This window comes from Phragmites australis, chromosome 6 (genome assembly GCF_958298935.1).
Source record: "Phragmites australis chromosome 6, lpPhrAust1.1, whole genome shotgun sequence".
In the NCBI taxonomy this organism is placed as follows: Eukaryota; Viridiplantae; Streptophyta; class Magnoliopsida; order Poales; family Poaceae; genus Phragmites; species Phragmites australis.
In genome coordinates this window covers 41,497,874-41,642,052 of record NC_084926.1, presented here as the reverse complement: position 1 = coordinate 41,642,052, position 144,179 = coordinate 41,497,874, and the positions used below count along the sequence as shown (strand labels likewise).

The 144,179-nt window shown below is 43.7% G+C and overlaps 4 protein-coding genes and 2 long non-coding RNA genes across 12 annotated transcripts; 3 read left to right on the top strand and 3 right to left on the bottom strand.

Moving 5' to 3' along the window:
• The first annotated feature begins 34,336 nt into the window (after positions 1-34,336).
• LOC133920685 (acetyl transferase GW6a-like) lies at positions 34,337-36,296 on the top strand. The gene is made up of 3 exons (XM_062365282.1): positions 34,337-34,715; positions 34,824-34,981; positions 35,108-36,296. Exons 1-3 carry the CDS (start codon positions 34,446-34,448, stop codon positions 35,964-35,966), a joined length of 1,287 nt encoding a protein of 428 aa, XP_062221266.1. The 5' UTR covers positions 34,337-34,445; the 3' UTR covers positions 35,967-36,296.
• A 26,578-nt stretch (positions 36,297-62,874) lies between these two features.
• Positions 62,875-65,529, bottom strand: LOC133922542 (chorismate mutase 2, cytosolic-like). Its single transcript, XM_062367911.1, has 5 exons — positions 65,226-65,529; positions 64,114-64,200; positions 63,885-64,028; positions 63,683-63,775; positions 62,875-63,295 (listed from the first exon to the last, which is right to left on the bottom strand). Exons 1-5 carry the CDS (start codon positions 65,430-65,432, stop codon positions 63,044-63,046), a joined length of 783 nt encoding a protein of 260 aa, XP_062223895.1. The 5' UTR covers positions 65,433-65,529; the 3' UTR covers positions 62,875-63,043.
• Positions 65,530-67,523: 1,994 nt separating this feature from the next.
• LOC133922541 (cinnamoyl-CoA reductase 1-like) lies at positions 67,524-70,808 on the top strand. The gene is made up of 6 exons (XM_062367910.1): positions 67,524-68,358; positions 68,471-68,625; positions 68,722-68,907; positions 68,989-69,344; positions 70,224-70,383; positions 70,670-70,808. The coding sequence occupies exons 1-6, from the start codon at positions 68,250-68,252 to the stop codon at positions 70,736-70,738; spliced, it is 1,035 nt and encodes a 344-aa protein (XP_062223894.1). The 5' UTR covers positions 67,524-68,249; the 3' UTR covers positions 70,739-70,808.
• LOC133922543 (uncharacterized) lies at positions 69,872-102,700 on the bottom strand. Of its 5 annotated transcripts, none has more exons than XR_009910500.1 (4): positions 101,751-102,700; positions 101,342-101,651; positions 100,957-101,011; positions 69,872-71,076 (listed from the first exon to the last, which is right to left on the bottom strand). It is a non-coding gene; the product is annotated as an uncharacterized LOC133922543 (long non-coding RNA). The 5 variants fall into 5 exon arrangements; XR_009910498.1 differs by lacking the exon at positions 69,872-71,076 and adding an exon at positions 95,675-96,056 and having other exon boundaries at positions 96,130-101,011; XR_009910499.1 differs by lacking the exon at positions 69,872-71,076 and having other exon boundaries at positions 95,675-101,011; positions 101,751-101,807; positions 102,413-102,700.
• Positions 102,701-108,620: 5,920 nt separating this feature from the next.
• Positions 108,621-117,813, bottom strand: LOC133922540 (uncharacterized). 3 transcript variants are annotated; one of them, XR_009910495.1, is made up of 6 exons: positions 117,531-117,813; positions 116,931-117,011; positions 116,665-116,790; positions 113,357-113,591; positions 110,844-111,116; positions 108,621-110,739 (listed from the first exon to the last, which is right to left on the bottom strand). It is a non-coding gene; the product is annotated as an uncharacterized LOC133922540 (long non-coding RNA). The 3 variants fall into 3 exon arrangements; XR_009910496.1 differs by having other exon boundaries at positions 108,621-111,129; XR_009910494.1 differs by having other exon boundaries at positions 108,621-111,116.
• A 22,473-nt stretch (positions 117,814-140,286) lies between these two features.
• Positions 140,287-142,325, top strand: LOC133922539 (WRKY transcription factor WRKY71-like). Its single transcript, XM_062367909.1, has 3 exons — positions 140,287-140,713; positions 140,827-141,207; positions 141,313-142,325. The coding sequence occupies exons 1-3, from the start codon at positions 140,558-140,560 to the stop codon at positions 141,799-141,801; spliced, it is 1,026 nt and encodes a 341-aa protein (XP_062223893.1). The 5' UTR covers positions 140,287-140,557; the 3' UTR covers positions 141,802-142,325.
• The last annotated feature ends 1,854 nt before the right edge of the window (positions 142,326-144,179 follow it).

The window sequence follows — 144,179 nt, the reverse complement described above, 5'->3', positions numbered from 1 at the left end:
TGCATGTTAATCTTATCCTTGGTTCAGTGCTGCAGTGAGTTCTAAGTGTACTTTACATATTTGATTCTAAATAAATTGCTAGTCCAAGTTGCAGTTATTGTCTTTTGCAATTTGTTGTTCAATTTCATCTGTCTCGGAAATGACCTGCTTCACTGTTCTGGTTTTGGGCACTTTGAAATTGCATTACAACACTGTCCATGATGCGTCTTTAAAACTCGAGAATTCGGTTCATGTTATATTTGCTAGTTAAAATTTTAAGAATATTGCTCAATCGATGATATATTTGCTAGGATAATTAGGTAGCAGGACCTTGACAATCTTGTGATCAATTATTATACTTTTACTGATATCACTTTTATATAAGAAATGTACCTGCTGTTCAATTCATATTTTGCACACGTTATCTGGTATTGTTGTTTCAGAACTGCTGTCATTCTGTTTTATGTTCATGTGTAATGAATTTTTATTGCTGTGCCCTTATATTTTTATTTGTAAAATGATATCTATGCTCACTTTGTCGCATTATATACCACACTTATTTCTTTTATTGTTAACGTCGGCGTGCTACCGCACACAGTCAACGTCCAAAAATTGGCAGGGCCAAGCGGGGCGTCTATCCAAACAGGCCCTAAATAAACGAGATCGTTCTCAACAGCCCGTAGATATCGTGTGATGATAGTAGGGCCGAGTTATGTTGAGCCAGGTACTTTTGCGCTTGAGCCCAACATTTTTCTGGGCTGGACACCATAATTGGGTGCAGCCAACGAAGTTCAGACGATGTGCCCTTCACATTTAGTTACTGAACATGAAGGATAAATCACGGCCATGTTTGCCTAGAATCTCAGAGAGAAGAGAAGAGAACTTGTACATGTTCTTTTTCTATTTTTGCGAAAATTCTGACTCATGTCTTTGTACAAGCGTCCGAAATTCTCTGTGCAATTAGCACCCTGAATGTTCCAATTTATGAAATCTTTGGAACAAAAACAAAATGGAGGAATTTCGAAGAAATTAATTTGAATAGGAAAAGCTTTCTATAAAGCTCATTAGAACAAAAGAATGGGCCTCTAAAATTCTTACGGATTGACTTGTTCACAGGAATTTTGGGGGAAATTTAACAAGGAGGCTAACCTTGTGGGAGAACGTTTGTGTCGTCCTCTATTCAAATTACGTGTCAATGTGTTCGAAACAGACTCTTAAGTATACTGGGGCAAAGCAAAGGTACATTGAACCTTTTTAGCTCAGCCGGTTCATGCATCATCGGGGTTTCAATTTCAATGGAAATCATGGCACATGTGAATCTTTAAAATTCTTAATTATTCAAGCCCACAAGATTCTTCTCTGTGTCTTGGGAATTAAAAAAAAATTGAATAAAAAAACGACTCTGATTAACAATGAGTCTTTCCATTGTCCACTTCCCTCTACACATGCGCAAGTCCATTTTTTAGATGAAAATGCAGGTCTTGATCTATTCTTGAACAGTATGTAAGCACACTTCAGCCTATTTTGATTTCTTTTACAAATGAATCTCCATATTTTAAAATTAGAGCCACCATGTGTACATCTCTTCTACCAGAATTTTGCAGCAATTGAATGAGTCTGAGCCTCTGTTATAGTGGCCATTACTCAATCACAGAGGAAAAAATCCATTATTTCGTAACAATTCTCTCACAAGTAACTATTAGTCGACGCGAAATGTAGTAGAAAAACAAAGATTGAGCATCCACCTTTTCATCAAATCTACTTTCTTAAAACCACATCGTTTGCCACCTCCTAGAAGATTTTGTAGCAATCATATGCATCTGAACCTCAGTGTTGGTGGCTACTAATAAGTGGAAATAAATATCTACTCTTATGTAGCAATCCTCTCATATCACTAGTAATGTCACTAGTAAGCCGTTGCCAAATACTAACAGAAAAGCGACGGAAATCTGGCATACGCCTTTTCATCAAATCTACTTTGTTAAAATAAAATTCTTTTCCACCTACATCTCATTTGCTAAACCCCTTTTACTCCGAGCTAAGGACCCAAATTATTCCAAATCTAAGCTCCCTTTCATAGCCTTTTAAACCCTCAAGATACCCAAGTAGAGAGATACCCCTGTCACCCAATAGAATGGATTATTCCCTTTTGGCCTCTTTTGAGATAACTGTACGTTTGTGGAGTATTCTTGTATGGTTATTTAGGGTTTATGCTATTGATGTGAAAGGAGAATGTTGGGGCATTCACAAAGTCGTATGTCTTGAACTGGACACGTTTCAAGCATTAAGAGGACCAGGACAAATCAATGACATAAACAAGGATGGACACACGGCACAGCTTTAGGCACCTTTTGTTTTTTCTTTGTTTTTTGAAGGGCAAATTTGTGAACCTTTACTTGGGAGTTAAATCTAACAAATATGTACGTATCAAAATAAATGTTAGCAATGTTAAAGCTAGACCGATTGAGACTTGATGAATCTAGAAATCTTGGCAGATCACATGCTTTCTCAAATAATTCCATTTTATTAACGAGCTATGATTTGCTTTATGCAAGCCTATGAGCTATGATAGGCATAGATAAATTTGAAAGATTTTGCAATTTTGTTAAAGCTATATATTCTCATATTTATGCGAAATATTTTCTTCGTGTAATACAAACTTGATTATTCTTTTTTGTCAATGAAGTTAGCATCTAACCCGATCCCTAGAAGCGTAGTCAAACACACGCACGATGAGGTTAAACAACCACTCCACTATCCCACCAAATAGCCAAGTGTTATATATATATTTGACAGAGCTCTCAGCTCAACATCAGATCTTATGTTTATAAGTTAAGATAAAATAATTTAATTTTTCTATTTTTAAAATAAAATAATTTATTTAAACACCATCGGTGTACCCACGGTAAGAATTTTTAGACCTATAGTTTTGCCAAACATACCCTTAATAGGATATTTTCACCCTCTATGGCTTGCAGGTGGGGAACTAAGGATGTAATCCTGGGTCTCAAGCTCGATCACTCTGACACTCCACCAAAAACTCATCTAAGCCCCAATATCTTTTAGTATGTAAAGAAAAACTACACATAACTTCCATGTAAGAACAGCATTATTGCTTTCATTTACAGATAGTGAGTGTGAGCCGATGACAATAGAGCTAGCTGCTTTCAAGTAGCATTCTGAAGGCAAATGGTGTATTTATCCTTCACATTATATAGCCTCCCTGACAATGACAAGATGACATGGCTATAACCAGCACTACTACTCAAGTATGCTTATTGCGGGATTTGGTGCCGAAATTTCGTGCCTTGTTCAGATCGACAGTGCCATCTGAAGCTGACGTGCCTCAATCTCTTATCCTGATTGGCTCCTAGCTTTCCCTGAGCAGCTAGCATTGTGAAGTGTGAACTACTATTTATATATATACATATATGCATCTTTAATTTATAAGGAGTTTGTTAAGCTTCGATTGTTTAAGCTAACGCTTGAAGTAGATTCCAGGAGTGTTCGTCTGCTCCATTGATTAATGGCCATGATTTGGACCCGATGAGCCAGCTAATTCAACACTAGTAGTGCTGCATATAATAAGCATTCCTGTAACATAACCATGTCACTTCAGGTGTTTGTGTGTGTACTTTAATTAACAATAAGGAGAGGGCTAGATGTAGCTTGATGCATGCATGACCTAAGGGATATTTTGATGACTTGTGTAGTTGACAATAGATTATGATAAATCACAAGGACACTGATCCATCCCCTAACACATTCACAAAAGTATTTAGTAGATTGACATCGACCCGAAAATGTGTCGGAGAATAATTTGGAGATCGAACACAAATGATAGATATTATGTTCGACTAGTTGTTGTTCAGACAAAACCAGCTGTCTTGCAGTTGGTTTAGTTCGGGTAGGACACTATTAGCGGAATAGTGGACCGTGAATAGCTATTAGCTAGCTAATGCATGGATTCTCCTATATCCAATTGGAATTCTGATGCACGCATTCCGACGACTTTTGTTTCTAGTTGTTAAGTGATCTGTGATTTTTGCTCCTCCGGGAAGCAGGTTTAAAATTACTTGTTGGAGCGGCGGAGAGCCGATGAAGGTGGGAAATCAAGTTTAAATATGTCTTAATATTGAGTGATTGATATTGATATTATTTTATTTAATGATTTTCATTTTTATTTAAGTTTTGATGTGCTGATTCTGATGTACTGAAACTTTCAGCATGAATCCGGAATTTTCAGTGAATATCTGGTGTTTAGAGTTTTTTTTATCGTCAGAGCTTTCAGTATTTATTTTCGGTTGTCGGAACTCATAACTTCTAGCTTTGGACCTGGAACTTCCACTACGTAAAAAAATACTATAAGTGATAGATGATAATTGTCATAGATAATGAGTCCCGCACGTGTCACCTTAAACACATCAATAATAATTAGTTATCAATGATGGGTAAGGATCCGTTATTAATGACGTTCATAAGTGACATGTCGTAACTCTAACATGTCACTTATTACAAGTTATAAGTGATAGTTGTGACTCGTCACTCATGACTTGATGAATTTTTTTCATGTTTTTTTTTAAAATCTAATTTTTTTTACCCGACTCGAGCCAGCCCGAGCACATCGTATATGCCCCACAAGCCATACACTTTTTCAAAGTATTTTCAACACTCACGTTCCGTTGGAATCGAACTTACCACCTCTCTCGCTCGAACCCCCTCACCAACTCAGCTATCACGTTGTTGTGATATGGAATGGATATTTTATCCTTTTAAGCTTCATTGCCAAAGGTTATATATAACGGGTCATAACTATAACCCGTCACCTAATAAATCATAGGTGACGAGTCACATTTATGACCCATCACATATGTCTATGTTACCAATTCGAATTATAGGTTGTTCCAGAGCTTAACTGTAAAGGGAATAATATTTTTAATGATTTGATTTAAAGTTTTGGAATTAAAGTTCAATTGAGCTGTTCACTTCGACCCAAAGCAGCTATAGAATTGAAATATCAATATAACGAATGTTTCAAATAAGTGACCCGGAGCGCCCTTGGTAAAACGGGCATAACTTTTACATATAGACTTCGATTTCGATATTTTTTGACTCTATGAATATGTACAGAAAAAGTTACATCCGGTTTCCCTCCACTTTGTTGAGTATGGTGAATTTTTTGAGACCAAAAATAGCTTAGAATATTGAGTTCTCGTCTCTAGAAATTTCTGCATCGTTTTTAGAACACGTGTTTGTGTCCATACCGCCACCTATTACATCAAATTTGAGCAGATATGTACAATAATTTCTATTCTAGTGCTACTAAGATGAGAAAAAAATAAGAGAAAAAATAAAAAAATTATAGCCTCATGCTATAGTTGTTGAATGTATATATTTACTATATAAGCAAATTGTTGAATGTGCATTATTTTCTTTACTGCATATTTTATGGTGTGCAAATAAATACAACTAGTTTATTATTTTTAAGTAATAACTAGTTATTATTTTTAATTAATAGTAGCTAGATTTATAATTGATAAATTATTTTTCTCATAACTACATAAAAAATTAATGAGTTGATGGGCTAATACATCTAATGTTTCATAAAACAGATTGACTAATACATCTAATGATTGGGTAAGTAAAATTTCTTACTCTGTTCTGTTGCATCAAACTGGTCATTAATGACAGGTCTAAATTTGATCCGTCACTAATGACTCTCTAGGGTGACTCGTCACTGACGAGTTAGTCATTAGTGACAGGTCACAACTTGACCCGTCACTTTCGACTAGCCTAGGATGACCCGTCACTTATGTCTAGCCTAGGATGACCCGTCACTGATGGCGAATCATCAGTGGTGGGTCACAATTACGACCCATCAATTTTAACATAAGTGACAGGTCATATTACAACCCGTCACTAATTTCGTATCTCCTTTGTCTGTTTTTCACGTAGTTTTTCGGGTTCCTGGAAAAACCAAAATCGAGAGCCCATGTCCGGATTGAACCCAGAACTTCCGAGTACCCTGGATGAAGTCCGTTTGTCCCGTGTTCACGATTTTTCTTGGGAATGTGATTTCAACTAAGAATTTTGATTTTGGATTAACAAGAGTTAGAGTTGGAAAAATATGTTTGCATATCTCATGACGTGTAGGCAATGGATGCAACTTGGCGGCCAACGGCGGGATGATCGGGGCCAAGCGGGTTGGTTGGTGCCGAACGATCGAGGAGATCGGGTGGAGTCAAGGGTGATCCTAGCTATACACGTGGAGGTCAAACAAAGCATGGAAGATAGATAGATACGACGTGCTGATAAAGCCAAGCGAAAGGGATACCAGTGCAAGTGACAAGACGGCCTGAGGGATCAGAAGCGTGAAAGACTTGCAGACGGTCAAGATCACAAGACATAATACACGTGTTGATATCGAGATGCTTGCTTGAGGTCAAGCAAGTGGCAGTGAGTCATGTTTTGAGACGTATGCAAGGTGTTTTGCTGTCTGGCCTCAAAACTGTGGGAAGGGTGGAAGTGCACGTAGAATCATCGTGAAGCTTGCGTCGAGGTGAAGCTAAGTCATGAAGACGCCACGTTCGTTCGATGGATGGAGGAGAAAATTGACCAAAATATCCTTGATGGTAGGTAGGAGTATACTACAAGAGATGACTATTTTAGGAACAAGCTAGAAAACTTAGGGGTCAAGAAATCTAGACTATAAATAGAGGGGTAAGGCTACGTGAGAGAGGTGAACTAGCCACTTGAGACTCTTGAGCCATTCATATGAGAGCCTTGTGCTAGGGTTTAGAAGAGAGAAAGATGAGTGCTTAGCCTATGTATTAGGTTAGAGTTTTGTAAGAGAAAATCTTTGTAATCCGTCTAAAATAGGACTAGCCTCTGCATGTAATCAAATTTATATTTACTCTTGTGCTTGAATTTCCTACTTCTAGTTTCCTTCTATTTGTTTCTTTGCGAGTTTGCAAGTTTTTCATCCTTCGGTTGCGATTTTTGTTTTCGTGCTTAAGCTAAAATATCTCACCTTGTTGGAGTGGTTCTTCTCGTTGCTAGAGACATAAATTCATATACAAACGTACACAATTGGATATTCAATTCTCTTGAATCTATTAACTTGGAGACTATCTTTACCCGGTGTTCATCCTTTTGATATTTGGGTGTTTCTTCTCAAGATTCAAGCCTTATGTGGGAAGAAGTCATGGATTGCTAGCTGTGGAACCTAGTGTTCGATTTCAATCATGAGACCCATCATTGATTGGATTTTCATGTTTGGATTTTCGAAACATAGTTCTGTTCAACTCGAAACTTCCGGTTCAACCCAGAATTTTTGATAGGTCGGAACTTCCAGATTCAACTTAGAACTTCCAGATTCTTCTGTTTTCATTGTTGTTTTTTTGTGTCTTATGTTACATTTTATTGTGATCTATTTTTGAGGTGCGCTGGGTGACAAAATAAGAGAAGAGCATTATCAGTGTATTGGGTAAAGGAGTACCCTAACTAAACTGACTCCCAGGGGACCTAACAACTAGAGCCGCGTACTCCCTAAAATCTGATCGATCGTGCGACCACAGTGACCAGTCTAAGCGCCCACCCGACCAGTCTCCCTATACCCGCTTACACCCACGACCAGCCCCACTGATCGTAAGGCCAGATTTGACGCAACTTGTCCAGAGTGTAGTCGCTAATATCCACTCAAGTGTTTTTCTTTCCTTAGGCACCAACACCAGAGGATGAAGTCATGGACGACGCAGTTGGGCATTGTCCCATCTCGTAGCATTAAATGTGGCAGCACACGGCGGATGGGATGTTGTCAGCAGCCCAATCATTCAAGTGGATAGGGTCGGCGCCGAAGGGACCTGTCCCGTCCTATAGCATTAAATGCTGCGGGATAGAACTTTGCAGGCTGGCATGAAAGCACACGACGGATGGGACATTGTCAGCAGCCCGATCAGGCAAGTGGACGTGTTCAGCACCAAAGGGCACTCTTCCGTCCCGTAACATTAAATGTTGCGGGATAGAACTTTGTAGGACCGGCACGGCGATGCACGGTGGATGAGACATCATCGGTAGCCAGACTAGGCAAGTGGATGGAGTCGGCACATGTCGGAGGGTTAACTCCTGTCGCAGGGATCCTGAGGGACCCCTTTTTAGAGATTCGGCCGGGGGATGATTCTGAATATGTTTGCTGGAGAAATAAATGGATATGAATGCGATGGCTGGCGGGGTGGAACGATCTAGTGCGAAACGAAGTAAATGCACTGGGGGTTTAGACAGGTTCGAGCCGCACGGAGGTGTAACACCCTACTCCTGTGTGGATGCTATAAATGTCCTGAGAATGTCTCTCAAGAATGTGCTAGTTACAAGAATGTTTGTCTATCCTAGAGCATGGAGCTCCTAGTTCTTCGATCTTTGTGTATCCATTGGCTTTGGGTGCTCTTGGACTTCTCGATCTTCTCTACTTCCTTAACTTCTTCAACCGTGCAGAGCTTGCCGGGCTTTTTCAGCTTGAGCGCTTCAACTTTTTTTTGTCCATGCTGCTAGCTGCTTTAAATACTCGCCGGCAGTAGCGTGCCCCGAATGGGAGGGCACGAGTTCCAAGGCACCATAAATAGAAAAGGAGTCATCATAGCCTCTGTGCGAAGTGACGGGGTTGAAAACGCGCCCCGCACCCGGTCTTCAGTCGTCATGATGGCATTAGCAACGAGCACCGTGGAGAGGGCCCACTGGGCAGCCGCAGAGCGGCCCGCGCGTGCCTGCCCTGTCTTGTTCTCCTGCCACAGCAGCGCAGCAGACGGAACGCCTCGACCCTTGCGACGTTATCTCGAGGAGCGCCGGATGGCACGGGATGGGACCAGTGCATTTAATGTCCCCACGCCCTTCTGCCAGAATATGGCAGGAACTGACACCGAGCGTGGCGGGAGCAGTTGGAGGTGACAGGCCATGCACGCTCTTAAATGCGGCCTTGGGCCTTTCACCTGCTGACACCTCATTACTGGACCCCTGTGGGGGCCACTGACGGAGGGGCTTCCTGGGTCGTCAGGGGACCGAGTGCTCGGGGGTCACTATTCACCTCCCCGAGCACTCTCTCCCGAGAACGCCCTTCCTTGGTCCTCGGGGAACCGAGTGCTCGGGGGCCACTGTTCACCTCTCCGAGCACTTTCTCCCGAGCATGTTTGTACGGATCCCCAGGGAACCGAGTGCTCGGGGGCCGCGGCTCGCAGCCCCGAGCACTCTCTCCTGAAACTTCCTTCAGTGGGCCCTAGGGGTACTCGATTGCCCGGGGGGCTACTGCTTGCAGCCCTGGGCACACCCCTCCCGGTACTTGGTTCTTCTGGTCGTCGGGGGACTTGGGTGCTCGGGGGTCACCGTTTACCACCCCGAGCACTTTCTTCCCGTCACTTAGTCTTCGCAGATCATCGGGGAATCCGGGTACTCGGGGACCACTGACTGTGGCTCCGAGCGCCCTCTCCCGGGACTTAGTCTTTTTTACCTTGCGGAGGTGACCCCGCGGGATGGCGCCACGTGGCGGATTGCTGGCCTGGCCTCGGGATTCGGGGACCCTTGGTTCCTGATTCACCGACAGCACAGAAGGATATTATCCTGTCCCGTGGCATTAGACGCATGGCAACTAGAGCATGGTGCCCTTAGAGCAAGTGGGCGCGTCTGGTCCTCCGTAATGATGGTCTAGATTAGTTATTAGAATGAGTAGAGGTTTTTCTGTTCGGACTCACATGTAAATACTCTTCCTTCCTACTATATAAAGGGGCGAGGGCCTCGTTCCAAAGGGGAGGCAGAAAACTAGGGAAAAAAATCATCTATAATCCACTGAGATCCATCATAGCATGCACATAATGTAGAGCTATTATTCTCCGAAAGACCTGAACCTGTATAACTCTTTGCGTTCCTTAGTCTACCGAACACACACCCATTTGCTGAAACACTGTCCACCGTCCAGCATACCTCGAAATCACTATCAGAGATTTACCTAAGCATTTATTTCGAAAGAAATTGTTAAAACGTGTTTTCACATCTCTCTAATCGCTGTTCTCAGTCCTACAGAAGCCTAGTTAGCTGTAGTGGAAACGTGGGAGTTCAATACTACAATTTCATCCATCACAATTTAAATCCGGATGCCTATAATTTGCACATTCGTAAATACTTGCATTAAGGTTTAAATCCAATTGAAATTATATGCATGTATGTTGGTGTAGGCCTGCGTGTCACCTTATAATTAAATTTTGTATCAAATAGTATCCTGAACTGTTGATGCAATGCCTGCTCTTTTCTCTGCACATTGGGCCCCGCCATCCATCTGGCAGTACCACACTAGTCAAACTTGGGAATATTCACTTGACAATGTCTTGTACTCTTGTAGATATCAAGTCTACAGAAGGCTTAAACTCAAACAATGTTCAATTATTAAGATAGACCTTTTTGATTCACGCACGAAACAGTGTTTGTACGAAAACGCCATGTTGTTGTTAGTATAAGGCAAGCGATAGGTCTTCAATGATATTAATCCCAAAAAAGTGCTTAAATGATACTATTATGATGCGATAGGGCACTGACGCCTCGCCATTCTCACTTGGGTTCAAGTTCCAAAGCTGGCTTGAGTGTCCATCCCTTTCCTCGGCGAACATCAGAGCTCCTGGTCAAATTTGAAGAGAAAAGGAAATTATTGTAGTGTGGGTGATTGTTTTGTGCTGTTGTCGTACAGTAATCTCCAGTTAGCACGGCAAAAAAACGGCAAGAGCACGTGAACATGAGACCTGTCAGTCCCCTGCACTTGCAATGCATGCCAGTGGAGGAAAACTTGCCACCATGATCAGAGGACAACCAAGCAGACAAGTGACCAAAACCTGCCACCAATCACAACTGATGAACTGATGCAATTGCTGGCATTGTGCAGCTTGTGAATGGTACAATCACAGTGACAATGCATCCTTAATTTTTCAGGGAAAATAATGCACCCATAATCATACCTGATATTTAAAAATCTCTGTATCAGTTGCATTAGGAAGGTTTTAATTGGGTCATTTTCGCAAGGCTTAATTACAAGGGGTGTGACATTGACATTGCATTGCCTTAATTATCCCATGCATTGGTACCATTGTTTGTGATAGCCTTGCCTTAGGGTAGGATGGTGCATGTCAGCATCACTAGCTGCCCTGCCTGCCCATTGGAGTTCCACAGTTCATTTTGTTTTGTGTTTTTCCATATGTACCTGATGACTGATGAATTCATCCTCCAACTTCCAAACTTGTTGCTCTATGTTGACAACAAAGCTAGCATCTAAAAGAAAGAACAAGCTTGGGTAGAAAGTGAGTGCAAGGGAACATAAATTACAGAACTAAATGTGGGAGTTTTAGCATGAGCTAACTACTACTCATTATAATATTTTCAGTACGAGTCACTAATTTTGATATTTTGAACAACTGCATAAAAAACTATCCATTTTCCATCATTTGTACTCGTTGGATAATCACTAAAAATTATATAAAAATATTTCCTTCCACTACTTATAGTAGTGGATCCAGAGCTATAAAGGGAAGCTATCTATTTCTTCATCTTCTATGCTAAAAATTGAAGGAGGGCTGGGAAGTGCTCCCAAGGGGTAGGGCCTTGAGCCCCCCTTGCCCCTGGATGGATCTGTCGCTGGCTACCTACCAAACAGAAAAAGCATATTAGTAAATAGAAAATACAAAACACTAAAAAGAAAAAAAAAGCACTGCATTTGCCATCAGCAGTCTTTTTTTTGAAAGGAAGGCAGAGCTGTACCGGTCAATACATATGAGAGCGAGCTAAGAATGACAATTGAGTGTTTACAAGTGTTATCATGCTACTGACACTAAAATAAAACATTTCATCACGTTATAAGAAGGCTAAGACACTTTAATTTTTAGTAGTAGAGAGCAACCCATAATTTCAAAGGATCATCTCCCAATTGAGAGCTATCTAATTAAATGCCTAAGGCTACTACTAAGCTCGTAGTAGAAGACTTGCTAGAAGATTTTTAAGGACTTCGTCTGTCACCTACAGAATGTAGAACACTTAGTGTGCTGTGTAAAATACCATATCCAAAACGATCCCTTTGCAACCTCTTTCTGAAGGCTATCAGTGCAAACTTAGTTCTGATCGATCTTCTTCCACGTATAGGAGTTTGGCAGAAAGACGCTGGCAACGTGAGGCCATCCTTGAAAGCTCACATCCTTTCTTACATATAAACATAAGAATTAAAGAGACCTAACCGAAGTATACTACCAATGCAACTAGGAGGAATCCAGACGAGGTACAGATAGCTATCTAGAGGAGTTCAATATGCATGTAATCAAACTTAAAAACAATATGCATGTAAACTATAGGCTGTATCTGCACAACAGCAAAGTGCTGGAATCCATAAAAAAGTAAACTGAAGAGATTAGATCAGGATGTGCATGGCTGGACATCACATTACACAGGAGTCACAGGCTACAACTAGCTAAGATAGTACTACAATATATATGCATATATACACTAGCAATATGCATTGTGCAGGATTCTCAAGATCATATGCTCATTTAAGCTATATATATTATACAGTTCTGTTCTCCTATCAGCTTCTAATTGCTATACTTAATCTAACTAACTTCTGCCACACTTGATCTTTTTTTAGCAAAGACAACCAACTATAGCCAGTAGCCTAATTACTAGATAGCTAGTAGATCATTTTTGTTTGGACCTTTGCACGAGGCAGGTACAGTGCTGATGAGTTGCTTTTAGGTCAAAGTGCTAGGTGAAGAAAAGAGGCACTTATCAGCGAGATGTGAGATCAACTCGATTAGCTGTATAATCTTGAGATAAATTCAGCTCCTTTTACGACTACATATCTTGAGGAAGCTATGCCTTATGAGCCTACGTGGCCTTCACTGAACCAAGCTTGTTGATTTCTGTTTTTGATTATTTTTAGTGCAAGCACTGGTACAAAAGCACAGCTAATTCTACAGTTCATCGTACTTGCTACCTAAGCACAGATATTGAAAAATGCAACGAGAAGGACGTGGGGAATCCAATGGCAATCTAGAGATCTAACGAAATATTTGGTTGTTTCTTTTCCTATTCTCTTCTTTGTTCCTATTCTTTTTATTACCTCTTATCTTTAATAGTTTTTTTTTTCAACGGAATCGCGAAAGGAATAGAGAGAGAATCTTGTTCTGAAGGGAATGACCTGAGAATCCTGTCGTGAAGAGAACCGTGAAGGGAAACCGTTAGAGCGCTGAAGGGAACGGGAATCCCTTCACGATGGAAATCTCCCCCGCGAAGGAAATCCGTTGGGTTCGGTCTTAGGACTCGTCCTTCGGCAGATATATTGTTACTCGCATATCCTTGCATCCAAATCGAATATATACAGTGGCAAATCAAGTAGCAGGATATTGGTAGACATCCGATTAGTTTTTGTTGGTTTTTTGATAAATTGTTAGCTATATCACATATTGAATTAAACTTTTGCTAGATCTCAGAGTATTATCGGGGCTACTAGCTATCCCTAAATACACCACTAAATATATATACACACATAAATGGAATATATATACACATATGTATGTGAGCTATTCTACATCTCGAACAAACAACCCCCGCTGGCCAATGCCCCCATGTTGCCACGTGTCCCCCCGCATCCCTATGCTTACCCGTTCAGCACAGTAGTTGTTCAGTAGTTATCATTCAATAATTCTTCAATAATTATTCAGTAGTTGTTTTAGTAATTTTTTATGATTCAAATGCTTCAATAGTTGTTAGTAGTTTTATTCAGTAGTCATGTCAGTAGCTGTTAAGTAGTTTCAATAGTATTAGTAGTTATCAGTAGTTACCAATAGTATCAGTAGTTTATTTAATAGTATCAATAGTTTTTGTTCAGTAGTGTCAATAGTTGTTCAATAGTTCTAAGTAATAGTAAAATTATTCAGTAGTTGTCAGTAGTATAAGTAGTTTATTTAGTAGTGTCAGGTAGTTTTTGTTCAGTAATGTCAGTAATTTTGTTTAGTAGTTCTTTAGTAATTTTATTCATAGTTTTAATCTATAGCACTACTGCAGAAATCCTTAACACTACCGGCTCTAAAACCCACTTCACTGTCGATTTTAGAGCCGATAGTGGATAATGGGCATTAATAGTCCCCCGACTATCACTGTCGGCCTGGAGACTAGCAGTGAAGGGTTATCACTGCCGGCTGACGGCTTTAGCTGGCAGTATAGTCGGTTACCACTGCCGGCTAAAGGCTTCAGCTGACTATTTGCCGGTTTCCAATTCAACATGTTTGTAGTCGAAAAAAGCAAACAAAAAAAATTCAACGAGAGACACCGATCGCTATTGCTCACCTGCCCTCAACTAGAAGCTCAAGTACCGATCACTGCTCACTCGCTATTTTTTTCATGTGAGTTTCAGGACTTGAACTCACAGTCTTGATCAGAAGCTCTGCGCATGTGACCTCTCTAACCATCTCACCTTTCATTCGTTCTTGAATATAATAGCAAAATCAATTCTTTTGACATCTTCTCATCAAACGTTTGAATGGCTATTTGCACATCTAAATGATCCTAAATGAAAAGATTATCAACTATAATGTTATATATCTCATCGAGTTCTACAATATTAATACAAAGTTTGTCTCCATCCGACTCCGTATGAAAAAGTTTATGTCCAATTCGTGCAGTATTCAGTAAAACAGCCATAACTTCTGCATACAGAGTCCGATTTCGATGTTCGACCTCTACTTTCGAAGCTAATGATGATGCGCATCCGAAAAAAATACAGTCTTTAGACTTGTACTTACCTTGACCCTAAAAAAGGCTCGAAAGATTCTCGATAGGACCTCAAAAGTTTTTAGGTGAAAACTGACCTTCTCCAATTTGCCTGATAGTTTTTAGAGATATAGTGCTACATCTGAAAGTTAGTGCTGTGTAGATGTTTCATCAATCCGTGTTATCAAACTCGCGATAAAAATATTTGAATTTGCAGTTTTTAACTTCGTGACATTGTGTGTGGCTTTTTCAATGATTCATACTAATTTTACACTAGATTTAAACCAAAAGTTTATGGTCAAGTATGTAGCTCCCTCTGTATCAGTTTTAGATATTTATTTATGTATCTATATATGAAAGGATCGAATGGCCTAATAGGGGGAGGGGTGAATTGGGGTATTAAAAATTTACTCCTACCAAATTTCTAGAATAAGTAACAACCTTAGTCTAAATGAATTAAAATATGACTACACGATCAAACTAGATGGAAGCAAAAAAACAAGCAAGCTAGAACACAAAGAAAATGCGGAAAGAAAAGCTTGCAAGAAGTAAAATGCTCAAATGTAAATGCGGGAAAGTAAGGAGATAGACAAGAGAACATCGATTTTTTTTCCGAGGTATCGAGGAGTTAGCACTCCTCCCTTGTCCTAGTTGGAGCATCCACAAAGGATATTGCCCCCTTAAGTCACGAAGTCTCAAGTTCTCACTCATAATTGCTACTTCTCCATCTCCAGATTAGTGGGCATCAAACCAAGCACATAGCTATTTTCGGGGCTCCTATAAGAACTCCAAGAGCTCACTGAGACACATCAAATTACCAAAGATCTGTTAGATGTTGCCAACCATCAAGAGTAACAAACTTATAGCTTCACTTGACTAAGATCAAGCATAGACTATAGCTAGATGCACACTCGCTACTCTTGAAGCACTAATGAAGTCCTTAACCTTCAATTAGTGACTTGGAAATCAACTCAAGTGCTCTCCTTTGCTTCTTGATGACACATACAGTGTATGAACTCCTCTGGGTTGCAAGAGAGACATGTGAAACTAAGTGGGGGAGTATTTATAGCCTAGAGATCTAAATTTAGTTGTTGCCTAACCACCCATATTTTCTGTTAGCACCAGATGATCCGGTAAGTACCATCTCACACACACCAAACAATCCGGTGATTAGAAACTCCAGAGATAACTGTACCAATTGTCATTAGCTTTTGATCCTTCGGTATACTCATCCGGTGACCACTAAAGTAACACCAGTCAATCTGATCAGAAGAACCAGGCCAAAACACTCATTGTAAACCCCTCTGCAAGAATTAGTCCAGTGATGTCATCTTTGCATACACCGGACCATCCGGTGAGTGAAACCTCTTCTGAATCTCTCTACAACATTGCTCCAGTGCATTTGTCCGGTGAGTAGAGTTTTATTTTTCTGCACTTGGAATTCGTGTCTGCAATAAATAGTCCGGTGATCCCCTCTTTCTATCACCGGATAATCTAGTGAGCTCAAATTCATTTTCCCTTTGAAAATTTCCTCCTGCTGAAAATAGTCTGGTTCACTCACCACTCTAACACCGGGCCATCCGGTGGAACACTTCGAAAACTTTTGAACACGTGTCACTGAAAAAAGCTTCTGGTGATTTCACTAGTTAAACACTGGATCATCATGTGCACTAAGTTCTCTTCTGATCTGAACCAAAAGAAAAACTATGGTGAGAATTCTTTTGAAGTCACCGAACTATCTGGTGAGGTATATTTGTTGCCGAGCTTGTCAAATTCAACCCTCTTTGAGCTCTAACTTCTTGACGACTCAACCAAGGACTTCTATGAGCTATCTAGTGCTAGAAATTCATAAGTGTGCATCAAACCAAGTCTAGACTCACTAAATCAAGCTACTACTCTTAGCCCATCTTTATAGTATGATAAAAAAGACTAAGAAAGAAGACCTATACTACTTTAAGTGTCATTCATCTTCTTTATGACACTTAGAACTAGAATATCCTTAATCTTGATGTACATGTCATTTGATCTTCCATATAACCAAATTAGGAACTGAGATAACCAATCATCATTGTAAACTAAAATTTTTGATACCCTTCAAAACACACTTGTTAGTCACAATGATACGATTGTCATTAATCACCGAAACACTTACCATTTACCTAGGGGCCTAGATGCTACAATCTCCCCCTTTTTGGTGATTGATGACAAAACAAAAGAGAATAAAGAGATATGAATTGAAGTACACCCTATCATACTAGGAAATTGACAACATATATCAATTAAATTAGAGAAAGCCTAGCACTATGACAACCTGTCATACTAGAAGAATAAGGATTAAACAAGCATGAAATTAAACACAATGTGATGACAAGCAAAACACATCAAGAGAGAGAACCAAATAGCCTGTCATTCTATCAAAAACCATAAGATCCAACAAGTCAAACTCAACTACCTGAACTCCTAAACTCCCCCCGAAACAAAAGCTCTCTAGACACTCATGCTAAGACTCTCTCTCCCAACTCCCCTTATCACTAGACTCTCTCCCCCTTTGGCATCTAAAGTACCAAAAAGAGATCCCTACTAAGTATCCGGCATCGGAGGAGACGGAGGAGTCAACGCTATTAAAGAAGGTCACAGAATTGAGAAGCATCAGACTCGGAGATGGAAGAGTTATGCTCGGCTGCAACAACGTCAGTAACAGGTGAGATGGATCCTGCTGAAGGATGAATAGATGCAGAAGGAGCAGGAACCTCTGTCAACACTGCGTCGGTATGAGGGTCGGAGTAGGAAATATTGACACCCTGAGCTGTTATCTGCTGAAGAGTAGCCTCAAGCTCGTCAAAAGCTGACTGAACAACTGAAGATGACTCGACTGAGTGGTGCTAATCAGGGACGATCAGCTGCGGAGAGTCCTCAAGCCGAGAGGTCCAATAGTCAGAGATGACGTCAATAAAGGAAGCACTAGCCTCTGAGAAGTCCCAACAGGTAGAGAGAAGACTCCGGTGGTGAGAAGTGTTGAAAGAGGAAAGCCTGATGTCGGAGTACTCAAGAGACCACCAACACTGCCTGGGAGAGGACTCAGGGCTGGAGTTGGTGCTGGAGGTGCAGCTGGCAACTGAAGACCTATATGCTAGAGCAGGAATGAGAACATCCGAGCGTTGTTCTCCCTGTCTGTCTGAAGCACTACAAACATGACCTGCTACTGCTGCTGGAGTGACTGCATGAGCACCGTCTACTACTCTTGTTAGCAAAGCATACCAGCCTAAAGCTTCGCCTGCATCTTTGTCTAAGCTGCCATCTGCTGCTGCATCATCATCTGTTGTTACTGCATCTGCTGAAAAAAGGAGTGTCATCTCTGATGGTAGTGCAGTAGGAGTCATTGAAAGAGTCATCTTAGGTGTTGAAGAGAGTGGAACTGTAGTTTGCGGGATAGCCTGAGAAGAATCTTCTGCCTCGGTATCGTGAGACCTAGCGACTAGAGAGAATTACTTGACATCCTCTGAGTCACCATCGTTGTCGCTGTCCACATCAAAGATGTATTGTGGTAACTTTGCCTCGGCCTCTGCAGAAGCCTGGTCCTCAGCTCCTGCTCTCTCTCTCTCTTCCCAACTAGGATCTACTCCTGAGCGTGAACCATGGCACGCTGACCATGACGTCTGTCTATAGGAGCACTAGGGATATACTCCTAGAACTGAGTAAGGGAGTCCTCATAGCTCTTAAGAAACTCGGGATACCTGATCGCGTGAGCAAGCAAATGTGAAATAAAGTGAGAATATGCCTGTTGTCTGGCCAGAGACGTCCCCTGTGCTATGACATCCTCAATCTCATAAAGAATAAGGTCCACGATGTCAAATTGCTGGTGAGTGAGGATAGGCTCAACCACTGCTGCAAGCTGGTGATAGCCTCTCCATAGCCGATTCTCGGCAGCAAACTGCGTCTCAGGGCCAAGTGGATGGCCTTCGCCTCAGGTGTCAACATGTCTGGCAATTTTTAGCAATCCTGGAGCGAATGACTGCCTAAACAGTGGTCTGATCTCCTCATTAGTGGGAAAGACACCACCAGCTAAAGGACGACAAGGGGGCTCGACGTTCAGATGAATGACCTCGTGAAGAAACTTAGAACTCGCTTGAACCCTCCGAGCCTCAAGTATCCTGTTCCTGTATAATCTGATATGCTCTCCCTAGAACATGAACTCGATGAAGTTCCTCTCTGGTGCAATCCACACTATGGTGTAGAAGACTCTGACCTACTCCACAACATATCTGTCCACACCTATGAACAGAGCTATAAGACCCAAGATGGTATCAAAGTGCTGCCTCATGTCCACTCCCCCTGCAGCCAACTGCATGTATTGCCAGTTGAGCATCCTGTCCTGGCTCAACTTGACTTTCTTCCCGAGATAAGAGTGAAAGAAGCTCTCCTACAGAATGGTGTAGAACCTGTGATCTACCCCCTCATCTCTGACTGGGGGAAACCACTCATCGATCATCACAAACCTTAGTTTCTTGATCTTTAGTGACTTGTAAGAGGTCAAGTCACGTAATTGAATCTCTCCCTGAGGCTGAGGCTGAGACTGCACTGTCTGCTTTGGCTCAAACTGCTCCTGCTCCTTCTCCTCTACCACTGGCTCCTGATGAACCCTCTTCCGGCTGCCTGACTAGCTAGAAGGCATTGAGCCCAACCCCGCGGCAGAGCGAGTGCAGGTGGACCAACGTAGAGGAGAAGCGATGTCTCTGATCTAAAAATCTTGCTGAGCGTCTGCTGCATCTGCCACTACAATGGCATGATCAATCTCTTTCTAAGCCTTTGACTTCATCTTCTTTTGCTACTCAACAGCCTTGTCCTTACGCTTGTTACTGCGACCCATCTGATAGAAGAAATATGGCATATGGATGAGCTAGAGCTTAGAGTTTAAGAAATTAATAAGAAAAAGACCCAAATTGAACCCTAAGAATGAATTGATATGAAAAAGGATGAACATTATACAGATTTAAGTTTGTGACAGAAGGCATTGATCAATTTCAGATTATTTCACTTGAATTTGAATGAATTGATCAAATTGGACCTAAATTTAAAATTTGAGCAAAACTGAACGAAATTAGCAATTGAAGCACAAAATTGATGATCATGATCTCAATTCATGACAATAGGAAGACATTGCAATATATTGTAGCAGATTTGCACTCAATTGATAGAAATTTGGATGAATTTGAGCAAATTTGCATGAAATTGATTTAGGGTTTGCAAAATAAAATAAAATAAAGAATCGGTCGAATTGAAGTGCTCACCGCGAAGAATAGAAGAGAGGAGGACCGAGGGTGACGGAGGAGCATGTTGGCCAGCGACTTGGGCGGCGGCGGCGCTATGGCACGAGGCAATAACGGCTTTGGTGCGCGTGAGCATCATGGCGGAGCGGCAGCACTGCTAAGGTAGAGCAGGGGCAGCGGCAGCGCAGCTACAACGGTAGTGGTGCGGCGGCATGCTGACGAGATGGAGACGGGGGGCAGCAAGTCTACGAGATGGGCGGGCTTACGGGTGGTGCAGCAAGATCGAAAAACAAAGAGAGAGACCAGCCGGGACGCCCTTACATGATAGGTGGGACCCGTGGAAAAATTCAAACACCGGAAAGTCCGGTAACGCCAACAGAGAACACCGGACGGAACACCAGACGAAATTTTGCAGAGAGCATTTTCAACCTCAGCCGAAACCACCTTCATTCACCGGATACTCCGATGATAGAGCACTGAGCACCGGATAACATCACTGGACAAACTCTCAGGGAATTTTCAGAAACTGCACACCGAATTGTTCGCTGCTTCTGATCTGTTCATCGGACAAAAGCATCTGACCTTTTCCAGGGATGAAATAAGCTGAGTGGCAAGATAACTGAACACCGAATGATCCAGTGGGAACAAAGAAAGGAGCACTGAACAATTCGATGAGAAGAGAAAGATTCTGCAAAAGTAAAAATCTCTCACTAAGTCCAAACTTCGAACGAACAAACAACATAAACACATGTTTGGACTAGTTTGAGTGAAGACCTTGTGCTCTCAAACACTTATTTGCAAATATGTGCCAAAGCGGCTATAGCATACATAATTTTTCAATAGGCAATAAGAACTAAATAAAATGGAGGGGAAAAACTCCAAAAGAATGTATGAGCTATATTGCCTATGAACTTAAAGATTGAAACTTTAAATTTGCTAGGATATGACTCAATAGGCATTAAGCACTTACGTCTATTTAATCACACTTTTAGAGGTGTATGTTCACATCAAGAGCAAATAATAATCTCAAAGAGTGATATTCTCCTTTGTAATCTCTCTACCTCCAATGCACATGCAATACATAATAAGTGCATGAAAGTTAACATAAGTGCAAGCTATATGACATGTGAATGCATAGCATAAAATAAATATATCTTGTCATATTACATCCCTCCTCAAGCTTCTTCATGGAGAACCCAACAACATGCCTTGAGAGAAACTAGGGAACCACCAACTAAAATAAAATCCATATTCACCACTATCTTAAGAAGGTTGGACAAGCACCTATCATAAAATGCATCTATATGACAAGGCATCACATGACGTTTGAAGCATCTATCATGTTCAACTCACTTTGCAACCTACAAAAAGTGGTTTCATCTAGAGGTTTTGTGAAGATATCTGCCAATTAATTTTCCGATCTTACACTACCAAGAGAAATATCATTTTTAGCCACATGATTTCTAAGGAAGTGATGATGGATATCAATATGCTTTGTACTAGAGTGTTGAATATGATCGTTTGCAATTTTTATGGCACTCTCGTTATCACAAAGGAATGGAATCTTCTCTAGATGAACACCAAAGTCTAACAAGGTTTACTTCATATAAAAGATTTGAGCGCAACATGCTCCAGTGGCTAAGTATTTGGCTTCCTCGGTGGACAAGGCTACAAAGTTTTGCTTTTTAGAAGACCATGAGACTAGGGATCACCCTAGCAAGTAGCATCCATCCAAAGTACTCTTACAATCCACACGGCATCCAACAAAGTCCGAATCCGACTAACCCAAGAGTAGAAACTAGCACATTTGAGATACCATAAGCCTATGCTAGGTGAATACTTTAGGTATCTAAAAATCCTCTTAATCGTGCTAAGATATGATTCCTGAGGATTATCTTGAAAGAAAGCGCACATGCATACACTAAACATAATATTGAGCCTAGATGCGGTAAGATAAAGAAGCGACCCAATCATAGAACGATAAAGCTTTTGGTTAACCAGTTTACCCATTTTATCCAAGTTGAGATGTCCATTAGTATACATGAGGGTCTTTATTGGCTTGCAATCATCCATCTTGAACTTCTTTAGGATGTCTCTCGTGTACATCTCTTGATGGACGAATGTCCCTTCCTTCAATTGCTTAATTTGAAAACCAAGGAAGTAGTTGAGTTTGCCAATCATTAACATCTCGAACTCTCTATAAATCATGTCACTAAATTCCTTGCAAAACTCTTTGTTAGTTGAACCAAATATTATATCATCAACATACATTTGACATAGGAAGAGTCCATTATCGATGATTTTTATGAACAATGTAGTGTCCACTCTTCCGATCTTGAATCCTTGGTTGATGAGGAAGTCACGTAGGTGTTTATACCAAGCTCTTGGGGCTTGCTTGAGTCCATAAAACGTCTTATCAACCTCTAAATATGATTAGGATATCTAAGCTCTTTGAAACCGGGGGTTGTTCAACATAGACAAGTTTATTAATGAAGCTATTTAAGAATGCACTCTTCACATCTATTTGATAAAGCTTAATGTTATGATGTGAAGCAAATGCAAGAAGGATATAGATGGCTTCAAGCCTTACCACGGGAGCGAATGTTTCGCCAAAATTCAAACCTTCAACTTGTGCGAAACCTTACGCGACTAGTCTTGCCTTGTTAAGTACTGTCACACCATGTTCATCTTGCTTGTTGCGGAAGACACACTTAGTTTCAATCACATTCTTGTCCTGAGGCCTTTCTTCAAGTATCCATACTTTATTGCGTGTGAAGTTGTTGAGTTCTTCTTGCATAGATATTACCCAATTCAGATCTTTAGGAGCCTCATTTACATGTGTGGGTTCTAAATAAGAGACAAATGAGTAGTGTTTACAAAATAAAGCGTATTAATGAGAGTCAGTTCTTACCCCCTAGATGGACTCCCAATGATCAAGTCAATTGGGTGATCATTAGAAATGTGTGTTTGTTTCACTTGTGGTTCTTGAGGTGTGTTTTGTGGTGGTCTAACATCTTGAGCTTGAGATTTCTCTTGAGAGATATGGACATCTTGTGATGGAAGTGGTTGATCATCCTTTTCATCATCTTGATCAACTTGGAGCGTCATGGAGGTGTGTGGAGTGGAAGTAGAAGGTACATCTTCATCATCCTTCGTAGGCTTGATATCCCCAATCGCTATATTCTTCATCACATCTCTCAAGGGTTCATCGTCTACTTCATCATAAGAAATATCTCTTCTTTAGGAGCTATTAGATTCATCAAACTCCACATCACAAGTTTCTTCAATAAAGCCGGTGGCATTGTTGAATACTCGATATGCTTTGGAGTTTAATGCATAACCAACAAGAAAACTAATATCACAACATTTTACAAACTTGCCTAGGCGTTCTCTTTTCTTATAGATAAAGCACTTACACCCGAACACCCAAAAGTAGGAGATATTGTGTTTTCTCCCAATGAGAAGCTCGTATGATGCCTTCTTTAAAAGTCAATGGAGATACACTCGGTTGGATGCATGACATACCGCATTGATTGCTTTCGCCCAAAACTTCTCTGGTGTGCCATACTCATCCAATATTGCTCTTACAAGAGTGATCACGGTCTTGTTCTTCCTCTCCACCATGCTATTTTGTTGAGAGGTGTAGGTTGAAGAAAGCTCATGCTTGATGCCTCTCTCATCACAATAATCTTCAATTTGAGTGTTCTTGAAATATTTTCTCATGCTTCAAACTCATGTTGATCCCTTTTTGCAAACTTCTTGAAGATCCCAACGGTCTTGCTCTTGTCATCTAAAAACAACGTCAAAGTGTATTTCGAATAATTATCAATAATGACAAGGCAATAGAGATTACCACCAAGACTTTTATAGGTAGTTGGTATAAAGAGGGCTATGTGTAGAAGCTCCAAAGTTCTTAATATAGACATCGTTGACTTTTATGGATGAGAACTTGCAACTTGCTTTCCTACTTGGCAAGCACTACACAACTTGTTCTTCTCGAATACTACACCCCTCAAACCAACTACCATTTCATTCTTGAACGTCTTCTTGAGTTAGCTCATTCCAATGTGTGCAAGTCGACGATGCCAAAGCCTACCCATGGATGTCTTAGTGAAGAGGCATGTTGTGAAGCTAGCTTCATTAGAGAAAAAATTCACAAGATAGATATGTTCATGTCTAAAACCTTTAAAGATTAGATCATTATGCTTCTTGCTAGTTATGACAATATCAACATCACTAAATAAACATGTGAAGCCTAAATCACATAATTGAGCTATGAAAAGCAAATCAAAACTAAGAGACTCTACTAAAAGCACATTAGAAATAGAGATATAATTAGAGATTGCTACCTTACCCAAACCTACCACATTTGCCTTAGAATTATCATCAAAAGTGACTTTGTCATGATCGTCCACTTCATCTTCTAGTGTGGTGAACATCTTTATATTGCCGGTCATATATTGTGTATATCCACTATTAAGCACCAATGCTTTTCACTAGCTTTGTAGTTCACCTACACACATGGGATTAATCTTTTTGTTTAGATACCCAACCTAGTTTGGTACCTTTCATGTGAGACACAAGAGCTTTAGACACCCAAAGTTGCCTAGGAAGCTTGCCCTTAGCTTGAGTTCCAATGAATTTAGCCATGACTTTTTCACTTTTAAGATAATGCAATAGGAAATGATGATCATTGAAAGTAGACTTGTATTTAGGAGGCAAAGTAGGAAGAGGTTTAGTAGGAAGTAGACACTCCCTTGTGTGCTGACCGATGACCTCGTAATGTTGGTAATATGAACCAACTTCCTTGATGAAGCATTTTTTTGATCTCTAATGACTTGGTGATTTTCTCCACCGGGTTTGGGAAGCATTCAAGGCCTCTCTTATTGTAGTATATGAAATTCTTCATAAGGATTTTCTTGTGTTTGTACTCCCCCTTAGTCAACCAGGCCACACATAAATTGAGATTTGCAATCTCATTCATGAGCTCTTGCTCCCTTGCATGGTTAGTCTTAGAAGATGATATAGTATCATATGAAGCAAAGCATGTGATATCAAGAAGATCATCATAAGAAGTAAATACATTGACCTTAACAACATCAATAGTAGGCCATTCATTCATGTTAGGATCAATAGCATCATAAGCTAACTCAAGTTCTTGATATTTGTGTTTCAAGTCAACATGCTCAAGTTTTAGCTTCTTATTGCTCTTTTCAAGAGACTTGCTAGATACAACTACTTCATCATATTTTTTTAAGCACACCATTATATTTAGCAATTAACTCATAATGACTAGAGTTAAGCTTAGTATTATCATTTTTGAGAGACTTGATTTTAGCTTTTTGCTTCTTGATGATGGTAGCATAGTCATTCATGAGCTTAGATAGATTATTAGGAGAAAGATCATCATCCTCACTATTCATCTTGTTATTACCTTTTGCCATAAGGCACATAGGTGGTGGAGGTAGCGATAGATCATCATTGGTGATGGCGAGGCTCGCAAAATCCTTGTCTTCGTCATCACTTGAATCTTCACTTGAACTTTCGCCGGAGACCCATTCATCAACAATATAAGCCCGGCTTCTACCCTTCTTGTTGAAGTTATTCTCTTGCTCTTGTTTTTGTTTCTCTTGTCGAGATGAGGGCAATCATATGACATATGGCCACATTCATCATAATTGTAGCACTTCTTCTTGTCTCCGCCATCGAACTTGTCAAATTTTTTATAGCGAAATTTGTTCTTCTTGGGATCATAGTTATAGCCCTTCTTGCCCAACTTGGATATCATATTTGTGGTTCTTCTCATAAGGAGGGCAAGCTCAGTGTTGGATTCATCATCATCATCTTTATCGTCATCTTCATCGCTTTCACTTGTTGATGGAATCTTCACTTTCTTCTTTTTCTTATCAATCATTTTGGTCTTGAGAGCAAGATTCTTCTTGGAGGAGGATTCTTTTGATCTCCAAATAAGAACATCTCATGAGCACGAATCTTTCCCACTACATCAGTGATGGTCATGTCATTGATGTCTTTCTCATGAAGAAGAGAGATGACAATGTTGTATTACGGCTTAAGAAGCACCATCAAGATTCTACGAACAATGTCTCCTTGAGACAATTGAGTAAGTTTAAGGGAATTGATTTCTTCAACAAAAATTTTCATACGAGAATACATATCATTGTATAGCTCATTGGGAAGCATCTTATATTGATTAAGGCTGTTCATTAGCACATGATATTTTTCCCTCTGGATTTTTATAGAACCCTCATAAATTTCACAAAGACCGGTCCAAATATCATGAGCTAATTCCTTGCTCCTTACTTAGAAAACACTTCTTCACTAATTTCATCAAAAATAACATTTTTAGGCTTAGCATTCCATCTAATTTGTTGTTCAGTAAATGGTTGATCAAACTCAATGGAAGTGGCTAGCCAAACTTTGGGAGAAATAACCCCAAGATAGCTCACCATGTGAACTTTTCAATATGAGAAATTCTTTCCCTCAAACCTTAGCACGCTACTTCCATTCCTGGGGGCTATTGCTCTAAGATTTTAAGCCTATAAAGAGCATAAGACTTTGATACCAATTAATAGGATCGAATGACACAAGAGGGGGAGGGTGAATTGGGCTATTAAAACTTTACTCCTACTAAATTTTAGAACAAGTAGCAACCTTAGCTTAGATAAATTGAAATATGACTACACGATCAAACTAGACGGAAGCATGAAAAATAAGCAAGCTAGAATACAAAGTAAATACGAAAATAAAAGCTTGCAAGAAGTAAAATGCTCAAATGTAAATACAGGAAAGTAAGGAGATGAACAAGAGAACACCATTTTTTTCTTGAGGTATCGAGGAGTTGACACCCCCTAGTCCACGTTGGAGCATCCATAAAAGATATCGCTCCTCCTTGAGTCACGAAGTCTCAAGTTATCACTCATGATTGCCACTTCTCTATCTCCGAATTAGTGGGCATCAAACCAAGCATATAGCTCTTTTCGGGGCTCCCACAAAAACTCCAAGAGCTCACTGAGATACCTCAAATCACCAAATATCGGCTAGGTATTATCAACACCCAAAGAGTAACAAGTTAATAGCTTCACTTGACCAAGATCAAATCTAGACTACAGGTAGATGCACATTCGCTACTCTTGAAGCACTAATGAAGTCCTTAACCTTCAATTAGGGACTTAGAAATCAACTCAAGTGCTCTTCCTTGCTTCTTGATGACATACATAGTGTATGAACTCCTCTAGGTTGCAAGAGAGACATGTGAAATCAAGTGAGGGGGTATTTATAGGCTAGAGATCCAAATTTAGTTGTTGCCTAACCATCTATTTTTTCTGTTAGCACCGGATGATCCGGTAAGTAACATCTCATACACACCGAATAATTCAGTGAGTAGAAACTCTAGAGATAAATGTGCCAACTGTCATTAGCCGTTTATCCTCCGGTGTACTCATCTGGTGACCACTGAAGTAACACTAGACAATTCGGTCAGAAGAACCAGGCCAAAACACTCGTTTCAAACCTCTTTGCAAGAATTAGTCCGGTGATATCATCTTTGCCACCACCGGACCATCCGATGAGTGAAGCCCCTTCTAAACCTCTCTATACCATTGCTCCGGTGCATTTGTCCGGTGAGCACAACGTAAACACCGGACTATCCAATGAGTAGAGTTTCATTTTTCCGCACTTGGAATTTGCGTCTGCAAGAAATAGTCTTGTGATCCCCTCTTTCCATCACCAGATAATCCGGTGAGCTCAAATTCATTTTCCCTTGGAAATTTTGCTTCTGCTGAAAATAGTCCGGTTCACTCACCACTATAACATCGGACCATCCAGTGAAACGCTTCAAAAACTTTTGAACACGTGTCACCGAAAAAAGCTTCCGATGATTTTACTAGTTAGACACTGGATCATCCTGTGCACAAAGTTCTCTTTGATATGAATCAAAAGAAAAACCTTGGTGAGAATTCTTTTCAAGTCACCAGACTATCCGGTGAGGTATATTTGTTGCTGAGCTCATCCAATTCAATCCTCTTTGAGCTCTAACTTCTTGACGACTTAACTAAAGGCTTCTATGAACCACATAGTGCTAGAAATTTAAAAGTGTGCATCAAACCAAGTCTAGACTCACTAGATTAAGCTACTACTCTTGGCCCCTTTTTATAGTACGGTCAAAAAGATTAGACCTATACTACTTTAAGTGTTATTCATCTCCTTTGTGACACTTACAACTAGAAGATCTTTAATTTTAATGCACAAGTCCTTTGATCGTCCATATAATTGACTTAGAAACCAAGAATACTCAATCATCATTGTGAACTAAAATTTTTGATACCCTTCAAAACACATTTGTTAGTCACAATGATACGGTTATTATTAATTACAAAAATACTGACCACTTAACTAGAGGCCTATATGCTACATATGATGTAAAATAAAAAATGATCAACTACAAAGTTGTAAATCTCGTCGAGAGCTATAATTTTCATATAAAGTTTGTCTTCATCTGACTTCGTATGAAAAAGTTATGATTTTTTTAAGATTAGCTGCTATCGACCACAACTGAAACTTTGTTAGGATTATTTGGGCATTTAAATGACTTCAAATTAAAAAAAAAAATTCAACTACAAAGTTGTAGATCTCGCGGATGACTACAATTTTTATGTAAAGTTTTTTCCCATCCAACTTCATATGAAAAGGTTATGAATTTTTTAAAGAATGCTATCATCCATTATCACTGTCAGCTCGTCACACGAGCCGGTAGTGATACCCATTATCACTGCCTGTTAATAACATGAACCGGTAATGATAGTTCATCAAGTATCACTACCGATTCGTGGCTAGAACCGGTAGTGATAGTTCAGGTATCACTGTCGAACGGCACTGACCGGCAATGAAGCATCACTTTCACTACCGGCTTAAGCCTTCAGCCGGCAGTGATACCCTTCATCACTACCGGTTTATAAGTCATATTAGCCGATTCTTTCCACATGATTTTTGAACCGGTAGTGATACCCATCACTGTCATCCCATTATGTACTGATAGTGATGGGCTGTCATATGTGGCCGATTCTATAGTAGTAGACAATTACTCATTGTTCGATGTGTGCATGCATCCAAACATGTAGCACAAGGAATGAACTATACGTTCGTGAAGGACATAACAAACATGTCGTACTATGACTATATCATTGTGAGCGGCGGCATGGCCGGGTGCTCGCTCGCTGCCATGTTGTCGGAGTGCTTCCATATGCTCCTGCTGGAGCGCGGGAGGCTCGTCGTATTATGATGAGCGTATCGGGAACATGACCCAATTCACGGACACGTTATCGGACACCTTTGTAGGCTCGCCCACGCAGCTGTTCGTGTCCGAGGATGGCGTGATCAACTCGTGCTTGCGGGTGCTGGGCAGCAGCAGCTGTTATAGAGGGGAGCCGGGTGGAGAATAGCGTCCCCGTATGTGTATATATATTATGTATGGATGGTAATAACTAGACAATATTATGCATGTAATTTTACGTCACTAATTCCTGCATTTGTGTTCCTCTTGCGTTTAACTTAGAAAGGCGCATATAAAACAACTACAATGGGACCATTCACCAGCAGTGATCTGATCAATGTGATCTGATTGTTGCCCACAATTACAAGAAGGATCCTGATAGGACAGCACTACAACAATCGCTACCAGAAACCAGATCTTTAAAAACGGTTAAGAATTTGTTTGATTGGAAGCAGCCAACCTTCAACAATGGAATTATATCGCCACTGAAAAATTATTCCTGCTGTTTTCTGCCACTGCCCTCACGGTTTCTAGCCTCAAGAAAGATTGGAGACTTACTAGTGAATCGCATGTATATCTCAGGTGCTTGATTTTTTTTCCCCTAAAATCATAGGCAGAAATTTTTTGTTAAATTTCTCGCTCCCTCAGTCTCTCTGATCCATCGTAATTTCCCTTTGTATCGATCGAATATACATAATATATTGTGCATATATATGTTCAGGAGATGACACACCTAACCAAACCTTACGTACTAATAATTTTCTTAATAACTTCGGTGTGCTTAGCTAACATGACTATGTGGAGAAGCTTAATTGCAATATGATGGAAGCCTCACCAGCTTTCAATTTCCACCTCAACAAACCGATTTGTTTAAGATCATGACAAAAGACAACAAGCTAGATCGAACTGCGAACGAAACAATTTTGCGATTTGATCGAAAATTTGAATTTTTAGACAACAAAAAAGTTCTAGCCTTTTGCTCGAAAATTTGGTAGCGACGCACGATTGAGAATCTCAATCCATCACGCATGCATACCGGATCAGTCCCAAAACTAATGTGAATATATTTCATGATTGACGAACAAAATTATAAGCATGCATGCATGGTCCCTACAAGGGCATTGTTTATTGGATTTCTTGGATCATCGAGAACACTATTGTTAATTTTATGGAGATGGAGATGCACAGACCCACACACGGATGAACGTACCTTCCAGGAGAGCATCACATGCAACCAAGATAATGGTCCAGGCTTAATTCTAGAAAAAAAATATTTAATCAATTTGCTTAGCTAGATACGCATCTCGGCAATTGCTCAATCTATATATGTACCAAATGTATATTTCCTCATGATGCTGTGTCGAACTGTGCGCTACTTTTTGGTGACAGATCTTTAGTAGGTACATGGTTTTGTTGATTCTTGTACTCTAACATGAGAAACAGAATCAACATTAGTTGTTACAAATCGTACCAAAGGAAAGTTGTGAAAAACGTCCGGTCGGGTCTGTTCGAAACGCTTGAATTTCTCAGGACTTCTGCAAGAATTTCAGAGTAAACAGTTTGATTCCTGTCTGAAAGCAAGAAAATTCCCATGTTCCAAATAGGGCCCGGCCTCAATAAGAATGAATTCATTTTTAATTAAGTAAGTAAGTAATTTAATTAATACATGTTCACTTTAAGGTTCAAGCACGAAATGACCAACAACTTCTCTTTGCATTGCAACGTCTTCTGATTTACACCAAGCCTTTGCCATAGACTTGATTATAGTGAAGGCAATAGAGATCTCACCTTAGATGGTAGAGACGTAAGCATTATTTTTAGCACATATACTTATGTAATAGCCAATGCAAGTTCTGATTTACACCAAGCCTTTGCTTGAGAAAAATACTATCTGATAGCATTTGATGAATGTTCTCTTGAATTGCATCTGAGAGGAATATTCTCTCTCGTCTCGATCACTATGACAAATTTATGATACAAAAATGAAACTAGAACTATGTGTACCAAGTTAGGCCACTCACATGATGCTAGTTAAGCACAAGTTGGACCCAGCAGTGTGTGCGCGCGCGTGTGGATGCCTGCTCTCCCTAAACTTAGTTTGGAAAGTTTGCTCTAGTTTTTTTTTGAAAGAAATTATGCTATAACACACACAACAAACAATGAGCCAAATAAAATAAAGTATGCAAGATGCATGGGCCAACTCATGTATGGATTCACTAATTAATCTACGTAAATATATAGCTACTTTCGACCTACTCTTATGATCTACATACTACATGAAGAACCATTCTATTTTCAAGGTAAGATTAGATGTGTATCTATCATTGATGAAACGTATAATTAACTAACATTATTTTTCATGACTAGCTAGCTTGTACCTCTAGTTGGAACGATCTAGGAAAGCTCGTATGGTCAAAGTGATGTTGAACACAGTTTACATACCAATTAATCAGTCAAAGTGGTTTAGGGTATATAGTTAGCATTACACTAGTACTACAATACTAGACAAACTTGGTCCACCACACTCTTAAATATTCTCATAACGACAAGGCCAAGCTAATACTGATGTTGAGTACTAAAATTTGAGCCTAAATAATGCTTATGACCTCGGTATTTTAATGCAAATTGATGTCTACATGTGCATACAAATCGATTATCCATCACAACCCAATAAATCTCATACATCTAGGCCTCATGCATCAACCACTTTCACAGAACAGATCACTCCTGATGGCCAAGACCCGTCGGGAAAAATGCAAAGAGGTGTCTAAAAATGAGACTGAAAAACCGTCAGTACGTAATTGCTAGATCTTCAACTCTTATATATGTATATTAGTCTGCATGATCACACCACTTTTAGATAATGAAATACAAAAATATCCCGGCCTTTGCATCCTAAGTTGCACACGGCGGCTGCATGATTACACCTAGGCATGAGTACTTGCAAACTTAAGATACATACACACGTCCCTGAATTTAATTCAGATCTCTTGACCATCAAAAAGCTTAATTTCATCATTTTCCTTAAAAAAGAATCTTTCATCATCAATGAAATCACCATCACGTACATAATTAACTATGGAGGCAAGAAAACACTTGGCAAGTTGTGAGTAAGTTCTTGGCAATTAAGTATTAATCATAAAGAGTACAATTGCTCAAGGGTGTGGACTATAACCCTGTTTGGCATAACTTATCAGCAGGCTATACCAAATAGGTTGAGCTTATATTGTCTTTTGAAAAACTGATAACCTGGTTTATGATTAAACGAACTAAAAACTAATAAAGTAGCTGAGAGTGATTTTTTAAAAAAGCTATATGCTAAGAGCCTAAAAATTAAGGTCATAAGTAACTTTTCTCAGAAGCAATAAACAACTTTTCAGAAAAATAATTTTTTATAAAAATTTATAAGTTTCAACTGTGCTAAACAAGATTTATATCTAAACATGACCTATGCAATTTATTAGAGGATCACGGCAGCATCAAGCAATCTGCTAAACACACGCACAACGGCAGCAAAGTTCAAGCCAGTTTGATCGTGACCAAGGCTCATACAATTCAAAAACCCGAGTTGTCAATGAGATCGAAACCAGTAAGTAACAGCCAAACATTCCCACCAGCATATATTTCTGAAACAAAGGAACTACTTAAGCCTAGCATGTATTAGGTTCGAATCTGTGTGCCTCTTTTTTTGTGTAATGCAAATAGATTTAATTTTTCCTAGGTATTCTTGTCAGCATACAGAACGAAGCCTGCAAACTCCTCTGCTCATACTACTTTGTTCATTCTACAGATTGCACACAAATTAGTAACTCGGATTCCAACATATGTGCAGTTTTGCTCCTTTAGATCTATTTTTGCGTGCTTTCACGCATTAATAAAAGTGACGACACTACTAAAAAGTAACTGAGTAAATTTACATTAAGAAAATGACACTTTATTAAGATTTTGTTTGGCAGAGCTCTAGCTTCGAGATCTATGTAGTATTTAGAGTTTATAGGATAAAATAAAGTGACTTAAATATATACTTTTTGTTCAAAATAAGAATAAAATTTATTAACCAAAGATCTCAATCTGCTAATAACTCTAGCTCCAAAAAAAATTAAAACTAGATATAACCACTTAAAAAAAAATTAAAGTTAGAGCTCTCCTAAATAAATCCTAAATTTGAGCCAAAGATAGTTTAAATCCAAGTAATGAGAATACACTCACGCCTTCAATCAAGTGACTTAGACTCAGTTCCTTATACGTCACTCATCTATGACGGACATATATGATTCCCTACGATTATATCCTGATCAGGTACAAATGCACACAAATGCTTTGCTGAGAATATATAGGGTGCCCTAGCTGGAATTTAGAGGTTTTAGCCTACATATCCCAGCTATCTTAATTATTTTGTGCCACTTCAATATGCATGAAGCTAAGTGAGCATAGCTAGTAAGCATAGATAGAAAACAGATGGCACACATCGAGTAGAATCTCATTTGTTTAAAGAGTAGTGTGGTATTGTAGCTTAGCTTTTAACTGTGCAGCTAGGCAGCATGATCCATAGCTATGCCTATGCATGCATGCCTTTGGTAATAATTAATATTGCATCTAGGTAGTTAATTGCTCACTAATATCTTGATTAGGCCCCACTGTATTGCTTAACACTTGTATTTAAGGAGTAATTAAGGAGATCATGCAGGAGAGGAGAGAGAGAGGTGGGACATGATGGAACTGCAGAGAGATGTGAGAGATGACATGCATTAGGTCCTACATTATGAGACACATATTCTATGCCATGTTTATATTGGGCTTGCCATCATACTCAACAGCACTAATTATTAATCCCTCCTAATGATCAAATCAAGCTCACAATCTATTATACAAAGGCACCATTGTTTGCTTGTATCCCCTTGCATATCATCCATTGATTATTGTGTTCTCCCTGGCCCCACAAACCCCTCCTACTCTCTCTCATCTCTCTCTTCTCTCTGTATAAATGCCCAGTGCCTTCCCTCCCAAGTGAGAAGAAGAAGAAGCGTTCAACAACAGCTTTCAAGAAGCTTGTAGCTGTATTTGCTTGCTTATAGAGAATCAGAGAGAGATCATCGACAGCTACCTTAGCAAGAAAAAGGTAGAAAGATATGGGAGTGTTAGACGAAGGAGAGGGGAACAAGACGATGATAAGAGTGAGGGAGTTTGACATGGAGAGGGACCTCCGGGCCGTGGAGGAGCTCGAGCGCCGGTGCCAGGTCGGTCTGTCTGGCGACCAAGGCGGCCCTGGTGCTGCCGACGCCGATGGCGCAGAGAAGAAGAGCAGCAAGAAGAAGAAGAAGAGAGGCATGTCGCTCCACGTCGAGCAGATCGGCGACCCGTTTGCCAGGGTGCGCCATGCGCCGGACTACGTCATGCTGGTAATTTCATTATACTAAGCCACAGCATGCACCCAGCAGCCGCCATTGATGCTTCAATTTTGACCTTGTGCATGCATGATAGTGATGCTCAAGTGTATGTGTGTGTAGGTTGCTGAGTATGGGGAGGAGGAAGAGGTTGTAGGAGTGATCAAGGCATGCATCAGGATGGTGAGCAGAGGGAAGAAGAAGAAGCAAAGCTTCAGCAGCACAACGCAGTATGTGAAGGTGGCATGCCTTCTTGGCCTCAGGGTGTCCCCTTCTCACAGGTAATTAAACTACTAATCAATCCGAGTAGATTACTACTCGAAATCATTAGGTGTTGACACATTGCATGAGTAATGCGACCAAACGCCATGTGGGAAAGTACACTGACAGATTATGTGTCCGTGCAGGCGTCTCGGGATCGCGACGGAGTTGGTCCGCCGCGCCGAGTCGTGGTGCGCGGCGCGGGGCGCGACGTACGCCACCATGGCGACCACCAAGTCGAACGCGGCCTCGCTCGCGCTCTTCGCCGGCCGCTTCGCCTACGCGCCGTTCCGGCGGCCGGTGTTCCTCGGCCACCCGGTGCACCGGCACCGGGCGCGCGTCCCGCGCGCGCACCGCGTTCTGCGACTGCCCCCACCGCTCGCCGCGGCCGCCTACGCCGCGCTGCTCCCGCCCGCCGCAGCCGAGTTCCTGCCCGCCGACCTCCCCGCGCTCCTCGCCCACAAGCTCACGCTCGGCACGTACGTCGCCATCGAGCGCGGCGGCCCCGATGACCCGGCGCTCCCGCCGTCGTTCGCCCTGCTTAGCGTCTGGGACGCCACGCGCTCCCTCCGCCTCCGCGTCGGCGGCGCGCCCACGCTCCTCCGCGCGTCCCTGGCTGCGGTGCGGGCGCTCGACCGGCACGCGCCGTGGCTGCAAGTGCCCTCCGTTCCGGACATCTTCCGGCCGTTTGGCACCTACCTCCTCTACGGCCTCGGCATGTCTGGGCGCGAGGGCTCATCGCTCCTGCGCTCGCTCTGCCGGCACGCGCACAACGTCGCGCGCAAGAACCCGGCATGCGCCGTCCTGGCGGCTGACCTCGGGCCCGACGATCCGGCCGCGGCCGCCGTGCCGCACTGGCCCCGGTTCTCCTGCGACGAGGACGTCTGGTGCATCAAGAAGCTCGGCTCCGCCGATCACAGTGTCAATGCCAGCGATGATAATGAGGATGACTGGACGACATCGCCGCCTGCCGGAGTCCTGTTCGTGGATCCCCGGGAATTCTGACGCTGGCCCAATGCAAACAAGAATCCGGAAAGTTTTGATTTTCGACGACCGTGTTTATACATCATCATACATCCATGACGTGTGTATGCTGAAGATCAGTGCATAAGTTGCATTGCATTTTGCAGCCTGCAACCCTAGTAGTGCAGCAAGTAGCAACCTTAATGAGCTTTTGGTTCTGAACTCTGAAGAGCAATGGGTGGTCAGTTTCTGCAGATGTGCAGCATTAAGCAGGGGATTGGTCATCTATTTCTCAAGGATTCAGATGTCAGTAGGATATGTTGCATTAGGGGTATCTTGTATAGTCATGAACCATAGGTGATCCTAGCTCAGTTATCCAATGGAAATTCACATGTTCTTTTTTTCTGTTTAAGACTTACATGAACTAAAAATCAAGAAAAAAAAATTCACATGAAACTAAGTAACAGCGGCAGAGACCAGAGGCAACTGCAACCTGCCTGAATTCGAGTGATAAGGATAACAGAAGTAGATCAGCAGCAACCTACTGTAACCACTCTGGGTCCTTGATCTAAATAATACAATCAGTAGTTATCATGTAGAATTTATACAGTCCATATCATTGACTGAATAAATAAAGTTTAACCAAGGTAGTGAATAATGGTTCGGTCAGTTGTATATTCCAGTAAATCTTCTGTTTGCACAAAATCATATCTGCCACTTATCCCAGATAAGATCTCTGAACCTTGAAAACAAAAGGCTTCCGTGCATCAACTTGATGGGTCCAGTTCATTGCAGCTCACAAAAGAAAGTGCCATTTCGAGATCATGTCGTGACCAACCCCAGATAGCATATAAGGGTGCGTTTGGTTGGAAGACGATGTTGGATGGGATAGAGTCATCCATGTTTTTCTGATATGATGATCTAATTTTTTGTTTGGTTGGGATGAATGAGATGAGATAATTTTCTGTTTGGTTGGTGGGATGAGAGTGGATAGGATGAGCTGATTTTTTGTTTGATTGGTGAGATTATAGTGGATAGGATGATTCATCACATGAGAAGAATATTAGTGAATTTTTTCTGATTTTTGAGAATTTATTTGAGGCATTAAAAATTGATAGGAGTTATAAAAGTAGGTTTTTTTTTGGAGAATTTAATTAAATATTAGCTCAAGTTTTTTTGGATTAAACCAATTAAAATGGGTTGCTAGTGAGCTCTAGTTTACTCATAAAAATAGTTAGAGTTTTAGGACCACTTTTATACTCCAAATAAAATTGTGAGTAAATAAAAAACGTGAAGCGCGTACATAGCAACGAGCGAGCAGAAGTTGGATCGCTCCGTCCAGCCGATTTTCCCGAATGACCCCGTCCGGCATCCCGAGGGAATATTCCCTTTCCCTGGCCGCCCTATCCCATTGATCCAGCAAACCAAACGTTGAAAAAACTGGACGGTCCTCTCCCGGATCGCTCGGTCCATCGAACCAAACGGACCCTAAAGGGACTCGAATAACCAATTCGTTTATACTCAATAGCAGGCAAAAATATTTCTTCCTCAAGGCACTGACCAGGGCCTACATAAAATTAACAGTAAGGTTTAAATGAGATGTTTTCAAACCATCACAGCAGAAATAACTAAATCCAAACAAAAGAACTAAGTAATGCTACATTATGTGGCTCAGTGTGCTTTGGTTCTCCTGAGAAATCAATTGAAAAAGTGTCTTAGTTTGTATGTGATGAGACATTGATAACAGTTGATGTGTCTTGAACCTGGTTAGCATGTATTTGTAGATGATTGTTCTTGTTCATGTTTAACTTGAGTTGGTAGTGTTTAAAATTAATGAATTCTTCTTTATACACAGAAAAATTACACACACCGAAAGTTTCGGTGTGGACAGTGTATACTCACTGGACTATTTCTTACAGAGAGCAACTTTCGAGTGAAATTGAAGATCAATGCAACAGAAGGTCCGATGAATATGATGGCTACACCAGAGGGTATTACCGGAGCATTTTCCGTGCTGAAGCATAAATGGAAGCAAACACCAGATGGTCTGGTGATAGACTTTAAAAGCATCGGAGTATTTCCTGCTGAGAAGAGATTTATAGCGTCAAGTTTGATTATGTACGTCGGATAGTCCGAAGAGCTGCAAGACAAGACAGATGCCAGTTACACCTGACAACAATATGACAGTTTGTAATGCAATCCATTGAAAATGACAAGGAAGGTAAAGGTCTGGTGATATTGAAATGAAATGAGGCATTTTAGCAAGGTTTCTGAAATGCAACGATCCTAGGATAAAATGCAACTACATGTCAATGCCTACCGAAACAATTAGTATTGATATAAAGCATATCCATACTCACATAGAGGTATAGACAATTCATTTAGCACAATCCGAACAAAATAGAAAATATTCCATATGGACCAAAAAAAAAAGTGCTATTGTTAATGTCATATCTTCAGTAAAAAGATTGAGACTATATATAGAACATTCCTTGCATTTTTCTTGGCCTAAAGAACTTCTGCACATAGAACGCCAATGTGAGTGCAGAGTGGCAACGGAAGCGCGTGTGGTCGCAAGTTAATATGTCACAAGCATTTCACCAAAAACCTTATGGGTGCAACCATGAACCATAACATATGCTTCAACAGAATTGATCACAAGATGTCCAATGACTTAATAATCATATCATACACTTGTAGTAACTAACTCACTACATCATCAATCCCCTTGATCTCAACATCAACATATCAAAGAACACATCATGCCTCATATGTCAACCATCCATACACCATGAACTTGATCAAATGACACCAATAGCAAACAAGATGATGAGCAATCAAGACATATGACAAAGATAATACCAAAGCAAGAGTAGATACCAAGATTTATGTGGAAACCCCTTTGTGGGGAAAAACCACAGGCGGCGACGAGCAAGCAAACCACTATAAAGATGAAGTACAAGAGATGAGAGCCAACAAAAGAGGATCCAAATCCCCCACAAATATCACTTTTGAATGGATGGATTTAGTGGATCTAACCCTCACATCTCTTCTCCTAACCCTAGCTCTCTCTTCTCCAAGACACTCTCTTTTCGAATGAGCACCTTTTTCTCAAAGAGATACCCCTTCGGGGTAAGTTCTGGACTTCGCAGGCTCCAGCGGTCTGATCGCCACATATCCCGGTCAGACCACTGGACAAATATCACAATTCTCTACCTTAGCGACAATTGAATCATAGAACCAACACATCAAGCTTCTTGATGCCAAATGTTTAATCTTCAAATGCTTCATCTTCCAGTGACCCAATTAACATAAAATAGACTCACCGCCTCCAATTCTCCACATGGAGCTAACTTATGCAAGCATGAATACCAACCAAGTTCAAGCAATGCTCAAACTTGGTCTTCGAGATCACCTTGGTTAACATATCAGTCGGGTTGTCTTTTGTGCCAATTTTTTCAACATACAAATCTTTGTTTTTCACATGAAGACGAATAAATATATTGCGCACATCAATATGCTTGATTCTCTCATGAAACTTTTCATCTTTTGCAAGGTGAATAGCACTTTGATTATCACAAAAGATAACACGATCAACTTGCGCAATGCCCAAATAACCAAGAAAACCATGCAACCAAATAGCCTCCTTAACCGCCTCAGATAAAGACATAAAATGTTTTGTGGTGGATAATGCAACCGTATGGTGCAAGGTTGCCCTCCAGCTAACACATGGCCCACAAAGCTGAAATATGTAGCCTCTGAGGGAGGGTCTCTCATCCAGATCCCCAATAAAGTCAGAATCAGAATAACCAACAACCTATCCCGAATTTGCTATAATTTGATCAAACACCAAACCATATTTTCTTTTGCCTCTAAGATATCGAATGATCCACTGAACCGCCTCCCAATGTTCTTTGCCTGTCTTTGACATAAAGCAACTCACAACACTAACTGCATGTGCAATATCAGGATATGTGCAAACCATAGCACACATCAAACTGCCAACTGCACAGGCATAAGGAACTTTAGACATCTAACTTTCCTCCTCTGCATCCAAAGGCCCAGATGAAGTAGACAACCTGAAATGAGCAGCCAATGGAGTAGAAACGAGCTTCGCCTGTGACTTGTGAAAGCGATGCAGAACCTTCTCAATATATTGAGTCTGTGAAAGCCAAAGTCTGCCCTGAGACCTGTTACGACGAATATCCATACCCAACAACCTCCTAGTTGCTCCCATATCCTTCATCTCAAACTCACTCTTGAGCATGAACTTTGTTTTATCAATAGCAGAACGACTCTTTCCTGCAATAAAGATGTCATCAACATAAAGTAACATATACATCCTTGAGCCTCCTTCCTGTAAAGTGGATATGCCTTCTCCCGCTCAATAACACTGCTAAAACACTCAAGCATCATATGAACTTCTTTCAAATCCATGGCTACTAACATAATAATCGAAATGATGATACCATTGCTTTGGAGACTATTTCAAGCTATACAATGACTTCTTTAGCAAACAAACGTGATTTTCTTTGCCTTCAACCACAAAACCTTCTGGTTGTTCCATAAAGATATCCTCCTTAAGCTCATCATGAAGAAATGTTGTCTTCACATCCATTTGCTCTAATTCCAAATCAAATAGAGCAACCAAAGCTAACAAAGCCTGAATCGAAGTATGCTTCACAACCAGAGAGAATACCTCATGATAATCAATTCCTTCCTTTTGATTAAAGCCCTTTGGCATCAATCTTGCCTTGTACATTGGAACATCAACTTTCGGAGAAGCATCTTTAAGTTTAAATACCCATTTACAACCAACAATCTTATGCCCTCTGGACAGCAACACTATGTCTCAAGTGCAATTCTTATGTAATAATTCCATCTTCTCAGTCATAGCATAGATCCAACTAGCTGCTTGAGGACTACGAACTGCCTCTTTATATGTGCTAGGACCATCATGCTCAATACCCTCAGGAACTGCTAAAGCGAAAGCAGCTGAACCTCAACCTCTCACAACTGGTGTGACCCACTCATCATAGTACGGTGGTGGTCTTCTTGGTTGCTGAATGTGATGTGCAATAGGAGAGTCTGGAGCCTTTGAATCTCTACTTGAAACTGTATTCTCTGACTAACTATCAGCTGCATCTGACTCATGATCTGCCTCATCAGTGTAATCCTAAACACCATCTACAGACTCTAACAATAATAGTTGCTCCTGCTACTGACTGTCAACTATAGTAGACTCAGTTACTGGAGTCTCCACCTAAAATGTTACCCTCTGTGCTATTTGCTCTGCCTATGAACCACCACCTGTAGAAGCTCCACCTGAAGTGGAAACCTCTCCCAACTGTCGACAAACTGGAGTAACAATTGTTATCTCATCAAAGGTCACATCTTCACTAACGATCACCTTAGGGGGGTCTTGAATCTTTACACCCAAACGATACCCCTTAACCCCATCACCATAACCAAGGAAGACACACTTCAATGCTCGAGGTTCCAACTTGTTCTAGTGAATGTGAGGATACGTCGGATAACCAAATACCCTCAAGTGATCATATTGAGGTGGCTTGCCAGACCACACCTCCTCTGGTGTCTTACACTCAATAGTTGTCGAAGGCGAGCGGTTTACTAAATAACATGTTGTAGTAACTGCCTCTGTCCAAAGACTCTGTGGAAGACCGGCATGAGAGAGCATGCAACGGGTCCTCTCCAACATTGTCTTATTCATACGTTCCACAACTCCATTCTGTTGCAGAGTTCCAACTGTAGTGTAGTGTTGAATAATGCCGGTGTCTCGACAATACTTCTCAAACTCTCTCGAGCGGAACTCAGTGCCATTGTCTAATCTCAAATATTTGATCTTCCTTTCTGTCTGTGTTTCCACCATAGCCTTCCACTGACGGAAAAGAACAAATGTATGGGGGAATTCGTGCCTACTCAGCATTTCACGAGTTATGAAAGTGCTCATCCTTGAACTTCAGGATGTAGACCCAAACCTTCCTACTGAAATCATCAACGAAGGTTAGCAAACATTTTCCACCTCCAATAGAAGTAACCGGTGCCTCACCCCACAAATTGGTATGCACATAGTGAAGAATGACCCTGGTCGTGTGAATAAACCTGTTGAACCTCAAACGAGTTTGCTTCCCAAAGATGCAATGCTCACAGAACTGCAAACTACATGTCTTTTGACTGCCAACAGACCACGATGACTCAACTCTGCCATACCATGCTTTGACATGTGCTCTAATCTCATATGCCATAATGTAGTCATAGTGTCATCATCCACCTGGGAACAAGAAGCAACTGCAACTGATCCAGTAAGCAAACTACCCTGCAAGAAATACAAATCATCTCTATCTGGAGTAGTAAGAGCCTTCATCACACACAAAAAGCCCCTGAACACCTTTATTTGATATCTATAATTCACAAACTTGTAGCCTTTCCGATCAAGTGCCATGAAAGAGATCAAATTCTTTTTCAGCCCAACCACATGACAAACATCTGTGAGTGTGCGAACAATACCATCAAACATCTTGAATCTGACTATGCCAATACCAACAACTCTGCACTTTGTGCCATTACCCATAGAAACTAAACCACCATCCAGTGGTTCATAAGTGGCAAACCACTCTCTGTGCGGACACATATGGTAAGAGCAAGTAGAATCAAGAACCCAGCTAGTGCTAAAACTCATATCACAGCTAGCTAAAGTACTAGAAGCACAATGCCCAACTGATGAAACATTTGCACTGACAACAAGTAATTCACCAGACTCAATTGAATCGTCATCAGCAACTGCCACAGTAGCTAAAGAATTTTCACCCTTGTCGTATCATTTTGCGTGTCCCTCCTTTTCTTCAATTTAGGACAATCCCATTTGATATGGCCCAAATCCTTGTAATAGTTGCAACGGATACCTTTCTTGCCCGAACGTGACTTTGAACAGCTCTTTCATTTCCTTCTAAAACTGCTAGAAGTATCATCACCACTATGATCACAGTCTATGGATCTCCCATGTGATACAACAAGACCCTCACCTTCACCATGACCCTCCATGCGAGTCTTCTTGAGCAAATCCTTTGACAAAAGGATAGAAGTAGCATCATCCATGGAGATAGAATCTGTACCATAAAAGATCTGGTCTCTAATGCCATCATATGAATCTGGGAGTGAACACAACAACAAGCTAGCCAAATGTTCCTTGTCCATAGAGCTACTTGTATTTTGATAGTCAAGCACCGCCTTGTTGAACTCATCAATATATTGCTTGATAGGGGTGCCTTCTTGCATATGCATCCTAAATAAGCGCATCATGAGGTAGAAACGACTTGAGAGTGACTTTTCCAAGTAGAGAGATTCCAATTTCTTCCAAAGAGCTATAGTAGTCTTCTCCTCACAAACTTGCCTCAATACATTATCTGCAAGAGCCAAACAGAGCACTGCCAATGCTTTCTTATCTATCTTTTTCATCTCATCTCTTGAAGTGGTTGCCAAATCTGGATCACCTTCTTCTAAAGCATTGTCTAAACCCTTGTCAACTAACACAGATTGTATTTTTACTTGCCATGAGCAAAAGTTAGCATTGCCATCAAACTTGCTCACTTCCAAACTTGACATTTTGAAGCAAAACAACAACTAAACAAGTGTCTTTGATATAGCAAGACTCAGATACCACTTGTGAGCGCAGAGGGGCAGTGGTGAAGCGTGTGTGGTCGAAAGTTAATATATCACAAGCATTTCATTGAACACCTTGTGGGTGCAACCGTGACCCATAACCTATGCTTCAACATAATTGACCACAAGTTGTCTAATGACTTAACAATCATACACTTGTAGTAACTAACTCACTACACTATCAATCTCTTTGATCTCAACATCAACATATAAAAGAACACATCACGCCTCATATGTCAACCATCCAAACACCATGAACTTGATCAAATGTCACCAATAGCAAGCAAAAATGATGAACAATCAACAAACATAGCAAAGATAATAAAGAAGTAAGATTAGATGCCAAGATTTACATGAAAACCCTTTGCAGGACAAAAACCACGAGCAGCGGCGAGCAAGCAAACCACTATAAAGATGAAGTACAAGAGGTGGGAGCAAACAAAAGAGGGGAGGCTCCAAATCCCCCACAAATTTTACTCTTGACTTGATAGATTTAGTGAATCTAACTCTCAAATAAGTTCTCCTTACCCTAGCTCTCTCTTCTCCAACACACTCTCTTTTCAAATGAGCACCTTTTCTGGACTTCGGGTTAAGTTCTGGACTTCACAGGCTCTAGCGGTCTGACCGCCAGGCTCGTAGACAGATTGTCAGAAGCAATTTGCCTCTGCACTCTAGCGGTCTGATCACCACATATCCCGGTCAAACCGCTGGAAGAATTTCAGCCTAGTCCGAAGCAACAATGACGAAATCGGAGCTGGATAAATATCACAGCCAGGATTTAAAGAAAGAAGCATATCTGTTGTTGGCGTACCATATGCAGATTGAGAATAAACTTATGACTTGATCCTGCCACGATACAACTAAATATAATAAAGACTGTAATGTGGATAAGAGTATGCATAATGAGTCCCATCTGCTTACATGACACTACACAACTAGATTTTACAAGAACGCAATTGGGCAAGAATAAGCAAAATATCAATCTAATCAGCTAGTGAGCCACTTGTGCAGCGCAGAATAGAACTTCTTAGAAAAGGAACAAATAAGGTGGACATAACAATGATTTATTTTAGGTCACCTTACAGGAATGAGGAATGTACCCTAATAACAAGAAAATGAATGGCTAGTAATAATATCATATAGCTATAAAGAATAAAAGAACAAAGAAAGCTAACACCAAAGAAACATTAGATGGTGAGCGGTATTCTGTAGTTTAAGATTTTATTTTGTATACTCCAACTGGTGTAGATACCATTCTCTAAAATAGTATTTACTGGAGAAGGTTAATCACGAATGATGCATAGGAAATGCACTTCAAATCATGCTTTGAGACCAAAAAGATAGTAGATTGGCACATTTATTTTCTGGAAATTGAAAGATTCAAAAGAACGAAGATGATCATGCATGTTTTTTTTATCTACATTATAGATGAATTGCCTACAAGCACTCTACAAGCCTTTGCATATTCATATGTGTAAAAACAACTTCACTCGCACTTTGCCCCATCTATTTTGGTTCATTCAACAAAACTTAAAAAGTTGTAAGAGACATTCGAATGTGTGACAATCCCTCAGTTGCACACTCAAAGTGGACCAAAATTAGCTAAAGGTTAAAACAAAGAAATGATTAGTGATTGTACTGTAATTATACATAGCACTAACCCTGAGACAGTTCCTTGCCATAGCTATTATGGAACATAGAGTTTGTTTGTCTTTCTAATTTAAAAGTTAAGAAATTGTAATATGGAATATCCTGGTTAAGTTATTCTAGATGATGATTGTGCAACACTGAAGATGCATTATATGCCCCACGGATTGCTCCTCACTATGGAAGAAATTAAATATTCAAGATTACGATCTCATGGAAAGAACTCATATCATAGATTCTAACTAAGATTATACACAAAAAGATATTTCCTTACATGAGAACATGCTGAAAAGTGTACCATTATTTGGTGAAAAGGAATTTTCACTATTGATGAGAAAACAAAACACATCATGGCTAATAAGCACTAGAAAAATAAAAGTCATTTCATAAACAAATAATACTTTTGAAACGATACCTATCAACTAGTTTATTACTGTAAGAAAATAGACTTTTCACACAGCCGAGAAGACGTACCACTAGGACCGTCTTCAGACCAAATCCTTATTGATCACATCTGCATTGGGGCCCTTGATGGGGACTTGATTTGGATACCTGAATTTGCTTACTATCGGCCTGTGGTTCTAGAAGCTCTAACAATATTGGTCAAAGGAACCAAAATCATCTACAATCTGCACTAGTCTAAATTGAACTTGCAAGTTTAGAAAATGGACTTACAAGAGAACCATATAGATTGTTGAAGTGTGCAGCTCAGTCTATTCCATAGCTCAAAAGGGTAGATATACAAGCATGGTTATATGCAAAGAAACCCCTGTACAAAAAGAAAAAACAAAAGGGGACATATACATCTAACACCCTCCTCAAACTCATGGTAGGTCAACTACATTGAGTTTGAAGAGGAAATAACTATGTTGAGCCCTTGTTTGTGCATTCGTAAAGAAGTTAGCTGACTGGAGCTCGGAAGGCACATACTGAAGAGCCACAACCTGATCATGCACCTGCGATCTCATGTAAGAAGCATCAACACCAATATGCTTGGTGACCTCATGCTTCACTAGGTCTCGAACAATACTGATCGCACCAGTGCGGCCAAATGAAAGAGGAGTGGGTGTTGTAACTGACACACCAAAATCCACAAGAAGCCACCGGAGCCAGGTGACCTCAGTTGTCAACGTTGCCATAGTCCACAACTCAGCCTTAGCACTCGAATGGAAAATTGTTGTCTGCTTCTTGGTCTTCCAGGAAATTAGGGAGGATCCAAGGAAAACACAATGGATAGAGAGAGAGAGACGATCAGAGTGATCACTAGCTCAGGTCACATCAGAATACGCCTGGAGCTGGAGGGAACTGGAGCGAGGGAAGAAAAAAGACAGGAAGTGGTGCCATGAAAATATCTCAGAACACAGAGGAGGTGTGTGTAGTGGAGCTAAGGGGGTGAAGACACAAACTAGTTGAGAATATGAACAGAGTGAGAAATTCCCAGACGAGAGATCCCAAGGTAGGCAAGACTTCCAACAACATGACAATAACGAGTGGGTCGATGAGAGGCTCACTATCAGTGGAGTGGAGATGAACACTAAGTTCCATGGGTGTATCATCCATGTGATGATTGGTGAGAGCGGCTCGAGCAAGAAGATCCCGAATATACTTCTCTAGGGAGAGATAGACGTCGTCAGGCGTGGCAGAAACCTTAATCCCAAGGAAGTACCAAAGAGGACCCAAGTTAGACATCAAGAACTTGTCACTGAGGCGCTTCATCACAAAGTCAATGAACTGAGAATCATCACCAGTGATGATTATGTCATCAACATAGAGAGGAAGAAGCGTGTGACCACGAGAGGAAGTGTGAACAAAAAGAGCATGATCATGGTCCCTAGACTAAAAGCTAGCATCAGTGACAACTGAAGAAAAATGCTCAAACTAAGCTCGGGGAGCCTGCTTAAGGTCATAAAGAGAGCGGACGCAGATGGCAAAACATACCATCAGGGACAGAGTACCCTAGAGGTAGCTGCATATAGACCTCCTCACACAGCTCGCCATTAATAAAGGCATTCTTGATGTCTAGCTGAGAGATGGAGCACTCGCGAACAGAGTCAACAACTAGAAGACTCCGAATAGTGGTCATGTGAGCAAATGGAGCAAAAGTCTCATCATAATCATGATCGTGCTCCTGCTAAAAACCACGAGCCACAAGATGATACTTGTATCACTCAAGAGAGCCATATGAGTGAGTCTTGACCTTGTAGACCTACTTTCAAGTGATATGAGTGACATAGGCTGGCAGAGGAACAAGATCCCAAGTTTCAATATGCTCCAAAGCTACAATCTACTCAAACATAACATGCTGTCACTCTTTATGGACATCAGCCTCTCGGTAGGTCGTGGGCTTGCAAGAGCAGCAGCTGTGAAGCTAAGGCACTCAGGTGGTCGAATAGTACGACGATCACGAAGATCATATTGAGGTGGGGACTCCAGAGCATGTCCTAGAAGAGATGGGGAGGAGTTAGGTGAAGGAAGATGTCATGATCGATGAGCGTAGTAGTGAGTAATCTCACAAGGAGGAATCTTCGGAGGAGGTGGTGAAGCAACCGAAGGTGGAGTGGAAGGCGGTGGTGAGCATGGAGATGGTGGTGGTTGTGGAGCTGGGATGAGAGTTGACTATGCGTAACATGAATGCAGTGGAAGAGGAGATGATAGTAGCGGAAAATACAGATTAGGAAGAATAAGAAAAGAGAGAGACTCAGATGTGGTGGATGGAGTAGTGGTGGAAGAATGAGGATAGTATAAATGAGATTTATCAAAGGTGACATCGCGAGAAATCCTCATCCGATGAGCAATAGGGTCATAATAGTGATAACCCTTGTGCTCAAAACTATATCCAAGAAAAACACACTCAACAGACTGAGCAGTCACCTTGGTGCACTCACGAGGAGGAAGAAGAATATAGCATACACACCCAAAGCGCCGAAGGTGACTGTACCCAGGAGGCTTGCTAAAGAGGCGCTCATAGAGAGTACAACCATGAAGAATAGAGAATGGTTGCCTGTTAATGAGGAAGACAATCGCAGAGACAGCCTCAGCCCAGAAGTGAGGTGAAAGATTAGAGGAGATTAGAAGAGCACGAGCAGTATCAAGAATGTGATGATGCTTGCGCTCAGCAACACCATTATGAGCATGGGAACTAGGGCAGGAAAATTGAGCAAGAATGCGCTAGTCAGCTAGATACCAACGATGTGCATCTGAAATGAACTCACCAGTAGAGTTGGCACAAAAAGCTCATACGGAAGAGTCAAATTGAGTGTGAATCATAGTGGCAAACTGTTGGTAAATAGAAAGGAACTGACCACGAGAAGACATAAGGTAAAGCCAAGTAAATCTAGAATAATCATCAATAAATATCACATAATAGAAGTGATCCCTTTCGAAAAGAAAGGAGCACGGCCCCATACATCAGAGTGGACAAGATCAAAGGGACGCTGAGATACAGAATCACTAGACGGATAAGGGAGCTGCAGCTTTTTACCAAGCTTGCAACCCGTACAATGAATAACACCGTCACCAGAGACAGGACCTAAGAGACCAAAACCCACCAAAGTGGAAAACCTAGAACCAGAAAGATGGCCTAGACGACGATGCCATTGTGCAAAAGTGGTGGTAGAGGAAGCAGTTGACACAAAGGAAGGAGAACTAGATGGCTGGCTATCCAAACTAGCTGAAGGAAGGCGTAGCCAATCAAGCTCCCAGAGGTGATGAGAGTCATGACACCTAGGACCAGTCCCAACCAGAATCCCAGTACAAAGATCCTGAACACAACAAGAGTTAGCCAAAAAAAATGATATGACATCTATGATCAATGATCTGGCCGACGGACAAAAGGTGCATTGTGAGTTTAGGAACATGAGAGATAGTAGGGACATAAAAGGAAGAAGTAGAGAGAGTGCTCCATCTTGCAACCAAAAGGGAGGTGGCATCAGCTATCTGAACTATGAGTGGTGAAGCAGGAGGTGACATAGAAGATAGATGAATTGAATCCGGAGTCATGTGGAAGGAGGCACTAGAATCAAGAAATTATGCTGATGATATACCTTGGTGGGAAGAAGGAGGATGAGTGGAACCAGAAGCCTGGGTAGCAACCTCGAGTGCTGAGGTAGAAGCTGCAGTGGTGAGGTGGCGGAACAGCGCAAGGAGCTCCTACTCCATGGCAGACACAGAACAAGTGCTCGATTGACTAGAACCACCTCCTGGGCTCTGAGAGGACTATCCATTGCACCATGTCCTGGCTTATGCAGTGTTCCCTGGCTTGTCACAGTAGTCGCAGATGACATTAGAAGGGCCCCCCACCACCACCAGGGAGGGATGTGGCGTCGAAGGAGGCAAAGGCACCTGAGGAGGTGTGAGAGTGGAAGAAGGGACTCAAGAAACTATTACAGAGGTGGACTGGTGAGCTAGGCTCACCCCTCCCCCACGCTCAAAGACATGTCTCCTCAGCCCAAAGCTCAAGCATCGCCTCATCAAGCGATAGGCGCGAACAGCTCGTCAGCAACTATGATCTAACAGTCTCAAACTCAGAGTGAAGCTAGGAGAGGAAACTCGTGAAGACAAAGAGTTGTCCTCTAACTCTGGTAACGGTCACAGTACCTGCAGGTGCCAACACTTGAGCAGTATATAACTCTGCACCCATGCTATCCAGACGCTGCCAAACTATGGACATCTAACAGTGGAACTCCTCCATAGTGGAGTCTAGCTATGAAAGTGATTGAGCCTCTGTCATGAAAGCAATGTACAATGCCTCGTTGCAAATCACATAGCTATGATGGAGGTGAGCCCACATCAACTGCATAATGGCTAGTCCCTTGAGGGACATCGAGAGATCAACCTCCATTCTCGCAAACAAGATGGCCTTCGCACATGCCTCCTCATGCAACCATGTCTTGTAGACAGCGAGATCTAACTGGTAAGTCTCCATCTCGGTCTCGAAAGCATCAATTAGAGGAGCCTTGGTATCATCATCAGCATCGAGTGGGTAAGTGGGTCGAGTCAAAAGAGCAAGACAAGGCGGACATGCCCGCACGCCGGTGAGGTAGCCCCATAGTTGTTGACCACCCATGTGGATTTCCATGTGAAACACGAACTCCCCCAGTTGGTGTTATTAAAAAAGACCAGGGACCACAGAACAGGAATGTCACCTGGCCTCCTGGAGGATGCCATGAAGACAACGATATCTTTTTATTGGTTAACTATCACGCATGCATGCACAACTAGGAAGGCATAGAGCGATCGGGGTAGCGGATCCTGGTGGCCCTCGCTAGGGAAGGTGGAGGTGGCCCAAGGTGCTTCGGCAGGGGAGGCGACGGCAATGGTGGGAGCCAAAGCACGGGGGCACTCAGCCTGGCTAGGGGAGGATGGAGGTGGCCCGGGGAGCTTCAATAGGGGAGGCAGCGGGAGCTGAAGCTTGGGGAGGCCCTCGGCCTGGCCGAGGGAGGACGGAGGTGGCTCGTGTTACTCCGATAGTGGATCTGGGCCTAGAGTGGGAGCGGGCATGCGACAGCCTGGAACAAGCCAGTGTCGGCCAAAAAAAAAAAGGATTGAGGACAAGGAGCAGAGATGGAGCTTCCTTCACCGCGAACAGCAGTGATGGCTCACCGGTGACCCACTGGAAGCATAACGGCGGCGGCGGTGGGTTAGGGATCGACAAGCACATGCTCTGTTACCATGTTGAAGTGTGTAGCTCGATCTATTCCATAACCCAAAAGGATAGATATACAAGTATATGCAAAGAAACCCCTTTACAAAGAGGAAAAAACAAAAGGGGACATATACATCTAACATAGACGAAATCATGCAAAATTTGAAACATTTAGTATCTTTTGAGCATTTTTAACAATTGCTTTGGGCTTTTATTGTCACACCCGATTTTAAGACCAAAACCGGATGTAAACTATATGTATGTCAGGATCAGTTATTCATACATATAGCGACTTCATTAGTGTAACAGACACAGTGCTTCTTATTACAACGCTAAATATTACAAAATAACCACACACGGGTCTAAAGAAAAGAACACCACAACGGAAAAAAAAAAAAAGAACGGTGCAGCTCCAAACCAACAGGCAGTCGACCGGGAGTTCCACAAGCCTAGAACTTGGCATCATCTTCAGGGAAGTCGTCCTCAGGAAAATCTTCAAAAGTTTCACCTTCTGAAACAGCAAGCGTGAGTATTTTCAATACTCAACAAGTGGGGGGAATTTTAATTTGATATGGTGGCTTGAATCAAGGCTTCCTATTTCTCTAGGGTTTCATTTGCATAAAAACCGATTTTAGCCCTGAACTATGGAAAACAAATTTTATTTTAAACGGGAAAAGATGTACCAAATATTTTCTTTAACCTCCGAGAATTCAACCCAATTCCCAATCCAAGAAAAACAACCACCCGACTAATCATGTGAGGGTCCATGCTGCTCATAACCGTGAGCACGGCTGAATATTCAGTTTGACACTCTGCAGAGTTTGTATACTTTACCCACAAGTCGTGATCTTCTCTGTTGCCGGCACCTGATGGTACCTTACACACTTTCGGGGTGTGCGCCAAGAGATCACTACGAGGCTTTTCCAAAGAGTCTCCCAGTATGCACTTGCCCACTGAGGTTTCACCGCCGTACATAAGTGGAGTAACCCTCCACCCCAGAAGCCCCCTCTTGTGCCGGGTAGAATCGGGAAGTAACCCTTCCTTATCTACACATCCGATTGGCTCATACAACACTGGGAGAATATCTAGTTACTAGGTCAAGCCATACCATATTGGTCTCGTGGTTGCTCTGTTTGCCATGGATGCTCTCTCCACGAACCGGTCCTTAAAATGGTCTGGACAAGACCTCCAATAACCCCATAAGGGTATATTATCAAACATTTCCAAACAACCAACCATACTGGGAAAAGTAACCCTTTCTTGCCCAAAACCCCAATTATTTCTGTTGTTAACTCCCTTAACAACATCAGTTTCCATGATATTCTTCCTATATCAACTTTTAGTTCATAACTCATGATTCATCACCTACACGCTACTTCATCTAAAGCATGGCTAAGCATAAACATGATGATATTGTAAGGATAAAACATCTACATCTATCACTAGTATTTGCTATACTACCTATTTTTGTAAAACAGCATGCATATTTGACAAAGACTAGCTTTATGTAAAAACTGGGTTTGCAACATGGTCAAGACACTTGCCTTCGTCGAAGTGTTGCACAGGTCCTTCAAAATCTTCCTCCTGAAAATTGCTGAACTCCTGGACTGAATCGTCTACACGAGCACACAATCTAACATAAGAACAGTACACCAAACATTCCTAAAACTACGCGACGCTACGATCTTTTGAGCGTGAAAATAGCCTAAATCGGAGCTACGAACAAAAAGTTATGATCATTTGAAGTTACATGGGTGTTTCTGCAAAATTTTCTTATTATCAGAGAAAATCCGAATTGTTTTTATACTGGAAAATTGGATTTATGACATCATAAACATTATTGGTTTATTCTTCTATTAGAAAGGAAATGGAATGGGTTCATGAGCCCATGGACCAGGGCCGGATGGCCGGTCCATGAGTCCACGGTGGACCGAAATTCAAATAATGAAGAGGTTTTAATCCTGGCCGTAGAAGGGAGATCGACGGCCGAGGTTGTTCTGGGTTCGATACAGTGGCGCGAACGGCAGCGGGGTAGCCGGGGTTGGCCGGATCGGGGTTCCGGCGGCTGGGCTGCTCCGACGAGCGGCGGAAGGGAGTGAGGAGAGTCCTGCGAACTCACCTCGAGCTAAAGGATGGCTGGAGGGGTGTCGGGGTGACAGGGCGACGATGAGGGCGATGGCGGTGGTCGATGCAGCGATGGGGATGGCTCTCCGGTGGCTGAACGGTGATGACGACCCACCGGATCGGCTCCGGAGGCACCTGCGGGTCCAAAGGAGCGACGGTGGCGGCGCATCTCACCGGAGCCGAAGAAGAACAGGGGCGGTGATGGCGTTCCGAGCGGAAAAACGAGGCGTGAGCGAGCGTGTGGTGTGCGGACTCTTGCCGGGATGGTAGAGGGTGGCTTAAATAGGGGAGATGGTGGCCGGAGTGGTCGAAATTTGAAGGGGAAAGGGGCGGCGGCCGTGGCCTTAATGGCCGGCAGTTTCTACACTGAATTGAGCACCAAAACAGTTTTAAATGGAGGGGAAAGGAAGGGGGAGGGGCACGTGCACGTGGCGGAGGTGATTCGGGGCGGGGAGATGAACGGGGAGGCCGTAAATGAAAACGGCAGCGGTGGCGTTTAAGTAGGGAGGCGGGCGGACGGAGGAAGAAGAAGGAGAGCCGTCGGCTTCGAGGCTCGGCGTGCGGATTCGGCTCGGGGCTCGGCGGGTCCCACGCGGTAGCGACAGCGGGGCGTCGGCTCAGAACTCCAGCAGGCCGGCTGGTCTGTGGGCCGGCACGGGGAAAGGGAGGTCGGCGACCCACACGGGAGGGAAAGAAAAGGGGAGGAGGGGTCTGGGCCGAGGGGAGAAGGAGATTTCGGCCCGAGAGCATTTTCTTAATTTCCAAAACATTTTCCATTAGAAATTTCATCAAATTTCAAAAGAGGTTTTAAAGCGGCGAATCCTAGCGAAATTTTGTAAAGTTTTTCCACCCAATAAAACCTTATTGCATCTATAACGGCATGAATGCAACCAAACAATTTCTCTTAGGCCAGGTTAAATTTAGAAATTAATTTCTTATTGAACTAAGTTGCAACACTAGATTAAATTTCTAGCAAAATTTTACATTATTGCAAAAGTTTGAATTTTGGGTGTTACATTTATTTTGATAAGAGAGCTGGCGGTGCTGCCTGGTGCCACAAGGTTCTTCTATTTCATCTAAGAGAGCCCATGGTCAAAGTCCATGAAAATCCCTCTTGGGTGATTTTTTTTATAGATGTTAGGCATTGGCACATTGCGAACGAATTCTTCTTGCAATAATTTAATTTTCTTACTATAATTTAAGTACATGAACCTGTAGATATGTCTTCCGTTGAGTATCTTCAGGCCATTTTAGCTCAGCTTATGCACTAGATAGGACAAGTGGCTCAAACAGTGTCCTAGAAATGGGTGCAAATTAGGAACTCATAAACCCAAATAACCCATATTCATAGACAGGGACCATACCAAGAAAATGGCCCTCTAATGGTGAAGATCATGGCAGTGATTGGAGTACTTACTTGCATTTGCATTGCTTCACAAAATTTTATAGAATATAAATCGCCAATGATGGGGCAAGCATTCAGAATGGGTGAAGATTTCAGACCATCTCAATCATATCTGATGCATTTTTTTAGGAAACAGTTGGATCGTCCTCTATTGGTTATATATTAAAAAATAGAAAAACACAAAGTACACAGGAGGATTACAAAATAAAAAATAAAAAACAAAAGAGACTAAAACAAGTTATTTTAAATATACAAGGTATTGATACATAGAATTAACAATTGAGCCTATAGATCTATGGATAACCAGTCCAAATTCCTTCTTGAAGATGCTCCATACTGCTTGGATGGTAGGATGAACATCATTGAAAATCTAGTAACTTCTAACCTTCCAAATGCTCGAGCACATAAGTATGATAATTTCCATGGCAAATGAAACTCCCAACTTCTTTTTGAAAAGCCTTAGGATATGAGTATGACTAGGTTGCACATTAATGTGGAGAGCAAGCAAATCCTAACAATTTCGAGCAAAATTACAATGTAAGAAGAGATGGCATCTACATTCCTCAATCTGAAGAATGTAGATATCATAGGTATAAGAAGATAGGTGCATATTCTTCATGTGTAGGAGATCTTTGGTATTCAATATGTCTTTTAGAAGAAGCCAAAAGAATTCTTTGTGTTTCATTTGACATCAGCTTTTCCAAGTCCATTTGAAGATGAGGTGAACAATTATGTGCCCAATCAAAACCTTATAGGCCTTACTGGCCAAGAAGTTGGGATTAGCCCAAATATACACCCATGAATCCTCCTGAAAATCAAGATGGGCAATGGAAATGTGTGCCTGAAGTTCCTGAAGTTGGTCATAAGCTTGAGTTGTTAGAGGCAGGTTGAAGGCATCATGTAAATGATCCAATTGAGCAGTCTTTTGTAATGCCATTCTAGCATCTTTTGTGAAAGAAAAAAAGTGTTGGAAAGACTGATGAGGGACAAAGCCAGCCCATAAGTCATCCCAAAGGACACATTACCAGCCTGAGGTGAAGCAATGCTTTATAGATATCAACAAGCTTGACTGTATCTTGCCACCAAAAGGAATCTTTCTTTGCAGTTGTCTAAAGTGTCCCTGTTGGATAATAGTTATTCCAGACAAGGTGCACCCAGGGAAGATATTTCTTTTTGTAGAATTTATGGAGATTTTTTAGCGAGAGAGCTTTATTGTGAGTTCTTAGTTTTATAACTCCAAAGATCACCTTTTTTTTGCCTGCAAACCATTTTCCAAGATGTCAAGGCTGGTTTTTTCCCATTTATATCAGAGCATCTCCATAAGCAATGTCTTCTGTAGTTATCTATTTGCTTTATCACTACAACATGAATTTTAAGGGTACACATAGAGAAAGTGGGAAGAGCTGATGAAACTTTCCATTTTTTCCTCAGAGACATTGATTGGTACAATGACAGAATTACTATAGTTGACCTTCAACCCAGTGGAGTCTGCAAAGATATTGAGCAAATCCTTCAGAACAAAGAGCTACCTTGGGCACGCTTGCATAACAAGGAGAGTGCCATCTGTGTACTGAACAACTGGAAAGTCCTGACCAATCCCAAAATCAATTGGAAGATGCAAAAGACCTTGATCTTTAGCTTTATTTAGAATGGTCCAGAGAAGGTCAGCAGCTAGTACAAAGAGCAAAGGGGAGAGAGGATCACCTTGTCTGACCCCTCTTCTGCAGTGAAAAGTTTTACTTGGCACCCCATTAAGAAGAACAATAGAGGTACTTTTCAAAATCCTGTTTGAGAAGGAAAATCTCTTTTTTGGATTTATGATAGAGATGTAGATATTCAAAGGACCATGCCAAGTAATCCTGAATAGATCTAGATCTGATGCATTTGATAGCCATGAATTTTATCCGAGCAATTAAGCTTACTAGGTATCATGAACAATTTCATTCACACCAATCAATATGGTTTTATTAAATCTAGATCTGATGCGTTTGACAGCCATGAAATTTATCTAAGCAATGAAGCTTACTAGGTATTGTGAACAGTTTCACTGGTATGAGGGAAATAGACAAGGGAGGAAGGGAAAGTGGTCGTCTGTAACACCCTGATTTTCAATTTCTCCAATTCTTAAATTTTTCCTATAATTAATTAAGGTACAAACAAATAGAATAGGATAAAACCTACTTTCTCAAACCAAATTCAAAATTTGACTTAGGTAATATTTTGTTCGAATGCATTCATGCAGAAATAGGCATTCTAGGGTTTATTTGGTTTTTGTTGGGTTTCATTTGGATTGGTTTGTTTTGCCTGTTTGATTTGGAGAAGCATAGAATAGAAAAGAAAAACCAAAAACTCTACCCACACTGCCCTTTTCTCCCTTCGACCCAGCCGCCTCCTGACCTGCCCCATCCCCCCTCCTCTCTGCTTGGGCCTTGGCCCAGCTAACGCCCGCTCAGCCCAGTCGACCAAGCTGCAGCCCGCGCTCCGTGCGCCTACCGCCTCTCCCTCCCGAACGCCCCTTCCCCCATGCCACTTTCACCCCGAGTCGTCGACATGTAGCCCGTCTCCTACCTCCAGTCGGATTCTAACTCAAGCTCGAACACGCGTCGGCCGCCAGATTTTGTCCAAATCCGAACCTAACCCAAACCAAAGACCTTCTAGAAACTTGCCCAATCAAATCCCCGGGAACACCTCTATCTCTAACTGGCCCTATCCCCAACTAACCGCGTTTAAACAAGGAAAAGCGAGCTCATTTTGTGCTTGCCGCCGCCAAACCCTAGTCTGACTTGACCCGATCTCCTTGAGCTCCCCGCATATAAATGGATGCCTAGGCATCCTCCTCGGAGCACACCGCAAGTTTTCCCCAACTTGGAGCTCATTTTGTGCCTGCCGCCGCCAAACCCTAGTCCGACTTGCCCCGATCTCCTTGAGCTCCCCGCATATAAATGGATGCCTAGGCATCCTCCTCGGAGCACACCGTAAGTTTTCCCCAACTCCTCGACAAGCTTCCGACGCCGAAGAGCCTCTCATCGAAGCCCAGTTGTCTGAAACCATCACCGCTATCATCGAGCCACTATGGTGCTCCACCGCCCTTGCCGATGCCCTAGGTGAGTTCCCCGTGCTCCCCTCTCCGTGAACCACTGCTCACCGGAGTCCACAACCCAACGGAGCATCGCTCCGATGAAATCCTGGCCGCGCGCCACCACACCCGAAGCCCCTCCGTCGTCCCTGCTCTTTCCATCGGCTGCCAACCTCCCTGCTCCCTCTCTCACCATCGGATTTAGATCCAAGGGCCGATGACTGGTCCACCGTGGACCATGGACCATGGTCAGAGGTCCGGTCCACGGGTCCATAGCGCCGATTCATCGAATAGTAGAGGTGTTGATGTCATCTTTGCGCAATAATTAGGATTTTCTAGTATATAAATAAATCTAATAATTCCGAAATTCATGGTAATTTTGCAGAAAAGCCCTCATTTCATAAAACCATCATAACTTTTTCGTCATAGCTTCGTTTTAAGCGATTCTTGCGCCATTAGATTCATTTTTTTAGAGATCTATCTTTCTAGTCAGATTTTGTCTTGCTGTTCTTTTGTTTTGTGCTCCATTTTTAGTATGTTTTGTTTGTGTGTTTTGCCGGTAATTGTGCGGTTAGAGGTTAATGCCCCAGATCAGTTTGAGGAGCATCAAGATCAAGAGCTAGAGTTCACTGAGCAACAACAAGGAGAAGGCAAGTGTCCTTGATCATCTTAAATCTATGTTTTTAAATGTTTTGGTTTTATAAAACTACATGCGATGTCTGTCAACTTGATGGGTAGTCACCTATGTTAGGGTTTACCTAGTTCTTTCTTTACATTCCTTGAAGCCTAAGTTGTAGTTAATATGGGTCTTTTGGGTAAAATTGCTTAGTCATGTTGTCGGGATATTGGGAAATGTCATATAACTGATTAATGGATATATGCAATTATGATGATAAACATGACATAGCAACATGGAATTTAGGACTTGGGCAAAGATATGGTTTTGTTAATGTTGGAGGTCTTATGGATACGTTCCAAGCATAATGATAGGTTCTAGATGTCTTTTAACATTTGCTATGGTTCTGGATGTCCGTTAACATTTATATAGGTTCTGGATGTCCTTTAACATTTAATGGTTATTACCCGGTTGGATAGTCTTTGCCCAAGTGTAAACAAGTGAAATATGTGTAACCTGAAGGACCGGTTCGTGGAGCGACAACCCAAGAAATACCGTTCAAACACGAGGCTGATATGGGTAAGGCTTAGCATATTAGTTAGACACATGTCTCATATTCGTTGGGGTATCAGGACCTAATTGATGGACCATGCTTTGTAGTGATCTCTTGGCGGCACACCACTGGCGTGTGTTATGTGTCTCGCAAACACGGCAACATGGATATCACGACTCGGGGTTAAAAGTTGGACAACCTCTGCAGAGTGTAAAACTGTTATAACAGCCGTGCCTGTGGTTATAGGAGGCTTGGATCCCCACATGATTAGTTGGTTATAGGTATGGTTTGGTGTTGGTTAGTTGGTTATGGTTTGCAAGGTGGTTGTTCTCAAGTAATAATGGTTTGGGTCATATGGGCATAATCATTTAATAGTTGCTTAAAGCTTTTCAATCACATTAGTGTTTTATTTACTCGCATTTATGCAAATATACCTTGTGTCAGCCTACTTTTGTTATAAGCCTGCATATCATTATTTTCTTTCCCCCACTTACAGAGTGCTCCATGTGCTCACCCTTCCTATCTCCCCTAATGCATATGTTGCTTAGTGGAAGACTTTCAAGACGATGAGATGGAGTACTAGGAGTGTGTTCCCAGTCGGTGCATGTGGAGTTATTGTGGTTGCCAATGCTTTCGTTCCGCTGTCGTTGTTTATAGGCTATAGTTTGGTTAATAGAGTTGTTTAGGTGAAGTCTTTATTTAAGAGTTAAACGGTTGTAAGTTAAAATATTACTTTTGCTACTTCACTTATGATGTCCTTACATGTGTTAAACTTCCTAGGCACATATAAGCTACACTTAATTTTGTCTATTAAAATCAGGTGTGGCATCGTCTCCGACTTGATGACGGATCCAGAGTCCGATTAGGATTCGACTGAAACGCCATGGATGCCTACATATATAATTTGCAGCTAGGAAGTCTTTTCTGTACTCCGAGTGTATATACTCGCCCTCTAATAGGTGTTAAAAAAGAGTGTGTACATCTTAAAAAGTAGTATATACATCATAGAAAAATATATATTTCACTTATTGAGAAGTACATGTATCTTAGAAAATAGTATATACATATCAGAAAGGAGTATATACATCTAAGAAAGTAGTATATACTTCAGCTATAACTAGATCAACTTTGGATCAAGCCGGGAGTATGTACTCTTGGGAGTGCATACTAGTTTTCCTTGCAGCTATATATATAATTTGTAGCAAGTGCTTGCCCCGGAGATTGATTTTACCTACAAGCGTACATGATCGTGCAGTTAGTTCCCTCATGAGTATTGAGGTTATAGAACCTAAGGAGCTAAAGGAGAGTTGGTCGTTTATGAAACAACTATATCATTATCACTGATATAGCTGCGAATAAGGTGTAAGGCTATGTGGGAGCAATATATATAAATGAAAAAATTAAAATAAACCAAAAGCAATAACAACAAGTAAATGCTAAAAATAAAAGGATTAACTATGCAATAATAATTAAATAGGCTTTGGAGATTTTGGATCATAGGTAGGTGCAGATAACTGTAACAAAAGTGTATGTCAATATGTTGCTAACCTCATATCATAATTACAGGCATGTTACCTAAAACACCATCTAGCCCTTTGCCAGGGTCATCATGGCTCTGACATCCACCTCTCACTCCCACGGTCCGGGCGAGCGAGCGAGTATTAAGATGTTAGTCAAATCGTCACATTAAGCTTCATAGTAATATGTTGTTCCTCAGATCGTGAATAGTCACCAACATCCTTCGGGTCTGTCACTCACCAGGTTCTTCTAGATCATCAACGCGAAAAGCGATTGTTCCTGCAATTCAAAATAATAATGATAATAATAATTCATTGATCATGATGTCCAGACGCCCTATAGAGACATCAAGTATTAAGAACAACAGGCGTAATCAAAAACCAATCAACTTAACTAATGATTCACTATGGAGACATCACGTATTAAGAACAACATGCGTAATCAACTTAACTAATGATTCACCATAAGAAATCTAGCATTCAATCCTCTATACACTATCCCAATCCCCTAAATCTCTGTAACCCTAAAAGGACTACTCACTCATAAAGGGATCAATGCAAATCATAAATGAATAAACAAAATGAAGAGTTTCCCTTGGCTTGCCGAAAGAAATATGCATGAAACAAATAATCCAAAGTTCCTTGAATGCAAAACTCTCTAACTACTGATCCTCCAGAAGTTGTCTAGGGTGCAAGCAGAGATTGATGTTGATCTCTCCTAATACCCTAGACACTACTCTAGTCTTCTAACTGATGATCCTTCACGAAATGGCAGTGGTCCCCTTTAAAGAAATCAATTTGTTTGATGAGGTGGTGCTCCTGACGAGTTGGTACAGTCAGGCAGTACGGTCTTCTACGCACCTATACCTTAAGTTTGGGGCTGACTCCAAATTTCATGCATTTTACTCAACAAGTACCTTTCGCACATTAGATGATTATAGTTAATATAAAAATAACAAGTAATCAACATGATTTGAAGATGAAATCCATAAAACCATGATGCATATTTTGGACTCATCAACGATACATACCATTGGTGAATTCGCAGTGGTGGACCCAAAATTTTGGAATTGGGTGTAGAGGTCTTCGAAGGATTGTTCCATAAAACAAAAATGTCCATACAACCAAAAGTTGATGTACAAATAGTTCCATACAACATAATGACACATAAACTTACAAATTAATCAAGAAAAAAAACTATTTAACTCGATGAGGCAAAAATTAGGTGTACGTTAGATAATTCTTTGTTTCAACCATCAAGTCGGAAAGTACAGTAGTACTTTCACTTTTTAAACCTTTTGTTGTTCCAAAGAACAATACATGCATAGGTAGTGGGGTGCTACACCTTTTATACTAAACGAGAGAGAGCAGGGGACATATGAGTAGTGAGAGAAACTGGGTGAGCAAATGCACGGATGTATCGCCTTCTTTGTTAAGAGGATTTTACCCTTGGGTATTTACTGTAGGCATTTATATAGAGGGAGAAAAAAGGTAAATTTCATTTTTACCCTTGGGTATTTTCATGAAGCAATTACATAATAAAAAAAAGTAGGGGCGGAGGGGTTATTCCTCATTTGTAGCACATTATAGCCATGACTTTACACTGTAATGACAATGTACACTTTTAAACTTTTTTCACACGGGCATATCCCTGGGTTCATGACATCCTAGTGTGTTAAGTATCGCAAACACCTTTCGTCGCTGCGTATATTAGCGATGAAGCGTGCAAGTAGGTAGGGTAGATGCATCAAACCTATGTTTGAGAAGTACTTGGGACCAAATTGAGCAAGTTTTATCGAGGTCTCCTTGTTAAAATATGCAAACAAATTGGAGGCACGAGGTTTTGCACAGCGTGGGCAGTATTGCGATTTTATGCTCAAATATGACCCAACTATTAGTATATACATGTATTTTACCTATTAAAGTATGGACCTTTTGCGAAATATATTGGGTGTATACATATGTACACCTTGTCCGCCCCTGCGAATTCGAGGTTCGAGCGAGATATGAACACGACGAAGCATCAAGCAGCAGATCATCAAGACAAGCTGGCGACGTACACCCCTTCAAGCATGTTTCCAATAACTCCTGCCACATTGCGTAACTTAGAGCATATTTGATAGAGCTCTCTCTAATTTAAATTCTACGTAGAGAGTGATATTTTTGGAGAAGTAATTATGTAACTGAAAGTGATTCTTTAGAATAAACTATATGCAGAAAATAATTTTATGCGAAAAGTAAATCAGAGTAAGTTATTTTTTTCAACTCCCTAACTTCTAGTTCATTTCAGAGAATTACTTTAACAGATTTCATTCAGAGAGCTAAAAACTGAAAATTGTAATTTAATAAAACTCATCCTAATTACAGCTGAAAAGCTACTTTAAAAACTCTACCGAACATAGTCGTACGTGTGCACGATTGCTTCAGGCACGACAGCCCCCATCTGGTCGTGCATGGGCCTCCAGGAAGAAGAGGGTGATGGGAGGAGCTGGAGGAGAATAGGTGTGCTTATTACCAAGTGCTGGCCTACCAGCAGCGCGATAACACATCGTCGTCTGAGTCCGCCGCCGCCGGCGACACACAATTCTCGAGGTGCCTGACGAGACCTACATCCATTGGCATCGGGGGGCGTAACAAGCTAACCCGAGACACTGAGACATAATCCAGATTGAACGACACATGTGCCTCTTGTGCAAAATGTTACGTGCATTAAAAAAGATTGCCATTCGCCGGACTGAGACATGTCCAAATTCTCTCGTAATTGAGTTTGAATATGACAATGAAGGCATGTTTACAGCACTCTGATCACAGAACTCAAAAGCACACATCATATTTGCAGCTGCAGCTATTTTGGTGATCAGTCGAGACGGCGCAGGAGATACTCAACTTCAACGTTCTTCGTCAATGGCATCACCCACTGATCATACAGCTTAGCGAGCACTTTGGGATCAACTTTGCATTCACAGTCACCAGCACTGCTTTCTTGTGTGCCAACATTGTCCTCCAAGGTGACGTTCTGTCCGAATATCCTAGCCTTCTTCTCTACTCTCTTCTTGACCTTTTCTTCAACAGCCTTGAACGTCAGCAAATTCATCAGAGAGTTACTGTCCTGCACGGACAATGAGATCAAGCAAAAGGGTTCATTTTCTGGGGCTTGACATCTAAAACACTTAGCAAAAGCAGATAGATGAGAAAACCAGTAGAATAGTTCCTACATAAGTAGCAGAATAGGACTAATGAATGTGTAAAGCACTCTAAAGATGTGAAAATGTGACACGGTAGCATATAATACACAGATGCAGAACTAACCACTTGAAGGGAAATCTAAGATTCTTTCATAATTGAACTTCAATTATCAAGGTGCATCAATATACATAGGCAATGGGAACACCAAGAAGCATTCTTTATATATAATATGAGTAGATGAACCAATATTGTAGATATTCTTTATTTGGTAACTTGGGGAGGCAGAGAATGAGATGTTCAGTAAATTAACCTTAGCTTGTATTAGTGGACTATAATCTTGAGGAGCGTCTTTGAACTTCACCTCAGCAACATATTTGCCGTAATGGATCCTTCTTGATAGAACCTACAAGAAAAGATCAATGTGTTTCACTGAACCAGCACTTCACAATTATTCATTTGATAGAAGCAATTAGATGGGACATCTGAAAGTAATTCTGACATAGGGCACATACCTGCAGACATGCAAAATCTAGTGCAACTGTTTCTGCATAGTCACCATCGTCACCATCCACAGTGAATAACGGCAGCAATTCGTTGAAATACATTTTCCATATCGCATCATTCACACTTACCGATGAAGCGAGAGGGTGCAACACCTAAGAGTATAGCAATGCAAGCTCGTTAATTCAGCAACCATCACTAAGCAGTCCTTGATATTGCAAGGTTAGTGATGATGTGCACCTTTGGTTGAATTTTGGTAGGAAGGAGATGTGAGGGAAGATCTTGAGAAAAGAACAGAACATCTTCCGGCTTTTGATAACGTCCAGCCTAGAAAATGTCAGAGATGTAATGAGAATGAGTTGGGGACAGCGCACTAACTATAATACCTCTGGTATTTGGCTTAAGAATGGAAGACTTTTACAGTACACTTAAATGAGTGCCTACCATCCATTTCCTTCATCTGGTGGTTCAGATTGGCCCAATGATACTCTTTCATCCACCAGTATGATAGGTATTATTAAGGAGTATCGTGGGTATCATAAGGGTAGGATTGGAAAAAAAAAATAGGAGCCTAGTAATTATGTTTATGCAATAGGTTAATGTAACACCTTGTTTACATAGTCATTTAAAAATCCCTATAAGAATGAACCTTTTGTTAAGCTGCCCTGGGTAGGATACAGCTTAAACGTGAAAAAATGTCTACCTTTTGTTATCTAGTAAGGTGCCAGAAAACAATGATGAATCATATTGGCTTCTTGCAAATATGATCTCGGCTAGATTACTAATTGAAAGTGCATTCCACCCTTTTTCGCCCTCTGAATTTGGCACGAGTGAATAGAGACAGGATCAAGTCCTTCAATTCAACAAACAATGGAAAGCCAAGTGAAGAAGTAGCAAGAACATGTCTGCACACTGAAAGAACCAGGATCCAACTTAAGACATGAAGGTTCTGGGTTTCACCGAGAACAGCCATCATACATATATATAAAAAAAAAGTCACAAGTTCAATCCCATTGTACTCAAGTTTTACTTTAATCAGGCCGAAATTTAAGCATCAAATCTCCAAGGGGGACACCTACAGCCCCTAGAATCCAGCCGAGATCCAATACCATGTCATTGGAGGGAAAAGATCTGTACTGCCCAATTGCCAACTTGGATAATAATAAATAATCAAATTAACCACGTTAACAGAGACAAATGGCAAGTATTCTGATCAAGGTTGAGCATATTGGAAGTTTGCCCCTCTTTACTAGATCAAACTTCTCGCCGCGCAAAAGGGCTAGAACAAATCAAAAGGCCGAGCCTTTGCCCCGCGGCGTAAGACGAAGTGAGGCATCAAGAAGGAAGCTTGCCTTGGCATTCAGGGCCTCTGTTTCCCGGACAAAGACCTCGAGGAGGGACCCGTCCCCGCCGCCGGCGGGAGCGTAGGCCGGCGCGTTGCGCGGGTGCCTGGCGCGCTCGATGAGCGCGAACACGACAGAGTCCTCCAACCGGATCAGCGCGTCGCGCACCGCGGCCAGGCTCAGCTGCTGCTCCTGCTCGCCCCCCGCCGCGTCCATGGCAAGGAATGGGATCGGATTAGAGGGCTCGAGAACTACGATGGGAGTGTGAACTGCGGGGAAGGCTTTGGCCTTTGTGAAGAGAGAAGCGAAAGGAGTGTTGAAAAAAAAAATAGCATTTTTTAGATTTAATTTAATTTAATTTTTAAATATAATATGAATAAAAACAGATGTAATCGATAAGTTCTGACAAGACCGGACTAACTTTGTGAGAAAGATTTAGATAAGATCCGATAAGGCCCCACAAGATTTATAATATATAATAGATTGTAGATGGTAACGTGAGATGAAGAGTTCTAAAAGTGATAATGATATAGCAGAAGATAAAACTGATGTAAAGAAAGTAGATTGTGATAATATTGAGGAAGCAAATCGTGAGCAGTCAAGCTGAACGTTTCTAAAAACCTTATTCACCCTTTCTCGTGTAAGATCTAAGAGCAACAGGTTTCAGAAACTAGCTCTTCCGTTCGTCGATGCACGTCGACGCAGCAGGATAGAGTAGACTACATACGACATCGCAGCAGTGAGAAAATAGATAAAACTCTAATTGTGTATATGCTTTGTGATGGTGGCTAGCAGATATATAGATAGAATTGCGCAGTTGAGACGCGCCACGATCATGATCGAACTCGGTTACGTGTCACCATCGGATTCTTAAACAACATGATTTCCATATATATTTGTTTGTCCACATAGCAAAAAGAGACTGCATCTGTATAAGCTACTAGATCTGATTTCGACAGACCATTCATATAGGTGTCATGCACCTTTCGCACCTGACCTACTGAAGCAAGCAGGCGCACATATATTCTCCTAATCCTCTCATCTACATATGCTAAGTGGGCGAAAGAGACAATTTCTTATAACTGGATCTTCCTCTATCTCTACTAACAAGATGGGACTAAAAGATGCACCCGCACATCTACTTAGTTGGGTATTTAAAATTTATTTAGAATCTATTATATTATTATTTAAGAGAAAAATGAGCATCACGTTTACTTTCAAAGTCACAAAATTATTACGTTAATCGGAAAAAAGAAAAGGACTCATAATAAAAAATGGTTTTTTAAATTTTTATTAAAATAATAGATTAGGAAGCACTAAGTAGTTCAAGATTATCACATCAAACATACAGCAGGCAAAGCACAACACGTAGGTAAGGTAAATCTATTCTGATTTTAGTTAGGTTGTCTACCCATGATCCACAATTTTAACTGTTCATCAAACGTATTCCAATCGAATCAATACGTGTATACGATTCGATACAAATTTAGAACATAAATAATTGTCTTTTCACTAACATATTTTTTATTTTTTATTTCTAATTTTATGTGTTTTGTAACTAAATGATATTAATCTTGTAAAAAATTAAAATACTATTTTTTAATCAAGTATTATTATGATAAAATATTATTATGAGACTGGTTCCGCTATTAATATGTGTTATCTTGTTAGTTCTAAGTATATTAGGTTAAACCTATATATCTAATTAACAAGTATTGTGCGTCCGCATGTGTTTTGGCACACGAATGCACAGTGATGGTGGTGGATGGCGAGTTGTCTTCGGTTCACACTGATGGTGGAAAACTGGAAATGGTTGAGTGGCCAAGAGAATTGACCCAAAAGACATCCTTGTGGAGACATCTCTCGGTTGGATTCGTAGGTAGGAGTAAAAAGACATTCTCCCTTTTTTATGTGAACAACTTTATATCAACACTAAACATTTAATTCTAGATCTACTTTGTATCCATAGAAACTATGTAAAACCCGTAAGAAAAAAATATAATTTGAGAGACGACAGTAACATCGATTGCAGATGCAAACCGTAGTTCTACTAATAAACTATTTGCTTTAAAGGGAAGCAAATTCTGAGAAAAATAAATTCTATAAGATTCGATCTTATAAAAGATCATTTCTCTTATGATCACACGTGCTCACTCTTTCTCTCATTTATCACTCAGCTATTAAACCACGAAATAGATAATATATATATGTATGTATATATAAGATTTTATAAGATTCTTTTTCAAGACAGCTCTATAAAATTTACGTCCGTTCGAAAGGTGGCACGTTCTTTCCATCCGTTTGGTCCTCCATCGCCACCAGAGAAATCGAGAACCTCTAGCCACTACCAATGGCTCCATGCTCCCCGGGGCACCCAAGAAAGCGGCGTCTCTCTCTCTCTCTCTCTCTCTCTCTCTCTCTCTGCACACCCCCGGACCCGACAACCTACCGAGATCCCACCAACCAACTGTACCATGCTCCGGCCATTACCTCATGCGAGGACAAGAACTCGCCGCGTCCCGGACACCATTCCTACGCGTGCAAGTGCAAGCAACCGGCAAACCTACTCTGCCTCTGAACGCTCGATCCTTGTACTAGTACTATTAAAGCAAAGAAACAGTTGCAGCTCGCAGGCGTAAACAAATGGTGGATCGAGAAACTCTGTATAAACTACTGTGACCTTGACGAGGAGGAGGAGGCATGCAGAGTTTGTACACAAATGGATCTAGAAGCACGTTTGCCTCGGTCCTCTGGTCTTTCCTTTCCCTTGAAGAGAATTCACACCGAACAGACGGTGGAGGTGGTGGTAGTCCTCGTCGTCGTCAAGGTCATAGTAGTTCGTGGGTCACATGACCGGGTGACCACCGGTTTCCGTTCGCGTTCCGTGCCATTTCGCCGAGTTTACCGCACCAATAAATCCTTCCGCTTTGAGGCGATTGTTCAAAGAATCGATCTTCCTCGGCGCCTGACGTATTTGTCCGGGCGGATTGGGTGACTGCTCCGTACCTGCCACCACCACCTGTCCGTTTGGCAATGGCCGTCGTCGTGTGCGTCACCGGCGCCGGAGGCTTCATCGGGTCCTGGATCGTCAAGCTCCTCCTCGCCCGCGGGTACGCCGTCCGGGGCACCTCCCGCCGCGCAGGTACGCGCCGCCTCCCTCTCGCTCCCGTCCCGTCCACGAATTCGTTCTTGGACCAGGAACGGAGCTGACGGGTGTTCTTGGTTGTGGTGGTGGTGGGATCTCGGCGGCGCAGATGACCCCAAGAACGCGCACCTGTGGGCGCTCGACGGCGCGGTGGAGCGGCTGACGATGCTGCAGGTGGACCTGCTCGACTGGGCCAGCCTCCGCGCCGCCTTCGACGGCTGCGACGGCGTCATCCACACCGCATCCCCGATGAACGACAATCCCGTAAGTGCCACTGCCACCACCACTTGCCCGGAGAAATGGCCTTCGGATCTCACTCGATACAACGGAAAGTTTATCTGAACGGTTTACGTTTGGCAGGAGGAGATCATCGAGCCGATTATCGCCGGGACGCGGAACGTCGTCGAGGCGGCCGCCGACGCCGGCGTGCGGCGCGTCGTGCTGTCCTCCACCATCGGCACCATGTACATGGACCCGCGCCGCGACCCCGACTCGCCCCTCAACGAGTCGAGCTGGAGCGACCTCGAATACTGCAAGAAAACCAAGGTCTCTGCTCCTGTAAAGATGTTTTTCTTTTTTATCCCCAATCTCGTCTGGAAATAGCAGCTGACGCGCATGGAACCGCAGAACTGGTACTGCTACGCGAAGACGATCGCGGAGCAGGGGGCGTGGGAGGCGGCGCGGGCGCGAGGGCTGGACCTGGCGGTGGTCATCCCGGTGGTGGTGCTCGGCGAGCTGCTACAGCCCGGCATGAACACCAGCAGCCTGCACATTCTCAAGTACCTCACCGGCGAGGCCAAGGCGTACGTCAACGAATCGCACGCGTACGTGCACGTCAGGGACGCCGCCGAGGCGCACGTCAGGGTTCTCCTGGAGCCTGGGGCCGGCGGGCGGCGGTACGTCTGCGCCGAGCGCACGCTGCACCGCGGCGTGCTCTGCCGCATCCTCGCCGAGCTCTTCCCGGAGTACCCCATTCCGACGAGGTATAGCGGTTAGCAATGTACTGGTTCTTGATAATGCTGCTACTCTGAATTATGCTCGCATTAGTCAAGTGTCATTAGTTTACTCGCTATCATGATTTAGGATGCTCTACATCCAATCATACTAAATCTTGCTAATTTATTGGCTATGGTCATTGCTAGAATGTCATGTTGAGACGCATGTTCCTGCAACACCTGACAGTAAAGAGTACCTAGGAGAAAATAATTTGAGAATTGTAGAATTTAGGTCTGCAGTCTGCTTGGATGGCGGCATTGCAAATTGGTGATGCACCATAGTTTCTCTGGCAACGCAGCATGACATGGTTTGCTCCAAAATTCTAATTCTCTACAGTAATCTGAACTACTGAACTAATCATAGGTCATAACTCATAATTGAAGCTGGTTTCTCAAAAACCTGGTTGAGCTGGCACTAATGATTGGTGACCAGACAGTTACCAAAGGTATTTGGATCCCTACATAGTTAATAGTGGGACAATACAGACCAAGATAGTCAGACAGAAAGCCACGAATAGAGAGCTAAACCTACAGAGTTACATTTCTTTACATTCTGGAAATATTATTCTGTATGTACAAGATCTTTCATTGTAGCCTGCAAATGTTCCCTTGATAAATAAACAAAAGTAGTGTCTGAATGTCTGGATTTTTTCTTGAAGGCAGAGCAGTACCCATTCTTTTCGTTAAAGACAAAGCAGATTGAGCATAAACTTAATCAAGGAAAAAGCACCGTCTTTGTTTTCAAGATATAACAACATATGTAGTGTATGGACTCTGAAATTGCTTCAAGACAGAACAATGACTATGCTTTGCCAACACTCTGGTTAATAACCAGTCTAACCCACTGGTAGCATGCAACTTCTGCAGGTGCAAGGATGAGTTAAATCCACCAAAGAAGGGTTACAAGTTCACAAACCAGCCTCTCAAGGACCTAGGCATCAAGTTCACACCTGTGCATGAATACCTCTACGAAGCAGTGAAATCCCTGCAAGAAAAGGGATTTCTCCAGAAGACCTCTGACACCGAGGTACAAATGACACTGTGTTAAGATCACCTGAACATTCAGAGTGGTATCGAAGCTTGCATTTCATATATTTCTTCAGAAAGGTGGAAAATGAATACCCATACATAGCATTGACAGTTTTATTGACACTCATCTTAAGATCATTTGCAGAATGAGAAAAGAACACCGCCAACAGCCAAATCTGTATACCTTGCAATGAACTTTGATGAAACATGTTTTTTTTTCCTTGTGCACACTTGTGACATGATAATCACAGACAATGTCCTTACTGTGGCGTTTGCTTTTGCAGGTGTCTGAAAGACGGAGTTCCCTGCCTCAAAAGTCGCCGCCACCGTGCATACTAATTTCAAAACTTTGATAGATTGGCGCACAAATTGACCATGTAATCTATCGATTATCATAATAAGTGGTTCATTTGATTGGTTTCATTTTGATAGTCGGTTCTTGTATGTACCAAAATGCCATCTTTGTGTAGCCTCCTGTTGTCACGCTAAACTTGGTGGGACAGCAGTATAGAGCAATTTCAGTGATGATTCCAAAGATTTTCATTGAACTTTTTCAGCATCTGGCTGTTCATTTGGCCTGATTATATTGATAGAGATCAACAGCTAGCAGCAATCCGTGGAAGTGTGGCAGCTCTTGCAGTCAAATACGCTGGTCAGCTACTGCTTATTCTTCATGATCACGAATCTGTAGCTGCATTCAACAAAAAAGATTATATTACATGCATGGAATTAATGTTTTCAAATAGGATGAAGAAAATATGAGATGTTACTGTCGATACAACCGTATGCAATGGCATCATAAACTGATCATGAGACAGAAGTTGATTTTTGCTGAAGACGGCAGCGTCATTTTCATTATGCGTAAGCGGAAATTGACTAGAACTTCATCGGAGAGATTTAAGGACCTATTATATATGTTCAACTTTCAGTCAGATTCTTGCCCTGAAAAAAGAACTTTTCTGTCAGATTCTTTTATCGACCCGCTTTGTACTTTATCGAACAATCTAATCATCGACATTTCAACTCCTTATAGTATCTAAGAGGCATGTGCGAAATCGTAGAGGACTCAAATCTGGGTGTACACCAAACCTTCCACCAACTGAGCTAGCCTTCTACATATATTCCATCTTTTGTGAAGTGTAAAATATTGTAAGTTGTAGAAAATGTATTATAGGTAATGTATAAAACACTTGGTTATCTGGGACGTTCGTTAGTTTACTTAGAAATGAGAGCAAAATGCATGTCGTCACTACACAAGATATTGCGAACTGATGAACATGTGCACAAACTCAATTTCATCATGCACTCGAATCCAATATGCCCGGATCAAGTCGGAGGCGGTGGAAGTCTCCCAATCTCATATCTCATTTGGACCAACTTGGCCTCAATCTTAGTAAAGAACTCCCAACTGAGTCTCTGACTTGCCCACAAGATTAAATCAAATAGATGAGACTTGAAGTTTATTCATATGTTTATCAAAATAGACTTGTGCACACGATACTTCGTTTTTTTCCTAAATTAACCAACAATTAACGAAGTGCTCGACCATCTAGAGAACGATCGAGCGTGTGAAGTGACCTCGTACTAAACTTTCCAACCCCCATTACTGCACATTGCAGGCTCAACATCTACTTTTCGTATATCGCTCCACCCCAAATTATACTAAACTAGAACATAATATGAATTAGGTACGCTATTTAATTTTGCATGTTACACAATTCTCTGCCCATGCACAAAATCATTCCTCACATTTAATTTCCACAATTAATTCATTCATTTAACCTTTGCATGAGGCTCAAATATTTGATTTTTTTTGTGGGACAAATCAATCGCAATTTGTTTTAGAGGAAAGCAATCGCAATTATATCCTTTTTCCTGGGGTTGGTGACATTCTGGCCCAAGTTGAGTGGGCCTGCAGGCCCACATAAGTAATTTCTCTCACACTAGTAACCGAACTTTCACACTAAACTGCAATAAGTAAAAATAACCCCTAGTGAGTAGCATTCATCCTCAATAAAAGATTATCTGAAAGGAAACAAAGATAAGATAAAAAAAATGGTATACGACCTCAATCTTAACTTCTCTGGATAGAAGTTGTGTGAAATTACTCGGTGCCTCGGTGGCCACATAAGTGCATGGATAATGATGTTATATATATTATATTGTATGTAAAAATATAAACCAAATGTGAAAAAGAGTGACTCATGCATCTAAAGTCCGTACGGTAATGGTGTGTTCCAAGCACACCCCTCTTTCTCTCCAGGTCACATTCTGAAGCACGCCGAATTTCATATAATTCACATCTTTCAAACTGCCACTAGAAATTTAGAATTTATAGCACGGTACGGTTCTGAGAAGCAAAACACATAGTACATATGTGTGGAAACCATGGGTGAAAATATAGTAGGCCAGCCGAGTGCACTAGCATCAGAGAAAAAATAAAATCCCAATTATTAACAATTTAATTTCACTTCTTATGCATCATATAATCCAAACATATATCATATATAATACATATAATCTAATAGGATCATTTATACTACTCTATTAATATATAACGGTGCGCTATCAACTCTACCATATATGAACTCCATGGTACAAACGTTATGTGTATGTGATCTAGACTTTGTCGAGGACGACAGAAAACAATTGCAATAGATGTGTAAATTGACAGTTCAACTAACATCATTTTCCACAACGGCCGAACTTACAACTCCAAAGATTTGAATGCACAGAAAACGATTGCAATAGATGTGTAAATTGACAGTTCAGTAAAGTTGCACTCATCGAAAGTTTCGATGATGCTCCAGTGAACATATCGGAGTATTTCTGACAGTGGTTGAGAATCACCTCAACGGATGGTCCGGTGTTAAAAAGGTAAAAACATCGGAGTATTTAACAGAACATTGGATTTTTTTTTTCAAGGAAGCTGAAGATCAACACACCGAAAGGTCCAACACTTTGAGTTGAACATACCGGAGTATTTTTTTAAGAAGAAGAGAAGTGGCTCGGTTGGCTCAAAATAAGTCATCGGATAATCTGATGATGGAATTACAATTAAGCTGGAATATCTAGTGTTCACATTGGTTCTGAGTGAGGTTCTAACGGCTAGTTTCTGAGGTTGTATACACCGGATATTCCGGTTCTTGTACCACTGTGAACGCCGAAATATCTGGTGTTCACAGTAAAGTTGAGTCATTAGAGTAACAGCTAGTTGGAGGGTTTGAAGCTATAAATACTCATCCACTCGGTCATTTGAAGGTGATGGAGTCCAAAGAACCCTATATACTCTTGAGAAGACATCCAAGCCATTAAAGTGCTAAAAGTGATCATCCAATGCGATTAAGCACAAGATTAGATAGTGATTAGTGCTTATAGGCCTAGAGAGATTTGTTGTTAGGTGCTGCAACCTAGAGAGTAGATTAAAGAGTGATCCAACCTTGTACCAAGAGGTACATTGATGCCTTAAAATCTTGGTAACTCGCCGGCACCTTGAGCTTAGTAGCTCAAGCTTGTTGACTATCTGACTTAGTGTAGAGCAATGGCAATAAGCGTGTACGATGATACGAAGGCCCTTGCCTTAGTGGTTAAAACTCTGAAGTAAAGATGGCATACAAGTGACTGGAAGAGAGGTTAGTAGTGAGACATCACCTTGGTAGCTTGGTTGCTCATCATGCTTGAAGCCTTGTCTTGGTAGTTTCGTAGCTTAAGAGCCATGACCGGAAGTGTTTTGGCGACCAGGAGCATATCCATTATGGAGCTCCAACGTGCACTAGAGGTGGCTTGTGTGCCACCGATACCACGGGATGAAAATCTCTTATACCGAGTTTGTTCTCTCTTCTTTATTTACGTTTCCGCATATACATACTTGCAATTTACCTTCCTAGAGTAGGCTGCAAATCTCTTTGAACGGTAGAGTAGACATACTAGATAAACCTAGAGGACATTTAGATAGAAATTTATATAGGTTTATCTTGTGAAGTTTTTGGAGTCATTAGTTTTTAAGTGTCCTAATTCACCCCCCCCCCCCTCTTAGGACTTCATTGTTCCTCACAATTGGTATCAGAGTTCTGTGCTCTTGATAGGTTTAACTACCTGAGTTGTGACGTCTAGAGTTAGGATGTATACCCATAGCGCTCTACATTTCGATGACACTAATTTCCCCCGTTGAAAAATTCTAATGACTTGTTATTTGCAAGCTAAAGGTTTAGAAGTTTGGAGAGTTACCGAAAAAGGGATGAGACCACGTGTCATCAACAAGGAGAGGCAATTAGATGCATTGACAAAGAGTATCATTTTATCATCTTTATATGTTGATGCATTTAATCGTGTTTATTCTCTCACCAATACATATGATATTTAGACTAGTCTCATTGAAATACATAAATCCACAAAGAATATGTGCAATGAGAAATATCATGTGCTAGTCTCCAAGCTCAATAACATTAAATAATTTGCTCATGAAAGTGCTAATGACATATACTCACGTTTGAATATTCTTGTCAATGAGATTAATGAGCTAAGTTTGATGCAAATTGGAGATGATCAAGTGGTGAGAAGAATACTTCAAGCTCTACTTCCAAAATACAAGTTGATAGTCTCCATCATCTACGAAAATAATGACATAAAAAATATCTCTAAGCCAAGTACTCGACAAGATCATCATCCATAAGTTGACCATGAATATGAGGGTTGAAGCTTCTTCCTCATCTGACGCTAAGACTTTTGCTCTCATAAGCAAACAAGCTCCGTGCACACACATGAAGGTGAAGATGTGGAGCGGGAGCAAGAGTCAAGCTCAAGCGAAGATGGTGGAGATGAAGATGAAGAGAGCGATGAAGAGGATGAGTAAAGCACCTCAAGTGATGAATATCTTGATCCCAAGGTTGCGAAGCTCATCTCATAAGTGGAGAAAAACATGAAGAAGATAAATACTGATTGACCATTCAATCTCTATGAAAGGCTTGGTCAAAATAATTGATCATATTAAGAAGGAGAAAAAGACCAAGATCAAAAAGAGAGAGACAAGAGGAAGATACAAATCATTTGCAACTATAGGAAGATGAGTGAGTGAAGATGAAGATTCAAGCGATGAGAGCCCCACTATCCACTCCTCCAAGAGAAATTCTTCCTCAAGGTCATCACCACACAAGTTGTCATCACGTAAGCCATCATCTCACAAGTGTCTTATGGTAAAAGATATGAAAAGCGATGTAAGTGATGCTGAATTCGATGAGGATTCTCCCTCTTAAGAAGAACTTCTTGATTTGATCAATGATCAATAAAGGGCCTTAAAAAACAATCAAGAGAGATTAAGAAATTCAATGCACTTAATGACATTCATGCTACATTTATTTCTAGTTATGAACAATTATTGAGAAAATTTAATTTGCTAAACAAGTAGCATGAAAAGCTTAAGGCTAAATTTGAGTGCATTAAATCTCAAACTAAGGTCTCTTTGAAGAAATCTACCTCTCTAATTAATTCCAATCCAAAGATATATGCTTTCACTTCTTGTGATGATTTGATTTATTTATCTAGCTCGCCCCTTTAAAATGAGATTTGTGTTGAGAATGTTGTTGTAGAATCACCTAACAACCTCATTGCACAAGAGAATGATGAGCTCAAGGAAGAATTGGAAAAGCTCAAGAAGGACTTAGTAAAACTAAAGGGCAAAAGACATGTTCAAGCTCCTCAATATAACCGTGATAGCATGGTGAACAAGCTTGCAGAGAGATCCACCGTAACATGTTTCAAATGTCATCAAGAAGACTATAAGTCCTTACAATGCAACAAGTCAAGAAGGAGACCAAGGGGAATAAGAAGATGATAAATCTCTCCAGCAAGACTTCCAACCTCTACACTAAACCTAACTACAAGAACAAGATCAACAGCAATCACTACAAGATCAAGAAGAAGGACAATGGCAAAATGGTTGCACATATTGTTAGGACAAAGGACCGGAGGTGGAACCAACTCATTTGGGTGCTAAGGAAGTCATCATCAACATAAAGGGGTTCAATCGGTTTGGGTTCTAAAGAAGACTTGAAGTCCACGTGGCTAGGGAATTTGGAGACTTAGCTCACAAGATGAGGTAAAAGTTCAAGCAAAGAAGCCAAGTGTATAAGATTGGATGCATTGATGAAGATCATGATCATCGTATGCTCAAATCCTCATCCAAAGGTAAAGGGTACTAGATGCAAAATCCTTTCAATTTATGAATACATTTGTCTTGTCTAGGATTGCATATGCTTATTTCAAATTATTACTAATACCTAGTGTAGGTTTTTCATATAATAGGTTGCTTGTGTTTCTCTCTCTTATGAGCAACCTACGTGGTTTATTAGTTATAGATTCTTACATGACACTAGTTTTATGATTGTTATTTCTTATGTACCATGAGATCAATCTATAGGGTACCCTCCCCATTATTATTAATAACAAGTGCATATATCTCATAAGTATTCAACACTTGCATGCACATATTTAGGGAGAGTATATCCTATGAGTTATGATTTTGAGACTAACATGTGTTTTAAGTGATATTTTTTAGTCTTATGGAGTAATCTACAAGCCTCCGGATGTATGCAATGCTTAAAGCCTTCATTTGATATTATTGTTAATTTATTTGTTCATTTAAGCTATCTCCATACATGATATATTTTAAAATTTCTATCTTGATTTATTATCTAGTTGTGCATATATTTTTATACCTATAAGTGGTATTCACAAGTGGCATTCATAATTGGTATTCACAAGTGAGTCTCATCATATGTATCTACACATATAGAGGGAGTTTAGACTATATCATGTGAGTTTCATGAATTATGATCTTTGTTTGTCACTTTCAATTGATATCAATGCGACAATGCCTAATAATTCTTCATATCTCAAGTGGTATCATTCATATGGATCGTGATTTATGAAACTCTCTCACATGTGCTCTAATGTTTGTCCCTTGAGTTTAATATGTGTTTGTAGATTTTTTGAGATTGTTGATAAGGGAGGAGAATTTTGATGACCAAAGCAAGTTGCAAAAATGGTAAGAAAGATGCGAGAATGGTAAAGTCTTAGTATCTCAAGTTGACAAAGGAGAAGAATTTAGTTGATAAAGGAAAAGAAGAAGAAGAAGCTCTTGCATGGGTTGATCAAGGTAGATAGTGATGATGGAGAAAGAGGAAGCCACAACAAAAAGGGACAAAGTGAAATAGGGGAGATTGTAGCATCCAAGCAAAGAGGTATGGCCTTGTAATCTTTTTGGCATCATATGTTATCTAAATTTTTATCATTTGCCTCTTGTTTTGGTTGCGTTGTCATCAATCATCAAAAATAGAGAGATTGTATCGAAATTGACCCTCTTAGGCCATATGTGTGATTTACAGCATAGTCAATAGAACTAATATGATTGCCAAGCATATATGTTAGTAAGTCTCATGGATGCAATATATGAAGAAGTCACCGAAGCCAGGTCAAAGGTTGATTGAATTGGAGAAGTTACAGAGAAATTATTCTTACTTGATAGTCCGATGTAGAGGAGTTTACACTCACAAGAGTATTTTGTCCATAGGCTGTTGAACTCACCAAATGATCTAGTGAAAAATCTTTGGCAATGCTGGAGTATTCTATCAGTAGAGTTCAGTAAACTTGCACTCACCGGAAGGTCCGGTGATGCCCTAATGAACACACCAGAGTATTTCTCACAGAGGGCGAGGATCATCTCATCGGATGGTCTGGTGTTAGAAGAGTAAGGACACTAGAGCATTTAACAGAACATTGGATTTTTGTAATGGAGTTGAAGATCAATACACCGGAAGGTCCGATGCTTTGAGTTGAACACATCGGAGTATTTCTTGCAGAGAAGAACAGAAGTGACTTGGTTGGCTCAAGACTACTCACCAGATAGTCTAAGTAATGGAGTTGTAGTTACACCAGAATGTCTAGTGTTCACAGTGGTTCTGAGTGGGGTTCTAACAGCTAGTTTCTGAGGTTATACACACCGGATATTTCGGTGCTTGAACCACTGTCAACACTGGAGCGTCCGGTTTTCATAGTTGTCGGTGAATCAGGAACCGGGGGTCCCCGAATCCCGAGGCCAGGCCAGCCATCCGCCACGTGGCGCCATCCCGCGGAGTCTCCTCCGCAGGGCAAAAAAGATTAAGTCCCGGGAGAGGGCACTCGGGGCCACAGTTAGTGGTCTCCTAGTATACAGGTTCACCGATGATATGCGAAGTCTAAGTGCCGAGAAGAAAGTGCTCGGGGAGGTATACGGTGACCCCTGAGCACCCGAGTCCCCCGACGATCAGGAAGGCTAAGTACCAGGAGAAGTGTGCTCGGGGTCGCGAGCGGTGCCCCCCTGGGCACCCAAGTATCCCGATGACCCACTGAAGGAAGTTCCAGGAGAGAGTGCTCGAGGCTGCGTGCAGCGGCCCCCGAGCACCCGGTTCCCCGAGGATCCGTACAAGCATGCCCGGGAGAGAGTGCTCGGGAAGGTGAACAGTAACCCCCGAGCACTCGGTTCCCCGAGGACCGAGGAAGGGCGTGCTCGGGAGAGAGTGCTGGGGGGTGAACAGTGATCCCCGAGCACTCGGTTCCCCGACGACCTAGGAAGCCCCTCCGTCGGTGGCCCCCACAGGAGCCCAGTGATGAGGTGTCAGCCAGTCAAAGGCCCGAGGCCGCATTTAAGAGCGCGCGTGGCCTGTCACCTCCAACTGCTCCCACCACGCTCGGTGTCAGTTCCTGCCACATTCTGGCAGAAGGGCGTGGGACATTAAATGCACGGGTCCCATCCCGTGCCATCCGGTGTGTCTCGGGATAACGTCATAAGGGCAGAGGCATTCCGTCTGCCGCGCTGCTGTGGCAGGAGAACAAGACAGGGCGGGCACGCCGGGCCGCTCTGCAGCTGCCCAGTGGGCTCTCTCCACGGCGCCCGTTGCTAGTGCATTTATGGTGACGGATGACCGGACGCGGGGCGTTTTTTTCACCCCCGGTCACTTCGCACAGAGGCTATGATGACGCCCTTTCCATTTATGGTGCCTTGGGACTCGTGCCCTCCCATTCGGGGCACGCTACTGCCGGCGGGTATTTAAAGCAACCGGCAGCACGGACGAAGACAATCTCCGAACGGGGCTCGATAAGTTAGACAATCTCTCGGAAGTGGAAAAATCCCAGAGGAAGTAAGTAGAGAAGAGAAGAGAAGATCGAGAAGCCCAAGAGCACCCAAAGCCAACAGATACACACAGACCGAAGAACAAGGAGCCCTAGACTCTAGAATAGATAAACATTCTTGTAACCAACAACATCCTTGAGGGACATTCTCAGGGCATTTATAGTATCCATACAGGAGTAGGGTGTTACGCCTCCGTGCGGCCCGAACCTGTCTAAACCCCAGTGCATTTACTTCGTTCCGCACTAGATCATTCCACCCCACCAGCCATCGCATTTATACCCATTTATTTCTCCGGCAAACATATTCATGATCATCCCCCTGGCCGAATCTCTAAAAAGGGGTCTCTCAGGATCCCTGAGACAGGAGTTAACCCTCCGACAGCTGGCGCGCCAGGTAGGGGGGAAGCATCCCTGAATTTGTTTGTTTGTTTTCTCCTGCAGAAAAAATGGCCGGCGGTCATCATCTCCAACGTTCTGGCTCCAGCTCCAGCGAGGAAATGGAGCCCCTCACTCAGGAGGCCCCAGTCGCTGCTGCGTCCCAGCAGCAGCCACGATCTGCACGCACGACGTTCCCCTCCCAAGGGGACCAGGGCGCTGGGCCCAGTAGGGCCGCCGCCGCCGTCACCGATGCACCATCCAACCCCTAGCAGGTGGCCGAAACTCCTGCTGCTAGGTCCGCGTCTGGACAGCGCCGGGCGCCGCTCCGGCGTAGGCTCGCCTTTGGTGAGGCCAGTTCCGGGAGCGCGCTGCTTGCGGCACACGCTCTCCTCAGGCACCCACCAGTCCAGGCGGCGGGGGAAACCCCGGAAGGCCGCTGGCTCCAGGAAGTAGCCGCCCTAGTCGACACGGCCCACCGCTAGGTGCTGGCCGAATGTTCCCGCGCTACCTCACAGCGCGGCGCCGCTAAAACCGGCCCATCATCAGGTGGCGGTCGCACTGGCCGGGGAGCCTCCAAGCGGAGTGCTGCCCCCCTGGCTACTACCGTAGCCCAGGACCTCCGCTTGCACCTCAACGAGCGAAGGGGCATCGAAGACGCGCGTGTCACCCTCGAGCGCCAGCGGGAGACCCGGCAAGAGGCTGAAGCCGAGGACCAAGCCTCCTCTTTGCCGACCCATGATCGTCGGGGCTCCCCGGCTCGCCGGCATTCACCGCCCAAGGGTGCTGCTCGCGCCGCAGGGTACGACACCGGTTGCCGAGCCTTCAACAACGAGCTCCGCCGGGTCAAATGGCCCACTAAGTTCCGCCCCGAGCTGCTGGAGAAGTACGACGGGTCCATTGACCCCGTCGAGTTCCTCCAGATATGCACCACCGCTGTCCAAGCGGCTTATGGCAGCGAAAAGGTGATGGCTAACTATTTTCATGTCGTCTTGAGGGGCTCTGCCCGCTCTTGGCTTATGAACTTACCCCCAGGTCCGCAACACCATCCCGCGGATAACCCCCCACGCTATCATTGTCGCGTTCCGGCAGGGCGTCCGCGACGAGCGGATGCTCTAGAAGCTAGGCACGCACGAGGTCGAAACCACCGCGGAGCTTTTCGCGCTGGCCCATAAGTGTGCCAAGGCGGCGGAAGCTCAGGCATGGCATGTTCCGCGCCCTGAGCACCCCGTCGCCGATCAACCAGGTCCTTCCCGCTCCGACAGGCGGGAAAAGAAAAAGAGAAGGAGGCGCGAGGCTGTCCCCGTCGAGCCAGCCCAGGGCCCCGCCCGTGGGCCGGCCCAGGAACCTGACCGCCGGCAAGCACGCAGGGCGGCAGGGTTCAAAAAAACGTCGGTAACCGCCCAAAAATCGCGGTTACCAACCTTCTCGGTCCGGTCCGGTTTCAGAAACCGAACGGTAACCGAAATTTGAATTCAAAAAATTCAAAAAAAAATAAAAAAACATTAAAAAAATTCAAAACAAATCTTAAAAAAAACTAGACACAATTCTAAGACCTTCTATGAATTTTTTTTTCAAATAATGTCGTTTGCATCATATTCAAAAAAAATCTTTAAAAAAATGAAAAAAAAATTGAAGCGTGCGGCTCAATTATTAACTCACGTTAAGGAAACGTGTAAAATGCAAACACATATTTTTCTTGTATAAAACATATTTTAAGAGAATTTTTAAAATTAATTTCACTTTATTTAGAGTTTTATTAAATTCTCTATGATTTTTTCAAAGTTCACAAGCATAAAGTGAATATGTTAAGAAACTGCACTATAATTAACTTTTTCATGTCTACTATTATTTTTTTCTACGTAAATAATAGTATAAATAAGCTAATAAAAGTGGTTTCACTAATTTTTGAGGTGTGATGGGTCAGTTATGAATTAATCTAGTCGCAACACATTTACACAATCATGCATGTTACAATAACTAATTCATGAGTTCATGTATTTTTAAAAGATATAGGATCATGTAAGAAGACTAAAAAAATTAGGTTCATGATTTTTGGATTAGCAAAGAGTAAACTATGCATTTAACTTGGATTAACAAATAAAATTTCTCACAGAAAATTTTGAACTTTTTTATGAGTATAAATATTTTTATCATGTAGATCATGTTACAAGGAAGCCAACAAAATTTGTTTCACTTGATTTGAAGCTCAGATGAATTAGTTATTGATTTTACAAGATTGAGCCCTTTTTTAGGTTTTTTGTTGAACTGCGCTGAAATTCGATAAATCGAGAAAACCGAGCGGTTACCGACCCAAACCGCTCGGTAACCGAACAAATCAAAAATACGAGAAAATTGCTTGGTAGCCGACCCAAACCGCTCGGTAACCGACCAAAACCGATCGGTTACCGAGAGGGCAAAAACACTATTTTTTCGCAAAAATTCAAATTTTGCCGAATAAATTTTCTTGGATTTTTTTTGAATTTTTGACCGGTAACCGCGGTAACGTGAACCTTGCCGGGCGGCCGCCGACAGACGGCCTACGCCCACGAGGGCTCCCGCTGCGGGGCCCGAGCCGGGGAAGTGGTGCTCGATTCACCAGACCATGTGGCATGACCTCACGGAGTGCCGCACGGTCAAGGGCCTTATCGAGCAGCGCCAAAGGGACCGCGAGGAGCCCCGCAGGAGTGGCGATGATGGAGCTGCCCCCAACAACCCAGAGCTCAGCCTCCAGGAACCCGAGCACACCGTCGCCTTCATCAACAGAGGCACGTACACGCCCTCCTCCCGCCGCAGTGTCAAGACCATGCGGCGCGAGGTGTGCTCAGTGACCCCGAGCGAAGAGGCCATAAGGCCCCTGAAGTGGTCGGATGCCCCGATCACATTCAGCTTGGCCGACCACCCCACCAGTACTGCAGGCGTGGGGCGACTACACCTGGTAGTGTCCCCCACCATCTGAAATGTGAAGGTCAGCAGAGTGCTGATCGATGGGGGCGCAGGCCTTAACCTCCTCTCTAAGGAGGCTTTCGAGAAGCTGCAGGTGCCCTCCAGGCGCTTAAAGTTGTCGCTCCCCTTTTACGGGGTGACACCCGGGCACTCCCTGCCCCTCGGGCAGGTCGAGTTGCCCGTGACATTCGGGAGCCAGGACAACTTCCGGACGGAGAACGTCATCTTCGACGTCGTGGAGCTCCCCTTCCCTTACAACGCTATCCTCGGGCGCCCGGCGCTCGCTCGGTTCATGGTGGTCATACACTATGCTTACCTCACGGTTAAGATGCCAGGCCCAGCAGGCCCCATCTCCGTGTCCGCCGAGACCAGTAGTGCCGTCTCCTGCGCCGAGCAGTTATACTCGGCCTTGGTCTCAGCTTGAGCTTGGTCGAAGGTCGTCCAGGGGGCCTGGGACCCTCTTCATCCAAACCCCGACTCACTCCGACGCTTCCATTCCTACGAAGGAGGTCGTGGTGGGCGAAGACGCCTCCCAGGTCGTCCGAATCGGCGGTGACCTGGGCGGCAAATAGGAAAGCGTGCTCGTCGCCTTCCTCCGGGCTAACGTCGACGTGTTTGCATGGCAGCCGTCCGATATGCCCGGGATCCCTAGGGAGGTGATCGAGCACCACCTGGCTGTGCGCCCGGATGCACACCCGGTGAAGCAGAAGGTCCGGCGGCAGGCGCCCGAGCTCCAGGAGTTCATCCGGGAGCAAGTCAGCAAGCTCCTTGACGCCGGATTCATCCGAGAAGTCCTCCACCCCGAGTGGCTGGCAAACCCAGTTATCGTCCCAAAGGCCAACGGTAAGCTCCGCATGTGCGTGGACTACACCGATCTAAACAAGGCTTGCCCCAAAGATCATTTTCCTTTGCCCCGCATAGATCAGATTGTAGATGCAACCGCGGGATGTGATCTTTTGTGTTTTTTAGATGCAAACTCTGGTTATCACCAGATTCGCATGGCCATAGAGGATGAAGAAAAAACAGCTTTTACCACTACGGTGGGGACCTATTGCTATGTATCAATGCCTTTTGGCTTGGGCAACGCTGGGTCTTCTTTCCAGCGCGCTATCCGCATCACCCTTGACTCGCAGGTTGGCCGCAACGTCGAGACCTACATCGACGATCTCGTGGTTAAGTCCCGAGACCGCCCCACCCTGCTCGAAGATCTTGGCGAGACTTTCAACAGTCTCTGCACTACCCGCCTGAAGCTCAACCCCGAGAAGTGCGTCTTCGGGGTGCCTACGGGTAAGCTCCTCGGTTTCTTGGTCTCCAGCCGAGGGATCGAGGCCAACCCAGAGAAGATCCGGGCCATTGAGCAGATGCGACCCCCGGCTCGACTCAAGGAGGTTCAGCGTCTCGCCGGCTGCATGGCGGCCCTCGGGCGCTTCATCTCCAAACTTGGGGAGCGAGGACTCCCCCTCTTCAAGCTTCTGAAGAAGACCGGTCGTTTCGACTGGACGCCGAAGGCCGAGCAGGCCTTCCGCGATCTGAAGAAGTACCTCACCTCACCACCCGTACTGGTGGCCCCTTCCGAGGGCGAGCCACTACTGCTCTACGTCTCGGCCACTCCTCAGGTCGTGAGCATGGTACTGGTGGTGGAGCACGATGAGTGCTCGGGGCAAGATGCTAGGTCCCAACTCCTGGCCACCCCCCAGCACTCCCCAATCCTCGCAGCTCCCCCCGAGCAGGGGGTCGAGCCCGAGCACTTGGCTTCTCCCGACCAGGGGGTCGAGCCCGAGCACTTGACTCCTCCCGACCAGGGAGTCGAGCCCGAGCACCCGGCCAGCCCTGACCACGTCGCTGAGCTCGGGGGCTGTAGCAGGCCCTCGGGTGAAGCCGTAGTCCGGGCCCGCCGTGTACAGCGACCGGTGTACTTTGTCAGTGAAGTCCTCCGAGATGCCAAGACAAGATACCCCTAATCCCAGAAGCTGCTCTACGCCATGCTCATTGCTTCCCGGAAGCCACGCCACTACTTCCAGGCGCACAAGGTCTCGATTGTAACCACGTACCCACTGGGGCCCATCCTCCAGAACCGAGAATGCACCAGGCGCGTCGTCAAGTGGGCGGTGGAGCTGGCGGAGTTCGACCTGCACTTTGTCAGCCGCCAGGCGATCAAAAGCCAGGCGCTCACTGACTTTGTGGCAGAGTGGACGCCCGTCCCTGAGGTCGTCCAAGAAGAAACCTCCACATATCCCGGGCACGATGCGCCTGGGTACTGGATTATGCACTTCAACGGTTCCCTCACGCTGAATGGCACGGGGGCCGGAGTGGTTCTCACCTCCCCAACGGGTGAAGAACTCTGGTACGTCGTGCAGCTGTAGTTCCGCGCGACCAACAACATGGCGGAATATGAGGGCCTCATCGCCGGCCTCCGAGCCGCGGTGGGCCTCGGGATTCATCGCCTCCTGGTCAAGGGAGACTCCCAGCTGGTGGTCAACCAGGTATCAAAAGAATACCAGTGCACGGATCCTCAGATGGCGGCGTACGTGGCGGCAGTCAGGAAGCTGGAGAGGCACTTCGACGGCCTGGAGCTGCGGTACATCTCTCACCGCGACAACACTCTGGCCGATGACCTTTCTCGCTTGGCCTCCTCCCGTGCGTGCGTCCCTGCCGGAGTCTTTGAAGAAAGACTCACACGGCCATCCGCCCTGCCTGCCGAACAGGACGAAGGGGAAACCTCGAGCTCAATTCAGGGGACCCCGGCGGTGCCCTCAGTGGGAAGCCCCGACGGGGTGCCGCCGTCCGGTGAGTGCGCTGCGCTTGCTGGCAGTTCTCAAGATGCCTCGTGGATCGACGATATCCGAGGGTACTTGAAGGAAAAGTTCCTCCCCAGGGATGATGCCTCTGCTGAAAGAGTTGCTCGGCAGTCCAAACGCTATGCCATAGTAGATGGGGATCTCTACCGGCGTGGCGCAGGTGGCGTCCTCCTGAAATGCATCACTCGGGCAGAAGGCGGCGAGCTTCTCGCTGAGGTCTATGAGGGCGAGTGCGGTGGCCATGCATCGTTCCGCACGTTGGTCGGAAAGGCCTTCCGGCAAGGTTTCTACTGGCCTACAGCCCTCCAGGATGCTTCTGAGTGGTTCGGCGCTGCAGGGCGTGCCAGTTCCATGCAAAGCAGATTCACCAGCCAGCTCAGGCTCTTCAAACCATCCCCATGTCATGGCCTTTCGCGGTTTGGGGGCTGGACATTCTGGGTCCATTCCCCCGAGCAATCGGGGGCTGTGAGTACCTCTACGTCGTCATCGACAAGTTCACCAAGTGGCCGGAGGCGGTTCCAGTCATCAAGGTGACCAAGAACACGGCACTCCAGTTTATCCGCGGTATCACCAGTCGCTTCAGGTCCCGAACCGGATCATCACCGACAACGGCACTCAGTTCACAAGTGCCCTGTTCGGGGACTACTGAGAGGACCTCGGCATCAAGCTCTGCTTCGCCTCTGTCGCTCATCCTCGGAGCAATAGGCAGGTCGAGCGCGCCAACGCGGAGATACTGAAGGGGCTCAAAACCTGGACCTACAACGTGCTCGCGAAGCACGGGAAAGGGTGGATCGACGAGCTGCCTGCCGTGCTATGGGCCAATCGGACCACGCCAAGTCGCGCTACCGGGGAGACTCCTTTCTTCCTCGTGTACGGCGCTGAGGCGGTCCTCCCCTCTGAGCTCACTCTAGGCTCCCCTCGGGTGCATGCCTACTCTAAAGGTGAACAGGAACAGCAGAGGCGCGACGACGTCGACTACTTGGAAGAGCACCGGCGGCGTGTCGCCGTCCGAGCAGCCCGCTACCAGCAAAGCCTGCGGCACTATCATCAGCATCACATCCGGGCCCGGTCTCTCGAGGTGAGGGATCTAGTTCTCCGACGCGTCCAATCGCGCGAAGGAAGGAATAAACTGTCCCCTATGTGGGAATGCCCCTTTACCGTGATTGGTGTCCCGCGAGAAGGCTCCTTTCGGTTGGCTGCAGAGGATGTGCACCCGCTCCCCAACGCGTGGAACATCGAGCACCTGCGCAAATTCTTCCCGTAGATGGCATGTATGCGTGCTTAGGTCAACCAGGCCGGGGGCTCCCCCCCCCCCCCCCCCCCGCCCAAGTTGACCGGGGGCTACCACTAACCGGGTAAGTCACCCAGTCTTGTAAAAATTGTTAATACAATATATATGTTATCAATGTGCAGTTCTTATGTCAAATTCTATTTCTTCCGGATTCCATATGTTTAATCTGTCTGGTGAGATGCTCGATTGTGCGAGAAAACATTTGCTCTCTCATTTTCCCCATTGATAAAAGAATCCCGATCGATATGTGTGCGGGCAGTTGCCGCTGACTTATGTCTGTCGTGGTAGCCTGTGGTGTTCGGTGTCGTGGCAGTCCCCCGGGCATCACCGAGTCCCTGGGGCTCTCGGGTAATCCTATCGCTCGAGCAAAGAGTAGTCCGGAGCCTAGGTCCTAGGGGCGGGCTATCGGTGCTTGATCTGGTCTGTCATACCCGGGCACCACTGAACCATAGGACCTCTGGGTTATGCCTCTACCTGTATTGTCCGCCGGTCTGGGTATTCGAGAGGTCTCGGGTCGAAAACAAGAGCAGCCTATAATAAGGAATCTTTCTATTTTTCTCGAATCACAGATCAACAATCAAAAGCAAAAGCAACTCGACCGCAAGGGCCCCAGTGCCCAGGTCGCTGCTCGGCCCTAGGGGTCCTCGGGTGGTCCTACCACTCAGGCATGAGTGGTCGGGATCGCCTGGGCCCGAGCTCCCCATCGCGCTCCCCAGTGCTCGGGCGCTCCAGTCGAAGGAACCAAGTTCCCGGGCACCCCGAGCTCAGAGCGCATACCTCTCCTGGATCGGTTGGCCGAAAAGCTGACAGCTGTCCGTTGAGTGATTAAATTCATATGAATTTACATTTAGTAATATATTGTTCCTGAGTCATCCTCGGGGCCCCCGTATTCTAATCTGTTCGGTGAGATGGTCTCCTGGCGCACAAAACCCTACCACGTGTCCACTTTTCTCGGAACGACAGAACGGATAGTAGAAAGGTGTACCGTACGAACGGCGATGTCTGACCGAAGTCTTTCATGGTGGTCGTGGTGTTCGGTCCGCTTAAAAGGCCCCAGGAACTACCGAGCCTCTAGGGTTCTCGGGTAATCTCACTGCTCGAGCTGCTCGAGCGGTCGGGAGCCTAGACCCTGGGAGCGGGCTGTCGGTGCTCGGTTCGGTCCGTCCTAGCCCGGGCATCACCAAACCGTGGGGGCTCTTGGTCGCATTTCTGCCCGCACATGTCTCCGGTCTACCTGTTCGAGTGGTCGCAAAATGGGAAAGTATTCACTGGTCGTGGCGTGCTCCGTGCTGAATCGACCTATCTCCCGAGCAAAGAAGTTCATGCCTTTGTCTTTTGACTTAGCCGCTGCGGACTCACGAGGGCTCAGGACTGAACACGCAAAGAAGGCCTCACTGCTCGGGCGATGAGTGGTCGGGGCAACTTCGTTCTCGGGGAGGGAAAGGTCGAGCTCGGTCTGACTAAGTACTCCTTAGGACATCAAGTAAAAAGAACAGAGACTTCATCAAGCACTTAGAAGAGCACTGGAGTTACGACCCCAAAGAAAGGCTTCCATTATATTCACAAGAAAGGACAGCTATTCTGAGGGATCACTCCCATATTTACATCAAGTCAAAAAAGAAGAAAACTACAAAAGACTAATGTAAATCGGAGCCGTCGGGCTCAGGAGATGGCGGGGCCTCCTCGCTGCTGCTCCCCGGGTCCAGAGGCGGTGGCGCCTCCCGCATAAAGCAGGCCGCCACCTCGGCGGTGACTCCCCGAACTGCTTCCCGGGCGGCCTCCTCCTCGGCCTCGACCACCCCTTCCCGAGCTGGTTCCAGCGAGAAGTTCGGGTCTCGGCTCCGGTAGCAGGTCAAGACGTGCTCGGCCACCGCTTGGGCCAGGCCACGTCCTTCCCGGGCGGCAAGCTCCTGCACCACCTGGGGAAGCGCCTCGAGGCGCTGGCTGATTCTCTGGGAGCCAAGGGTAACGTGGCCGATGCCCGTCCCCTTCGCTCCCACATGGACTCGCCCAAGCCCGGCCACCCTCACGGACCTCCGTGCTTGCCGAAGGTCGTCCTCCATCATCAGCTTCACGTTGGCCCGTTCGGTCTTGGCGGTCTCGAGCTCCTCCGTCATGCTCTGCAGCCACTCCTCGAGGCTCAGTCCCTCGGCTGCGCTGGTCGAGGCGCCGCCGGGCACCTGGGCTTCGGCCTGCTCGCGGGTGGTCAGCTCTGAATCCCACTTGGCGGCCCACTCCTCCCGAGCAGTGGAGGCCACCAACGCCTCGGCAGCCTCCGTCTCCCGCCGGATCAGCAGCTCCTCCTGGGCGTCCAGGTCCATCGCCGTAATGCTAACGTCGGTCTCGCGGATCGCGACGTCCTCCTCCCGGCGCCAGAGCTCCTCCTCCTGCCGCTGGAGTTCGGCGCGACTCTGCTCAACCTCGCCTTTCTGGCGGGCCAAGTCTGCCTGGGAGGCCTCCGCTGTCCTCTCGCGGGCCAGGACCGCCTCCTCCCGAGCCTGCACCTGCCTCTCCCTGGCGAGTACCTCGACAGCCTGCTGCCGCGATGTCTCGGCCAGGCGGGCGGCTTCTTCCTGCTCCCGCATGGCCTCCGTGCGAATGCCCTCCAGGGCCTCCCGCTCCTCCTCTAGCTCGTGCCGCTCGTTCTCATTGACGGCGCGCGCCGCGGCGACGCGGGCCTCAAAAAGGAGCCTGCCCTCGGCAAGCCGCTCCCTCTCCTCAAGGAGGGCGGCGTGGCCCGCTTCAAGCTGCCTCCTCTCTCCCACCACGGCCGCCACCAGCCGCTCGATCACCTCCCGGGCGCTTCCTAGCACATCCGGGAGGAGTTCTACAGGCCGGCTGGGCGACGACCGGGCGCTGGGTCCCCTGCGAGCCCCCTCCGAGGGGCTCGGGGTCCCAGAATACTACCATGCAGGCACCGCCCTCGACGAGGCCATCCGCCCTGCACTTGATGTGCTCACGGCGGGCTCAGCCAGCGTCGGTTGCCCGGGCACGGCCTCCGCCATCGGCTCGGGGCAGGGCGGCGCATGTGGCTCTGTCCCGGCCAGCACGCTCTGCGGCTCCTCCGGCGTGGTTGGCAGCCCCGGCTCCACCGGCGCGCTCAGCTCAGGGGTGCTCGGCTCGGGGGCTGGAGCCGGCCTCGGCGCCTCCGGTCGTCCTTGGTCTCCGGCGGCGTCCGTACGCGGCCTGCAAAAGAAAACAAGGTCAGTCTCCGAACTCACTCCGGGCAAGGCATGCTCAGGAAAAAGGGGGGAAACTTACTCAGATTTGGGTCTTCGATATTGCCACCTTGATTCCAGGATCCTGTACTTTGGGCCCGACGGCGTTGGCCCAGAATCCTCCCCCCTCCTCTTCCGTGGGGGGCTCTGCGGGGCCGCTGCGCGGTCTCCGGGCTCCACACCAAGCCCAAGCAGATCAAGGTCTGGTTCCAGAACCGCAGATGCCACCCCCGACGCTGGCCCCGCGCTGGACAATTGGCCGTCCCGGCCTCCCTCCTTCTCGCCAGGCGACGGCGACGGCGAGGACGCCGGCGTAGGAATGAAAGTCCGAGGGAGCTTCCCTCTGTCCCCCGGCGCTGTCGCCGCCCCACTGCCGGCGGTGCCTCCTCCTCCGGCCTGGTGGCTGCTGCGTGCAGCAGCCCCACCGTTGGCCTGCGGCCCGTGGCGCCCGGGCCACCGGTCTGCGCCGGACCTTCTGCGGCCTCCTCGCCGGCCGCCTGGTCCACCCCGGGAATCTGGAGAGTCCCGGGGTTCCGACGCCCTGGCTGGTCGACTAGCCCCTGGCGTCGAACTCCGGCACCTTCGCTTGCAGCGCCACCCGATTCGGGTCAGCGTAGAGCGCTAGCTCCTTCTAGGGGAGCTCCGCCCGACTCAGGTCGTCCACCCCGATCACCACCCGGGGCAGGCCCCTCAGAGCAGGCCTGTCCAGGTCCCACTCCGCGCCGATCTGAGTCCTGGTGATGTCCTGGGGGCCGGTGTACACCCAGCAGGGCCGGGCCCGCTCCCGCAGAGGCGCCAGGCGGCGGTGCAGGTAGTCCGCCACCACCATCACCGAAGTAAGCCCGGCCTGGCGCAGGAAGTCGATGCGCTCCAGGACCGGCTCCATCCGCTCAACCGCCTGCGGCGGTGCCTCCCAGGTCGCCTTCTGGGGCTCTGCCGCCCTCTCCGGCAGCGCCAGGCGGTCGTGGGGGCTGACGTCGACGTAGAACCAATCGCGCCGCCAGTCCTCCCATTTGCTCTGCAGCACCTGGGGAATGTACTGCTCCCCCAGGTCGTCCCGCAGCCGAAAATTGCAGCAACCGGCGACGTCAGCGGTGGAGAAGCCCCTCTTCTTCCCGACCGACCGTAGCACGAAGAAGTGCCAGAAGAGCGACACCGATGGCGGCACCCCCACAAACATCTCGCAGAGGTGGGCGAAGACCACCAGGATGACGACGGAGTTGGGGCTGAGGTGCACCAGCTGGATCCCGAACGTGTCGAGGATCTGAAGGAAGAAGGTCGAGAACGGCGGCACCAGCCCGACCACCACGAAAGAAGTGAAGAGGACGAGGCGCTCCGGCCGGTCCGTCACCGGCAGGAAGCTCGCCGGCGTCACCACCGAGGCCCCCCGCTGCCCCTCGGGCACCATCAACTTCCGCACATTGTCCGCCGCCTCCTTGTTCACAAGCCGGGACTCCGGCAGCACGCTGTCGGGTGTCTTGTCGCGGCGGCTTCCTCCTGCTCTCGACATCTTATCAGGGTGGGGGATGATCTGGAACGGTGGGGGAAAAGAGGTGCTCTGATCGCCTAAGGGAGGTTGAAGGCTCAAGAGCGCAAGGAAGACGAATACTTGTTCGCAAAGATGGCATAAAGAGGGGGGCGGTTCGCTCCCCTCCTCCTTTTATACCCAAGGGAAGTTCAAACGTCGTCTGCCGCGGCGCGCTCGGCGGGACGGTTTCCTCGGCCAGCGCAACCGATAGGCAAATCTCCCTTGGGTCGCGCGGTTGTCAGCAGTTGCCATGCGTACTTTCCTCGATTCACGCGGTTGCCACGCGCACCGCCTGCCTCGTTATCACGCGCCGCCCGTCCTGTTATCACACGCCTCAGGAGTCGGCTGGACGCGCGTCCGTTCGGCTCCCCGTTGGGCCGTACCGGAGGTCCAGACCGGAAGGGCCGGTGTCTAAGAGCACGCCGCGTGGCGTCGGTGCTGGTTTCAGCCTCGTTGACGACGAAGGGCCCATCCGCAGTCTCTGGGCCATCGCCTGCCAATGGGCCCGGGGGCTGCTGTCGGTGAATCAGGAACCGGGGGTCCCCGAATCCCGAGGCCATACCAGCAATCCGCCACGTGGCGCTATCCCGCGGAGTCTCCTCCGCAACGCAAAAAAGATTAAGTCCCGGGAGAGGGCACTCGGGGCCACAGTCAGTGGTCTCCGTGTACCCAGGTTCCCCGATGATATGCGAAGTCTAAGTACCGGGAAGAAAGTGCTCGGGGAGGTATACGGTGACCCCCGAGCACCCGAGTCCCCCGACGACCAAGAGGGCTAAGTACCGGGAGAAGTGTGCCCGGGGCGGTGAGCGGTGGCCCCCTGGGCACCCAAGTATCCCGAGGACCCACTGAAGGAAGTTCCGGGAGAGAGTGCTCGGGGCTGCGTGCAGCAGCCCCCAAGCACACGGTTCCCTGATGATCCGTACAAGCATGCCCGGGAGAGAGTGCTCGGGGAGGTGAATAGTAACCCCCGAGCACTCGGTTCCCCGAGGACCGAGGAAGGGCGTCCTCGGGAGAGAGTGCTCGGGGGGGGGGGAGGGTGAACAGTGATCCCCAAGCACTCGGTTCCCCGACGACCTAGGAAGCCCCTCTGTCGGTGGCCCCCACAGGGGCCCAGTGATGAGGTGTCAGCCAGTTAAAGGCCCGAGGCCGCATTTAAGAGCGTGCATGGCATGTCACCTCCAACTGCTCCCGCCACGCTCGGTGTCAGTTCCTACCACATTCTGGCAGAAGGGCGTGGGGACATTAAATGCACGGGTCTCATCCTGTGCCATCCGGCGCGTCTCGGGATAACGTCATAAGGGCCGAGGCGTTCCATCTGCCGCGCTGCTGTGGCAGGAGAACAAGACAGGGCGGGCACGCCGGGCCGCTCTGCGACTGCCTGGTGGGCCCTCTCCATGGCACCCGTTGCTAGTGCATTTATGGTGACGGATGACCGGGTGCAGGGCGTTTTTTCCACCCCCGGTCACTTCGCACAGAGGCTATGATGACTCCCTTTCCATTTATGGTGCCTTGGGAGTCGTGCCCTCTCATTCGGGGCACGCTTCTGCTGGCGGGTATTTAAACCAGCCGGCAGCACGGACGAAGACAATCTCCGAACGGGGCTCGACAAGTTAGACAATCTCTCAGAAGTGGGAAAATCCCAGAGAAAGTAAGTAGAGAAGAGAAGAGAGGATCGAGAAGCCCAAGAACACCCAAAGCCAACAGATACACACAGACCGAAGAACAAAGAGCCCCAGGCTCTAGGATAGACAAACATTCTTGTAACCAGCAACATCCTTGAGGGACATTCTCAGGGCATTTATAGTATCCATACAGGAGTAGAGTGTTACGCCTCCGTGCGGTCCGAACCTGTCTAAACCCCAGTGCATTTACTTCGTTCCGCACTAGATCATTCCACCCCGCCAACTATCGCATTTATACCCATTTATTTCTCCAGCAAACATATTCAGGATCATCCCCTCGGCCAAATCTCTAAAAAGGGGTCCCTCAGGATCCCTACGATAGGAGTTAACCCTCCGACAATAGTAAAGTTGAGCTGTTAGAGTAACAGCTAGTTGGTGGGTTTGAGGCTATAAATACATACCCACTCTGCCATTTAAAGGTGTTGGAGTCCAGAGAACCACATACATAATTGAGAAAACATCCAAGCCATCAAAGTACTAAAAGTGATCATCCAATACGATTAAGCATAAGATTAGAGAGTGATTAGTGTTTATAGGCCTAGAAAAAAGTATTGCTAGGTGCTGTAACATAGAGAGTGGATCAAGGAGTGATCCAATCTTGTATCGAGAGGTACGCCATTGTTTTGGAGTCTTGGTGACTCACATGCATCTTGAGCCTTGGTGGCTCAAGCTTATTGATCCTCCGATTTAGTATAGAGCGACAGCAAGAAGCGTGTACAAGGTCATAGAGGCCCTTGCCTTGGTGGCTAAAACTCTGAAATGAAGATAGCGTATAAGTGACCAGAAGAGAGGTTAATGTTGAGACATCGTCTTGGTGGTTTGGTTGCTCATCGTGCTTGAAATCTTGTCTTTTTAGCTTGGTAGCTTAAGAGCCGTAATCGGAAGAGTCTTGGTAACCGGGAGCATATCCTTTATGGAGCTTCAACGTGAATTAGGGGTGGCTTATATGTCAAATATACCACGGGATAAAAATTTCTTATACCGAGTTTACTCTCTTTATATTATTTATGTTTTCGCATTTATATACTTACAATTTACCTTTCTTGAGTAGGTTGCAAACCTCGTTAAACGGTAAAATAGACATACTAAATAAATCTAGTACACATTTAGAGAAATTAATATAAATTTATCTTATAAATTTTTTAAGTCATTAGTATTTAAATATGCTAATTTACCCGTCACCGCTCGTTATATATTTAGAGAAATGGGACTAACAACATGGTATTTGCTTACTATCATGCGCACTAACATGGAGGGAGGCACCCTTTCTGATAAGTCCAACATGTACGCGACTCACGATCGAAATGGGATGGGGGCAGCAATTGTATCGTCACGTCCCTATCTTGAACACGCATATGACTTGCAGCTATGATGATTTGACACTTGAACTTATCCGAAAGGCTATGGCTTGACACGATCAGAGCAAAATGGCTACTTATATATAGGCTGAGCTTACAATCTAGATAACCTTGCAAGTAATCTAATTATCAGGCCACTTCAAATGGATGTGGCCGATCTACCCGCTTCGTTAGTACACCGGCCGGATTCTGACAGCTCAAATTAGAGTTTGCTTCACTGTTCTTATCCGACATAACCATGCATTATTTCACACCACAATTAATTTATGACTTTATAAGGTCTGAAAACAATTTTGCAAGCTGCAAATGAATATTGTAGCCACGATAAAAAAAATGTAGATATACCCATGATTGTCACTTTTGGACATGCATGACAAATGCGTTGAAAAATAGTTTTAAGAATTGGATTTAGTATGATCAGACTAGCAGCTATCAATAGTTAAGAACGAACCACTACGTGAAGATAGCATATTAGTGACAGATGATAATTGTTATTAGTGACGGTTACGATACCCGTTACTCTTATTGTATCACTAAAGATAAAACATTAGTGATGGGTTGGAATCTGTCACTAATGATAATCACCAGTGATATGTCATAATTGAGACCCGTCACTAAAATACGTCTCCTATGACCTGAGCAGGTCTGTTGCCCATTACTGTGACTGTTATTAATGACGGGTGTATGTACCACTCGTCACTAATTATTGATCCCGGTGACGGATAGCTTTTCAACCCGTCTATAGGACTCGGTCATTAGTAACAGGTGTTAACTACAACCTATCACTAATACAAACCATCACTACTGACTGAGTCATTAGTGATGGGTTGTTACCACCTGTCATTAGTTACTGAGTCATTAGTGACGAGTAGATTTAGAATCTATCTATGAGACTTTATCATTAATAACGGATGCTAATAACAATAAATTTATCTTTGTAATAGCATTGATCTAGAGTGGTGACTAACCAAATGTCAAGGGCTCTGCAGGGTAGTTATCATCACACGGTAAGATCCAATTTGAAAGATAAGAACCGGCTAAAAAGAGATAAAGTCTTCACTACTTCAAAATTATGAGTTGGTGACGGTGATGGTGGTTATCCGTCACCACCCCACCTCCCTTGCTCAGAGATAGCTCATGCTGATAGGTGGGCCCATACCAAATATGTGTTTCCTCGCCTCGCTCCATCACTCAACGCCTCCCGTGGATCGGCTCCCCATCCTTCCACCCCCACCAAGCATGCGAGTTGCACCGCCGCCTCCTAGATCCCGTCGCATGTGCAAGCAATCGCCTCCAAGAGCCCCATCGCCCTGCGGAATGGCCTCATTTTGCCGTTTGGAATGAAGAAAGGTCGATATGATTCCTATTTTTAACTAATGTTACCTTGTGAGATTTCATAGGAACGGAAAAATCCACTCAAGGGTCGTTTTGAATGTAGGCAAAACGAAGCAATTGCACCTTCCAATTCCACATGAAAGGGTTCCTTTCCTCCCAAAACACAGGAAATAAAAAATCCATTCGCGGAGGCCAAGGAAAGCTATGTGTGGAAGAGAGAGGGGGGGGGGGGGGGAGAAAAGTTTGCTCTCCTGCAAGTGGTGTGCCACCGCCACCATGGACGAAAGCTCACCACAGCTATGGACTAGATTGAGGCATTGCACACTCCATAGGTGGATGCACTCCGGGAGGGGCGAAATCAGATCGACTTGAACCCCCGCCATGGTGATGCCTCGAACTGTGTCCAACGTATCTCGCTTCAACAGGAGGGAGAGAGAGAGACCAGGAGAGAAGATGAGCATAGAGCGAGAGAGAACTATAGAGAACAGTGAAAGGATAAGAACGAGAGAGAAGGGATAAGATGAGAGGATTTCTGATCGGTGAGACCTTCGGTTTATTGGGCCCATCGGTCAGTGGCTCAATGGAAGAATCTAGGTTCTCTGATAGGCCTAGATGTGATGACCATGTATTTTGGGGCCATTGTCAGTTAGTTGAAATGGAAATTATATATTTCCGTTCCTTTCTCTCAGAAAGGTTATATGTTTCCATTCCTTTGTTGCAGGCACCTCTTCTTATAAATATTTTCGGTCCTTTTAAATCATCTATTTTTGCATTACATTCCTATGTCTTTGCTCTACTTTTCTCATTCCTTTATTTTGCATCCTTGCCTTCCAAAATACCCTAAAAATTAGGAGCCTCTGCTGTTAATATTGTTGTATTGCAGTTAAAAAAAAGGAAATAATAGTGCACACCCTCCATCCCTAGGGATTCGAATATGCACAGGCCATGTTTAGGGGGAATTTAAAATAATAATTTGTAACTTGTGTCTCTGCGTGGTTACATGTAACATATGCCACGTGTGAAATTATATAGTGAATGTGTACTGTTTTTAGTCATGCTTAACTGAACGCTTAAAGTGACATTGCTATGGTTCACACTTACGTGAGGTTAATAGCAACTCTGAATTATCCGTCTCCAAATGGTAGAGTCAATTTGCTACAGGTGAATAATACCTCATTCGATGACTCATTGGTATCAAACGATAAAGATTATGGACCGGAGGTATGGTTGTATTTTTTGGGGGTTCTCAAAATAAATGTTCGGACTAAAATGGAATATGTAGATATGTAAGGAGTAGACCAATATATATTAGCTGAAACAAAAAAAAATATTGGTCTTCAAAGCAAGTAATAGAATTTAGTTTTAACCGTGGTATCGTACGGGCATTCTGCTAGTAAGAAAAAAAGAGGAATTTAGTAGTAGTGTAAAATGCAAAATAAGTATCATAAAACACAAGAAAAGTATAGAAATTAGAGAGCAGAGAATGACAATATTAGATTATTTCACGAGGTTGGTCTCAAGTTAGAATTCCTCAATATTCTGATAGGGCAACTCATTCCATTGGAATTTTAGAGGCTCAAACATATAGAAATTAGAAAAGAGAGAATGACACAAATAGATTTTTCCACAGGGTTGGAACTCAAGTTAGAAATCCTCAATATTCCTATGGAGCAAGTAATCCCAAAGGACTTTTACAGGCACATTCGGACATTCCATTATTCCGAAGAGCTCCATATGATCAATTCCATTAAATTTTCTCTATTTATCCTTTGTTCAAAAGAAGTCTAAATATTTAATGCCCTTAGATCTCATGATAGTTAAATACCAATTTTTAAGATATAGCTGATAAGCACCAATTGGAACATGTAAGTTGTTCACAATTCCTATACGAGTTAAACTGATTCTTGTGAATTTCCTGCATTCCAAACAGACCCTAAACAGCTATGTGATCATCACAACATAGATGTTTTGAGTTTATCCCAGGTTCAATCACTTCCAAATGGGGCTAACTACCAATAAGATACTCGTTCGATCCAAGCACAGATAAATGCCGTTATTACAAAAACTTAGTTGATTTAATGTGCACAGCATGCATGCATGCGCAAGTTGTTATTGCTCCGTTCTTAATAGCATGATTACATGACTTTTGCTTCAAATGGTTCTAACTAAATTTCTTTAATCTCCTTCCAAAGGAAAACTGCTACTTAAATCCTCTAGCCTGGTGACAACAGTAACTCAGTGACATCTAGTGAAGGATCGAATCATGCTCCCAATGTTTGCTAATTACGCAGGAACAACACATCAATTACATATAAAAAATGTAAAACTACTTAGAATTCCAAATATGGACTTTTTCTATCATTATATAATTTCTAACATATCATAAAAGCCATATATTACCAAAGTATATTTCACAGATAATCTTGTAATGTTGAGAATTTCATGCAGCCAGGAAAACTGGATAAATGCTATTCTGCTATGACTGTCTCACAGCCGAGCAAACTTAATTTGCAATGGCATTAATCCGAGTTTCTCTTTTTTATATTGATGTTTAGTCATTATAATGCTCAGCACGGAAATATTTTAGAACGATTATATATATTTATAATAATCAGAGGTGGTAACATTTTAAAGTACTGGCTAATAAATATGACATTCCTATTGTCAGAAACAAAATAAACTCCACTATATATATTAATGAAATTAAAAGATTTATTCTTAGAAGGGACGCAAACAACTAATATGTATCTTTCACCGATAGATTCTCTATCAATGTTCAATGATAATTATATTTCTTTAGTATTTTTCCAATATACCCAACAGTGTTTACAGTACAATCCAAATCTCTTGTGACATTCCTACTTAATCAGTTAAAAAATATTTGCCAACAATTTAGAAGATGACGAACAGTGGAACATATATATGCAAGAAGATACTACGTACCATTGGTATACAAATAACCATCAAAAAATATTATTAATGGTTGCATAATCATATAGTAAGTTAGTTGGAATGGATACATTTGTCAATGTGCATGTGTCTAGCTTGCTAGTAATGCACTGCAGCTTGTTCCTTCTATGAATGCGCATATATATTTGTACGTTATTTGTGGTTCCATTTTGCACACAGTGCGTGCACCAATATATGACCCGGAAGATCATGGGTCTACCAGATAGCTAATTAATGTTGATCAGGATTCGTCAGGGAGACACGTATTGTCTGATCATTTCATGTCCTACTTAGGTTTAATAGGGAAGTGCAATGCATTGCAGATATGCCCTACTTCTTCCTATAGATAATATGTGGTCGAGTGCAGCTGATTTGTGTGCAGATCATTAGTCACACAAACAATACAAAAATTAAACACACAGGGCCACTTTCTGAACATGTTGAGGTATAAGCAAATATTTACAGTAATTGCTTTATCTTACATAATTATTTGCAGTATACGTACCTAGAATATATATTATACAAGTCAGCTAATAAGGAAGCAAATATAGTTCAAATAGTTGCACTGAATTTTGACAGGTGAGCAATAGAAATTAATCATGCATTCATCGAAAGTAAAAAATAATCATGCATATGTACATCATGAATTATTTGCGTCATGTAATGCTTAGTCGAATTCTCTTTAATTTTTACATGGTTTCTTTCGGCACATCTTTTTCCTTCTTGAAGCAACCAAACAAAATAATTTGTTAAACCATAAAGATATGTCTTATATACCAATTTTAAATTTGTGTCGGTACAAGTGAAATGTGCGCCTAGATATGTCTACATAAATTTAATTAATGCAGATAAATTTTCAATGCGACTCTAGACGAAATTAATTTTACTAAATCAAATTAGACCACAACTTCCTCTATGGTGTGTGTAGATTTTATTTGAACTGGGCAAACATGCCTTTGCACATATGTAATGCTATCATATGCTTCTACATACGAACATATCAATATGAACAATACAAAGGGATTAGGAAGAGAACAAGGTCAAAAATTGTGAACACCATGCAGCTGTGTGTATAAACAAAATAATACACGGACTGGTCTAAAAGGACATCAAGAATGTCTAAATTAAATGGTTCTCGTAAAAAGAATGTCTAAAACGGTCCCTTTCTATTTGAACCCAAACTAAAATTAAAGTGAAACATATATACTAAACTCGTTAATTAAAATAAAGAGGTAAATACAAAAAGGTGATATGTAAAAAGAAGTGCTGATGGTGGTGAAAGAGCACTATGATGATCACATCTATTATCCATCAACATTTCTAAAACATGGAGTTAGCCGTGGAAAAATGATCACCACTAAAAACTCAGCAAGAATTTAATGTTTAGAAGTCAATGAGTAGAAAGAATTATCTCCTATCCCGGAAGGATCTACATGCGTCGACTAGTAACTTTTCTAAAGCATCCATCAACTTGAACCACATGATCCTGCTAGAGAATAGCTTTACTACGTGTCTCTCATTCCTCCACACAAATTACTCTAGCTCTGCTTCTAGGTAGTTTACTACTCGATGCAATTCAGATAGATAGAAACCAACACTTCTTTTCAATGCTTTGCGCCTGTCTCTTCAAGAAAAGAAGCTATTCTGAATATATGGTCGACAGCAGGTTCAGTTAACCTAGTACACATCAAACAATGGATGCAATATAAAATGTATTTATCTTTCATTTAGATAATCCTCGTTGTCATCCATCAACTTCCTAGCCATTACCACACCATGCATCTCACGGCAAACAAAAAAAAGGTTATCCAAGTGCAAGCACTAGCCAAAAAAGCATCCGACAGACAAGACAGCAAAGGTGGCAGCAGTTCACTCAGAAGGAACGCCGAGGTAAGTAACCAAAGGAGCCTAAGATCATGGAGATACCTTGGTTATGAGGATATTAACGGTGTAGTAGCTGGTTTATCATGATGCACTTGTCCTGAAAAAAGAGGAAGAATTATAATGATGGCAAGTGGATCTTTCGTGAGCGGCAGAATAGCAGTAATAAGGAGTAAGGACCACAAGCATGATGCAAACCCAACAACCAAGCAACTCTCATCACCACAGAGTAAACAAATTCAGAAGATTGAGACCAAAGGAAAAGCGAGCAAACAGGAGGCGACACACGCTTATGCACCCCTCATCAGTAACACTGCAGCAACAGAAGGAACCGTCGTCTCTTCCACAGTGAGCGAGTCTGTGAGAAAGACGAAGAGAGAAAGAGCCAAAAGCCGAAGGGTGTGCATATAAGAGAGACAAAGGGCCGAACCTAGTGCAAACGAGATCTGGCAAAAGCAAACTGAGGGTGCCTTCCTTGCCAAATATAACTCATCTGTTAGCCTCCTCCATGCTCCATTTTTGAGCCAACATTGAGCCAACAAGAACTTGATCAACCCCACCACCATGGCCAAACAACCTGCATGCCTAAGAACCTAAAAGGAACAAGAAAGCACGAAAGCAGAGAGGACTTGTAGAGACAGAAAGGGCGGGTGTAGTTTATTCCGCTGATTTATCCTCGCAGTATTGCAGTGTACTGGCAGCATCTCCATAATTCAGCTCCCAAGGCGAGACGAGTACTACTGCAGGAGAAAAAAAGGAAAAATTGGGGATAAGAAAAACAAGTAGAAAAGCCAATCATTAATTTCGGTACTACAAAGCCTACAGCTGCCACTTCTTACCATTACCATCAGCATCCGTATCACTGGCCTCGGCAGTAGTTCCCACGACAACTTTGACTGGAAGGTCAGAAGAAAAGGAGGAAAAACCATGTGTATGAACATGGAAGAGATAAAAAAGTGGTAGTTTAAAGTAGAAGAAAAGTCATAGTACTGTAGATATGAGTGCTGTCTCTTGTGATTGAGTTTCTCATAACAACTTAATGTATATAACATATCTTATAAGGAAAAAGTCTAGATCAGATCGGCTGAATTGTATTTGAATCAAATCAAACTCAAACAGTTTTACACCTCTAGTAGCGGATCTAAATAGGAGGTAAACCCTCGAGAGAAAGAGATTGACAAAAAGAGGAGTGAGCACACGACGAGGATGGCATATACCTTATACCGTTCATCTCGCCGTGTGCTCACTCTCTTCTGTCAATCTCTCAAGAGCTTCTCCACATCAGAAAGCACTTACTTTGAAAATTGCCACATAATCAGCCAAATATCTTTGGAAATCGACGAAGAAGTTCCAAATCAGAAAATTCAAGAGGAAAAAACCAAACAAACCCTCGAAACACAAGAGTGAAGAACCAGAAAGAGGAGGGGCTCTGTTCTTCTTGGATCCGGTGAGCACTCGCCGTACCGGAATTGGAAGGAGGGGTGGTGAGAGAAACGGCTACCTATGTCTCTCTCCTCTCTGTTTCTTGACGTTGGTTCTTGGATTGGAGCGGAGGAGATGGATGGCCGTACCTCCCAGTGCTGAAATCTCGCAAGGTTCAAGTAGTACTGGCAGTAGTACCGTGCCCCTGCCAGTTCCAATCAGCAACAGTTCATAGAACGGTAGTAGCTAGCATCCCCAAAGTGGTTTCATTAACCTGATGGCCTGGGTTTATCTCAGTTTGCCATTGCCATTCTTGCGGGACAGCTTGGACAGACCTGGGGGAGGTACATGCCGAATTAAAAAGAGATTGGCTCATTTACAGTATATAAAAATTTAGGTTGTAAATTTCCATATCTATAGCTTTGGAGGTAGTTTAGAAGTCAGCAAAGTAGGCTAAAGTTAGTGGTGGATCTAGAAAAAATAATTGGGTGTCTTATTTGTTGGGCAAGAGGTCTAAATGTCTTATTTATTGGGTTAGAGTGTCATATGGGTTTAGTACGTATGATAGATCACTGTAAAATGAAAAATTGCCCAGTATCATATACACCCTTCACCTATAAAGTGGATCTACTCCTGGCTAAAGCACTCTACAGATTAGCAGCGGGGTAGAATTATGAGTGCAGGTGAAGGTGCGGTAGTGAGTCTCTCACTAGAAAAGTAGAAATCGCTTGTTGAAATTTTTGCAATACACCACATGATCTGTTTGAATCTGGATGCATGCATATATTAATATCGAGAAGTGCTTTTATACTTTTCGAAAACAAACGGGCACAAATCTAGAAGCACTTCCGTCTAACACGCTGTTAAGGGCGCGTGTCCGAAGGATTAGGGCCCTTGGACCGGAAGCCCATCTAGGCCTGAACCTTCCACCACGTCACCAGTTCACCACCTCCCCCACAATCTCCTCCTCTCTCGGTCTTGCCTCCCTCCCCGCCCACACATGTGTCGTGCACGCACCGCCATGAGCGCCTAGCCTGCACACCGCCACCACTTGCAGTCCAATGCTGGACTTCTACTCCAAAGCGATCAACGCCTCCACAATTGGTCCTCTGACAAACATTTCGTTGTCGTCGCCTCCTTTCCGCTCGAAAGTGGTGAACACCTCCAAACAAGTCCTTCGGCGAACCCCTGCACCGCCGATGTAGCCTCCCAACCGCTCCAAAGTGATCTACACACCACCCGCGTTCTCCCTCCGCCATCACCACCCCTATCCTCGTCTTTAGGCGTCCGTCACCGCCTCAAGCCACCTACTAATTCTCCCCAAAGAGCTGCCCTTGTCGACCTCCACCACGTCTGTAGGTTCGACTACTATTGCTTATGTTCCTGGCTCAGCCTTTGCAGTGACCTTGCTCCATCACGTGGTCACAAAATCAAAGGAGCCATCAACAAAGGACTAGGATAGGGCTACTCGGATGGGTGATGCTGGCAAGCGATGGCCAGCAGAGATGCGGGTGAGGCAAAATGGAACAATGGCATTCTATGGAGCACGATGGTGCGGATGTGCTACGGCTGCCGGAATGCAAGCTCGCTGTCAATGGGAGCGGGGTGGCGACAGGACTTGGATTGCAGCAGGCGCGTGGGGCCAGTGACAGAGGGTGGGGAGGGAGGCGAGATCGAGAGAGGAGGAGATCGTGGGGAGGTGGTGAACTGGTGATGCCGTGGATGGTTCAAGCCCAGATGGGCTTCCAATCTGAGGGCCCTAATCCTCCAGTCATGCCCCTTAACGATATATTAGACAGAAGTTCTTCTAGATTCGTGCTTGTTTGTTTCCATAAAGCATAGAAGCACTTCTCGTTAATATTCTATCCATCCTATTGTAGCTTTCTTTATATCTAAACTTTTTTAGATAATTTTGACATTCAACCCGCAAATTTTTTAATTTCTATCATGGTTGAATTCTGAAGCAAGTTCTAGTGATGTGGGTATTATTCATCGATTTAATGTCATGGTCTCTCAACCGTTTCCAACCTTTGCTAGTCACTCCTTGCTTTGAATAAGGGGAAGAAAAGCTCACCTTAGTTATCCTACGTCCAAGCATTCATGAATCTCTGCTTGTCGATGGCTTTTCTCGGTTCCTCATTCTGTATAGGAAAATTTTGACCTCAACAGTCCTACATCCAAGATCCAATATGGTTAAAAGACACTAATTAAGACATTTCTTTTGTTAGGATCTCATAAAATAAATTCATTTTTATAAAACCGCATCAAGAGGAGTAATCAGCTAAGAAATTTTATCAACGGAGAGATGCAAACAATAAGACCAGCTGCGCAGGAGGTGTTGTGGAATTTTACTCTTTGGCCTTTTTCAAAAACGTAGTTTACACATAGACCCTCTAGAAAGTGTTGTCGAGAAATAGACCCTTCGCATGGCGCCATGACTTTTGACGTCGTACTACTATTATAGGACACCTCCTGATTTGACGTCGTGCACTTGCCATGTAAGATCCACATCGTAGGTCCTAACTAATGTGGGAGTACATAGCGCCAGGTCCTTTGGCATAGTAGCCTAGGACTCAGACGTGGGTCCGATTCTTACCCTTCCCCTAACCTCTCCCTTTCCCCACAATCTGACACACAAAGAACAGAGGCACTCATCCCCCCCCCCCCTCCTTCATCCCCATCCTCCCTCCAAATCCATCAAATCTGCCATGGATTGAAGTATTTTTTGTGGAAATCGGATGATAAAGGTAACTTCCCTCCCCTCCTAGAATTTTTTCCAATAGGTATTCTAGTTATTGTATGAATTTTTTGGTACCTAAAAAGGTAGGATTTAGGAGTGGTAGCTTGGTTTTTTATGTCCTTTGCTTGAAGGGAGTGGATTAGTTCTTGGGAGTATGAAATTTATGTAGTAGTTCGTCCTTGAAGTTTCAATTTTGTTGGATTCCTAATGTGTCATGGTTATAGGCAAGTAGATCATGGTAGTAGTTTTATCGAAATATATTTGTAGATTTGTAATTGGTATTGAATTACTGGTAATATTATTATCATATTTTAATAGTAATACAACTTGTGGGATTATATTTATGTGGAGCTTATGTATATACATGACATTCCATTTGTGCATATAGCCCTATGTTTAATGTAGCTGAATAGATGGAGCCTATGTCATGTTGTATGAACGTAGATGCCTATATTTGTAAGGTTGAACCATGGAGGTAGTGATATGAGTATCGATAATGATAGTGTGCAATTTGTTGGCATTCAAGAAGTGTTGCTTTTTGGTGAAATTCTATATTTGTCAAGTTTGGGTGTTCAGGTGAAAGAGCGGTTGGGATGGACGAAAGAAGGGGTTCATGGTTTTTTTTAGGGAAGGATCTACATTGGTTTGTCAAAGGGACCTCGAATCAAAATGATGACCCCAATCAGTTGCAATAGTGAATGGGAAGCTTACATAAAAAATAGTGATGGACTCAGAAGTAAGAGTTGTGGACTTAGTGGTGCGAAAGTTGGTGAGGGATCTCACCTCAACGGATGTGCCTTTTGGCCTTAACATCTCTCTATTAAGTGATGGTCTTGAAGAGGTTGCTCCTTCACAGCAATGTGAAGTGGAAGTAGCTCTACCATCGTAAGAAAGTGTTGATGACTACCACAAAGTGTTGTTGATGTTACAGAAGTTTCAGATGCAACAATTGTTGATGATATTGCTCATGCAGCTCCTGATGATTTTGTTGGAGTTGGCATCGCAACTGACTGGGTGGATGTAGATGTTTTTCAGTGACAACCAAACATATGAGGATGAGAGAGTTATAGACTTGGATGTTGATCGACTGGTGGCGCAATTGAAGCGTTATGGACTAGGGAGATTATAGACTAGGGAGATTGAAGCGTTGAGGAAGTTGATCACACATCGTGATCTACTTGTGCCTGACTCTAGGGACCTTAGCCAAGTGCATAGTGCAGTGGCGGATGTGGAGCGTGAAGATAATGGTGTCCCTCCAACGGATTCAATAATATGGTTCAACCTCACAACTATGGAGGCATTGAAGCAGTGGATACAGAAGTATGCAGTTGTGCACCACCAACCATATTGTGTGATGCACTTGCATGAGAAACTATGTTATGTAATCAAGTGTAGGAGCGAATGTGAGTGGATTGTACGGGAGCGGAAAAGTAGACTAGATCAAGGGGCGATTACTAGCGTTGTGCAGCCTTACTTGCGGTACTACTGAGCCTGAGCAGAAGCACTAGCAATAGACCTCTAAGTTCATCACCAACCGGTTAGTCAATGAGGTCAAGACCATGCCCGTGTGCACCCTCATTGAGATTATTGCGGTCATTTGGAATTATTGTATTACATATGGCAAAGCTTGACAAGCGAAGCAACATGCTCTTAATATGCGCTATGGGGATTGGGTTGAAGCATATGAGTGTTTGTTGACCATGTTGCATGCAATGAAAATGAAAAAAAAAACCTAGGATGCATTTCAAGTATGTGCCAAAGCCAAATATCGTGCAGGAGGATGATGGGAGGGAAATATTCTTCGAGGCGTTTTGGACCTTTGGAATGCATAGAAGCTTTCAAGTATTGTCAAGATGTCTTCTTTATTGATGGTACATTTTTGATAGGAAAGTATGATGGCACACTCTAGATTGCTATTGGGATAGATGTAAATCATCAGTTGGTCCCTTTGGCATTTGGGCTTGTTGAGAAAGAGAAAACTTCTAGTTGGGATGGTTCTTGATTGCTATTGTGATGATATCAGGATAGACAAATCATTGGATCATACTTCTCCAGGTCATCAATCCACTGAACGAAGAAGCACCTCATGCCATCCTATCAAATTGTGAAAAACAAGTCAATAACCATATAGTATCATGATTACCATGAACCATCAAACGACTATGTCAAGGGATGATCTCTGACAATGAATCCAGGGTATACCGGACGACAAACACGTTGATCTATATTTCTTGTGGGTGTGTATCGAACGTACTCAAGAACACAAGGATTTATCCAGTTTCAAGCCTCCCGTGGGATAACAGTCCCGTCCTAGTCGCGCGATGAGTCATGTGGTCTTGAAAATATTTATTGTCAACTAACATTTGGCAGTGTGGGGCCCGTCTTCTAGGGCACCCTTTATCCATTACACCGACATACTAATATGCACTTATACGAGAATCTGCACAAGTGCAATAGGCCTGGGTAGCCATGAAAGGATGCCTTGGGTGTTTGATCTCAACAGAAATTCCATATTCACAGTTAGAACGGGAAGAGTGAAGGCACCGGGGCATCCCACTCTTTTACGGTGGGATAGTTTATGTTGTCCCACCTCTAAGATACTTTCGTGATGCTCAATGCCATCTCAATGCTGCAAATTGAATCATAAAAAAAATTAAAAAACACAAAATTTGCATGCCCTAAAGATAACATATAGGCAATATAAAGAGCAAAACATATACCATAACAAATATCATCCACCACATTTAATTTCTAAGTCCAATAATTAAATCATTTACAACCACTATACATAGTTACACCGTATATATGATTTGTAAAGGCTACCAAAACAATCAAGCTAATCCTTGCAACATCGCATACATCAAAGACCTACTAATTAACTTGTTCCAAATAAATAATCAAGCTAAAACCGTTGCTATCCCAAACCTAGGTGCTCTCCTCAAACCTAGGGTTTCCTACAATGCCAACATTATCTCTCAAATCTAATTAGAAAGGAGGGGGTGGGGGGTGAGGGATTGTACCTAGTACCTCGATCCATTGAATCCTTGTGAAAGAAAACCTCCAACAAACCAGATTTGAGGGAAATTGGAGGGGATGGCGAGGGTAGAAAGGAGGAGCTCAGTCTCTATTCTCTATGCTTGAGCGTCGAGTGGAGAAAGTGAGAGGGTGAACGCAGGGAAAGAAGCAGGCCCACTTCTATGTGCCAGGCTACGATGCCAAAGGTCATGACATCGTGCCATTGAGGTACAACGCTAAGAGGTCCGGGGTCGTATGCTGCCATGTCAGCAAACATCTACAACACACATCCTACGTGGCAACGGTACAACGCCAAATAAGGCGGCGCCTCATAATGGAGCTACGACACCAAAATTCATGGCATCATGCAAAAAGTCCATTTATGGATAACGTTTTCTAGACAGTCCATTTGTAAAATACGTTTTTTTTTTAAAAACAAAAAGTAAAAATTCAACGGGAGGTGTCCTAGTGTTGTACCACCAAGATTAGTGTTGTACCAGGACACCTCCCGTTGAATCTTGGTGTTCTCTTTGTAAGTATATAAATGAAGCATATAAATGAAGCATTACAAAGTAATTCACTTTTTTACTATATAACCTAGGGCTAGAAATAATTTTAAAAATTAGTCCATAGTATAAGAAGAATATTGGTGAATTTTTCCATATTTTTTAGATTTTATTGAAGGCCCTAACAATTATTAGGAGTTATAAAAATAGTTTTTTTAGAGAATTTTAGTTTAAAATATACATATGCTTTTTGGGTGAGTCCAATTAAAATAGGTTGCACATGGATTATGAAACACACACAAAACGTTCTAGAATTTTTGGAGAAACATAAGACTATTTTTTGGTGAATCTAATTAAATGGGGTTTTGTGTGAAATTAGTACATAATACTTGTAGTTTTGTGTTGCTATTTATAATACTTGTAGTTTTGTATTACAAATGGCACAATATTTGTAATTTTGTGCAACACATTCAATAAATTATACATGACTCTCTCTCCCTCCCTCCCTCTAGATTTTTTTCTTCTTTTTAGTACAAATTATAGTTGTTTTGCTTCACTCATATAGCTATCTAGTTTAACTTTCCAACCTGAATACAGAGTAAGAAAAGAAAGATACGTATTCAATGTATTTTAAGGAAAAAGTTCATATTTTAACGAATCACGAGTAGAGATATTGCTAGGATACAAAAAGTTAATAGCATTTTATCATAACTAAGAGATTGTGCAACCGCTCGTAGACCGGCTGAAAAAAAATATTTTATTATTTGAGTTATGCCTGCCATAAGAACGCCAATAGGAGCAACACTTAATCTCTCTCTTTAAGTACAATTTGGACACACACTCATACATGTACACCACACTCACACCCATATAAACCCACGTTTGTGCATCCTAATATACATTTAAACAATATTGAAGGCATAACCTCAAGTAGCGCAGGCACGCACTTTGACTACTGAATACACCTACGTGTGTATATATTATTCCTCTCGGGATGTAATTTCAACAAAAACGAGCATCCATACCGAGTCTATGACTCAAATCTGGGTAGGCAGATTCCACTGTAAAGATCCTAACCAGTAGCTCGGTTGGCCTCTCTCTCTCTACATACGTGACTTGATTTACAAAGGCACAAATCATCTTTTTAAATGTCACCATAAATATACATAGATGTTAGATTTGCCACATGGTAATTATGTACTTCGATATGCTGTAAAGTACTTCGATATCATTATATTTATGAAACATTTAATTAAAAACAAGAACAAACAAAGACATATAGAGACCAGCTCACTGTTCAAACTGATAAGGATGGGGTAATACTAGCCTTGCCCACTTGTATGTATCAAAGAAATTCACGAAATAACTATCATACCCCTACTACACGTCTCTTCTTGCCTAATCAATTTTTTTCTCTTATTAGCTCATTAAATATGAGTTGTGAAGGCACCAAATATAAGAAAAAAAATTATGGCAATGAACCAAGTATAACCATATTAAATAGCATTTTACAAAGTCTATAGCTATTTAGACCTCTTTGACAACATTAAAATAAGGGTAGAAAATGAACATACTAATATTCTGAAATAGAGGGTGTCTTTCCTAGTTAAATTACCTACTTCAATACTACTAAGCAAACGAAGAAAAGTGAATAGTCTCACCCATAACACGTGACTACCTCAATCGATGTCGTATAAAGTGTGTGCAATCAACTTTTTAGAACTTTATCAGCTGATAGATATTAAAAAAAACTTAGGATTGCTATATAGAAATTATATTACTGGATTTCTCGTAATCAGTAATCACAAAAAATTAATTGGCAAGGGTATACATACACAGCATGCATCGACCATTCAAGTAAAAGAAAACAAAAAATCTACCAGTTTAGGTATTCGTTAATTAGTCGCTAGTAGTACTACGAGACTAGTGGTAGCGGTTAGCATCGTACCAAAGGACTTGTCTCCATGTGATTGACGTACGCCTCCCGACGTGATCCATTACTAGTACCAGTACCTTCTCATCGTCCAATGCAGCTATCGTCCAATGCAGCTACCGTCCAATAGCAGGCCGCGGCAGCCACTTCATTCCAGCACCATCCCCACCACATGACACTGCCGCGAAAGAACCATGCGTCCTCGTCTTCCCCTTTCAAGTAAAAAGGAATCCGGTGAGGGCAAAGAATTTCTTCTCTCTCTCTTCTTTTGATTACCTTGTCTGCGTTTCGTTTTTGGGAGTAGTTAGCAACGGACCGTGTGGGACGTTTTTCTCGCCGGCGGTGTCGACCCATGGTTGGTCCTCCCCGCTGCCCTGGGTGTGACCGCGGTTCTGACGTGACTGCTTCTGAGTGGCCACAGGTGGGGCGCCGCCGGCTGGTGTCCCTGGGACTTGGAGCGAGAAGTCTCCTGGTCCTGGGTACTGAGCACTACGAATGGCGGGCAGAGTGGGCGCAGTACAGCTATGTCTTTTGGTACTGGAAGTTTACAGCCATGCCCCTGAAGAATCGATTCCTGATAGAGCCCTTCCTAAAAATAACATCTGCATACATTTTAGCAGATCATATGCAACAAGGCTAAAAAAAGAGATCATAGGCCACAGGTAATATCTAGTTTCAAAGGCCCGTCCGAAGTTAGTTTAGTGTTGAATTTATAGGAAAAGGTTTAAACATTGCCTGAAAGTTAGCAATCATTGAAGAATTTGCTTTACAGTGCTGTTTCATGGTCCTGGCCACAAATTGTTTGAATATTGCAGTACACGTGGCTTCTACACATCTACTCCCGGCTGACGTCCCTATCAGGCTATCACTATCAGTATTATGTTCCATCTCTAGAGCAATAATGGAGTACAAGATTTTAGTTAGGATCTGTTTAGGAGAACTTTCAAAATATTTTTTTTAATTAAAATTAAAAAAAGTTCTACTAAATAATAGTTTTTAGCTTTTAGTTTTCTAAGTAAAATCTATGAGAGTGATTCTCTTAAATAAATTAAAAATTAAAAGCTAAAAAAAAGTAGCTTCTACTGGTTCACTTTCTGCACAGAATCACTTTCTTCATAGATTTTATTTTAGATAATCACTTTCAGCCATAAAATTACTTTCTCCAAATAATCACTCCTCACAGAGAATTTGTATCAGAAAAAATCTTAATTTGTGGGAATTACGAATCAAAGACAAGTAGGAAACACTCACAGATGGTTTAAAATGTTTAAGCTCGGAAACGCGCATACATATGCTTCTCCGGACGTTTGCTAGGTGGCTTCAAATCATGTCTCAATCTTCTCCCCTAAATTCTTGAACTTTAAAATGTACGGTCCTGCTAAACCTCGAACAGTTTGCATAGACCATGGAATAGTAGTACAAATTGTGTTTCAATGTTCTATGAATCAATTATTACCAGAAGATCAGATCTGAATATTTTCCAAACTATTAGATTATTGCTTATTAATAATCATAGAGTTGGTCAGATGTTACGTGTCAGACAACGGAGTACACTTCCATTATATTATATTAGATTTTGCAGAGACTTGAGTTGATGCCGTAGATATGGCGTGATGTAGATTGGATTTGAAAGTGTTCATTCATCCGTGGGCTAGGTTATGGATGTAGTACATACTGTGTTTATCCTAAATAATCCTAGTCATAAATGACACTAAGGGCGTGTTTGGATCGCTGTATCCGCTCGTGTCTGCATGCGGACGTACGTGAGCGCTGCGTTTGGTTGCCGTGATGTGCGCGACAGCAGCAGCTCCGTTTGCATCCGCTCGTGCAAGGAAACACGCCGATGCTGCATGAGCGGAGATGCGGAAATCGACCGTAGCTCAGATGCAGGCCCGATGGATGCAGCTGCTCGTGCGTTGGGTCCACTTGTCAACGGCAACGAACTAGCAATCCATTTTAATTAATTTGATTCAAAAAATCTAAATATTTTCGTGAGCAAACTAGAGCTCATTAGCAACCCATTTTAATTAATTTGATCCAAAAAATCTAAGTCAATATTTAATTAAAATTCTTCAAAAATCATAAAAAATTCACTAATATTCTTATCCTGTGATGTACTAATTTATAAAAATATTTCCAACCCTAGGTTATTTGGTAAAAAAGTGAGTTTCTTTGTAATGCAACGTATACTCATACGGGCAACCAAACATAATCTTTTCTCAACCAGACTCAGTACATGCAGCCAACCAAACAGACCCTCGTGCATCAACTTAGCCTGACTCAACTCAGCCTGCATGACTCGTACGAACCAGACTGAAGACATTCAGGCAACCAAACACACCCTAACTGATCCCAGTTACCAGGATCATATCCTATCTAGTATTGACCGTGCTAGAAATGCTAGGATGACCTCTAGCATCCTACAGCTTTACACACCCTAAGTTCAAAGAATATGATCTGGATGCTGTAAATTCTGTCGATTGTGCTATCTTTGCTTTCCTACAACGGTGCCTAATTGCTGACCGCTATCGTGCTTGAAGTTTTCAATTAGCTATGCATTACTACGGGTTGTTTTCGGGTGATATGGTCACAAAATTCGCTCCCTGATACTACACAAAATATTTTTCTGCAGCCCATTTTTCATTTTTGAACTAGGCATCTACGGCTAACCCTTTTAAAAATCATTTAATTTGTCAAAAGCAGTATTGCTCAAATGTCAAAACTTAAACACAGAACTTTCAAAGTTCACTTTTTCCCAAAACACAACTTAGGAAAAACTGCTTGCTGTAGTACTACTTTTTAGCAGGTCAGGTTAGTTTGATTCAATACCTGAGGGACGGAGAGGCCTACGTCCAGTTCTTCATCTCCGACAAAGCGTGGACTCAATCTTTAGGAAAGGTCTTAAAGACTGGGAGGTCCAATTGGTATCTAGCAATTCAACTGTTGGACGTCCAGTTGGTATCTTGCGAGACAGGCATGTGGTGGCGGGTGTTGAGAACTCAGACCCCCCCAGTCGGACTCTTCAGTCCTAGAAGGTCCGAGACAAAGCGTGGACTCAATCAGCCTGCACAAAATATCAAATTGGTTAGCCTTTCCACTTTTTACCAGATCTCAAAAGAATTCTACACCAATCCTAACATTCATCTCGAAATATCTAGTATTGCATGATCTCAAAATAATTAGCATCGCATAAGATGAAAAACCATCAAAACTTAGTACTGTCAAATCTTCTCAAAAGCCTTGAATAAACCTTGACACTCCAAATTCTTATAGAAAATTAATTCCTCGTGAAAACACATTAGAATCCTGTCAGTGGTTAGAATAACGACATGGCTTTTCCCAATTCTCATTTGAAAACAGAGTTGCCTTAAAGTTGTGGCCTACAGACTATCATAATACAACGGATCAACCATACCCACAGACCACAGTTTACCTGGAGCATAAAACTAGACAAACTAGGATTACTGGGTAGAACTAATACAAACACCAAGGAAAGGGGGAGAGCAATAGCAAAGCTTTCACTAGTTTTTTTTTTCAGCACAGGGCGATCCACTCAGTTTTCTTAAAACAAATAATTTCACTAGATATTAATAAAAAATTGACAACTATCTGTTCACTAGCTATTTAATCATTGGTGCACCAGTACGCAACATGGACGCGCAGATCACACCAACAGCGGCAGGAATTGCAGTTCAACTGATCCAAGAGTGGAAAGGAAAAGAATACAAGCTTATATCTGAGATTAAAAATCACATGTCACTGCCATAAAACCTTATTCTAGTAAAACAAATCAGTCTCCATTGAGTACTCTCTAGTCTCTCAAGATCTAGCACTGTTTTGGTATAGTGATGCATTTACCTTGTAGCTTGAGCTCCAAAAACATCTTTAATCACATGTGCAGCAGCTTCGGTCAATTGCGGTATGCTGAATTATCACTGTCAGCATATTACTCCAGTTTTATCCCCAGTGATTTACAATGCAACTATTTTCTTTTGTGTATTGACGAGATTTAAGAATTTAGATAACTGCATTTTTCTAGAATCAATATTAATTGCCATCTGTTCCCAAATAGATATGTAGCTTCCTCGTGTTATTTAGTACTTGGGTACATCAATATTGAGATATCATATATCCTGTTGAGTTTAAAGGTGGTGCAGATGTGACCGAGGTGGGCAATCAAGACCAGCAATGCATTTAGATAGCCCATGAAAGGTGATGACCAATCTGCTAGCCAAGAAAGCACTGGATCAATTTTAAGTCTTCTCACGCTATATAAGAAGAAAACTGTGATTCTGAGAGCAACTAGGTGACAATTGAAGCTAATTTGGATAGGACAATACTCCACACATATTTTGACTGGTGAGCCCGAGTGACTCCCGAAGCCAGCTCTCAGGTGGGCAATCCGGATTCGAGACCCGGCTGTTAAGGGTGTTAAGGGTGTGGGCCTCCATAATGAAAAAGGACAATAATCTACATATATTTTGACACCTATGCAATTTCAGAAGAGAATTGATGTAAAGCTAATCACTGGGCGTGCCATGATAACTCTTTTTTTGGCATTGCCAAGAAAGCAAACAGATAAGACTATATCTAATCATATTCCTTTCATTTTATTCACTTCCCGATTCTCTTCCCCTTTCTCATTCTCTTTATTTTCTCTCATCTATAATAGTTTTCCTTCGAGATGAATCGCGGTGAAAGGAGAGAGAATTCCGTTCTGGAGGGAATGACCTTGAAAATCATTTCGTAATGAAAACCGTGAAGAGAAACCATTGTAGCGTTGAAGGGAACAAAAATCCTTCACAAGAGGAATTTCGTCCCTGTTGGGAGTGGTCTAAGGGAACAAAGAAACCTATTGCGTCCGATAGCCAGAAGCTCAATTTGGTCGACAGACCAGTCAGGTCTGGGAAGGAAAGTTGGATTGGTGGTGCTGAAAGATAAGCATTGGTTAACCAAAGGAAGCCGGGATTACCTCAGCCTCCTACCAATGCCACTGCTTTGTTTGATTTTTATTGTGCCCATGGGCAAAATTTGTTGACAGCTGACACTTTTTTACAGTTCTTCCCCACCCATTCAGAAGCCAACCTTTTGACACTGAACTCCGAACTGCATTCCATAATAAGCGCTAGGACCACCGGCAAGAGGAGCCTGCAAGGGACACTCACCAGCAATCCATAATAAAATGTCGAGCAAAATGTCGCATGAAGATTGCATCTTGCTAAGCGCCCTACAGAACTTATTGTTACTAGAACGGGACAACCTAATTTTACTGTTACTGAAAGGCAAGTAACATTTCTCCTTGAAGTTTCTAGTGCGCACTGAAAAATACCAGTGGAACAACCTACAGTCATGTTGACTTGCATGGAACAAATTTACTGTATTTGATGTGTCAGCTTTCAAGCAAAAGTTGTTTTCAGCTAACAGCTGTACTATGAGCTCATGAGAAACCAGCGCTTGTGGGCTTGTAAGATCTATGGTTGCCAACAAACGATTCGACCAAAATCAACCTCAGCTGATATGCGACTACACCAAGAGTAACAAGACCCATCTAGAATCTAGCACAAATATATAATTAGAGGGCACATAGTGGAATGGGATTGTCAAATTGCCCTCCTTCACTGGTCCTTGGTGGTCTACCATTCAAATTCTTGAGCAAGTCACTTTCTTTGGTAGGTAGTTACAAACCTAATTAGATACTATTGCAGTAAATATTCCAATCTGAAATGTATGGCTTTCCCAGGTGCTACATTGTTTCTGAAAAGTCAGCTTATTTAGGTGGATACTTAACTGGTTTTGCCCAGTAGACATAACCATACTATGGCACAATCTGTCCTGACTCGCCAAGTTTTTCCTGGGACCACGATTCAATTCGCCACCAGACCCCCCTCACCTTGTTTCTCCTTCTAACCATCATATATTTTTTCCCTTCGTTCAGCTGAACATACTACGAGCTTATTTCACCAAGCCTAAAAAGGACCATAATATGATATCGTCCGTCCCACGACTTTATTTTAATAAGTACTACTATAGAAGCACAGAAAATTCTAGATAATCCTACAACAGGACTGAAAAAAGGATACACAGCTATCTAAAGAATTTGTAAGTGTAGAAGAGCTAGGTCAAGATTTATATCGTACCTTGGCTAGGTGTTTTAATATTGCTGCAAACAATGTGGAAACTGCACCTCACGCAGCAGCTTTTTCTTGGTAAGAGGCCATTCTGGGTTCAAATGGATTCGTCGATTCAGGTTAAATAATGACAGCCTGCCATTGATAATTTAAAACCAAATAACAACTAGTCACCAGATAGGACATAGGAGCTCAGGGGCATAGCCATAGTGTCAGAGCTGAACAGTACACAACTGTAGATAAAGGAACCAGTCATCTGTCAGCCCCAATCGTACCATGTAAATATGTAGCTGACTGTATAGCTCCAAGGATCTGCAGCACACGGCGTGCATAATTCCACCATGCATCATGCAGAACTGATATGTAACGCAAAAGGAAAACAGCATATGAGACTCTAAAACTTCAGATAGACGCCTCGTCCATTCAAAAGTTTTCTTTATCAAATTAGTCATTTGAGTATTTGGCAAGAGAACCATCGTATTTGTCACTTGAAAACAAAATACAGAATAGCTGCAGTTAGAAATTGATGCTAAAAACTTAGAAATTGATGCTAAAAACTAATGGAAATTATTATCGGACATTTGATCTTCCAGATTGCGGCGGACCTGGTTCCTCCCGCAACTGCCCAATTCGACCCAAAACGATCGCAATCACTCCACCAAGGCTCCAATCTACGGGTCATCACGAGGAAACCACCGAAAACTGCAAAGCCCAAGGCAGACCACATGGACCCTGAATTCCCCTATACCACTAGTCACTAGATGAGCGCATTCCCGCACGAAAGCACCAGAGGAGTACTAAACTATCCGCTGCCGCTGCAGCCACTGATCAGGAAATTGTAACGAAGAGGAAGGGAGGGGAAGGAGCGTTTCGACCTGGAGAGCGGGAGGCCGGCGACGGGATAGGGAGGCGGCCGGTTCCGCGGTTGCGCGAGACGCGTCCGCTCCGCGGAGCTGATCAGCTGAAGCACCCCGCGCAGGCACTCGTAGTCCTCTTCCTCCACTGCCGCTGCGCAGGGATCCTAGAGTTTTGGGTTCGGAATTTTTCATCGGTGATGGGCGGCGGACCGAGGCCTCCCGCGACGAGGGCGGCGAGGCTTAGGCGGCACGGCGGCAGGGTGCGGGGAGACGGGAGGGAAAGGAACAGAAGACGCGGTGGGCTTCGGCGTGGTTTGTTGGAGGCCTCGAAACCTGGCCCATATATGGAGGAGCCTTCCCCTCGGCCTGTTCAGTGATGGGCCTCGTCTGATCGCCGGAAAGGTTCTGGCTGAAGAAAATGGAATATTTTATTTTTATGTTTCGAAAATCATGTGCATGTCGCACATCCAATGGATAATAGGTAAGACGACATGTTAAAAAATCAAAAAACAGTACGTTTTATTGCTCTAAAAATTCAGAACCTTTGTTGAATTTTGAAGCAATGGAACACAGTATTTTTTTTATTTTTTAACATGTCGCTCGTTGAAAAGACGATATCTTTACTTTTTTTAACATGTCGTCCTTCAACGGACGATAATAGGTTATTTTACAATTTTTACAAACAGAAGTCTAGTTTTATAATTTTTTTAATTTTTGAAATATAAAAGGCTCAAAGAAAATGTACTTCAATTCCACTTGTAATGGGCCATCCAACCGGCGATAGGTTGCGTCCTGCCCTTACAATGGAGGACAGTGGCTATATTTGCAATTTATTAAAATGGGCGCATATATTTAAAAATAATATTTTAAAAAAAATCAAGTTCCAGCTGCCAAGAAAGTAGAATGGACCTGCTAGTGAGGAATTTGTGTGAGAGAGAAAATCAATGTTCCTGTGGCTGTAGGTATTGAACTGCTTCCAGTAAAGTTTCTCCAAAATTCTTGTGTTCACGTACCACGAATACTACAGTGAAATATAAAACAATTGCTCCTACTTATATGGTTGTACACCAACAAGTGTGTTTAAAGTTTCAACACTGTCGGTGGGTAAACACCACAAGCGAGGATCCTGAGAGATCCCCTTTGAGATTCGGTGGGGACTAATTCTGGATCTACCCCGTACGTGAATTTAATGCGAATATGTGAGATCTAGGCGGGACAGATAATCGTCAGCTAGTGAGAGTAAATGCTTAAGGGATTTTAGACAGGTTCGGACCGCACAGAGCATAATATCCTACTTATGTGTGTATGATATGCTATTAATGCTCTTGGAATGTCTTTCTCTGAATCTCTGAGTTACAAGGTTTTTTTTTGTCTAAGTCTAGAGCTTCGGTCTTGTTTCGAGCTGCCCTATCTCAACTTGACCTCTATCAGTCGTCTTGCTCTTCCAAGTCTGCTTTTCTACGAAGTGCACCCCCTTTTATCCTGTTGGGGGAGGCTCAGCGTGCTTAGAAACGGGGGCACGAGTTTCTATAAGCCATAAATGGAAAGCAATCGTCATGGGGCTACAGTTTAATGTTACAGGAGTTGAAAATGCGCCCTCGGTCGGTCCCGTCGCCCATTACGTCCAACTTTTAGCAGGTGTAGGGGGGCCCACCAGGCAGCCGCCGAACTGCCCCGCACGCCCGCTCAGTCAGAGCGAACCTGACACAGTAGGGGGGCAGGCGATACGCCTCGTGCCTAGCGACGATATCTCTAAGCCGTTTCCCTTATGGACCCCGCAGGGTGACGTGTGATGGGACTCGTCGCATTAAATATCCCCACGCCTTCCTGTCAGACGATGGCAGGGACTGACGTACTCAGTATAACAGGCATGGGGGGAGTGGTTGGATGTGACCGGTCACGCTCCCTCTTAAATGCAGCATCGGGCCTCCCACAGAATGACACCTCACCGTGGAGCCTTTGTGGAGTCCACCAGCAAGGGGCTTCTTAGATCCTCGGGGAACTCTGGGTACTCGGCCACCACTGTTCATGGCCCTGAGCGTCCTCTCCCGGAGCTAGCTCTTCTCGGGTCCTCAGAGAACTCTGGGTACTCGGGGATCACCATTCATAGCCCCGAGCACCCCTCTCGAAACTGGCTCTTCTCAGGTCCTCAGGGAACTCTGGGTACTCGGTGACCACTGTTCATGGCTCCGACCACCCCTCCCGGAACTGCCTCTTCTTGGGTCCTCGGGGAACTCTGGGTACTCGGGGACTACTGTTCATGGCCCCGAGCACCCCTCCCAGAACTGGCTCTTCTCGGCCCTCGAGGAGATGGTCCCTGAGGGAAGGCGCCACGTGGTATTCTGTTGTCCTGATCTCGGGATTCGGGGACCTCTGGTTCCCATGTCACCGACAAACACCGTGGGCGCGCGCGTTCACATCACTAACATGTTCACTCGAGAAGTATACGGACGTGTACGGATGCATATAAGTCGTTAGGTATCTTATTCTATATTTTTTTAAAGTTAGAGTCGGATATAAATTGTGTTGAATTCACATTAGATATGGACACGTATAACCCATTCTATATATTATTCTATATGTTTAAGTCAGAATCAGATATAGATAGTGGCTAATAATTATTTCTTTTTTCTATATCTTAATTATATATTTTTCTCAAGTCTAAGTAGGAGCAAATAGTGTTGTAAGTTTTCGGTTAGTCGGATAGATGAAAAAATTTCACATCATTTACATCTCCACATAAAATATTAAACAGTATAGGGTGTAATCAAAATGAGCACAGAGAGTTATCACTGAGATGTGAAAATAAGAACATTCAATATTATACTGTCTATGGATATATGACAATCTACTTATATATTATCATATTTTTAATTAAAATTATATTATATTTTTCATAACACCTAATATTTGTATAGTTTAGACTATCTTATTTTTTCTTAGATGTGAAATCGGACACGGATAATATTAAATAGTATCAGACACAGATAACAGCCATCAAATATTTGCATCATAAGCCTTCGGATAGACAAGCGAGCAGAAAATACCTATCCGGTTTTCACCGCTACTGAGAGGCCACACAAGTACATATGCATATGGTCACGCACGAGATCGAGAGGAAGGAAGATAGTAGGGGTGTTGATTTTTTGCAGACCCATGTTTTTCTTTGTTGTTTTTGTGACAGTTTTGAGCTATTGGATGCCATCCCGCTCGTCGCACCCTCGCCTCTCGCAAGATCTGTGCTCTCCACCCTGCCACGCTAACTACTTCATGTTCACACTCCCCACCACAAAGCCCGCTTACCGCTCATGGCACCGCTGTCGTCACTGTAGCTTCACTGCACCGCCAAGCCATCACTCACCGTCGGTCCAGTTGTCGTCCCTAGTCTCTCTCTAAATCTATCGCTCTAAACCATCCACCCCGAAAACTCTCCTTCCCTAATCTGACAGCGGTATGTTGACATGAACGTCTAAAGTCTTTTAGAGCGTGTTTGGTTGCCGAACCGAGCGCTCAGCCAGGCCCCGCGCATGCAAGCGCTGGTGTTGGGTTGCCTGGCCGAGCGCTCAGGTCAGGCCCCACGTATGTACAAACACTTACCGGCTAGGCTCCTGGGAAACGGATTTCGATCGTGTTTTTCGCGAGCGTGGCTCGATCGATGCAGGCTATGTACATGCTAGGTACGCGTGTATTTTTTTTATAAACTCTAGATTTTATTTAGTATAAGAGTGGTCCAAAAATTATAAATGTTTTCATGATCAAGCTAAAGCTCACTAGCAAACCATTTTAATTAGTTTATTTAAAAAAGCTAAACTAATATTTAATTAAAATTCTCCAAAAAATCCTACTTTTATTACTATTAGCAATTTTTTAAGCATCAAATAAATTCCTAAAAATCGTTAAAAAATCATTAATATTCTTATCATGTGATATACTAATTTATAAAAATATATTCAATCATATATTATTTGTTAAAACAATAAGTTATATTATGATACAACATATACTCATACGAACCATCAAACACTATCCGTTCTTAACCAGATTAAACACGTACCATCAATAAACAGATAAAATTATATCTTTTCAGTCTAACGTAACTCAATATATCTCTCTGGATATAAGACAGATGGACAATCAAACAGACCTAGATATTCATCGTCTCAAATATAGGAAGCCTGAGATACTAATAACTAAAGTCTGCTCGCGGCAAGGCCATGCAGCCCACTGTCAGTACCTGACCTGCCTTTTCACGTACGTACGCCGGCCAGCGCGTGGATGCATGCAGCATCTCGCCGGCGCCGCGCGCGTCGTGCAAAGACGACAGCGCCATGACGGGTCGTCGGTGCGCGTGGACTTTGCTGGGGCCGTGCCGACACGCATGCATGGACGGAAACAGATGCATGCCTGCAGGCTGCAGCTCGGACGACGACCCAGATCCAGTAGCGCGGCGCCAGACTAGTGCCAGCGCCGCCCGCGAGCGACCGTCTGGATGGTGGTGGCCGTGGACGCGCGTGCGAACGACCGAACCGACAACGAGGCAGACGCACGCAGTTACGTCAGCAAAGAACAGATAGGCTCTTCACCTGCCTGCCAGCGGCCAGCCACGACTAATTAAAAAGAAAAAAAAACGAATAATGGATGCCGACATGTGGGACATACAGCCAAACAAAAAAGTCTTCTATCACCGACACGTGGGGCGTCACTGTACGGTATTGATTCTGTTTTGAATTTAGAAACGAAGCAATTGAAGTGGTGCTGGTTTTTCTTCTTATTACTCCATCCGTGTACAAATAGTTGATGATTTTGATTTTACTATTTAAAATTTGATCATCGATTTTTTCACAAATATATGAACAAACATTTATATCGATGTAAAGAGTATAGAGGTCCTCCCCTAGGATGGCCAGCGACGACCGTTTTTGTCATTATCTGTTTTTGTTCTCCAGATCAGGCCCACCGTGCGACCAGTTGGCGTCAGCGCGACCACGGCACTAGCCTTCGTAGGATTTTTCGCGATCAACCTTTACTGTTTGCAGGGGAGGTACTCATTTAAGCCAATCAAACCTCATTTAATGTCACTATCCACGTCATTTTCCTTCCCCAGGCAGTTCATCCTGGCTAAGGCGGCATGACCGGCGCAGGGCTACCGTGTCCCATCCCACAATATTAATCGTTGCGGGAAGGGCTCGCAGACGCAATAGGGGACGTGTTAGATGCGCGTGGGAAACCGGCGATGGGACTGTGCAGGCCGGATGACCCGAATGTGACAAGCGAAGACGTGTCCGATGGATGGGACGGGTATTATAGCGCTCCAGGGCTGGCACAGCGCATACGTATCCTGTAATGAAAGCCTATTTATATCGTATAGGTAGGCATTGGTCTTTTTTATGGGTCCACGTGTAAGACTCAATTCCTCCTAAGCTATAAGGGGAAGGGAGTCCACCTTGGGGAACGCCCCAAAAGGATTCGCTCTTCCTATCTATAATGGTCAGTATCGAGAGAGAAGAGGGTTACCTTTCTAATATCCTGGTATCCAACAGGAGATGATTGTTACCCATATCAGAAGTGCAAAGTGTGGACCCTATCGGCGCCGGGAACATGGATGCATCTAATGCTCTTCGTCGAATCCCAAAGCCTTCGGATCTTGATCCAATGTCCTGAATCTGGAACATATCGGGTTTGTCTGGGTTGTATCCTATGAAGAACACCTCGCAGCAACTCGGATCCTCAGAGCGGGACTTGCTAGTCATCGGGGATTCGAACATGGGTAGCCCAAAATAAATTAATAGCACTTACCAGAACTCGAAAACACGCCTCCCTACCTGGCACGCCAAATGCCGGGGGTTAATCCCTGACAGTGATTCTGAGGTGTATCGGATGACGGGTGCGTGATATGTGTTCTAGGAGATTTATCTGTGCTAATCTAAAAACACCAGAGTTATCTAGGTCCAGGCTCCCTTAGGGTAATAGCCCTGCATCCTGTGTATTCTTCTCATTGAGTATGGTTTCTCCGCTGTGTTTTTTGGCCTCCTCTCCCAAGGCAGACTACCTTCCCTTTCTAGCCTAAGAGAAAATGAGTCTTACACGTGGGCCCATCAAATAAACTCATACCTACCTAGAAAGCCAATGTAGGTTATCATTACAGGATACGTATGTGTTGTGCTTACCCTGGAGCATTGTAATGCCCATCCTATCAATCGGACACATCTTCACTTGTCGCACCCGGGTCATCCGGCCTGCACAGTCCCATCGCCGGTTTCTCACGCGCGCCTGCCACTCCCCCTGTTGCATCTGTGAGCCCGTTCCGCAATAATTAATTTTGCGGGATGGGATACAGTAGCCCTGCGTCAGCCATGCCGCTTCAGCTGGGGTGAACTGCCTGCCCCGCGACTAGCAAGGGATGGTCTCGAGAAATCGCGCAAAGACCAGTGTTGTGGTCGTGCTGAAATCAACTGATCGCGCAGTGGGCCTGGGCCAGAGAACGAAAGTGGACACTGGCAAAACCAGTCGTTACAGGCCATCCCGGTGGAGAACCCCTATATTCTTTACATCAATATATACAATATAGGGGATTACAATAAACTCCTTAGCAGCTTAAAGATATATTTATATGAGTAGACAAATGTGACTCAAATCTAATACAGATTGTTCTAAAACATAGGCCGAAGGCATACCTCATATGGGTCAACAAGAATTCGGATCAGAATCCAACAAACTCCACCTTAAGACGAATTCATCTTATAACAAATAAAGAATCATTAATTAACTCCCTTCAATAATAAATATCACTGAAATCAAAAGTCTCTTACACTCAAACTGTAACACCAACTAAACTTTATCCTAGCCCAAATTTAGTGGTAAAAACTGACTTTGTTATCATATCAGCAGGATTATCGTGATGGCTTATTCTGTATATTTTAATATCACTTTGAACAATGACATCTCGAATATAATGATACCTCACATCAATATATTTTGTTCTTTCATGAAACATCTAATCCTTTGTTCTATTACCTCCGCTACCATAAATCAACTAACAACACTCAGTGCATAAGATAAATCAAGCCAAACTGTACATGAATATGGAACTCTGGACATATACTCAATATCATAATCTAACTCAAGACATTAAGCTGAAGATAACTTAAAATGAGAAGGTAATAGAGTACTCACTGGTTTTGTGTCAGAGTATTGACCTAGCTAACAGCCCCACGAGGGATATAGCGACCGGCGGGGATATTTTCTGAACCCTGGCCTATCGCGCAACCAGTCCTTGGCACGCACTACCTGCACGAGGCTTACTCGACTAGCCTCCTTACAATATAACATGGTCCCGCGACCAGCCCTTGCTAGTCACGGGACACCAATACCTAACCTGTATAATCGTATTTATTGATGTCTACTCAAGTGTTTTCCTTTCCGAAGCATCTCCTTCAGCGATAGTTGGCACGCTAAGTAGGGGCATATATTTTTGTGTTTCAGTAAGTGTTGAAGATTAGATTGAATTACCCATGGCTGGATTCATGATAACCGCTGAATCCCGTTCCTAGAATCCCGGTCACCACGAGGTGTTCATCGTGGGATATGACCTAGATAAGCCCGATGTGCTCAGAAATAGGACACCCAATCAGAGCCCGAGGACTCCAAGGCTAGCGCAAAGTTTGTATAACAATTCATACAACGGGGGGTAACGGAGGCTATCGTATTTTGGGTGCCGGTGATGATTCCAGGACCTAGAATCAAAGACCAAGATCCTATTTTCTAAAGCAAGCATGCACATTACTGTCTCTATTCCTAAAGAAAACACATGTATCTCTGATCTCACTAGCTCTGTTCCAACAAGCACACATGGGGTGGCAAGGAAAAACATGTAACCCTTGGTCGCTCGTCTTCCCGGCCGTCGTCAGGTTGCCGCCATGGAAGAGGTAGGCGGACTCGTATTCTTGGAGCTTTAGGGCGGAGAGCGAGGGGCTTTGCACTCCATGGCGGTCAGCAGCTCGAGCCTCGACTAGTCGATGGTTGCAGTCCTCAGATTGCTTGAGAAGCAGCGGTCGATGGTGTGCGAGGAGAGGAGGTGGTCAGCTAGCTTGGAGCGAGAGATGCGACAGCCAACAGCCGGCGGGATTGGAGCAGGAGAGGAAGTGCTGCCGCGCTAATTTGGAGTAATGGCAGAGCTTCATCGAGGTCAGGGAGGGCCATGGTCCCCCCCCCCCCCTGTTCTTTAAAATTTGTCAAATAAGATCATCTCCAACAGCTACCTCAAATTTTCATCCTCAAAATACTATTACAGCATCCCCTATCACTATTACAGCATCCCTTATCCCTAACACTGTAGCAGTACTGTATCACTGGATACAGACTCTGTTGGAGACGAATTTCTAGTGCTACAGTACCCCCGCAAAGTACTGTAGCACTAGAATCCTCAAATTTGCAGATCCTGTTGGAGAGGGCCTAAATTCACAACCATACTTTTTACTGGCAGTGGTGGCTTGATAAGCAAGCATCCAGATGATGAGATGAAGGATCAGCGCTAACCAAATACTACAATACTCCTACTACTGGTAGTAGACTGACAAGCATGCGTGCCAGCATGCCTTTGACTAGTTTAGTGCGATGGTGAGAGGCTGACGGGCATTCAAGCTAGAGCTCGGACTTAGCCTCGCCATCGTTGGTTATTTACGGTACGAGTTTTAGTATGAATTAAAGTACGGTACGATACGAAACATTTTAGATTGGGTTAGCACGACACAAATATAAGAGTCGTGTTATGTGTAAGACTTCGGCATGATAGGTGTGCTGACATGGCATGATGACTTGCGTCGTGCACGTGTCGCATGAAAAGGATATGACGATTTTTTCATATTTATTTTCTAATATCTCTGATAGTATAAGACACAAAGAGAGATATATGAGTATAACAGACATAAATGTAAGATGATAAAAGATAAATATGTACTCCCTCCGTTCCATATTACCTGGCGTATAACTTTTGCATGCAGATTTCATATTAGATGGCGCTTAAGACTTTTGGTGATAAAACTTACAGGAATACCCTCTAAGGTTTAACTCCTGTGACCCCTCGTACTGTGTAGTCATTACTCTTCTCTTAATCCCAACGCTTCCATGCATGTACTCGTTTCTCACCGGCGAATGGTTCTGTGATCAAATTTGCCAACTCGTCTTCTTTTTATACTCCAAATTTCTGGGCGCCATGAATGAAATCAAAAATCTTTCTTGGGTGCCATAGCTTCGGCCAAAATTTTCATGCCGCTCTAGGAGCTACGCGCGCGAGTGGCCAAGCTTTTTTCCGTTATGGGCGACGAAACGTCGCGAAGGACGCGGAGCTGGGCGCGTGATGGACGCGGGAGCACATGCAACTGATTTGGTCGTGAATGCCGCTGGACGTGTTCCTGGGCACCATGGCTTTGGCCAAATTTTTTCAGGCCTCTCTGGGAGCTACGCGCGCGCGGCCAAGCTTTTTCCGTTTTGGGCGACGAAACATCGCGTTGGACGCGGGAGCGCATGCAGCTGATTTGGCTGTGAATGCCGCCTGGACGTGGGCACGCGTGTGGCATGCATGGCGATAGCTAACAAATGGGCATGCAGATGGCGCATGCATGGACTTAATTAGGGGTAAGTTTGGAAAGATTACAACCAAAATTTTCCTCCTTGGTCTTTGCAAAAAACTTTGTACGCCAGGTAATATGGAACGGAGGGAGTAACTATTATCGAGTGACTAGAGCATATATGAGCATAAATGACATAAATGTAAAATAGTAAAAGATAAATATATAAATATTATAAGACTATATAGAGCAGAGCTGTGTCTAAATCTGTACGATATGATGACGACATGCGCTGAATTGAACTTTCTAAAGTTGACTCGTGCCTACCCAAGTCCCATCACTCTTCACGTACGACCTTAATCGTGGCTTAATTTGGTCATTGGTCCGCATGCATTAATTGGTGAAGACTGACCGGCCGTTTTGTGCAACTGGCCGATGCACGGATGACAGGATGATGAAGTGGAAATATTGGTCCGGGTGGCGGCTATGAATGAATACAGTATATCGGCTGTCCACTTCGTTCGGTCCTGCTGCAACAATTTTACAGGGGGAGACTGAAAACAAAGGCTCCCTTTTCTCCTCGATATCAACTGCATAACGTCGCTGAAACAAAAGCTCAACGCTCACGAGGTACTTAGACTTTTTGAGCTGCCTAATTCAAACCTTTACATTTTCTTAAACCGAGTTAAAGTACTTGTTAATCGAGGAAACAAGTGCCTAGGCCTGCATAGTTTTTCTCCTTTTCATAAGTAGATTAATCTGGTTAAGAATCCGAGCATGTGACTGCTCGTACAGCATTTGTTAGGGCCGGGTGCTTGGATGAGGCTGGTATCTCTTTACAGATTCATTTCAGACGTTTTAAATTACTGTTCATTTGGTACCCCAAATACCCCGATCCAGTTGGCTTAAGTAGCCGCATAGAATCCAACCTGGGTCATGTATTGCATGCATGAATGTCTGCTTATATTGTCTACTATTAAAAAAAAATACTTAGCAGTTTTAATACTAGGTATGACATCTTGCCTGTAGTCCTGCAGATTACTGCTAAATTTCGCAAAAATTATCTACCTTATACCACTCAATTTCTACTACTTCACTCGCATGTGTTCCGCTACTGAAAATCCCGCTCCCGCGTTTCACCTCTAGCTCGGGCGTCCGCCTCTCGCAGCTCCTGACACCAGCACATGAGCGAACCCAATTACCAGTAGTATAAAAAGAGATGGATCGAGCACAGTAGCGGAGCCACACTAGCGAAAGGGGACACATCTCTTTCCTTCTCCTCCACCTCCTTTCCTTCCCTTCATCTTCTTCTTCCTCTTCCTTATTTTCTCTCATTTTTGCTACTGTTTCTCGTGGTATACGTAAAGGGGCTTAAGCCTCCTCAGCGGTCCCCCCCCCCCCTCCCTGATCCGCCACTAATCTTGGCACCAGCCGATCAGTTTGACTCGCACTCTGGAACGGAACGGTTGACCTTGCTCTGAAGTCAGAGTTGGTGGAGCACTAGCTAGCAAAGCATCTCAAAAGGTCAGGCGCGTGCCTTAGAAAGCTCGTAAATCTGGTGGCACTTCACGTGCGCATGCAGATGGCCAGTCGGCCGGTCGCACCATACCGACCCATAAAGCGAGGTCGCCATTGGTGAATACGCAGCAGCATCCACCGAAACCATCAGCCATGCACTTAGAGCATGTCGCGGAGACGCTGGCCATCGGTATTTTTAGCGTTCGCTCGCGAAAACTCCGGTCCAACGGAGACGCCTTCAGACTAGCAAACACTGTAGCATCTCCATCCATGGAAACGCCATCGCCAAATTTGCCTGCCCGTGCGGCTCGCCATCCCGCCTCCAGACCGTTCGGAACATTTCAATCCCCGTTCAGCTCCTGTGCACGTTGCCTAGATAAACAGTACCAAAGTTTTTTAAAAAAAAATAAAATAGTAGTCTTTTGTTACTTCAAAAATTCTGAAATTTTTTGTACAATGTGATGAACTAATTTATAAAATTATTTTTAGTCATAGATTATATGGTGAAAAAATAAATTCTTTTATAGCCGTCAAAATATAGCCGTCGAATAAAATAATCATTAGAATATAGCCGTTCAATAAAATAAGAGTTGAAATATAGCTGTTGCAAAAAACGGTATTTGCAAATAAAATATAATATATGAAATATGCAGAGTGAGATTTGACTAATCTATTGAAGTGTGTAAAAATATAGAGAAGAAATCTTAGGTAAACAAATAAAGATATGGCCAACCAAATTTGATTTGGCTAGCCTGTTAGAGTTACTCTTACATGCAAGCAATTGCGGATCTATAGTCACCTAGTAGAGATATTCGTTTCTTTCCCTTTCTACTTTTCTTTTTTTTTAAAAAAATCTACTATGTCTAAAATTTAGGGAGGAAAGACTTAGTGAACTTCCAAATGCACATGATGGTATGGGACTTAGACTCTGTGCGCTTACAGTGGATCTGTCCTTCGCACCAACCGTGTGCAGTGCGCTCGATATTGGCATTCGACATTTCGTCTGATTACTTATTAGAGCATCTCTAAGAGAAGCTCTATCCAAATTTCAATAGCTATATTTTAATAATTTAATTTAAAAAATCGCCCCAAAAATTCTCAATAACTCACTATCTTTACCTAGCCTCAAAATCAACCTTCAACCTTTCTACTTCTAACGAGCAACTATCACTCCCTATACAACCCGTCCTCACCCGCCCCGCCACCCGCCTTGCCCTGGAGCACCGTGTCCCCACTGCCTGTACACTCGCGGTCACGTCGAGCTCTCGCCGTTTATTCGAGCTCCTACCCGCCTGCCACGTTGAGGTCCCACTTGCTGCCGTTGTGGGCCCTCGGCTTCGACTCAGGAACCTCGTAGCGCCTTGCTGCACCTGTCTCTCTGCTTCCACCATGCCCCGCATTTGCCCTCTCCGCCCTCCTCCGTGCAACCAGCCGCCATCTCCGTCCCTGCCTCCAGCCGTAGCTGCAGGCGCTGGTGGTACCACATTCGTTGCTGCAGGCGCCGCCGGTGATGGAGGTGGACTCGCTGCTGCTGGTGAAGGAGAAGGCCCACGTGCTCGCCGATGATAGAGGTGGACTCGCTGGCGGTGGTGGTGATGGGGGTGGACTCGCTGCTGGTGGTGGTGAAGGGGAGGTGGACTCACCCGCCGACGGCCGCGTGCTCTGCTTCCGTTGCTAACCACCGAGCTCACTACTACTGTTGGACCAAGATCTAACAATTTCATCAGTCAGGTTGGTAGCATTCAGAATATCAAATCACAAATTTCTTGGATTCGATTTAGTCAGTGTCAATTGATAGATAAGGTTGTTTCATTTGTAAATTAGATTCGTCTTTATCGTTTCTTCAACGTCTGATTTGCTAGATTTGTCTTTTTGTTCTTGCTGTTGTTCGCGAGCACATTCTATTTCTTCCCCGTTGCTGGCCACTCTGGTGGAAGAGGCACCCTGTGTCGTTCAGCTCGCTGTGGCGCCCAGCGTAGTGATGTTACGGCAGTCGGCTGGTCCGTAAGACAAGCGGCCACCGGGAGCTCGGCCTCCACCCAGCCGAGTGTTGCTCTGTTTGCTCGGGAAGAAGAAAGGGGAGAGAGAAAAAGGTAAAGTAGAGATGACAGGTGAGGTCCACCTATCGGTGACATATACAAGGAAAAATAGGAAATTGGGTATATGGAGATATAGGGAGTGGGTTTTAGAGAGGCTCTTGGAGATGCTCTTAGTAGTTACTATCTTACTGGCCGTGGCTCGATAATTTGTTTCAGCTCAGCGTAGAATGATACCTAGTACATGTGGTAGATGGATTAATCCATGAACCTTTTTTTTATAGGAGAATGAATTGTGCTTCTATTGAAAGCAAAATAACAGTTTACATTTAACAGATCACCAGGATAACCGGAGAAAGAACAAAAGGTACACAAGCCATGCTAGACAAACTAGAGATACTGAGACATAGTCAACAAGCCAGAAATTACAGTTCCACTACATTAGACTGGGTAATCGAACTTGGCTGGAAATTGTTGCATAGCTCCACGAGATGATCAAGAGTTAGATCAAGCATCTCCTTGTCGTCTTCCTTGAGCAAGATTTTTCAACTCTACAAGTAAGAAAAAACCTTTGAGATTAGTATTGATCGGCTTGTTGGGGAAATCCTTTTCAATTGACATCTTGTTCCGAGTACACCACATCGCCCAACTAAGTCCTGAAAAAAAGAAGAGACAAAATTAATTTTGCAGGCATATTCAGGTTTTGTTTCAACCATCCAGTAGCAAGTTCATCGAGGATCTTAAGTTGTTCCATCCAACCAAAGCACTCTCTAATAACACTATGTGAAGTTAGCCAGGACACATCAGAAGAAAATGTGATTGGTGGTTTTCTTTTTACTGCATAGACAGCAGAATTCGCTGCACTTCTAGCCTCTTCATTTTAGAGAGGTTGCAGTTTGGAGTCTGTCATTAAACATCTGTCAGAGAAAAATCTTAATTTTCTATGGGACTTTGCATTTCTATATTTCCCCACTGATCTTGCTTCTTATCCCACCATCCGTGATAAAGCAGTAAAGGGATTTGGTGGTGAAGTTCTTAGATTTCTCCACAGTAAAAGGATTTAGTGGTGAAGTTTTTGGATTTCTCCAGAGCCCAGTGAACTTCATCGACTAAATTTTCCAAACTAACGGGGATCATCAAAGTCTTCAACTCCACATATCTCCCTAATTCTGAGGGGGTCAGAGCCCTTTTGAAGTTGATTATGAAAGTACCACACTCGAAGCGATCAACCACCTTGGCCAAAGGATTAGAGATCATTTTTAATAGCTTAGGGAATTGAATCTTAAGGGGATATCCTGTATCTAGATGTTAGTCTAAAACCTGATCCTTTTTCCATTATGCACCGTGTAACCAGCTCCCCATTGAAATAGGTGTTTAACTTTTTGCAACTCTTGTCAGAATTGGGAGTAACGTTTACTCTTAGAGCTAAAAAAGTTCCTGTCTTGCATGTACTTTGTTTTTAAAAGTCTGTACCAAAGCGCATCCTCATCATTTAGGATTTTCCAAATCCATTTCACCATTAAACATTGATTCATAATTTGTGTGTTAATAATACATACGTCTCCTTGGTCTTTTGATCTATAAGAGGCCTCATATTTAATCATGTGATGCCTAAATTTATCCTAGGCCCCTCTTCAAAACAATTTGGATCGAATAGTGTCCATCCTATCGTGGGTGCTAGCATGAAGGAGGTAAAAACCCATGACATACATAGGTAGGCTTCTTAAATATGTATTGGTTAAAACAAGTCTTCCCCCAAAGGACATGTTTTTCCCTTTTCAAGGATCTAGCTTTTTTGAAGCTTTTGCACCAAAGGAACAAAAGCAGCCAGGCAAAGACATTGATCGTCAGTAGGAATGCCAAGGTATTTAATAGGGAGGACCCCTAGTTTGCAATTGAGTATATTGGCGCACTTCTCTTTAATTGCTTGGTCAACCCCAAAAACAAAAGCCTTACTTTTGTGAAAATTTATATTTAAGACCAGGCAATCATTCAAAGCAATACATAATGACCTTCAGGTTTAAAATGCTAGACTCAGAGCAATCAGTCATGATCACAACATCGTCAACATATTGCACATGAGTGACCCTTTTGGGTAAGATGGTCCATCAAACCTGAAACTAGGCCTCTGTCCATAGCTTTGTTCATTATTGCACCTAAAACCTCCGTCACAATATTGAATAAGATGGGATATAAAGGATCCCCCTGTCTTAGCCCTTGGAATGTTATGAAGTACGAGCCCCTTTGGCCATTCACATTGACGCAAACATGTTCTCTTTGAACAGTTTGCATCACCCAATTTACCCACCTTTCAAGGTATCCTTTCGTTGTCATGACTTCCTTGAGGAATCTCTATCTAACTTTATCATATGCTTTTTTAAAGTCAATCTTGAGAAGGAGGTCGTGCTTCTTAGATTGCCTTAGTTTGTGAATAGCTTCATGAACAATCACCACTCCTTCCAAGATGTTTCTCCTCTTGATAAAGGATGATTATCATTCAACATGGCATAAATATCACCCTTGATAACATACCAATTTTTTTTCAAAAGATAGATACACTAAACCAATTAGGTCCAGGCGTAGAATCAAGTTCCATGGAATGAATTGCCCTATCTAACTCATCTCCCCCAAAGGGTTTTTCCAGAGACTTATTGTCTAGAGAGGATAATTGTTCGTTCTGGTTCTAGAAGTTCTGTTTTAGGCGCACGCCTTTGTCTGGTTGAGAGCTGACGAGGTGTTTATAAAACTCTACGATGTGCTTCATGATGTCTGTCAGTTCCTTTATCACCCTTGTTCTAGTCTCCCAATGCTTGATTTGGTTTTTCCTTTTTCTCCTGTTGGCACATAGGTGGAAGAATTTTGTATTAGTCGCCATGGAGAATCCAGTCTTGCCCACCTCTCCTTTGCCAATATATCTCTTCCATGAGATAGAGTTTTTCTAATTCTCGCTCAATTTGGTATCTATTTTTCCATTCTTCAATAGCTAAGCCTTCTATCTCTACTTTGGTATCTAGACCCTTTATATCCTGGATGAGGAGGTTCTTTTGCGCTTTATTTGAGCCATGTATCTATCTACTCCAGCCAACAAGGAATTTTCTGTTTCTAACCAAGCACTCATGCCAGGAGTCCAGGGAGTAGATAGTCCTAGACATTCTTTCTTTAAAGGAAGCTCATTTTCCTTCAAACAATACCTTAAATCCATGTTGAAGCAGTCATTGCTTCTCAAAGAAAAAGTATTTGGTGCCTCTCACTTTAAGCTCCACTAAGTCCAAAATGATGGGATAGTGATTAGAGCCTACCCTGTTAATGCTCCATGCATTACAGATCAGGAATCTTACCACCTAATCAATGTTGACCAAAATTCTGTTAAGGTTAGCCATGACAGGATTTTCTTGTTTATTAGTCTAAGTAAATTGACCCTTAGATATGTATATCTCCTTGAGCTGCTAGTTATCGATGAAGGCATTAAACATCTCCATCAAATGATAATTCACATTCTCATTGTTCTTATCTGCAGCAGACCTAAGTAAGTTGAAGTCACCCTATAACAATGGGCAGGGGCTCATTCTCGCAGTAGGAACTCAATTTTTGGAGGAAGTGATCATAGCAACTATGGTTCACCAGTCCGTATACAATTATCATGTTTTATCTGAAATTAGTGTCTTTGTTCCTCAAAAGTAACTTAATGGAATAATTGACAATGTGGGATGCCTCCATCTCAGTGGTTTTATCCCTTACACCTATCAGTAGGATACCACAAGAGTGCCCCTTTGTAGGCAACCATTACCAAAGAAAAGGATGTGTTTCGAGATTTTAGCTTGCTCCTTGTTAGAGAAATTTCTCTTGATAGTCTCTTGCAGCCTCACCTCATCCAATTTTTCCTAGGAGATGTATTCTCTAATTTATTTTCTTTTAGATGGTTTACCTAATCCTTTAACATTTCATAATAAGGTCTTCATTTGTCCTCCTGCCTTTGACAGCCTTTATGAGCCTGTTTAGCTAGTTAAGTTGTTTTTTTCCTTAAGAGTCTCGTAGCCTTTAGTATTGTTATTGATAACCTCTATAGATTTCTTTGAACAGTCTCTCTCACCATGAGAAGTCTATAAACCTTCGCTCTATATCAATATTATATTATTGTTCTCAGCACATATATTTAGATCTATTTGCAAGCTCCATATCTCTATAGATTATCTCTATAGGTTCTTTTGAACATTCTCCTTCACTATAACGGGTCCATAAACCTCTGCTCTGTACGGATATTATATTACTGCTACCAACACACATGTTTGAATCGATTTATGAGACTCATACCTTTGTAGATTACTTTGAACAGTCTCTCTCACATGAGAATCCATAAACCTCTGCTCCGTACCGATATTATATTACCGTTCTCAGCGTGCATATTTGTATCGTTAGCAAGCTCATCGTTCTGCATGCATCGGTCACCTGTGTGTACCAGCTGGATAAGAACGAATCGAAAGCCAAGGTCGACGACGCCGGAAGCAGTGAGGCGTGGTGCCCGGAAATCCAAAGTCGCCGAGGGCAGCCGCGCGGTCAGGGTCCAGCGCCGACGGCGCCACTTGATGAGGCCTTCCCGAACGACTTTTTGGACTCGTAACCGTCAAACGGAGGGCCCACCTGAAAGCGACCTGCCGGCGCTGGGGACATGCCATTCCGCCCACTCCGGCTTCCCTTCGTCTTGCTCCCTCTCTCGACACGTGGGGCTAGCTCTAGCTGGGTGTGCTCAGTGCTCCATCGACCTCCGGTGGTCGATGCCGCTCCGCGGAAGCGCCCATGCGCGTCACGTGGAATCCACTACGCCCTGTCGACCGCACCGCGCGGCGCCGCAAATGTCCATCTCGCCTTCTCGTCTCGCTCGTTCAAAAAGAAGAACGAACACGAAGCGATCGCTCGTCAAAAGGGAAACTGCCGGCGTATTTTGTTTCGAAAAATTCTTTAGAGTGGGAGCTTGACCATTATTTTTTAAATATATAGTTTATAGCTATAAAACCAATATATCGTGAAAGCATTTTAAATATAAATTTAATTGTGTAATTTCTATATAATAATTTAACTAATTGTTAGTTAGAATATATAAAATTTGATTTTTTTAAATAAAATACGACTAGGAGAGAACGCTTGCCGAGGTCGATCTAGCTAGGACCCTTGGCATAGGGGGTCACTATTGTTGCCTCCAGTTTCAAACCGTCCCTTGACCGCAGCCTGCAAGCTGGACTGTCACGTCGATCGTAAGAGTAAAAAAAAGTTGATATCGCTGTTCTAATTACTGTGCTTGAATTAAGCTCCCGTGCCCTTGGCGCAACTAATTCCTTCGACTCAAAATAACCCCGGCCCAGAATGGGCTAAGATGATCTCATTGTTACCGAAACCAGCGCCAAGCGTTGGATAATATGATCGATAATTTTCTAGCTTTGGTCCTGCAGCGGCGTCGACACTACAGGTTGCTGCTCAATGTTTTGGCAACGACAACGCTAGGCTCTTATAAAAAAAACGACAACACTAGGCTGGCCGTGTAAGAGACGAGACTAAGGGCGTGTTTGATACTCCGTTCGCTTGCCTCGCCTTGCCTTACCAAGCGAGAGAATTCTTACCGGATCAAGCGAGCGAAATTCGTTCTTCCGCAGCCGTAAAGAAAAACTTTATCGACACAAACCTCGAGACAAGCTAGTCACCCATCTAAACGCTTGGTTTTCTCCGTATCCTCGCTCGGCAAGGCGAGGCCAGCTTTGTCAAAGGATCCAAACACGCTCTAAGGGGCTGTTTGGTTGCCTCCTGTCCCCTATTAGGCTCTCCGCATGCAGAATCATTTGCTTGCTCACTTGATTGGTTGTTTGTACCATCTCTTCAGTCTGGTTCATGTGATACAAAATTATTGTTGCAGGCTGGTTCTAGGAAACAGATTTCATCTACGTTTTTCTAGAGCTAGGCTACGCTAATGATGATAATAGTATATAATTAGTGAGTATTAACTCATATTAGTATATTTTAAATTAAATTAAGGTTCAATATAATAAATTAAGTATTATAGAGCATATTTGTACAAAATAAATATTATGACAACACTTACTTTTTATTTTAATCTCATGTAATATATACTTATACGAGCAACCAAACACAATAATTTCTCAACCAGATTGAGCACATGTAATCCACAAAACAAATAACACTGCATGCACACAACCTAACTCAAATGAGCCTGACTCACTAGATACGAGCCAGACTAAACCATACGAGCAACAAAATGGACCCTTTCGAGACTAAACCATACGAGTAACAAAATGGACCCTAAAGGACTGGCCAAAACTTGGACTGGTACAATTTTTTCTTGTCTGAAGTCTTGACACGATAATATGTTGGAACTTAGGGGCTTTTTTTGTTGTGCCTCAACCTACCAACCTAAATTGTGATCAAAGTTAGGATATAACTAGAATGTTGACAATGTGAAGATGTTTGGATTATAGTTTACTCAAAGTATTAAAGCTGGCTAAGTGGACTGAGCCAAATAGGCCGGCACGAGGCACGTCTATTTCGATCTGGTTCAGGCACGACACGGCACGACAGCTAACAAGTCGGGTCGGCACGGCACGACGACTTGGGTCATGCCTGGGCTGAAGCCACAACACGTTGGGCCGGCACAGCATGATCCGTTTAAGTTTTTCTATTTTTTAATATCTTATATAATTTATTTAAATCTAATATCGTATATGATATGTGGTATAATGGTAGTGTGCTTGACTCCCAAGTATAAGTTTGTGCGTTTGATTCCTGGTGACTGCAAGTTTTTAGAAACTTTCGAATTTTTTCACGGGTTGATGAGCTGACGAACCAAAAGAGACCATCAAGCCTACCATATCACGGGTCGACACGGCACAACCCAATCTTAAATGAGCCATACCTAGACTAGAGCCGCGACACGTGGGCCGACACGATCCGACCTGTTTACCTAATGAGCCTAGCCAAGTCATACCTAAATAGGCACAGTGCCCTAGCACGACACGTCTCTCATTTGGCCACCTCTACCTATAGTATAAAAAATTGATATTTCTTTTAAGTTGTGAATATACCATATGAGTTTCATGTGTCAATTTTTTCACCAAAATATAGTGATTATGGATCTTGTTTTGTATATTAAATCATAAAGAATATAATGGTGCAAACAAATTGTTACTATAATTTACAATTTAGAGAATAGAATCAATTGAAACTTGCTAACCAAAAAGTTGAAGAATCTATTGTGCCAAACCATGTATTGACACCTCACCAATAGGCAACAGCCACGCCAAATAGTTGGCGAGCTTTTCGCCCGCCCTTGTTTCGCCAACGATTTAGCCTGCTTGCAGTTGAACGTTCGTTGGCGAGCTATTTTTAGTAGCCATTCAAGTGATAGCCCAAATGCATTAGACTCGCCAATAAATTGGTGCGGTAGGCCATGGCAGTGAACCAAACCCCCCTGTGCCGCGTGCAAAGTTCCCCGTGGCCGCACTAACTACGGATTGAGATTATCTGCAGTTGCCACTGACAAACTACAAGAGCTACAATAAAATGTATCAGAGGCACTCTATAGCCGTTGATTCGAGTGGATGGATTCGAGCAACCGCTACAATGCTGCTTCACTATCAGATGCTACAATACAGTTCGCTTTCTAGTATAATTGAATATTGTTGCTACAGTGGTCAGTGGTTAATTAATACAGAGGATTGTAGCAGTAGACTCGTATTACTGTTGAAACAGTAATTTTTGTATTAATCGTTATTAATGGAGAGGATCCGTGTCTGCTAACTGCAGCCTTGCATTGCTAACCAGACGGTCCATGGCTCCGTGCTAGGCAGTAGGGCCAGATGCCGGGTCAGTCTCACGATCCGGAATGGACTGCGGCGCCCAGCGAGTTCACATGCGAGCAAATTGTGACCCGACAGGGACGTTGCGTAGCTCCATATTTAATCTCGGTACGTTGGATAGAGTTTAGTCCTAGTGGAATAAATTATATTTCTGACGATTCCGTATAAGGTACGTGAACGAGCCAATCCATTTGGAAATTTCGTGAGATTTATGCTAGAAAGTTATGTAAAAAAATTATAAGTTAGATAAGTAAAATCATTCAATCAATAAATAAATATTAGACGTTCATAAATCTAGGTGTACTTTCATTTCCCGGGTCGAGTTTTATGCGTGGGCTTTACCCGTTCTTTCTCTAGTCTTGTGAATCCCAAGTCTCCTTGCACTGTCCGGCCGGGTTCACTGAATACGTAGCCCAGAAGAAAGAGTGTTTCCATCCTAACTTTGGATGCCCCCAGCCTCTAGAAGAAAATTAAGTAGGGCTAACCCGCGTCGTCGGTCAAAAACAGGTTCTAGCTACAAAGAGAAGGAACTGAAAAAGAAAGAAAGAAAAAGAATGAGGGACCAATTCTAGGCAGAGTTGAAAAAAGAAAAGAAAATGATTAACCTGCAAGCTAAGTGCTCCAAAAAGGCTGGTCAAGAAGTCTTCCATGCCCACTCTTTCTTTGCTGGAGTAGCGGAGTCTCTAGCCTAGTTGCAAAGGAAGAAATTAAAGTCACGGCTTAAGAATGTCTAAGTTAATCAAACGTTGTTGCACAAGCTACCACACTTGTTGAGAAAAAAATCATCATCGCACCTTAGACTGTTTGACAGAATATCGTCATATTTTTCTAAGTCTCTAACACATGGGGCCATATAAACAGAAAATAAATCCTGTTACAACTGTGGTTACAAACTAAACGACTGTCTAAGCTGATTAAATATGACTAACCTTAGACGTGGCAACATGTGGCTATAAACCAAACATGCTCTAACTACACTGAGGGGCATTTCAAACAAATCAAAGCGAGTTGGCACGTTCAGATGTAAGTTTTATATTTCTTGAGTTATTTGATCTATCTAAAACTTAAAAAATAAATTAGAAATTTATTTCTATCTAATTAAATTAAGTAGTAATTAGAAAAAATACATCCCTACATGCTCCTTTTCACCTCTAGCCGTGTAAGCATGTAGCGTATTTTCTTGACTCCACACTTGAAGTTTTGGACCTGATGACACTCGTCACCAAAGGGGTAATTGGTTAGCTGCACGAATAGATCCTAGTTTTGTAAATGCATATAATTTCATAGAGAAACTTGTTTAGTTATTCGTATGTACGATTTTAGACTGGTCTAGCAGATATAAATGTATGTACACATCCTATCTAGACGGATACAGACGGTTGTATTTGTTCATGCAAGCAAACCCACTTATCAGTATGACAAAAATAATATTAATGCGAACAACCAACAAGAATCTTAACTCTTGCATCCACTTATATAATCTTAAATCCAATCAATAAAAAAAACTCGACCAATCAAATACTTTTCTCTTAAATACTCTTATATCCACTAACCTACTTCCTAATGACAACCAATCAACCCCCAATCTGCCGCCGCTGGTCGACATGGTGGGGTCATGTCGCCTGCTGGTCCTGAGCAGTGTGCACGCACGCACCCTCCGGTCTCCTTCGTCCCCCCAATTCCTCCACCACATCCGCGTGCGCTAATTCCACGGACCACCTGCCTCTCGCCTGTTTGTTTATTGGTTTCAGCTGTTGATTCGCTGCGCGACCAAGAAGAGGACAAACGTGTGTGAGAGTGCGATGTGCGCTTCCGATTCCGGTGCGTCTTCCTCTTCTCCTCCTCCTCCCTCTTCGTAAGACCGGAGGACCATTTGATTCAATGTTCCTAGTCTTCCCAGTCCTCCTCTATATATTACTACTCGTCCCAGACCATTCCCCTCGCACGCTCAAGCATTATCATCCACTCTTCTCTTCTCGCCTCGTCTCTTCTTCTGCTCGGGTGCCGCGGTGGCTACCTGCTGGTTGGATCGGCTTGAGACAGCAAGCGAAAAGAGCAACCGATCGATGGACCCATGGATCAGCAGCCAGCCTTCCCTGAGCCTCGACCTGCACGTCGGCCTGCCGCCGCTCAGCCACCACCGAGCGCCGGCGGTGGCCGCCTGGGCCAAGCCCAAGATGCTCGTCGAGGAGAACTTCCTGCCTCTCAAGAAAGACCCAGAGGTATGGATACAGAGACTCGTACAAGGCGTGCGATCGACTCTCCTTGGTGCTTCATCAGCTACGAGTAATCAGTGCGTGCGTCTAATGGATTCCGTGTGTGTTTGTACGCGCAGGTCGCGGCTCTTGAGACGGAGCTGCAGCGGATGAGCGAGGAGAACCGGCACCTGAGCGAGGCGCTGACGGCGGTGGTGGCCAAGTACGAGGCGCTGCAGGGCCAGTACACCGAGATGGCCACCGCGGCCGCCAACAACGGCGGGAACCCGTCGTCCACGTCGGAGGGTGGCTCCGTGTCGCCGTCGAGGAAGCGCAAGAGCGAGAGCCTCGACACCGCCCATGCGCCGCACCTGCACCTCCGGCACCAGGCGGCCCCCGGCGGCCTCGCGGCGGACCAGATGGAGTGCACCTCCGGCGAGCCGTGCAAGCGCATCCGGGAGGAGTGCAAGCCCAAGGTCTCCAAGCTCTACGTCCACGCCGACCCCTCCGACCTCAGCTTGGTAATTATCCAATCCTCCCAAACTGTATCGACTACTATTGATTTGCCATAATTGGAGTGTGTCTAGTTGCTAATTTGGGAGATATTCTTGCGATGTTATGATCAGGTGGTGAAGGACGGGTACCAGTGGAGGAAGTACGGGCAGAAGGTCACCAAGGACAACCCCTGCCCGAGAGCCTACTTCAGATGCTCGTTCGCCCCAGCCTGCCCGGTCAAGAAGAAGGTGCAGAGAAGCGCCGATGACAACACCATACTCGTGGCCACGTACGAGGGCGAGCACAACCACGGGCAGCCCCCGCCGGCGCAGCCGCAGCAGCAGCACGACGGCTCGGGCGCCAGCAAGAACGCCGCGAAGCCGCCGTCGCCGCAGGCGCCAGCTGCCCCGGCACCTCACCAGCCGCACCGCCAGCAGCAACAACAGCAGGACGTTCTAGCCGGCGAGCCCGTGGCGGCGGCCGCCGCGGCGTCGGAGATGATCAGGCGGAACCTGGCGGAGCAGATGGCGATGACGCTGACGAGGGACCCCAGCTTCAAGGCGGCGCTCGTCACCGCGCTCTCCGGCCGGATCCTCGAGCTCTCGCCGACCAAGGATTAACACGCAGCGGCAGCATCGCCGGAGATGTTGGTGGATTTCTTATTTTTTTCCTGCTTCTTGCAAACAAAGGTGAATCGGCCATTAGAGTTGCTGCCTGCCTGATTATCTGTTCTTGCAAATGACAATAAGAATTGCAAGAACACGATCATCAAGGGGGTCATCCAGTTAAACTTCTGGAACGTTGTATATAGCTTAGATTTACATGAGGATTTTGCTTCAAAAAAGAAAGATTTACATGAGGATTTACACGAGCGATGAAGGATCAAACCAACGGTGCTTCCTGGGGGGATATCAAGAGACTGGAGGTGACCATTTTTGGTGTGGATCTTAGATGATCATGATGGGTTAATTGTTGATCACTCGGGTGGTCAACCGATGATCGGGTGTAGCAACAGGAGTTTGCAAGTCGTAACTTGTAGCATGCAAATACAAGGAAGATAGAACGGGAAGTGTACAATCCTTGTACAAGTTGGAGAACTGTTTCGTCCATTTGATATTGAATGAAATCAAGTAACTTAGACTTACATTCAATATTTCTTATATTTTCTTGTACAACAAAAATATCTATACGTTTCTCACAGACTGGTTTGCAAAGTTGACTACAGTTAATCGCAAACAGTACAGGCTAGGCTGCTCTATACAACGTGATGGCATGCAACAAGAAACTTCCGGTCGATCTATATCAGCCATACGATGAGCACTGCATGGCCGTCTACTTTCTTCTTCACCAGGTCATCTTCTTCATTGAGTTTTCTCCATTGCAACACGCCCTCCAGCCTCTCGCCAGCCCGCTTTTGTCTTCGGTGAGGCGGTGATATCCTTGCCGCCAAATCCATGCCTGCCAACCACATCATGCTAACCTCTCTATTTTTTATTTCTTCACTTTGACTCCGGTCCATCCGGCAATCCTCTGTTACCCATTACGTCCATATAGCTCTGTCAGGTCAGCTTTCGTTCACATAAACTCTTCTGACCTAACGATGACCCTTCACCCCCTAAATCCAAATCAACCCCGCTGTGAAACTGCCCGTCACTAATCCTATCATATTTGCATAGTCATCTAATCACACCTGCTAATTTTCAGATCATGTATCTGAAATTTAGGAGATGTGTAAAAAACCCAAGGTGCGGCCTTAAACTATCAGGTGGGCCACCAACGGGCGTAATCCTCCTGGGGGTTATCCATGAAAGGGTCCACGTAGGCTGAGAGTAGCTGGACTCCGACTAACTCACCCTGCTCGTCGCTGCTATACGCCGAAAGAAGGCGACGCGAGGAGGTTGCCAAAGTACACGACCCGGAGGGTTAGGTTCGTGCGTCGCTCCGGGTTGGCCGTGGCCCACGTGCGACGCTCCGTTGCTTGCCCGCGGAGGAGGGAAGCTGGGTGGAAACGGAAGCTCGGCGCGGCGGCGGGGCTGGCTGGAGGTGCGCGTGCCCCGCAGCGCCTTGGCGGTCTCCTGGGCCCTGGCCTGGGTTAGTCAAACACGTGCGGTCGGCGGGCCCGGTCCACGCCGTGGGTCTTAAGTATTGCCACGCGGCGCCACCGTATGGTTCGCCGAGGCATCCAGGTACCGTCAGCTTGCAAATTTTTTTGGATTGTCTGCAGGTACTCGCAGAATCCAAAGTATCCTTTGAAAATATCACAGAAAAAAGAAAACGGGCGGATTACAATTAAGTAGAATTAACCTGGTTATTTTTTTGGAAAAAGAAGCACATGAGGCGACAAGTATTTGTGAATAGACGTAAATGATCGCGTATAGCCGCGGTACTATATACTACTGTATATATACCAGTTGAGTTTATGAGAGGTAAGCATTGTCACGGTTAGGGATTAAAATTTCGTTAAAATTTTAGTAAAATCTTACGAATTTCGGAGATAAATAAAAAATATAATTTTGAATTTTTTTTCTTGACACATAAGACCCACAGAGCAGAAGAAAAAAATGACCAAAATTTTGCTAATTTATGTCTTTTCGCTAGTGAAAAAAAATTGTATAACAGAATTGAAATCCTGAATTAAAATTGAGAAATACCATCCTCCCTCCGGCCGTCGCGATCCACCCTCCCTGTCGATAGGTTGTCATTCGTCACAATCCGCGCACGACTAGCCGAAACATAGGATGGAGGTGGACACCAACGTCCCACTAGCTTGCCAATTTACTGGGACTCTACTTTTCACTTCTCTTAACCCGTGCATGCGCCGTGATACACCTACTCCTTCCTAGGATTTAATTTATCGTCGATAATCACTCGGTTATCATGGTTACTAGACGAATCGGTCCACACCGCATTTATAAACCAAGCGGTTACCGACCAAATTTAAATTTAAAATTAAAAAAAAAAATTGATAAAATTTGAATGGTTTCTACTGAATTCTACC

What these genes read in the sequence shown, in the direction of transcription:
- LOC133920685 (XM_062365282.1), top strand. Translation starts at nt 34,446, where the DNA reads ATGGGAGTGTTAGACGAAGGAGAGGGGAACAAGACGATGATAAGAGTG. An exon ending in CGCCGGACTACGTCATGCTG is followed by an intron (nt 34,716 to 34,823) that starts GTAATTTCATTA and finishes ATGTGTGTGTAG; the next exon opens with GTTGCTGAGTATGGGGAGGA. An exon ending in AGGGTGTCCCCTTCTCACAG is followed by an intron (nt 34,982 to 35,107) that starts GTAATTAAACTA and finishes GTGTCCGTGCAG; the next exon opens with GCGTCTCGGGATCGCGACGG.
- LOC133922542 (XM_062367911.1), bottom strand. Translation starts at nt 65,432, where the DNA reads ATGGACGCGGCGGGGGGCGAGCAGGAGCAGCAGCTGAGCCTGGCCGCG. An exon ending in CTACCAAAATTCAACCAAAG is followed by an intron (nt 64,029 to 64,113) that starts GTGCACATCATC and finishes CTATACTCTTAG; the next exon opens with GTGTTGCACCCTCTCGCTTC. An exon ending in TAGATTTTGCATGTCTGCAG is followed by an intron (nt 63,776 to 63,884) that starts GTATGTGCCCTA and finishes CTTTTCTTGTAG; the next exon opens with GTTCTATCAAGAAGGATCCA.
- LOC133922541 (XM_062367910.1), top strand. Translation starts at nt 68,250, where the DNA reads ATGGCCGTCGTCGTGTGCGTCACCGGCGCCGGAGGCTTCATCGGGTCC. An exon ending in GGGCACCTCCCGCCGCGCAG is followed by an intron (nt 68,359 to 68,470) that starts GTACGCGCCGCC and finishes TCGGCGGCGCAG; the next exon opens with ATGACCCCAAGAACGCGCAC. An exon ending in CCCCGATGAACGACAATCCC is followed by an intron (nt 68,626 to 68,721) that starts GTAAGTGCCACT and finishes TACGTTTGGCAG; the next exon opens with GAGGAGATCATCGAGCCGAT.
- LOC133922539 (XM_062367909.1), top strand. Translation starts at nt 140,558, where the DNA reads ATGGACCCATGGATCAGCAGCCAGCCTTCCCTGAGCCTCGACCTGCAC. An exon ending in CTCTCAAGAAAGACCCAGAG is followed by an intron (nt 140,714 to 140,826) that starts GTATGGATACAG and finishes TTGTACGCGCAG; the next exon opens with GTCGCGGCTCTTGAGACGGA. An exon ending in ACCCCTCCGACCTCAGCTTG is followed by an intron (nt 141,208 to 141,312) that starts GTAATTATCCAA and finishes TGTTATGATCAG; the next exon opens with GTGGTGAAGGACGGGTACCA.